General features: G+C 51.1%; 2 protein-coding genes across 2 annotated transcripts; one reads left to right on the forward strand and one right to left on the reverse strand.

The window, feature by feature from the left end:
* Positions 1-1,831: 1,831 nt before the first annotated feature.
* On the forward strand, positions 1,832-75,221 carry LOC137354038 (fibrinogen alpha chain-like). Its single transcript, XM_068020115.1, has 6 exons — positions 1,832-1,960; positions 3,567-3,683; positions 3,769-3,952; positions 4,250-4,395; positions 72,766-73,900; positions 74,311-75,221. The coding sequence occupies exons 1-6, from the start codon at positions 1,838-1,840 to the stop codon at positions 75,015-75,017; spliced, it is 2,412 nt and encodes an 803-aa protein (XP_067876216.1). The 5' UTR covers positions 1,832-1,837; the 3' UTR covers positions 75,018-75,221.
* A 34,668-nt stretch (positions 75,222-109,889) lies between these two features.
* On the reverse strand, positions 109,890-135,324 carry fgb (fibrinogen beta chain). Its single transcript, XM_068040583.1, has 8 exons — positions 135,143-135,324; positions 132,735-132,938; positions 124,774-124,951; positions 124,369-124,596; positions 124,148-124,261; positions 123,908-124,030; positions 116,938-117,223; positions 109,890-110,212 (listed from the first exon to the last, which is right to left on the reverse strand). The coding sequence occupies exons 1-8, from the start codon at positions 135,242-135,244 to the stop codon at positions 109,948-109,950; spliced, it is 1,500 nt and encodes a 499-aa protein (XP_067896684.1). The 5' UTR covers positions 135,245-135,324; the 3' UTR covers positions 109,890-109,947.
* Between the last annotated feature and the right edge of the window lie 6,679 nt (positions 135,325-142,003).

Genomic DNA, 142,003 nt, shown 5'->3' on the forward strand with positions numbered 1-142,003 from the left:
TAATGTAGAAGCAGAAGACTTTTGAAAGACCCTCTTACTCCACTATCATCAACCTTTAGCAGCTGTCACAATGTGCAGGAGTCCACCTCTGACATCATTACAGTCCTGCAAAAAGGATCTGCTGTAATGCAGAGAGCCATGGAGTGGTATGCAGTTCTCTCATTGTTCTCTCAATGATGTGGCTGAGAGGTTAGTTAAAAGAAGCTGTCACTGCCAGATTCATAGTCTGGGTAACCATTTCAAAACAACAGTGAAAGCAGATTTCATCCACATTAGAGTTACCCCACTGCTTGCTCCCATACAGTTTTGGGGCAGCTAGCTGGGAGGCTGGGCAATTGGGGACTAGCAGGGGGATGTTGCACAACATGCCTCCAACCAGGCCTTTCAAAAGATTGAGGAGTTGTCAAAGTGCTGTCAGATATCGTGAACACAGCATGGGGGTCTGTGGCTCCAGCATTGCCATGTTCCTAGGTTAAGGAGTGGGACCAATCCACTTTGAAGGCACACCAAAGGAAAGCATATGAAAAGACCTGAGAGAAGGGGGGGGGGGTTGTGAGAGGAACCACCAATAACTCCATTTCTATTTCCCAGTTGCATTTAATGTGTTTTCTCAGCAAAGGGGCTTATAATTTCCAAGTGATAGTCTGGGGCAGGACCAGAACAATTCAGTTTGAGTGTATGAATGGAATGTGTGATTATGAATTTGGGAAGGATACAGCACACATTGATGATCTTGCTTGTCTGGACTGGATTGTACAGAAGCACACCTATTGACCAGTCCAAACAACAAAAGCTTTGCTTCAGAATGCTTGCAGTATGCTCCACATTAACTCTGGTGGTGGCATGGGCTTTGTTTTTTCACCCCACTGCTCCAACTTTTCTCAGAGCCTTCGCATCCAAAATGATTCCCAGGCTGTCTTCAATGAAGGATCCTCTAACTGCTGCTAACCACTGAATTTGGCACTTCCACAGCTCCAACAATGCTCTCTGCACATGTAAAAAACCAGGCAAGGAGCACATTTAAATTGCATATATTAACAATGCAGAAACTGGTGTGGTTGGGTTGCCACTCAACTAGCACATGTCAGCACAGGGAAATTGTCCGGTTTGTTGGTCAGACCACTTCACAGACTGTGTTTTTAAGTTCCATTTATTCAGGACTTTAATCCAACCACCAAATCTTTATTTCCCTCTGTAATCTATTCGTGTGTGTGTGATTCTCATGTAAAAGTATGTGTGCATGTGTAGCATATATTTTTTATTATTTTTAAATCAGAGTTCACGTGGTACGTATAATACTTACCTCTTTCTTGTTTAAATTCAAGAAGACCTGTCCGATTCATTCTTTCATGATCACAGTAAAGGTAAAAGGTAAAACGCTCATTGAGGTGGTAAGCACAACCACTGTTTAAAAGGAATAAACGCTTTTGCGGTCAAACAAGAGGAAAGGCAGGAGGGGAGCCTGAGACCCCTTCCTCACTTGTCGTAGCACCATCTATCTCAAAGGCGTGTGGTATGCTACCACTGAACCAAGGCTGACACCCAGCAAAGAGATGAGGAGGAATAGCAGAATACCAAGGTGACCATTTTCATTCACTTACTTGGCTCTTTGGAGTGATCTGCATTAAAAACACCCAATGGAGCTGCCACATAAATTCCATGCTGTATTTGAATAAAAGAGTTTTACAGACTTTAGAAGCTATTGACCTTTGATGTGTCAACAAAGCATTAGAAAAATCCAAGAATTTCGGCAAGACCTGGGTGGTAAATGATCAACAGGGTCTCCACAGTATGGGTAAACAGGTTTCCCACGAACACTGACTGATCCTGATTTTGTATGGTTGAAATTAGATACAAGGGAGAGGGAAGTGACATTTCCTCAAATCTTTGCTGCAGAGCTAGAAAGATGAGAGCTGCACAGGCCTTTGGTTTGTTTGTATGCTTCATGTTAGTTGACTGGGTAAGTTTTCCTTATGAATAAGTCATACACAGAGGATACGTTATGAAGACCCATGGGCTATGATTTATATCCTGATAGTAGGCCAACCTAATAACTCCTGTATAATAAAGTTACAAAGGAGTTGTGAAGAGCAACAAGAGTAGGATATAAATCAAATCCCATTAATCTTCAGAAGTACTCTTATTTCTATAACATGTTAAAAATAATCTGTAAAGAATTAGGTAAATTGAATCAAGTAAATTGGTGTGTTATATTCCTTTGCAGATTAGTCCTTGTGGATCTAGGGGCACTATGATTGGAAATTGCTGCATGGTGTGGGTTTGGAGCATTTAGAATGAATCTTTGAAGGAAAAATAGTTCCTATCATTTGAATGTAATTACATCATCTCCATGGAAAACAAAAATAGTCAATTGCAAGGTTATCATACATAATATAATTATTGTAATCTCCAGTGAGGTGAGCTTAAAACGAAGCAATGATTAGCCCATTTGTATCAAGGCTTCAGTTATCCAGATACTTTCACAGATACAAAGTCATTTTGGGTAGATATTAATCTTAAAATCGTAGTATAACATGGAAGTGAAGTTCCAGTCTGGCTATCATGTGCACTTAGGTAGAGACAAAATCCAAAGGCCATCTTATAACAATCTGACTTTGCACCAAATGCAGTATGACTCCATCCTGGTACAAAGTCAAGGTGGTAGACTGAACTAAGAGCAAAATACTGCAGATGCTGGAACTCTGAAATGAGAACAGAAAGTGCCAGAAACACTCAGAAGATCTGGCAGCATCTGTGTAGAGAGAAACAGACCCTGGTCACAGACCTGAAACATTAACCCTGTTTCTCTCCACACTGATGCTGCCAGACCTGCTGAGTATTTCCGCCACTTTCTGTTCTCATTTGGTGGTAGACTGAACCTTCCCCAGAACGTCAATGTTAGGAGAAAGTGGACACTCCCACCTGCTGCTTCCTGACATTACAAATTAGACATCATGGAGTTTGGATGCCTGTGCTGTGCTTCTTGGTCACTTAATTAGCAGGGGGTTGCCCGGCAGTATAACTTCAAGTTGCTAAATTATAGCAGTCTGAGATCATGGAGTAGATTTTGTATTCTCATGTTTCTTATATTTTGATATATTTGAAATTGATGGTGATATAAGAAGCAGGTGATCTGCTCCACCAGATTACCACCTAGTTGGTGAAGATGGAAGTCTGCCCCATATCCTTAATATAGCACTCTTTATTGTCACCTTCCCATCTCTTACTGCTGCTGACAGTGACATATTCTGTTTGCACCACAGATGGATTATTAAACTTTTTTTTAAAACTTGTTTTGATGTCACACCTGTGAAAACATGAAATTAGCTGCAGTGTTACAATGTTGTGTATTTTATTATGTAAAATGTACTGAAACATGCCATAAATGCTTTGTGTGATCATGAATGTAAATTCAGTAAAACAACTGAATCTTATTGAAGGGTGCATTCGATCTTAACACTAAAGTCCTCCCTTGTTCAAGACAGCATAGTCGGGTTAAGTGCTTGTGGTTCAGTGTTGTATATGTAAAACTAATGCCATTTTTCTTTGATTTCTGGCCATTGAAGATTCAGTCCGGGACCCAGCTTGTACCTCGTGGTCCTCGGCCTGTCGAACATGGTGATCAATTTAGATCTAAACAGTGTTCGGAGCCGGAATGGCCGATCTGCACAGACGATGACTGGGTAGGTGGTGCAGTCGTCATCTCATTTTTTGTGAAATGACACAATACAAACAACTAAAACATATAATTCTGTATTATTCTAATAGGGTCCTAAATGCCCATCTGGGTGCCGAATGCAAGAACTAATAGACACCGAGAATCAACAGAACGATGACAGGATTAAGGAGATTCGATGGAAGTTGGAGAACTATTTCACATCGATTAGGAACACTCAGGTTACTGTGACTGAAACTACCAATAGAATCAAACAGACTTTGGATGAAGTGGAACGTGAGTAGTTCCTGTGTTCATATTTCTTAAAGAAAATTTCACCTATGGTTCTACAAAAATAAAATTGAATTATTAACTCACTCAAGTTTTCGGAATTTCGTATATTTTTGAGCATTTTGTAACGTTTGAATTTCCCCTTTTATTCAATTTTGCATCAGAAAATACAGCTGTATTTCCAATATTCATTTGCATTTAGTTTAAATTTTTTGTCCCTTAAAAAAAAGTGTACACGGAGAACTCTATGAAAAGTTTTTGGAAACACATTGGTTTCTAGCAGAATTCTTCTGTCATTGTTAGGGCTTGGGGAGACCTACAATCAGCTGGTGGATCATCTGAATTCCAGACTTACTATCTTGCAGACCAAAACCAATGATCAAAGTCTCAAGTTAGAAGTACTGCAAAATATTTTGTTAGAACAATTCAAAGATGTCTCAAGATTGGAGGTAAAAACTATTTATTTTGAAATTGCAATGTTTTTATTCTGACTGTTGGAGGTATGGCTGTCTGAGCCTTATTTACAAAAAAATTAATTATTAATATTCAGTTTTTGTCATTAACGTAATTGTTTTGCAGATGAAAATAACTGGCCGAATTGTTTGAATGTGATTGTATTTTTGTATCGTCTTCTTTTGTGTTTGAATATCTTCCCAAAATTCTGACTTGTCTGAATATTGAATCGTTCTGGCAGTATTGAAATCCATTCAGAAAGAGAACTTTAAAGTTGGCAGCTACTTATTAATTTGTTCTTAGGATGTGGATAATGCTGGCAAGACAACATTTATTGCCAATCACTAGCTGTCCTATCGAGATGGTAATGGGACTTTTCCTTGAATCACTGCTGCTATTACCACTGACTATGAGGAATGTAATCATAATTGAAATGAAGTGGTTCATTTTCCAGCAGCTTGTGTTAACATCCTTAAATATTTTTGGAGGTTGTGCTTTTTTGTTTTCAATTGTTTTTACAAGTTATCAACTGTTTTGCAATTAGATTGCTACACTAGTTAACCTCTTCTACTTAGATTGATGGCCACCCTCTCAATCTTGCCATCTCTGATGATCTCTCTACTCCCTTGGTCTCAATCACAGCCCGAACCATTTCCTCAGATTTCTCACAAAACACATGCCCCTACCCACTTCCAACCACATATCTTTCTGTGTTAGCTCTGGAAAAAAAACTACCCCACCCTCTGCATCTTCTTCAAAAAACCCACCCTTGACCTCTCTGCTTTTGCAAGCTACCACCCCATCTCTTATCTCTCTTTTCTCTCCCAAGTTCTTGGTTATGTCGTCATCTCTCAAATCTGTGTCCATCATTTGCACAATTTCCAGTTTGAATCTCCCTAATCTGTTTTCTGTCTCTTTCGCAGAACCAAAGTGGCACTTATCAAAATCACAAAAGATTAAAATCAAAAATAGTGCTGAAGTGCCTAATTAAGGGATGATTTGTTTGTGCATGTGTATTATGTTTGTACATGTAAATGTGTATTTACAACTCACACAAACGTATGGGTTCTTTTTTTCACCTTCAATGTTCTTGGGCAGAGTGTGAATGGAGCTTGTCCAATGTTGCCAATGAGGGACCTGACCCCTTTTGATGGTAAAATTTAATTTACATTGAACTGCCCGTTAAGGGGCAGAAATTCAAGCAGGCCAGCACAGAGTACTGGTCTGCAGACTGGCAGAAGGGCACAGAGATCAAGATAAAACGTGCAGAGGATGGTGAGCATGGAGCAGGGAGAGCATTTATGCTCACCTTGAAGCCCAACAATTGTCATATAAAATATTTATTTTTTTCTCAGGCAGTCCCTCAGGAACGAGGATGTCTTAATATAAAATATAATATAAAATATACTTTATATGGCACTCACTTCTTGACAGAGCCGCTTCCAGTGACCCCTTTCATGTATGCTGTTTAAGAATATAAGAACATAAGAAATAAGAGCAAGAATAGGCCATTTGGCCCCTTGAGCCTTTACACTTTCCAATAAGATCATTGCTGATCTTCTACCTCGGCTATACCTTTCAGTACTATCCCTATATCCCCTGATTCCCTTAGTATCTAAAAATCTGTCAATCTCTAACTTGAATATACTCAACATCTGAGCATTCACAGCTTTCAGCAGTAAAGAATTACAAAGTTTCAGAACCCTTTGAGTGAAGAAATGTCTCCTCATTCCAGTCCTAAATGACTATCCCCTTGTTTTGAGACTATGACCAGTAGTCTAGATCTCCCAGCATCCATCCTGTCAAGATCCTTAAGAATGTTATATGATTCAGTGAGATCATCCCTCATTCTTCTAAACTCCAGAGATTATAGACCAATTCTACTCAATCTCTCCTCATTGGCAACCTTCTCTTCCCAGGAATCAACATAGTGAACCTTCGTTGCACTTCCTCTAAGGCAAATACATCCTTCCTTAGGTAAGGAACCAAACTGTATACAGCACTCCAGGTGTGGTCCAGCGAGGCCCTATACAATTGCAGGAAGACCTCTTTACTCTAATCCCTTCGTAATAAACGCCAACATACTATTTGCTTTCCTAATTGCTTGCTGTACCTATATGTTAAATTGCAGTGATTTGTATACAAGGATACCCAGATCCCTCTGAATACCAACTTTTCCCAATCTCTCACTATTTAAAAAATATTCTGCTTTTCTATTTTTCCTACCAAAGTGGATAACTTCACACCACATTATATTCCATCTGCCACATTCTGGCCCACTCGCTTAACCTGTCTAAATACTTTTACAGCCTCTTCGCATCTTCCTGACAGTCTACTTCCCTACCTAACTTTATATCATCAGCAAATACATTACTCAGTCCCCTCATCTAAGTCATTGATACAGATTGTAAAAAGCTGAGGCCCAAGCACTGATCTTTTCAGTATCACACTTGTCACAGCCTTCCACCTGAAAATGAACCATTTATTCCTCTTCTCTGTTTTCTGTCCATTAACCAATCTTCTATCCATTCAAATATATTGCCCCCAATCGCACAATCCCTAATTTTATGCAATAATATCTTGTATGGCGCTTTATCAAATGCTTTTTGACAACTTAATTACACAGCATCCATTGGTTCCCTCAATCCCACCCTTCTCAAAAAATGTTGGTCGTTTTGTCAAATACGATTTCCCTTTCATAAATCTATGTTGACTCTGTCTAATCATATTATGATTTTCTAAGTGCCCCATTATCACCTCCCTAATAATAGATTTGAGCATTTCCCCTACTACTGATGTCAGGCTAATTGTCCCATACTTCCCCGTTTTCTCTCTTCCTCCTTTCTTGAATAGTGAGGTTAAATTCACTACCTTCCAATCCACGGGGACCATTCTAGAATGTAGAGAACTTTGGAAGATCAAAACCAGTGCATCCACTATCTCTATAGCTACCTATTTTAAAATCCTAGAGTGTTAGACTACCAGATCCAGGGGACTTGTCAGCTTTTAGTTCCATCATTTTCACTAATACCCTTGGTTCCCCATTACTTCTGGAATGATTTTTGTGGTTTCTACCATAAAGACAGATACAAAGTACCCATTTAATCGGCTGAATTTGAAGAGATTTTGGACATGGGAACAGAGGTGGGAGTGGGGGACATAAAATCAGGATGGAAGACATTGGACAGATATCTGACATCTTGATGTCCCTTCCACACTTTACTGTCGGTGGCTGACATGGAGGGCAGACTTTGCATATCCATGTGGTGGGAAGACAATAAAGCTATTTAAGAACCCAATTGACATTAATTTTACTCACTGGATCTGATTTTACTGATGGTGAATGTCAACCACGGGGCTTCAGAGCCTCACTTGGTTAAAGGAGGCGACAAGGAGGCGGGAGCTTGATGTTGGCTTCACTGGAAAGCCATTGAGAGCAGCAGCATTGCTTCACAATGAGGATGGAGGAGGGAGGGCATCGGGAATCACTGTCAGGAGTGGGGGCAAAGGTGCCAGCACTGCAGGGGAGCCATATGAGGGTGCCATTGGGGCAGTGCCACCTCAGCAGATGTGACCAGTGAGGTGAAGTGGGGGCAGTTTGCCATGAGGGCCTTGTGCTCAGGGAGCGCCAACCTGTCATGGGCCTCATTCACCCTGGCTTCAGGGACCACAGTGAGGAGGAAGAGCAGCATAGAGAGAGGGAGGTTTAGGCATGGGCAGGGGCACACCTGCAACTTGGAGGTCAACAAGTGGGCCAGCCTCGGGAATGAGAGACTGGAGAAGGATGCAGGGGTCACGCTAACAGCCTCCAGCACACAGAAGAAGCTACCCTTCAGGAAAGGTCTACAAGCTGAGGCGCAATTATCTGCAGATATCTGAGCAACAGTGTCGCTGAAGACTCTGCCTCTCCAGGGAGGCTGTCACTGAGCTGTGTGCCATAATGCAGGATGAGTTTAGCCCCGTGGGACATGGTGGGCACTCGATGCCAGTGTCACTAAAGGTCAGCGTCGTACTGAACTTCTACGCCACTGAATCATTCTATGGATCAACTGGAGATATGCGCAGAATCTCGCAGTCTGATGTGAATTACTGCATCAAGGAGGGCCAGCGACTATGAGCTGAATTTTTTGGGCCGCCCTGAGATGGGTTCAGAAGAAGGGGGTCCATAGAATTGCAATGGGAGGCGGGGAGTGGAGGGTCCATCGCCTCCCCATTGCAACACAATTTTTTCGAGGGCTGGATAAGCCGAAAATGGCCTTCCTGCCCAGAGGCCAATTAAGGCCCTTAAGTGGCCTATTAATGGCCACTTAAGGGCCTCTTCCTGCCACCACTAGATTTAACCAGCGGTGGGGGGGCCTCCACCATGCAGGGAGGTCATCCAGTAAAACGAGGCGGCTTCCCAGCGGGCTTGTGGACTGGGGGGTGGGCGGGGTTGCCCTCCTCTGTGGGCAATCTGTGGCCAGTGGAGGGTCTCTGCCGAGAAAACCTGCAACTCCCTGAACCACCCGCCCGCTGCACTGAACTCCCAACCTACTCCCGACCTTGTCAGGTCCTGCCTGTCTGGCCCTGGTGACCCAGCCTCACTTAACTTGGATCCAGACTCCAGCGCTGGGCCTGGGTCCAAGACTTCTTGCAGTATCGGCAGTGGCCACCGCTCCCTGTAGCGCTGCCGATACTGCTGAGCTGCCAACCCTGCTCTTGGAGGTGGGATCCCTGTCTTTAAAGGGACAGGAATCCTGGCACCAGGCTGTTAATTGCGCCATAGAATCGCTGCAAGGAGCTCCAGCTAGCTGATGTGGGATTTCCCCCGCCTTTTCGGCCAGCCACTGGGAGCTCTGCCATGGGCACAAAATCCAGCCCTATATGTGCTTCTGCATAGATCCAAACAGTCAAGCCGAGAGGGCTACAGGAATCAGGGCCATCACTGGATTTCCCCAGGTGCAGGATGTCGCTTGTGGCCATCAAGGCTCCCACAGACCAGCCAGCAACCTTCCTCAACAGGGTTTCCACTCTCCCAATATACAACTGGTCTGTGACCACCACAGAAGGATCCTGCAAGTCTGTGTAAAATTCTCAGTAAGCAGCCACGATGCCTACAACTTGGACAGTCCCAGGTGCCAGAACCTTGCCATGTCCCTGCACCCCTTCAGGGTTGGATACTAGGAGACAAGGGCTACCCACTGAGGACATGGCTACTGATGACGAGAATGTGGAGGAGGATGCTGCCCAGGCATTGCAAGATGAAGGACCCCAGGGACAGCAGGAAAGGTGCCATGAAATACACGTAAGGGAGGTTCAAGATTCATACATTCACATTTCCTTATCCCTTACCACCTTCTGGAAGCACACCAACGAAGCTTTATCGTTACGCAGCCCTGTTGTTGCTTCCTTCTTGCTGCACTCCAATGCCCAGTGCCTAAGTACACATTGCAAAGTGGCAAGGCCGAAGCATGGAGCACTCGCACCTTGGTCCCTCACGTCCAACTCCTTGAGAGGCAGGGTCTACATGAAGTCGCAATGGGTAACAAAAATGGGAAGGAGACGTAGTGAGAACAATGCATATCTTTATTCCCTGCGACACCAAACACAACCCCTTTTTTCTGGATTGCACCTTCACCTGCGAACCCCTCAGTGCATCTAGGTACTGTTCTTAAATCTTTTCTGAGTGCTTCTGCGCATTGCTCCCTCTGCACTGTCAGTTGAGGTGGAGGCAGGCTACTGATCTTGCAGTCATGGCTTCAGATGGTCTTGATGGCTGTCTTCTAGCTGCCTGAGGCCTGGAGGGCCCAGCCCACCGAGGGGCTACTGCACAGGTGCTGGACCCTTCTCTGTTGCTGGGGAAGGTGATGGCACTGGCATCACTGGCCAAGGGGCTGAGGAGCTGCTGGCCACACCAGGAGCCCCCATGTGGGAGGCAGTCACTCCTCCTCCCTTGCAATGCACACATGCAATTCCCTGCTGACCTGAGAAGGACAAGGAGCTGGTGTAGAGTCCAGGTGCCTTGTTCCCCTCTCACCTTGCCACTGCCATATTGAGCTCATGGACAAGGTGAGGATGTACAAGCTTGCCTGCATCTCTGGCAGCCACAGAGTGGTCTGCTACAGCAGGCTCTCCATGAGATTCGCCAGTCTCTCGATGGAGGAAGCCATGTGTGCACCAGTCAGAGACATGGCTGCACTCAAGGCCTGGTTGGACTCCTTCATTGTATGCACCTGGGTATGCATAGCCTCTGGCATCTCTGCCAGATGTTGCAGCATCTCCTGTGTTGCAACAATTCCAGAGGCACATCATCAGTCTGGGCCTCAGCATGGACATGGCCTCCCACAATTCTCCGACTGTCACAGCCTCCAGCAGCTGCTTGCGCGCGTCTGTGATGTGCCCACCAGGGTGTGTGCCTGAACCTAGCCGCGACCGATACCCACCAATATGGCATCTGCGCTGGTGGAAGGTGTGAGGGAATGATGTGTTGGTGCACCCTCTGAAGCTCCCTCTTCCTCCTCAGAGGGGATCAGGTGTCTTCCAATCTCTCCAACTCTTTGTTGCTGTCCATAGACATGGCCTTCATGAGAGAACACATAGATTGAAGGGTTATGGTATTCCCATTGCGACATTCCAACTACCTCTGCTGTGGAGCTCCATATGTCCAGTGGTAGACACATGAACACCATGGTTTGTTTGTGCCACATACACCCTTGTGCCCCAGGACATCCGCACTCTGTCTTGGATGGGCACCCCTCAGAACATAGTGATAAGGCACACCACATCTGTCTCGACCCGCTCCTTTCTGTGTGTGCAGTCTTCTCCTGCAAATACAAAGAGATGCAACATCATTCCACCAGTGAGGCAGACACAGTATCTATGCTGGTGGCAGTTCAGCGGCCTATCATTGGAGCACATGAATGACTCCTGCATGTAGCCACTCTCGAGGGGTTATGCAGGGATTGCACTGAGAGATGGGAACCTCTCACTGCAGCCATGACTCAGGCAGAATTTCTGACTCCCTAACCCCATTGCCCATGGCTGGGTGGTCGCTGCCTCTCCAGCAAACACACCATCTTGCTCCAACGCAAGCTAGGCCCAAAGGGTGGAAAGTGTATGGAACACACGCTTTGGCAGCCTGGATCAGGTTATTGACCCTTTTCCAGCACTGGATCCAAGTCCTGGGGGTGACCCCATGGCTGCTAACCTTCCCACAATTTCTGTCTAGGCTTGCTTGGTCAGGCGGGCTGGTCGCCTCCTCCCAACTTCGGGGAACAGGACCTCCGCTTTTCCATTGCAGCCTGGAGGAGACTCTGGAGGGAGGCATCACTGAACCGTGGGGCCACCCGGGGTCTTCCATCTGTCAGTCTGCTGCAGGCATCCGGTCAGATTCTTAGCTGTACTGAATGCTGGGGCTCTGGAACAGCAGGCAGCTGGCAGGCTGGTCTCTAGTACGGCAGGCAGCAATCGGGAAGGGTCTCGTGTTCAGCATGCAGCAATCGGACAGGGTCTCTAGTACAGCAGGCGGCAATCGGGCAGGGTCTTGAGTACAGCAGGCAGCAATCGGACAGGGTCTCGAGTACAGCAGGCAGCAATCGGACAGGGTCTCGAGTACAGCAGGCGGCAATCGGGCAGGGTCTTGAGTACAGCAGGCAGCAATCGGACAGGGTCTCGAGTACAGCAGGCAGCAATCGGACAGGGTCTCGAGTACAGCAGGCAGCAATCGGGCAGGGTCTCGAGTACAGCAGGCAGCAATCGGGCAGGGTCTCGAGTACAGCAGGCAGCAATCGGGCAGGGTCTCGAGTACAGCAGGCAGCAATCGGGCAGGGTCTCGAGTGCAGCAGGCAGCAATCGGACAGGGTCTCGAGTGCAGCAGGCAGCTGTCAGGCAGGGTCTCTAGTACAGCAGGCAGCTGTCAGGCAGGGTCTCGAGTACAGCAGCCAGCAATCGGGCAGGGTCTCGAGTACAGCAGCCAGCAATCGGGCAGGGTCTCGAGTACAGCAGCCAGCAATCGGGCAGGGTCTCTAGTACAGCAGGCAGCAATCGGGCAGGGTCTCGAGTATAGCAGGCAGCAATCAGGCAGGGTCTCTAGTACAGCACACAGCTGTCAGGCAGGGTCTCGAGTGGAGCAGGCAGCTGTCAGGCAGGGTCTCTAGTACAGCAGGCAGCTGTCAGGCAGGGTCTCGAGTACAGCAGCCAGCAATCGGGCAGGGTCTCGAGTACAGCAGCCAGCAATCGGGCAGGGTCTCGAGTACAGCAGCCAGCAATCGGGCAGGGTCTCTAGTACAGCAGGCAGCAATCGGGCAGGGTCTCGAGTATAGCAGGCAGCAATCAGGCAGGGTCTCTAGTACAGCACACAGCTGTCAGGCAGGGTCTCGAGTGGAGCAGGCAGCTGTCAGGCAGGGTCTCTAGTACAGCAGGCAGCTGTCAGGCAGGGTCTCGAGTACAGCAGCCAGCAATCGGGCAGGGTCTCGAGTACAGCAGCCAGCAATCGGGCAGGGCCTCGAGTACAGCAGGCAGCAAACGGACAGGGTCTCGAGTACAGCAGGCAGCAATCGGGCAGAGTCTCGAGTACAGCAGGCAGCAAACGGACAGGGTCTCGAGTACAGCAGGCAGCAATCGGGCAGAGTCTCGAGTACAGCAGGCAGCAAACGGACAGGGTCTCGAGTGCAGCAGGCAGCAATCGGGCAGGGTCTCCAGAAAGGCAGGCAGCTGTCAGGCAGGGTCTCTAGAAAGGCAGGCAGCAATCGGGCAAGGTCTCGAGTACAGCAGCCAGCAATCGGACAGGGTCTCTAGTACAGCAGGCAGCAAGCGGGCAGGGTCTCGAGTACAGCAGGCAGCAATCGGGCAGGGTCTCGAGTGCAGCAGGCAGCTGTTAGGCTGGGTCTCTGGTACAGCAGGCAGCTGTCATGCAGGGTCTCGAGTGCAGCAGGCAGCTGTCAGGCAGAGTCTCGAGTACAGCCGGCAGCTGTCAGGCAGGGTCACGAGTACAGCAGGCAGCTGTCAGGCAGGGTCTCTAGTACAGCAGGCAGCTGTCAGGCAGGGTCTCGAGTACAGCAGGCAGCTGTCAGGCAGGGACTCTATTGCAGCAGGCAGCTGTCAGGCAGGGTCTCTAGTACAGCAGGCAGCTGTCAGGCAGGGTCTCTAGTACAGCAGGCAGTTGTCAGGCAGGGTCTCGAGTGCAGCAGGCAGCTGTCAGGCAGGATCTCTGGTACAGCAGGCAGCTGTCAGGCAGGGTCTCTAGTACAGCAGGCAGCTGTCAGGCAGGGTCTCGAGTACAGCAGCCAGCAATCGGGCAGGGTCTCGAGTACAGCAGCCAGCAATCGGGCAGGGTCTCGAGTACAGCAGCCAGCAATCGGGCAGGGCCTCGAGTACAGCAGGCAGCAAACGGACAGGGTCTCGAGTACAGCAGGCAGCAATCGGGCAGAGTCTCGAGTACAGCAGGCAGCAAACGGACAGGGTCTCGAGTACAGCAGGCAGCAATCGGGCAGAGTCTCGAGTACAGCAGGCAGCAAACGGACAGGGTCTCGAGTGCAGCAGGCAGCAATCGGGCAGGGTCTCCAGAAAGGCAGGCAGCTGTCAGGCAGGGTCTCTAGAAAGGCAGGCAGCAATCGGGCAAGGTCTCGAGTACAGCAGCCAGCAATCGGACAGGGTCTCTAGTACAGCAGGCAGCAAGCGGGCAGGGTCTCGAGTACAGCAGGCAGCAATCGGGCAGGGTCTCGAGTGCAGCAGGCAGCTGTTAGGCTGGGTCTCTGGTACAGCAGGCAGCTGTCATGCAGGGTCTCGAGTGCAGCAGGCAGCTGTCAGGCAGAGTCTCGAGTACAGCCGGCAGCTGTCAGGCAGGGTCACGAGTACAGCAGGCAGCTGTCAGGCAGGGTCTCTAGTACAGCAGGCAGCTGTCAGGCAGGGTCTCGAGTACAGCAGGCAGCTGTCAGGCAGGGACTCTATTGCAGCAGGCAGCTGTCAGGCAGGGTCTCTAGTACAGCAGGCAGCTGTCAGGCAGGGTCTCTAGTACAGCAGGCAGTTGTCAGGCAGGGTCTCGAGTGCAGCAGGCAGCTGTCAGGCAGGATCTCTGGTACAGCAGGCAGCTGTCAGGCAGGGTCTCTAGTACAGCAGGCAGCTGTCAGGCAGGGTCTCGAGTGCAGCAGGCAGCTGTCAGGCAGGGTTTCGAGTACAGCAGGCAGCTGTCATACAGGGTCTCTATTGCAGCAGGCAGCTGTCAGGCAGGGTCTCTAGTACAGCAGGCAGCTGTCAGGCAGGGTCTCGAGTGCAGCAGGCAGCTGTCAGGCAGGGTCTCTAGTACAGCAGGCAGCTGTCAGGCAGGGTCTCGAGTAAAGCAGACAGCTGTCAGGCAGGGTCGCTGGTGCAGCAGGCAGCAATCGGACATCGTGTCTCGTACAGCAGGCAGCAATCGGACAGGGTCTCTAGTACAGCAGGCAGCAATCAGACAGGGTCTCTATTACGGCAGGCAGCAATCGGACAGGGTCTCTATTACGGCAGGCAGCAATCGGACAGGGTCTCTGGTACAGCAGGCAGCAATCAGACAGGGTCTCTATTACGGCAGGCAGCAATCGGACAGGGTCTCTGGTACAGCAGGCAGCAATCAGACAGGGTCTCTATTACGGCAGGCAGCAATCGGACAGGGTCTCTATTACGGCAGGCAGCAATCGGACAGGGTCTCTAGTACAGCAGGCAGCAATCGGACAGGGTCTCGAGTACAGCAGGCAGCAATCGGACAGGGTCTCTAGTACAGCAGGCAGCAATCGGACAGGGTCTCTAGTACAGCAGGCAGCAATCGGACAGGGTTTCGAGTACAGCAGCCAGCAATCGGGCAGGGTCTCGAGTACAGCAGCCAGCAATCGGGCAGGGTCTCTAGTACAGCAGCCAGCAATCGGGCAGGGTCTCTAGTACAGCAGGCAGCAATCGGGCAGGGTCTCTAGTACAGCAGGCAGCAAACGGACAGGGTCTCGAGTGCAGCAGGCAGCAATCGGGCAGGGTCTCCAGAAAGGCAGGCAGCTGTCAGGCAGGGTCTCTAGAAAGGCAGGCAGCAATCGGACAAGGTCTCGAGTACAGCAGCCAGCAATCGGACAGGGTCTCTAGTACAGCAGGCAGCTGTCAGGCAGGGTCTCGAGTACAGCAGGCAGCAATCGGGCAGGGTCTCGAGTACAGCAGGCAGCAATCGGGCAGGGTCTCGAGTGCAGCAGGCATCAAACGGACAGGGTCTCGAGTGCAGCAGGCAGCAATCGGGCAGGGTCTCCAGAAAGGCAGGCAGCTGTCAGGCAGGGTCTCCAGAAAGGCAGGCAGCAATCGGGCAGAGTCTCGAGTACAGCAGCCAGCAATCGCACAGGGTCTCTAGTACAGCAGGCAGCAAGCGGGCAGGGTCTCGAGTACAGCAGGCAGCAATCGGGCAGGGTCCCGAGTGCAGCAGGCAGCTGTCAGGCAGAGTCTCGAGTACAGCAGGCAGCTGTCAGACAGGGTCACCAGTACAGCAGCCAGCAATCGGGCAGGGTCTCGAGTACAGCAGGCAGCAATCGGGCAGGGTCTCTAGTACAGCAGGCAGCTGTCAGGCAGGGTCTCCAGTACAGCAGCCAGCAATCGGGCAGGGTCTCGAGTACAGCAGGCAGCAATCGGGCAGGGTCTCTAGTACAGCAGGCAGCAATCGGACAGGGTCTCTAGTACAGCAGGCAGCAATCGGGCAGGGTCTCGAGTACAGCAGCCAGCAATCGGGCAGGGTCTCGAGTACAGCAGCCAGCAATCGGGCAGGGTCTCGAGTACAGCAGCCAGCAATCGGGCAGGGTCTCGAGTACAGCAGCCAGCAATCGGGCAGGGTCTCGAGTACAGCAGCCAGCAATCGGGCAGGGTCTCGAGTACAGCATGCAGCAATCGGACAGGGTCTCTAGTACAGCAGGCAGCAATCGGGCAGGGTCTCGAGTACAGCAGGCAGCAAACGGACAGGGTCTCGAGTGCAGCAGGCAGCAATCGGGCAGGGTCTCCAGAAAGGCAGGCAGCTGTCAGGCAGGGTCTCTAGAAAGGCAGGCAGCAATCGGGCAAGGTCTCGAGTACAGCAGCCAGCAATCGGACAGGGTCTCGAGTACAGCAGGCAGCAAGCGGGCAGGGTCTCGGTAAAGCAGGCAGCAATCGGGCAGGGTCTCGAGTGCAGCAGGCAGCTGTCAGGCAGAGTCTCGAGTACAGCCGGCAGCTGTCAGGCAGGGTCACGGGTACAGCAGGCAGCTGTCAGGCAGGGTCTCGAGTGCAGCAGGCAGCTGTCAGGCAGGGTCTCTAGTACAGCAGGCAGCTGTCAGGCAGGGTCTCGAGTGCAGCAGGCAGCTGTCAGGCAGGGTCTCTAGTACAGCAGGCAGCTGTCAGGCAGGGTCGCTGGTGCAGCAGGCAGCAATCGGACATCGTGTCTCGTACAGCAGGCAGCAATCGGACAGGGTCTCTAGTGCAGCAGGCAGCAATCGGACAGGGTATCTAGTACAGCAGGCAGCAATCGGACAGGGTCTCTAGTACAGCAGGCAGCAATCGGACAGGGTCTCTATTACGGCAGGCAGCAATCGGACAGGGTCTCTAGTACAGCAGGCAGCAATCGGACAGGGTCTCTAGGAAAGCAGGCAGCAATCGGACAGGGTCTCTAGTACAGCAGGCAGCAATCGGGCAGGGTCTCGAGTACAGCAGGCAGCAATCGGGCAGGGTCTCGAGTACAGCAGGCAGCAATCGGACAGGGTCTCTAGTACAGCAGGCAGCAATCGGGCAGGGTCTCTTGTACAGCAAGCAGCAATCGGACAGGGTCTCTAGTACAGCAGGCAGCAATTGGACAGGGTCTCGAGTACAGCAGGCAGCAATCGGACAGGGTCTCTAGTACAGCAGGCAGCAATCGGGCAGGGTCTCGAGTACAGCAGCCAGCAATCGGGCAGGGTCTCGAGTACAGCAGCCAGCAATCGGGCAGGGTCTCGAGAACAGCAGCCAGCAATCGGGCAGGGTCTCGAGTACAGCAGGCAGCAATCGGGCAGGGTCTCGAGTACAGCAGCCAGCAATCGGGCAGGGTCTCTAGTACAGCAGCCAGCAATCGGGCAGGGTCTCGAGGACAGCAGGCAGCAATCGGACAGGGTCTCTAGTACAGCAGGCAGCAATCGGACAGGGTCTCGAGTACAGCAGGCAGCAATCGGACAGGGTCTCGAGTACAGCAGGCAGCAATCGGACAGGGTCTCGAGTACAGCAGGCAGCAATCGGACAGGGTCTCGAGTACAGCAGGCAGCAATCGGGCAGGGTCTCCAGAAATGCAGGCAGCTGTCAGGCAGGGTCTCTAGAAAGGCAGGCAGCAATCGGACAAGGTCTCGAGTACAGCAGCCAGCAATCGGACAGGGTCTCTAGTACAGCAGGCAGCAAGCGGGCAGGGTCTCGAGTGCAGCAGGCAGCAATCGGGCAGGGTCTTGAGTGCAGCAGGCAGCAATCAGACAGGGTCTCTAGTACGGCAGGCAGCAATCGGACAGGGTCTCGAGTACAGCAGGCAGCAATCGGGCAGGGTCTCGAGTGCAGCAGGCAGCAATCGGGCAGGGTCTCGAGTGCAGCAGGCAGCTGTTCGGCAGGGTCTCGAGTGCAGCAGGCAGCTGTCAGGCAGAGTCTCGAATACAGCAGGCAGCTGTCAGACAGGGTCACGAGTACAGCAGGCAGCTGTCAGGCAGGGTCTCCAGTACAGCAGGCAGCTGTCAGGCAGGGTCTCCAGTAAAGCAGGCAGCTGTCAGGCAGGGTCTCTAGTACAGCAGGCAGTTGTCAGGCAGGGTCTCGAGTGCAGCAGGCAGCTGTCAGGCAGGGTCTCTAGTAAAGCAGGCAGCTGTCAGGCAGGGTCTCGAGTGCAGCAGGCAGCTGTCAGGCAGGGTCTCTAGTAAAGCAGGCAGCTGTCAGGCAGGGTCTCGAGTGCAGCAGACAGCTGTCAGGCAGGGTCTCGAGTACAGCAGCCAGCAATCGGACAGGGTCTCGAGTACAGCAGGCAGCAATCGGGCAGGGTCTCGAGTACAGCAGCCAGCAATCGGGCAGGGTCTCTAGTACAGCAGGCAGCAATCGGACAGGGTCTCTAGTACAGCAGGCAGCAATCGGGCAGGGTCTCGAGTACAGCAGCCAGCAATCGGGCAGGGTCTCGAGTACAGCAGGCAGCAATCGGACAGGGTGTCGAGTACAGCAGGCAGCAATCGGACAGGGTGTCGAGTACAGCAGGCAGCAATCGGACAGGGTCTCTAGTACAGCAGGCAGCAATCGAGCAGGGTCTCGAGTGCAGCAGGCAGCTGTTAGGCTGGGTCTCTAGTACAGCAGGCAGCTGTCATGCAGGGTCTCGAGTGCAGCAGGCAGCTGTCAGGCAGAGTCTCGAGTACAGCCGGCAGCTGTCAGGCAGGGTCACGAGTACAGCAGGCAGCTGTCAGGCAGGGTCTCTAGTACAGCAGGCAGCTGTCAGGCAGGGTCTCTAGTACAGCAGGCAGCTGTCAGGCAGGGTCTCGAGTACAGCAGGCAGCTGTCAGGCAGGGACTCTATTGCAGCAGGCAGCTGTCAGGCAGGGTCTCTAGTACAGCAGGCAGCTGTCAGGCAGGGTCTCGAGTGCAGCAGGCAGCTGTCAGGCAGGGTCTCTAGTACAGCAGGCAGCTGTCAGGCAGGGTCTCGAGTAAAGCAGACAGCTGTCAGGCAGGGTCGCTGGTGCAGCAGGCAGCAATCGGACAGGGTGTCTCGTACAGCAGGCAGCAATCGGACAGGGTCTCTAGTACAGCAGGCAGCAATCGGGCAGGGTCTCTGGTACAGCAGGCAGCAATCGGACAGGGTCTCTAGTACAGCAGGCAGCAATCGGACAGGGTCTCTAGTACAGCAGGCAGCAATCGGACAGGGTCTCTATTACGGCAGGCAGCAATCGGACAGGGTATCTAGTGCAGCAGGCAACAATCGGACAGGGTCTCTAGTACAGCAGGCAGCAATCGGACAGGGTATCTAGTACAGCAGGCAGCAATCGGACAGGGTATCTAGTGCAGCAGGCAACAATCGGACAGGGTCTCTAGTACAGCAGGCAGCAATCGGACAGGGTCTCTATTACGGCAGGCAGCAATCGGACAGGGTATCTAGTACAGCAGGCAGCAATCGGACAGGGTCTCTAGTAAAGCAGGCAGCAATCGGACAGGGTCTCTAGTACAGCAGGCAGCAATCGGGCAGGGTCTCTTGTACAGCAAGCAGCAATCGGACAGGGTGTCCAGGACAGCAGGCAGCAATCGGACAGGGTCTCTAGTACAGCAGGCAGCAATCGGACAGGGTGTCGAGTACAGCAGGCAGCAATCGGACAGGGTCTCTCGTACAGCAGGCAGCAATCGGACAGGGTGTCGAGTACAGCAGGCAGCAATCGGACAGGGTCTCTAGTACAGCAGGCAGCAATCGAGCAGGGTCTCTAGAACAGCAGGCAGCAATCGGGCAGGGTCTCGAGTACAGCAGGCAGCTGTCAGGTTGTGTCTCTCGTACAGCAGGCAGCTGTCAGGCAGTGTCTCTAGTATAGCAGGCGGCAATCGGGCAGGATCTCCAGTCCAGCAGGCAGCAATCGGACAGGGTCTCGAGTACTGCAGGCAGCTATCAGGCAGTGTCTCTAGTATAGCAGGCAGCAATCGGGCAGGGTCTCGAGTGCAGCAGGCAGCAATCGGACAGGGTCTCGAGTACTGCAGGCAGCTGTCAGGCAGGGTCTCGAGTACAGCAGCCAGCAATCGGGCAGGGGCTCGACTACAGCAGGCAGCAAACGGACAGGGTCTCGAGTGCAGCAGGCAGCAATCGGGCAGGGTCTCCAGAAAGGCAGGCAGATGTCAGGCAGGGTCTCTAGAAAGGCAGGCAGCAATCGGGCAGGGTCTCGAGTACAGCAGGCAGCAATCGGGCAGGGTCTCGAGTGCAGCAGGCAGCTGTTAGGCTGGGTCTCTAGTACAGCAGGCAGCTGTCATGCAGGGTCTCGAGTGCAGCAGGCAGCTGTCAGGCAGAGTCTCGAGTACAGCCGGCAGCTGTCAGGCAGGGTCACGAGTACAGCAGGCAGCTGTCAGGCAGGGTCTCTAGTACAGCAGGCAGCTGTCAGGCAGGGTCTCGAGTACAGCAGGCAGCTGTCACGCAGGGACTCTATTGCAGCAGGCAGCTGTCAGGCAGGGTCTCTAGTACAGCAGGCAGCTGTCAGGCAGGGTCCCTAGTACAGCAGGCAGTTGTCAGGCAGGGTCTCGAGTGCAGCAGGCAGCTGTCAGGCAGGGTCTCTGGTACAGCAGGCAGCTGTCAGGCAGGGACTCTGGTACAGCAGGCAGCTGTCAGGCAGGGTCTCTAGTACAGCAGGCAGTTGTCAGGCAGGGTCTCGAGTGCAGCAGGCAGCTGTCAGGCAGGGTCTCGAGTACAGCAGGCAGCTGTCATACAGGGTCTCTATTGCAGCAGGCAGCTGTCAGGCAGGGTCTCTAGTACAGCAGGCAGCTGTCAGGCAGGGTCTCGAGTGCAGCAGGCAGCTGTCAGGCAGGGTCTCTAGTACAGCAGGCAGCTGTCAGGCAGGGTCTCGAGTGCAGCAGGCAGCTGTCAGGCAGGGTCGCTGGTGCAGCAGGCAGCAATCGGACAGGGTCTCTAGTACAGCAGGCAGCAATCGGGCAGGGTCTCTGGTACAGCAGGCAGCAATCGGACAGGGTCTCTAGTACAGCAGGCAGCAATCGGACAGGGTCTCTAGTACAGCAGGCAGCAATCGGACAGGGTCTCTATTACGGCAGGCAGCAATCGGACAGGGTCTCTAGTAAAGCAGGCAGCAATCGGACAGGGTCTCTAGTAAAGCAGGCAGCAATCGGACAGGGTCTCGAGTACAGCAGGCAGCAATCGGGCAGGGTCTCTAGTAAAGCAGGCAGCAATCGGACAGGGTCTCGAGTACAGCAGGCAGCAATCGGGCAGGGTCTCTGGTACAGCAGGCAGCAATCGGACAGGGCCTCTATTACGGCAGGCAGCAATCGGACAGGGTATCTAGTACAGCAGGCAGCAATCGGACAGGGTCTCTAGTAAAGCAGGCAGCAATCGGACAGGGTCTCTAGTAAAGCAGGCAGCAATCGGACAGGGTCTCTAGTACAGCAGGCAGCTGTCAGGCAGGGTCTCTAGTACAGCAGGCAGCTGTCAGGCAGGGTCGCTGGTGCAGCAGGCAGCAATCGGACAGGGTGTCTCGTACAGCAGGCAGCAATCGGACAGGGTCTCTAGTACAGCAGGCAGCAATCGGGCAGGGTCTCGAGTACAGCAGGCAGCAATCGGACAGGGTCTCGCGTGCAGCAGGCAGCTGTTCGGCAGGGTCTCGAGTGCAGCAGGCAGCTGTCAGGCAGGGTCTCTAGTAAAGCAGGCAGCTGTCAGGCAGGGTCTCGAGTGCAGCAGACAGCTGTCAGGCAGGGTCGCCAGTGCAGCAGGCAGCAATGGGACAGGGTCTTGAGTTGAGCAGGCAGCAATCGGGCAGGGTCTCGAGTACAGCAGGCAGCAATCGGACAGGGTCTCTAGTACAGCAGGCAGCAATCGAACAGGGTCTCGAGTACAGCAGGCAGCAATCGGACAGTATCTCTAGTACGGCAGGCAGCAATCGGACAGGGTCTCGAGTACAGCAGGCAGCAATCGGACAGGGTCTCTCGTACGGCAGGCAGCAATCGGTCAGGGTCTCGAGTACAGCAGGCAGCAATCGGGCAGGGTCTCGAGTACAGCAGGCAGCAATCGGACAGGGTCTCGCGTGCAGCAGGCAGCTGTTCGGCAGGGTCTCGAGTGCAGCAGGCAGCTGTCAGGCAGAGTCTCGAGTACAGCAGGCAGCTGTCAGACAGGGTCACGAGTACAGCAGGCAGCTGTCAGGCAGGGTCTCGAGTGCAGCAGGCAGCTGTCAGGCAGGGTCTCTAGTAAAGCAGGCAGCTGTCAGGCAGGGTCTCGAGTGCAGCAGACAGCTGTCAGGCAGGGTCGCCAGTGCAGCAGGCAGCAATGGGACAGGGTCTCGAGTTGAGCAGGCAGCAATCGGGCAGGGTCTCGAGTACAGCAGGCAGCAATCGGACAGGGTCTCTAGTACAGCAGGCAGCAATCGAACAGGGTCTCGAGTACAGCAGGCAGCAATCGGACAGTGTCTCTAGTACGGCAGGCAGCAATCGGACAGGGTCTCGAGTACAGCAGGCAGCAATCGGACAGGGTCTCTCGTACGGCAGGCAGCAATCGGTCAGGGTCTCGAGTACAGCAGGCAGCAATCGGACAGGGTCTCTCGTACGGCAGGCAGCAATCGGACAGGGTCTCTAGTACAGCAGGCAGCAATCGAACAGGGTCTCGAGTACAGCAGGCAGCAATCGGACAGTGTCTCTAGTACGGCAGGCAGCAATCGGACAGGGTCTCGAGTACAGCAGGCAGCAATCGGACAGGGTCTCTCGTACGGCAGGCAGCAATCGGTCAGGGTCTCTAGTACAGCAGGCAACAATTGGACAGGGTCTCTAGTACAGCAGGCAGCAATCGGGCAGGGTCTCTTGTACAGCAGGCAGCAATCGGACAGGGTGTCGAGTACAGCAGGCAGCAATCGGACAGGGTCTCTAGTACAGCAGGCAGCAATCGGACAGGGTGTCGAGTACAGCAGGCAGCAATCGGACAGGGTGTCGAGTACAGCAGGCAGCAATCGGACAGGGTGTCGAGTACAGCAGGCAGCAATCGGACAGGGTGTCGAGTACAGTAGGCAGCAATCGGACAGGGTGTCGAGTACAGCAGGCAGCAATCGGACAGGGTCTCTAGTACAGCAGGCAGCAATCGGACAGGGTGTCGAGTACAGCAGGCAGCAATCGGACAGGGTGTCGAGTACAGCAGGCAGCAATCGGACAGGGTGTAGAGTACAGCAGGCAGCAATCGGACAGGGTGTCGAGTACAGCAGGCAGCAATCGGGCAGGGTCTCGAGTACAGCAGGCAGCTGTCAGGTAGTGTCTCTCGTACAGCAGGCAGCTGTCAGGCAGTGTCTCAAGTATAGCAGGCGGCAATCGGACAGGGTCTGCAGTCCAGCAGGCAGCAATCGGACAGGGTGTCTAGTACAGCATGCAGCAATCGAGCAGGGTCTCGAGTACATCAGGCAGCAAACGGACAGGGTCTCGAGTGCAGCAGGCAGCAATCGGGCAGGGTCTCCAGAAAGGCAGGCAGCTGTCAGGCAGGGTCTCTAGAAAGGCAGGCAGCAATCGGGCAAGGTCTCGAGTACAGCAGCCAGCAATCGGACAGGGTCTCTAGTACAGCAGGCAGCAAGCGGGCAGGGTCTCGAGTACAGCAGGCAGCAATCGGGCAGGGTCTCGAGTGCAGCAGGCAGCTGTTAGGCTGGGTCTCTAGTGCAGCAGGCAGCTGTCATGCAGGGTCTCGAGTGCAGCAGGCAGCTGTCAGGCAGAGTCTCGAGTACAGCCGGCAGCTGTCAGGCAGGGTCTCGAGTACAGCAGGCAGCTGTCAGGCAGGGTCTCGAGTACAGCAGCCAGCAATCGGGCAGGGTCTCGAGTACAGCAGGCAGCAATCGGACAGGGTCTCCAGTACAGCAGGCAGCAATCGGGCAGGGTCTCGAGTACAGCAGGCAGCAAACGGACAGGGTCTCGTGTGCAGCAGGCAGCAATCGGGCAGGGTCTCCAGAAAGGCAGGCAGCTGTCAGGCAGGGTCTCTAGAAAGGCAGGCAGCAATCGGGCAAGGTCTCGAGTACAGCAGCCAGCAATCGGACAGGGTCTCTAGTACAGCAGGCAGCAAGCGGGCAGGGTCTCGAGTACAGCAGGCTGCAATCGGGCAGGGTCTCGAGTGCAGCAGGCAGCTGTTAGGCTGGGTCACTAGTACAGCAGGCAGCTGTCATGCAGGGTCTCGAGTGCAGCAGGCAGCTGTCAGGCAGAGTCTCGAGTACAGCCGGCAGCTGTCAGGCAGGGTCACGAGTACAGCAGGCAGCTGTCAGGCAGGGTCTCTAGTACAGCAGGCAGCTGTCAGGCAGGGTCTCTAGTACAGCAGGCAGCTGTCAGGCAGGGTCTCGAGTACAGCAGGCAGCTGTCAGGCAGGGACTCTATTGCAGCAGGCAGCTGTCAGGCAGGGTCTCTAGTACAGCAGGCAGCTGTCAGGCAGGGTCTCTAGTACAGCAGGCAGTTGTCAGGCAGGGTCTCGAGTGCAGCAGGCAGCTGTCAGGCAGGGTCTCTGGTACAGCAGGCAGCTGTCAGGCAGGGTCTCTAGTACAGCAGGCAGCTGTCAGGCAGGGTCTCGAGTGCAGCAGGCAGCTGTCAGGCAGGGTCTCGAGTACAGCAGGCAGCTGTCATACAGGGTCTCTATTGCAGCAGGCAGCTGTCAGGCAGGGTCTCTAGTACAGCAGGCAGCTGTCAGGCAGGGTCTCGAGTGCAGCAGGCAGCTGTCAGGCAGGGTCTCTATTGCAGCAGGCAGCTGTCAGGCAGGGTCTCTAGTACAGCAGGCAGCAATCGGACAGGGTCTCTAGTACAGCAGGCAGCAATCGGGCAGGGTCTCGAGTACAGCAGGCAGCAAACGGACAGGGTCTCGAGTGCAGCAGGCAGCAATCGGGCAGGGTCTCCAGAAAGGCAGGCAGCTGTCAGGCAGGGTCTCTAGAAAGGCAGGCAGCAATCGGGCAAGGTCTCGAGTACAGCAGCCAGCAATCGGACAGGGTCTCTAGTACAGCAGGCAGCAAGCGGGCAGGGTCTCGAGTACAGCAGGCAGCTGTTAGGCTGGGTCTCTAGTACAGCAGGCAGCTGTCATGCAGGATCGCGAGTGCAGCAGGCAGCTGTTAGGCTGGGTCTCTAGTACAGCAGGCAGCTGTCATGCAGGATCTCGAGTGCAGCAGGCAGCTGTCAGGCAGAGTCTCGAGTACAGCCGGCAGCTGTCAGGCAGGGTCACGAGTACAGCAGGCAGCTGTCAGGCAGGGTCTCTAGTACAGCAGGCAGCTGTCAGGCAGGGTCTCTGGTACAGCAGGCAGCTGTCAGGCAGGGTCTCGAGTACAGCAGGCAGCTGTCAGGCAGGGACTCTATTGCAGCAGGCAGCTGTCAGGCAGGGTCTCTAGTACAGCAGGCAGCTGTCAGGCAGGGTCTCTAGTACAGCAGGCAGTTGTCAGGCAGGGTCTCGAGTGCAGCAGGCAGCTGTCAGGCAGGGTCTCTGGTACAGCAGGCAGCTGTCAGGCAGGGTCTCTAGTACAGCAGGCAGCTGTCAGGCAGGGTCTCGAGTGCAGCAGGCAGCTGTCAGGCAGGGTCTCGAGTACAGCAGGCAGCTGTCATACAGGGTCTCTATTGCAGCAGGCGGCTGTCAGGCAGGGTCTCTAGTACAGCAGGCAGCTGTCAGGCAGGGTCTCTATTGCAGCAGGCAGCTGTCAGGCAGGGTCTCTAGTACAGCAGGCAGCTGTCAGGCAGGGTCTCGAGTGCAGCAGGCAGCTGTCAGGCAGGGTCTCGAGTACAGCAGGCAGCTGTCAGGCAGGGTCTCGAGTAAAGCAGACAGCTGTCAGGCAGGGTCGCTGGTGCAGCAGGCAGCAATCGGACAGGGTGTCTCGTACAGCAGGCAGCAATCGGACAGGGTCTCTAGTACAGCAGGCAGCAATCGGGCAGGGTCTCTGGTACAGCAGGCAGCAATCGGACAGGGTCTCTAGTACAGCAGGCAGCAATCGGACAGGGTCTCTAGTACAGCAGGCAGCAATCGGACAGGGTCTCTAGTACAGCAGGCAGCAATCGGACAGGGTCTCTAGTACAGCAGGCAGCAATCGGACAGGGTCTCTATTACGGCAGGCAGCAATCGGACAGGGTCTCTATTACGGCAGGCAGCAATCGGACAGGGTATCTAGTACAGCAGGCAGCAATCGGACAGGGTCTCTAGTAAAGCAGGCAGCAATCGGACAGGGTCTCTAGTACAGCAGGCAGCAATCGGGCAGGGTCTCTTGTACAGCAAACAGCAATCGGACAGGGTCTCCAGGACAGCAGGCAGCAATCGGACAGGGTCTCTCGTACAGCAGGCAGCAATCGGACAGGGTGTCGAGTACAGCAGGCAGCAATCGGACAGGGTGTCGAGTACAGCAGGCAGCAATCGGACAGGGTCTCTAGTACAGCAGGCAGCAATCGAGCAGGGTCTCAAGTACAGCAGGCAGCAATCGGACAGGGTGTCGAGTACAGCAGGCAGCAATCGGACAGGGTGTCGAGTACAGCAGGCAGCTGTCAGACAGGGTCTCTAGTACAGCAGGCAGCAATCGGACAGGGTCTCTAGTACAGCAGGCAGCAATCGGGCAGGGTCTCGAGTACAGCAGGCAGCAAACGGACAGGGTCTCGAGTGCAGCAGGCAGCAATCGGGCAGGGTCTCCAGAAAGGCAGGCAGCTGTCAGGCAGGGTCTCTAGAAAGGCAGGCAGCAATCGGGCAAGGTCTCGAGTACAGCAGCCAGCAATCGGACAGGGTCTCTAGTACAGCAGGCAGCAAGCGGGCAGGGTCTCGAGTACAGCAGGCAGCTGTTAGGCTGGGTCTCTAGTACAGCAGGCAGCTGTCATGCAGGATCGCGAGTGCAGCAGGCAGCTGTTAGGCTGGGTCTCTAGTACAGCAGGCAGCTGTCATGCAGGATCTCGAGTGCAGCAGGCAGCTGTCAGGCAGAGTCTCGAGTACAGCCGGCAGCTGTCAGGCAGGGTCACGAGTACAGCAGGCAGCTGTCAGGCAGGGTCTCTAGTACAGCAGGCAGCTGTCAGGCAGGGTCTCTGGTACAGCAGGCAGCTGTCAGGCAGGGTCTCGAGTACAGCAGGCAGCTGTCAGGCAGGGACTCTATTGCAGCAGGCAGCTGTCAGGCAGGGTCTCTAGTACAGCAGGCAGCTGTCAGGCAGGGTCTCTAGTACAGCAGGCAGTTGTCAGGCAGGGTCTCGAGTGCAGCAGGCAGCTGTCAGGCAGGGTCTCTGGTACAGCAGGCAGCTGTCAGGCAGGGTCTCTAGTACAGCAGGCAGCTGTCAGGCAGGGTCTCGAGTGCAGCAGGCAGCTGTCAGGCAGGGTCTCGAGTACAGCAGGCAGCTGTCATACAGGGTCTCTATTGCAGCAGGCGGCTGTCAGGCAGGGTCTCTAGTACAGCAGGCAGCTGTCAGGCAGGGTCTCTATTGCAGCAGGCAGCTGTCAGGCAGGGTCTCTAGTACAGCAGGCAGCTGTCAGGCAGGGTCTCGAGTGCAGCAGGCAGCTGTCAGGCAGGGTCTCGAGTACAGCAGGCAGCTGTCAGGCAGGGTCTCGAGTAAAGCAGACAGCTGTCAGGCAGGGTCGCTGGTGCAGCAGGCAGCAATCGGACAGGGTGTCTCGTACAGCAGGCAGCAATCGGACAGGGTCTCTAGTACAGCAGGCAGCAATCGGGCAGGGTCTCTGGTACAGCAGGCAGCAATCGGACAGGGTCTCTAGTACAGCAGGCAGCAATCGGACAGGGTCTCTAGTACAGCAGGCAGCAATCGGACAGGGTCTCTATTACGGCAGGCAGCAATCGGACAGGGTCTCTATTACGGCAGGCAGCAATCGGACAGGGTATCTAGTACAGCAGGCAGCAATCGGACAGGGTCTCTAGTAAAGCAGGCAGCAATCGGACAGGGTCTCTAGTACAGCAGGCAGCAATCGGGCAGGGTCTCTTGTACAGCAAGCAGCAATCGGACAGGGTCTCCAGGACAGCAGGCAGCAATCGGACAGGGTCTCTCGTACAGCAGGCAGCAATCGGACAGGGTGTCGAGTACAGCAGGCAGCAATCGGACAGGGTGTCGAGTACAGCAGGCAGCAATCGGACAGGGTCTCTAGTACAGCAGGCAGCAATCGAGCAGGGTCTCAAGTACAGCAGGCAGCAATCGGACAGGGTGTCGAGTACAGCAGGCAGCAATCGGACAGGGTGTCGAGTACAGCAGGCAGCAATCGGACAGGGTCTCTAGTACAGCAGGCAGCAATCGAGCAGGGTCTCAAAAACAGCAGGCAGCAATCGGGCAGGGTCTCGAGTCCAGCAGGCAGCTGTCAGGTTGTGTCTCTCGTACAGCAGGCAGCTGTCAGGCAGTGTCTCTAGTATAGCAGGCGGCAATCGGGCAGGGTCTCCAGTCCAGCAGGCAGCAATCGGACAGGGTCTCGAGTACTGCAGGCAGCTATCAGGCAGTGTCTCTAGTACAGCAGGCAGCTGTCAGGCAGGGTCTCGAGTACAGCAGGCAGCTGTCAGGCAGGGACTCTATTGCAGCAGGCAGCTGTCAGGCAGGGTCTCTAGTACAGCAGGCAGCTGTCAGGCAGGGTCTCTAGTACAGCAGGCAGTTGTCAGGCAGGGTCTCGAGTGCAGCAGGCAGCTGTCAGGCAGGGTCTCTGGTAAAGCAGGCAGCTGTCAGGCAGGGTCTCTAGTACAGCAGGCAGCTGTCAGGCAGGGTCTCGAGTGCAGCAGGCAGCTGTCAGGCAGGGTCTCGAGTACAGCTGGCAGCTGTCATACAGGGTCTCTATTGCAGCAGGCAGCTGTCAGGCAGGGTCTCTAGTACAGCAGGCAGCTGTCAGGCAGGGTCTCGAGTGCAGCAGGCAGCTGTCAGGCAGGGTCTCTATTGCAGCAGGCAGCTGTCAGGCAGGGTCTCTAGTACAGCAGGCAGCAATCGGACAGGGTCTCTAGTACAGCAGGCAGCAATCGGGCAGGGTCTCGAGTACAGCAGGCAGCAAACGGACAGGGTCTCGAGTGCAGCAGGCAGCAATCGGGCAGGGTCTCCAGAAAGGCAGGCAGCTGTCAGGCAGGGTCTGTAGAAAGGCAGGCAGCAATCGGACAGGGTCTCGAGTACAGCAGGCAGCAAACGGACAGGGTCTCGAGTACAGCAGGCAGCAATCGGGCAGGGTCTCGAGTACAGCAGGCAGCAATCGGGCAAGGTCTCGAGTACAGCAGCCAGCAATCGGACAGGGTCTCAAGAACAGCAGGCAGCAAGCGGGCAGGGTCTCGAGTACAGCAGGCAGCAATCGGGCAGGGTCTCGAGTGCAGCAGGCAGCTGTTAGGCTGGGTCTCTAGTACAGCAGGCAGCTGTCATGCAGGGTCTCGAGTGCAGCAGGCAGCTGTCAGGCAGAGTCTCGAGTACAGCCGGCAGCTGTCAGGCAGGGTCACGAGTACAGCAGGCAGCTGTCAGGCAGGGTCTCTAGTACAGCAGGCAGCTGTCAGGCAGGGTCTCTGGTACAGCAGGCAGCTGTCAGGCAGGGTCTCGAGTATAGCAGGCAGCTGTCAGGCAGGGACTCTATTGCAGCAGGCAGCTGTCAGGCAGGGTCTCTAGTACAGCAGGCAGCTGTCAGGCAGGGTCTCTAGTACAGCAGGCAGTTGTCAGGCAGGGTCTCGAGTGCAGCAGGCAGCTGTCAGGCAGGGTCTCTGGTACAGCAGGCAGCTGTCAGGCAGGGTCTCTAGTACAGCAGGCAGCTGTCAGGCAGGGTCTCGAGTGCAGCAGGCAGCTGTCAGGCAGGGTCTCGAGTACAGCAGGCAGCTGTCATACAGGGTCTCTATTGCAGCAGGCAGCTGTCAGGCAGGGTCTCTAGTACAGCAGGCAGCTGTCAGGCAGGGTCTCTATTGCAGCAGGCAGCTGTCAGGCAGGGTCTCTAGTACAGCAGGCAGCTGTCAGGCAGGGTCTCGAGTGCAGCAGGCAGCTGTCAGGCAGGGTCTCTAGTACAGCAGGCAGCTGTCAGGCAGGGTCTCGAGTAAAGCAGACAGCTGTCAGGCAGGGTCGCTGGTGCAGCAGGCAGCAATCGGACAGGGTGTCTCGTACAGCAGGCAGCAATTGGACAGGGTCTCTAGTACAGCAGGCAGCAATCGGGCAGGGTCTCTGGTACAGCAGGCAGCAATCGGACAGGGTCTCTAGTACAGCAGGCAGCAATCGGACAGGGTCTCTATTACGGCAGGCAGCAATCGGACAGGGTCTCTAGTACAGCAGGCAGCAATCGGACAGGGTCTCTATTACGGCAGGCAGCAATCGGACAGGGTATCTAGTACAGCAGGCAGCAATCGGACAGGGTCTCTAGTAAAGCAGGCAGCAATCGGACAGGGTCTCTAGTACAGCAGGCAGCAATCGGACAGGGTGTCGAGTACAGCAGGGAGCAATCGGACAGGGTGTCGAGTACAGCAGGCAGCAATCGGACAGGGTCTCTAGTACAGCAGGCAGCAATCGAGCAGGGTCTCAAGTACAGCAGGCAGCAATCGGACAGGGTGTCGAGTACAGCAGGCAGCAATCGGACAGGGTGTCGAGTACAGCAGGCAGCAATCGGACAGGGTCTCTAGTACAGCAGGCAGCAATCGAGCAGGGTCTCTAGAACAGCAGGCAGCAATCGGGCAGGGTCTCGAGTACAGCAGGCAGCTGTCAGGTTGTGTCTCTCGTACAGCAGGCAGCTGTCAGGCAGTGTCTCTAGTATAGCAGGCGGCAATCGGGCAGGGTCTGCAGTCCAGCAGGCAGCAATCGGACAGGGTCTCGAGTACTGCAGGCAGCTATCAGGCAGTGTCTCTAGTATAGCAGGCAGCAATCGGGCAGGGTCTCGAGTGCAGCAGGCAGCAATCGGACAGGGTCTCGAGTACTGCAGGCAGCTGTCAGGCAGGGTCTCGAGTACAGCAGCCAGCAATCGGGCAGGGGCTCGAGTACAGCAGGCAGCAAACGGACAGGGTCTCGAGTGCAGCAGGCAGCAATCGGGCAGGGTCTCCAGAAAGGCAGGCAGCTGTCAGGCAGGGTCTCTAGAAAGGCAGGCAGCAATCGGGCAGGGTCTCGAGTACAGCAGGCAGCAATCGGGCAGGGTCTCGAGTGCAGCAGGCAGCTGTTAGGCTGGGTCTCTAGTACAGCAGGCAGCTGTCATGCAGGGTCTCGAGTGCAGCAGGCAGCTGTCAGGCAGAGTCTCGAGTACAGCCGGCAGCTGTCAGGCAGGGTCTCTAGTACAGCAGGCAGCTGTCAGGCAGGGTCTCGAGTACAGCAGGCAGCTGTCACGCAGGGACTCTATTGCAGCAGGCAGCTGTCAGGCAGGGTCTCTAGTACAGCAGGCAGCTGTCAGGCAGGGTCTCTGGTACAGCAGTCAGCTGTCAGGCAGGGACTCTGGTACAGCAGGCAGCTGTCAGGCAGGGTCTCTAGTACAGCAGGCAGCTGTCAGGCAGGGTCTCGAGTGCAGCAGGCAGCTGTCAGGCAGGGTCTCGAGTACAGCAGGCAGCTGTCATACAGGGTCTCTATTGCAGCAGGCAGCTGTCAGGCAGGGTCTCTAGTACAGCAGGCAGCTGTCAGGCAGGGTCTCGAGTGCAGCAGGCAGCTGTCAGGCAGGGTCTCTAGTACAGCAGGCAGCTGTCAGGCAGGGTCTCTAGTACAGCAGGCAGCTGTCAGGCAGGGTCTCGAGTAAAGCAGACAGCTGTCAGGCAGGGTCGCTGGTGCAGCAGGCAGCAATCGGACAGGGTGTCTCGTACAGCAGGCAGCAATCGGACAGGGTCTCTAGTACAGCAGGCAGCAATCGGGCAGGGTCTCTGGTACAGCAGGCAGCAATCGGACAGGGTCTCTAGTACAGCAGGCAGCAATCGGACAGGGTATCTAGTACATCAGGCAGCAATCGGACAGGGTCTCTAGTAAAGCAGGCAGCAATCGGACAGTGTCTCTAGTACATCAGGCAGCAATCGGGCAGGGTCTCTAGTAAAGCAGGCAGCAATCGGACAGGGTCTCTAGTACAGCAGGCAGCAATCGGACAGGGTCTCTATTACGGCAGGCAGCAATCGGACAGTGTATCTAGTACAGCAGGCAGCAATCGGACAGGGTCTCTAGTAAAGCAGGCAGCAATCGGACAGGGTCTCTAGTACAGCAGGCAGCAATCGGACAGGGTCTCGAGTACAGCAGGCAGCAATCGGACAGGGTCTCGAGTGCAGCAGGCAGCTGTTCGGCAGGGTCTCGAGTGCAGCAGGCAGCTGTCAGACAGGGTCACGAGTACAGCAGGCAGCTGTCAGGCAGGGTCTCGAGTGCAGCAGGCAGCTGTCAGGCAGGTTCTCTAGTAAAGCAGGCAGCTGTCAGGCAGGGTCTCGAGTGCAGCAGGCAGCTGTCAGGCAGGGTCTCTAGTAAAGCAGGCAGCAATCGGGCAGGGTCTCGAGTACAGCAGGCAGCAATCGGACAGGGTCTCTAGTACAGCAGGCAGCATTCGGACAGGGTCTCTCGTACAGCAGGCAGCAATCGGTCAGGGTCTCGAGTACAGCAGGCAGCAATCGGACAGGGTCTCTAGTACAGCAGGCAGCAATCGGACAGTGTCTCTAGTACGGCAGGCAGCAATCGGACAGGTTCTCGAGTACAGCAGGCAGCAATCGGACAGGGTCTCTAGTACGGCAGGCAACAATTGGACAGGGTCTCTAGTACAGCAGGCAGCAATCGGGCAGGGTCTCTTGTACAGCAGGCAGCAATCGGACAGGGTGTCGAGTACAGCAGGCAGCAATCGGACAGGGTGTCGAGTACAGCAGGCAGCAATCGGACAGGGTGTCGAGTACAGCAGGCAGCAATCGGACAGGGTGTCGAGTACAGCAGGCAGCAATCGGACAGGGTGTCGAGTACAGCAGGCAGCAATCGGACAGGGTGTCGAGTACAGCAGGCAGCAATCGGACAGGGTGTCTAGTACAGTAGGCAGCAATCGGACAGGGTCTCTAGTACAGCAGGCAGCAATCGGGCAGGGTGTAGAGTACAGCAGGCAGCAATCGGACAGGGTGTAGAGTACAGCAGGCAGCAATCGGACAGGGTGTCGAGTACAGCAGGCAGCAATCGGGCAGGGTCTCGAGTACAGCAGGCAGCTGTCAGGTAGTGTCTCTCGTACAGCAGGCAGCTGTCAGGCAGTGTCTCTAGTATAGCAGGCGGCAATCGGACAGGGTCTCCAGTCCAGCAGGCAGCAATCGGACAGGGTGTCTAGTACAGCATGCAGCAATCGAGCAGGGTCTCGAGTACAGCAGCCAGCAATCGGGCAGGGTCTCGTGTACAGCAGGCAGCAAACGGACAGGGTCTCGAGTGCAGCAGGCAGCAATCGGGCAGGGTCTCCAGAAAGGCAGGCAGCAATCGGGCAGGGTCTCGAGGACAGCAGCCAGCAATCGCACAGGGTCTCTAGTACAGCAGGCAGCAAACGGGCAGGGTCTCGAGTACAGCAGGCAGCAATCGGGCAGGGTCTCGAGTGGAGCAGGCAGCTGTCAGACAGGGTCACGAGTACAGCAGGCAGCTGTCAGGCAGTGTCTCGTGTGCAGCAGGCAGCTGTCAGGCAGAGTCTCGAGTACAGCAGGCAGCTGTCAGACAGGGTCACGAGTACAGCAGGCAGCTGTCAGGCAGGGTCTCCAGTACAGCAGGCAGCTGTCAGGCAGGGTCTCGAGTACAGCAGGCAGCTGTCAGGCAGGGTCTCTAGTACAGCAGGCAGCTGTCAGGCAGGGTCTCGAGTACAGCAGGCAGTTGTCAGGCAGGGTCTCGAGTGCAGCAGGCAGCTGTCAGGCAGGGTCTCTAGTACAGCAGGCAGCTGTCAGGCAGGGTCTCGAGTGCAGCAGGCAGCTGTCAGGCAGGGTCTCGAGTGCAGCAGGCAGCTGTCAGGCAGGGTCTCTAGTAAAGCAGGCAGCTGTCAGGCAGGGTCTCGAGTGCAGCAGGCAGCAATCGGGCAGGGTCTCGAGTACAGCAGGCAGCAATCGGACAGGGTCTCTCGTACAGCAGGCAGCAATCGGTCAGGGTCTCGAGTACAGCTGGCAGCAATCGGACAGGGTCTCTAGTACAGCAGGCAGCAATCGGACAGGGTCTCTAGTACAGCAGGCAGCAATCGGACAGGTCTCTAGTACGGCAGGCAGCAATCGGACAGGGTCTCGAGTACAGCAGGCAGCAATCGGACAGGGTCTCGAGTACAGCAGGCAGCAATCGGTCAGGGTCTCTAGTACAGCAGGCAGCAATCGGACAGGGTCTCTAGTACAGCAGGCAGCAATCGGTCAGGGTCTCTAGTACAGCAGGCAGCAATCGGACAGGGTCTCGAGAAAGGCAGGCAGCTGTCAGGCATTGTCTCGAGTGCAGCATGCAGCTGTCAGGCAGGGTCTCGAGTACAGCAGACAGCAATCGGGCAGGGTCTCGAGTACAGCAGGCAACAATCGGACAGGGTCTCTAGTACAGCAGGCAGCAATCGGACAGGGTCTCTAGTACAGCAGGCAGCAATCGGACAGGGTCTCGAGTACAGCAGACAGCAATCGGGCAGGGTCTCTAGTACAGCAGGCAGCAATCGGGCAGGGTCTCTAGTACAGCAGGCAGCAATCGGGCAGGGTCTCTAGTACAGCAGACAGCAATCGGGCAGGGTCTCGAGTACAGCAGACAGCAATCGGGCAGGGTCTCGAGTACAGCAGGCAGCAATCGGGCAGGGTCTCTAGTACAGCAGGCAGCAATCGGACAGGGTCTCTAGTACAGCAGGCAGCAATCGGGCAGGGTCTCTAGTACAGCAGACAGCAATCGGGCAGGGTCTCGAGTACAGCAGACAGCAATCGGGCAGGGTCTCGAGTACAGCAGACAGCAATCGGGCAGTGACTCGAGTACAGCATGCAGCAATCGGACAGGGTCTCTAGTACAGCAGGCAGCAATCGGACAGGGTCTCGCGTACAGCAGCCAGCAATCGGACAGGGTCTCTCGTACAGCAGGCAGCAATCGGGCAGGGTCTCGAGTACAGCAGCCAGCAATCGGACAGAGTCTCAAGTACAGCAGGCAGCAATCGGGCAGGGTCTCGAGTGCAGCAGGCAGCAATCGGGCAGGGTCTCCAGAAAGGCAGGCAGCTGTCAGGCAGGGTCTCCAGAAAGGCAGGCAGCAATCGGGCAAGGTCTCGTGTACAGCAACCAGCAATCGGACAGGGTCTCGAGTGCAGCAGGCAGCTGTTAGGCAGGGTCTCTAGTACAGCAGGCAGCTGTCAGGCAGGGTCTCGAGTGCAGCAGGCAGCTGTCAGGCAGAGTCTCGAGTACAGCAGGCAGCTGTCAGGCAGGGTCACGAGTACAGCAGGCAGCTGTCAGGCAGGGGCTCTAGTACAGCAGGCAGCTGTCCGGCAGGGTCTCAAGTGCAGCAGGCAGCTGTCAGGCAGGGTCTCGAGTGCAGCAGGCAGCTGTCAGGCAGGGTCTCTAGTACAGCAGACAGCAATGGACAGGGTCTCTAGCACAGCAGGCATCAATTGGACAGGGTCTCGAGTACGGCAGGCAGCAATTGGACAGTGTCTCGAGTGCAGCAGGCAGCAATTGGACAGTGTCTCGAGTGCAGCAGGCAGCAATCGGACAGGGTCTCGAGTGCAGCAGGCAGCAATTGGACAGTGTCTCGAGTGCAGCAGGCAGCAATCGGACAGGGTCTCGAGTGCAGCAGGCAGCAATCGGACAGGGTCTCTCGTACAGCAGGCAGCAATCGGACAGGGTCTCGAGTGCAGCAGGCAGCAATTGGACAGTGTCTCGAGTGCAGCAGGCAGCAATTGGACAGGGTCTCTCGTACAGCAGGCAGCAATCGGGCAGGGTCTCGAGTGCAGCAGGCAGCAATCGGTCAGTGTCTCGAGTACAGCAGGCAGCAATCGGACAGGGTCTCTAGTACGGCAGGCAGCAATCGGACAGGGTCTCGAGTACAGCAGGCAGCAATCGGACAGGGTCTCTCGTACAGCAGGCAGCAATCGGACAGGGTCTCTAGTACGGCAGGCAGCAATCGGACAGGGTCTCGAGTACAGCAGGCAGCAATCGGACAGGGTCTCTCGTACGGCAGGCAGCAATCGGTCAGGGTCTCTAGTACAGCAGGCAACAATTGGACAGGGTCTCTTGTACAGCAAGCAGCAATCGGACAGGGTCTCTAGTACAGCAGGCAGCAATCGGACAGGGTGTCGAGTACAGCAGGCAGCAATCGGACAGGGTGTCGAGTACAGTAGGCAGCAATCGGACAGGGTGTCGAGTACAGCAGGCAGCAATCGGACAGGGTGTCGAGTACAGTAGGCAGCAATCGGACAGGGTGTCGAGTACAGCAGGCAGCAATCGGACAGGGTGTCGAGTACAGCAGGCAGCAATCGGACAGGGTGTCGAGTACAGCAGGCAGCAATCGGGCAGGGTCTCTAGTACAGCAGGCAGCAATCGGACAGGGTGTCGAGTACAGCAGGCTGCTGTCAGGCAGGGTGTCGAGTACAGCAGGCAGCAATCGGGCAGGGTCTCGAGTACAGCAGCCAGCAATCGAGCAGGGTCTCGAGTACAGCAGGCAGCAAACGGACAGTGTCTCGAGTACGGCAGGCAGCAATCGGACAGGGTCTCTAGTACAGCAGGCAGCTGTCAGGCAGGGTCTCGAGTACTGCAGGCAGCAATCGGACAGGGTCTCGAGTACAGCAGGCAGCAAGCGGGCAGGGTCTCGAGTACAGCAGGCAGCAATCGGGCAGGGTCTCGAGTACAGCAGGCAGCAAGCGGGCAGGGTCTCGAGTACAGCAGGCAGCAATCGGACAGGGTCTCTAGTACAGCAGGCAGCTGTCAGGCAGGGTCTCGAGTACTGCAGGCAGCAATCGGACAGGGTCTCGAGTACAGCAGGCAGCAATCGGGCAGGGTCTCGAGTGCAGCAGGCAGCTGTCAGGCAGGGTCTCGAGTACTGCAGGCAGCAATCGGACAGGGTCTCGAGTACAGCAGGCAGCAATCGGGCAGGGTCTCTTGTACAGCAAGCAGCAATCGGACAGGGTCTCGAGTGCAGCAGGCAGCTGTTCGGCAGGGTCTCGAGTGCAGCAGGCAGCTGTCAGGCAGAGTCTCGAGTACAGCAGGCAGCTGTCAGACAGGGTCACGAGTACAGCAGGCAGCTGTCAGGCAGGGTCTCGAGTGCAGCAGGCAGCTGTCAGGCAGGGTCTCGAGTGCAGCAGGCAGCTGTCAGGCAGGGTCGCCAGTGCAGCAGGCAGCAATGGGACAGGGTCTCGAGTTGAGCAGGCAGCAAGCGGGCAGGGTCTCGAGTACAGCAGGCAGCAATCGGGCAGGGTCTCGAGTACAGCAGGCAGCAATCGGACAGGGTCTCTAGTACAGCAGGCAGCAATCGGACAGGGTCTCGAGTACAGCAGGCAGCAATCGGACAGGGTCTCTCGTACGGCAGGCAGCAATCGGACAGGGTCTCTCGTACAGCAGGCAGCAATCGGACAGGGTCTCTAGTACAGCAGGCAGCAATCGGACAGTGTCTCTAGTACGGCAGGCAGCAATCGGACAGGGTCTCTAGTACAGCAGGCAACAATTGGACAGGGTCTCTTGTACAGCAAGCAGCAATCGGACAGGGTCTCTAGTACAGCAGGCAGCAATCGGACAGGGTGTCGAGTACAGCAGGCAGCAATCGGACAGGGTGTCGAGTACAGTAGGCAGCAATCGGACAGGGTGTCGAGTACAGTAGGCAGCAATCGGACAGGGTCTCTAGTACAGCAGGCAGCAATCGGACAGGGTGTCGAGTACAGCAGGCAGCAATCGGGCAGGGTCTCGAGTACAGCAGGCAGCAATCGGACAGCGTGTCGAGTACAGCAGGCAGCAATCGGACAGGGTGTCGAGTACAGCAGGCAGCAATCGGACAGGGTGTCGAGTACAGCAGGCAGCAATCGGGCAGGGTCTCGAGTACAGCAGGCAGCTGTCAGGTAGTGTCTCTCGTACAGCAGGCAGCTGTCAGGCAGTGTCTCTAGTATAGCAGGCGGCAATCGGTTAGGGTCTCCAGTCCAGCAGGCAGCAATCGGACAGGGTGTCTAGTACAGCAGCCAGCAATCGGGCAGGGTCTCGAGTACAGCAGCCAGCAATCGAGCAGGGTCTCGAGTACAGCAGCCAGCAATCGGGCAGGGTCTCGAGTACAGCAGGCAGCAAACGGACAGGGTCTCGAGTGCAGCAGGCAGCAATCGGGCTGGGTCTCCAGAAAGGCAGGGAGCTGTCAGGCAGGGTCTCTAGAAAGGCAGGCAGCAATCGGGCAGGGTCTCGAGGACAGCAGCCAGCAATCGCACAGGGTCTCTAGTACAGCAGGCAGCAAGCGGGCAGGGTCTCGAGTACAGCAGGCAGCAATCGGGCAGGGTCTCGAGTGCAGCAGGCAGCTGTTCGGCAGGGTCTCGAGTGCAGCAGGCAGCTGTCAGGCAGAGTCTCGAGTACAGCAGGCAGCTGTCAGACAGGGTCACGAGTACAGCAGGCAGCTGTCAGGCAGGGTCTCCAGTACAGCAGGCAGCTGTCAGGCAGGGTCTCGAGTACAGCAGGCAGCTGTCAGGCAGGGTCTCTAGTTCAGCAGGCAGCTGTCAGGCAGGGTCTCTAGTACAGCAGGCAGTTGTCAGGCAGGGTCTCGAGTGCAGCAGGCAGCTGTCAGGCAGGGTCTCGAGTACAGCAGGCAGCAATGGGACAGGGTCTCGAGTACAGCAGGCAGCAATCGGGCAGGGTCTCGAGTACAGCAGGCAGCAATCGGACAGGGTCTCTCGTACAGCAGGCAGCAATCGGACAGGGTCTCTCGTACGGCAGGCAGCAATCGGAGAGGGTCTCTAGTACGGCAGGCAGCAATCGGACAGGTCTCTAGTACAGCAGGCAGCAATCGGACAGCGTCTCTAGTACGGCAGGCAGCAATCGGACAGCGTCTCGAGTACAGCAGGCAGCAATCGGACAGCGTCTCTAGTACGGCAGGCAGCAATCGGACAGGGTCTCGAGTACAGCAGGCAGCAATCGGACAGCGTCTCGAGTACAGCAGGCAGCAATCGGACAGGGTCTCTCGTACGGCAGGCAGCAATCGGTCAGGGTCTCTAGTACAGCAGGCAGCAATCGGACAGGGTCTCTAGTAGAGCAGGCAGCAATCGGACAGGGTCTCTAGTACAGCAGGCAGCAATCGGACAGGGTCTCTAGTAGAGCAGGCAGCAATCGGTCAGGGTCTCTAGTACAGCAGGCAGCAATCGGACAGGGTCTCTAGTACAGCAGGCAGCAATCGGACAGGGTCTCTAGTACGGCAGGCAGCAATCGGACAGGGTCTCTAGTACAGCAGGCAGCAATCGGACAGGGTCTCTAGTACAGCAGGCAGCAATCGGACAGGGTCTCGAGAAAGGCAGGCAGCTGTCAGGCATTGTCTCGAGTGCAGCATGCAGCTGTCAGGCAGAGTCTCGAGTACAGCAGGCAGCTGTCAGACAGGGTCACGTGTACAGCAGGCAGCTGTCAGGCAGGGTCTCCAGTACAGCAGGCAGCTGTCAGGCAGGGTCTCGAGTACAGCAGGCAGCTGTCAGGCAGGGTCTCTAGTTCAGCAGGCAGCTGTCAGGCAGGGTCTCTAGTACAGCAGGCAGTTGTCAGGCAGGGTCTCGAGTGCAGCAGGCAGCTGTCAGGCAGGGTCTCTAGTACAGCAGGCAGCTGTCAGGCAGGGTCTCGAGTGCAGCAGGTAGCTGTCAGGCAGGGTCTCGAGTGCAGCAGGCAGCAATGGGACAGGGTCTCGAGTGCAGCAGGCAGCAATGGGACAGGGTCTCGAGTACAGCAGGCAGCAATCAGTCAGGGTCTCGAGTACAGCAGGCAGCAATGGGACAGGGTCTCGAGTACAGCAGGCAGCAATCAGTCAGGGTCTCGAGTACAGCAGGCAGCAATCGGACAGGGTCTCTAGTACAGCAGGCAGCAATCGGACAGGGTCTCTCGTACGGCAGGCAGCAATCGGATAGGGTCTCGAGTACAGCAGGCAGCAATCGGACAGGGTCTCTCGTACGGCAGGCAGCAATCAGATAGGGTCTCGAGTACAGCAGGCAGCAATCGGACAGGGTCTCTAGTACAGCAGGCAGCAATCGGACAGCGTCTCTAGTACAGCAGGCAGCAATCGGACAGGGTCTCGAGTACAGCAGGCAGCAATCGGACAGGGTCTCTAGTACAGCAGGCAGCAATCGGACAGGGTCTCGAGTACAGCAGGCAGCAATCGGGCAGGGTCTCGAGTACAGCAGGCAGCAATCGGGCAGGGTCTCTAGTACAGCAGGCAGCAATCGGACAGGGTCTCGAGTACAGCAGCCAGCAATCGGGCAGTGTCTCGAGTACTGCAGGCAGCAATCGGACAGGGTCTCTAGTACAGCAGGCAGCAATCGGACAGGGTCTCGCGTACAGCAGCCAGCAATCAGACAGGGTCTCTCGTACAGCAGGCAGCAATCGGGCAGGGTCTCGAGTACAGCAGGCAGCAATCGGACAGGGTCTCGCGTACAGCAGCCAGCAATCGGGCAGGGTCTCGAGTGCAGCAGGCAGCTGTTAGGCAGGGTCTCTAGTACAGCAGGCAGCTGTCAGGCAGGGTCTCGAGTGCAGCAGGCAGCTGTCAGGCAGAGTCTCGAGTACAGCAGGCAGCTGTCAGGCAGGGTCACGAGTACAGCAGGCAGCTGTCAGGCAGGGTCTCGAGTGCAGCAGGAAGCAATCGGACAGGGTCTCGAGTACAGCAGGCAGCAATTGGACAGGGTCTCGAGTGCAGCAGGAAGCAATCGGACAGGTTCTCGAGTACGGCAGGCAGCAATTGGACAGGGTCTCTAGCACAGCAGGAAGCAATTGGACAGGGTCTCGAGTACGGCAGGCAGCAATTGGACAGGGTCTCGAGTACGGCAGGCAGCAATTGGACAGGGTCTCTAGCACAGCAGGAAGCAATCGGACAGGGTCTCCAGTACAGCAGGCAGCAATTGGACAGGGTCTCGAGTACAGCAGGCAGCAATCGGACAGGGTCTCGAGTACGGCAGGCAGCAATTGGACAGGGTCTCGAGTACAGCAGGCAGCAATCGGACAGGGTCTCGAGTACGGCAGGCAGCAATTGGACAGGGTCTCGAGTGCAGCAGGCAGCAATCGGGCAGGGTCTCGAGTACGGCAGGCAGCAATTGGACAGGGTCTCGAGTGCAGCAGGCAGCAATCGGGCAGGGTCTCGAGTACGGCAGGCAGCAATCGGACAGGGTCTCGAGTACGGCAGGCAGCAATTGGACAGGGTCTCGAGTACGGCAGGCAGCAATTGGACAGGGTCTCGAGTGCAGCAGGCAGCAATCGGACAGGGTCTCGAGTACGGCAGGCAGCAATTGGACAGGGTCTTGAGTACAGCAGCCAGCAATCGGACAGGGTCTCTCGTACAGCAGGCAGCAATCGGGCAGGGTCTCTAGCACAGCAGGCAGCAATTGGACAGGGTCTCGAGTGCAGCAGGCAGCAATTGGACAGTGTCTCGAGTACAGTAGGCAGCAATCGGACAGGGTCTCGAGTACAGCAGGCAGCAATCGGACAGGGTCTCGAGTACAGCAGGCATCAATCGGACAGGATCTCGAGTACAGCAGGCAGCAATTGGACAGGGTCTCGAGTGCAGCAGGCAGCAATCGGACAGGGTCTCGAGTACAGCAGGCAGCAATTGGACAGGGTCTCGAGTGCAGCAGGCAGCAGTTGGACAGGGTCTCGAGTACAGCAGGCAGCAATTGGACAGGGTCTCGAGTACAGCAGGCAGCAATCGGGCAGGGTCTCGAGTACAGCAGGCAGCAATCGGGCAGGGTCTCGAGTACAGCAGGCAGCAATCGGGCAGGGTCTCGAGTACAGCAGCCAGCAATCGGACAGGGTCTCTAGTGCAGCAGGCAGCAATCGGGCAGGGTCTCGAGTACAGCAGCCAGCAATCGGGCAGGGTCTCGAGTACAGCAGCCAGCAATCGGACAGGGTCACTAGTACAGCAGGCAGCAATTGGGCAGGGTCTCGCGTACATCAGCCAGCAAACGGACAGGGTCTCGAGTGCAGCAGGCAGCAATCGGGCAGGGTCTCCAGAAAGGCAGGCAGCTGTCAGGCAGTGTCTCTAGAAAGGCAGGCAGCAATCGGGCAAGGTCTCGAGTACAGCAGCCAGCAATCGGACAGGGTCTCTAGTACAGCAGGCAGCAAGCGGGCAGGGTCTCCAGAAAGGCAGGCAGCTGTCAGGCAGTGTCTCTAGAAAGGCAGGCAGCAATCGGGCAAGGTCTCGAGTACAGCAGCCAGCAATCGGACAGGGTCTGTAGTACAGCAGGCAGCAAGCGGGCAGGGTCTCGAGTACAGCAGGCAGCAATCGGGCAGTGTCTCGAGTGCAGCAGGCAGCTGTTAGGCAGGGTCTCTAGTACAGCAGGCAGCTGTCAGGCAGGGTCTCGAGTGCAGCAGGCAGCTGTCAGGCAGAGTCTCGAGTACAGCAGGCAGCTGTCAGGCAGGGTCACGAGTACAGCAGGCAGCAATCGGACAGGGTCTCGAGTGCAGCAGGCAGGAATCGGGCAGGGTCTCGAGTACAGCAGGCAGCTGTCAGGCAGAGTCTCGAGTACAGCAGGCAGCTGTCAGGCAGGGTCACGAGTACAGCAGGCAGCAAACGGACAGGGTCTCGAGTGCAGCAGGCAGGAATCGGGCAGGGTCTCGAGTACAGCAGGCAGCAAACGGACAGGGTCTCGAGTACAGCAGGCAGGAATCGGGCAGGGTCTCGAGTACAGCAGGCAGCAAACGGACAGGGTCTCGAGTGCAGCAGGCAGGAATCGGGCAGGGTCTCGAGTGCAGCAGGCAGCAATCGGGCAGGGTCTCCAGAAAGGCAGGCAGCAATCGGACAAGGTCTCGAGTACAGCAGGCAGCAAGCGGGCAGGGTCTCGAGTACAGCAGGCAGCAATCGGGCAGGGTCTCGAGGACAGCAGGCAGCTGTCAGGCAGGGTCACGAGTACAGCAGGCAGCAATCGGACAGGGTCTCGAGTACGGCAGGCAGCAATCGGACAGGGTCTCTAGTACAGCAGGCAGCTGTCAGGCAGGGTCTCGAGTACAGCAGGCAGCAATCGGACAGGGTCTCGAGTACAGCAGGCAGCAATCGGACAGGGTCTCTAGTACAGCAGGCAGCTGTCAGGCAGGGTCTCGAGTACAGCAGGCAGCTGTCAGGCAGGGTCTCGAGTACAGCAGGCAGCAATCGGACAGGGTCTCGAGTGCAGCAGGCAGCAATCGGACAGGGTCTCGAGTACAGCAGGCAGCAATCGGACAGGGTCTCGAGTACAGCAGGCAGCAATCGGACAGGGTCTCGAGTACAGCAGGAAGCAATCGGACAGGGTCTCTAGTACAGCAGGCAGCTGTCAGGCAGGGTCTCCAGTACAGCAGGCAGCAATCGGACAGGGTCTCGAGTACAGCAGGCAGCAATCGGACAGGGTCTTCAGAAAGGCAGGCAGCTGTCAGGCAGGGTCTCTAGTACAGCAGGCAGCTGTCAGGCAGGGTCTCGAGTACAGCAGGCAGCTGTCAGGCAGGGTCTCGAGTACAGCAGGCAGCAATTGGACAGGGTCTCGAGTACGGCAGGCAGCAATTGGACAGGGTCTCGAGTACTGCAGGCAGCAATTGGACAGGGTCTCGAGTACAGCAGGCAGCAATTGGACAGGGTCTCGAGTACGGCAGGCAGCAATTGGACAGGGGCTCGTGTACAGCAGGCAGTAATCGGGCAGGGTCTCGAGTGCAGCAGGCAGCAATTGGACAGGGTCTCGAGTACGGCAGGCAGCAATTGGACAGGGGCTCGTGTACAGCAGGCAGCAATCGGGCAGGGTCTCGAGTGCAGCAGGCAGCAATTGGACAGGGGCTCGAGTACTGCAGGCAGCAACCGGACAGGGGCTCGAGTACAGCAGGCAGCAATTGGACAGGGTCTCGAGTACAGCAGGCAGCAACCGGACAGGGGCTCGAGTACAGCAGGCAGCAATTGGACAGGGTCTCGAGTACAGCAGGAAGCAATCGGACAGGGTCTCGAGTACAGCAGGAAGCAATCGGACAGGGTCTCGAGTGCAGCAGGCAGCTGTCTGGCAGGGTCTCTAGTACAGCAGGCAGCGGTCAGGCATGGTCTCTAGTACAGCAGGAAGCAATCGGACAGGGTCTCCAGTACAGCAGGCAGCTGTCTGGCAGGGTCTCTAGTACAGCAGACAGCAATTGGACAGGGTCTCGAGTACGGCAGGCAGCAATCGGGCAGGGTCTCTAGCACAGCAGGCAGCAATTGGACAGGGGCTCGAGAACAGCAGGCAGCAATTGGACAGGGTCTCGAGTACTGCAGGCAGCAATCGGACAGGGTCTCGAGTACAGCAGGCAGCAATCGGACAGGGTCTCGAGTACAGCAGGCAGCAATCGGGCAGGGTCTCCAGAAAGGCAGGCAGCTGTCAGGCAGGGTCTCTAGAAAGGTAGGCAGCAATCGGACAGGGTGTCGAGTACAGCAGGCAGCAATCGGGCAGGGTCTCGAGTACAGCAGGCAGCTGTCAGGCATTGTCTCGTGTGCAGCATGCAGCTGTCAGGCAGGGTCTCGAGTACAGCAGGCAGCAATCGGGCAGGGTCTCTGGAAAGGCAGGCAGCAATAGGGCATGGTCTTGAGTGCAGCAGGCAGCAATCGGACAGGGTCTCTAGTACAGCAGGCAGCAAGCGGGCAGGGTCTCGAGAACAGCAGGCAGTTATCGGGCAGGGTCTCGAGTGCAGCAGGCAGCTGTCAGGCAGGGTCTCTAGTACAGCAGGCAGCTGTCAGGCAGGGTCTCGAGTGCAGCAGGCAGCTGTCAGGCAGAGTCTCGAGTACAGCAGGCAGCTGTCAGGCAGGGTCACGAGTACAGCAGGCAGCTGTCAGGCAGGGTCTCTAGTACAGCAGGCAGCTGTCAGGCAGGGTCTCTAGTACAGCAGGCAGCTGTCAGGCAGGGTCTCGAGTGCAGCAGGCAGCTGTCAAGCAGGGTCTCTAGTACAGCAGGCTGCTGTCAGGCAGGGTCTCGAGTGCAGCAGGCAGCAATCGGGCAGGGTCTCGAGTACAGCAGCCAGCAATCGGGCAGGGTCTCGAGTACAGCAGGCAGCAATCGGGCAGGGTCTCGAGTACAGCAGCCAGCAATCGGGCAGGGTCTCGAGTGCAGCAGGCAGCAATCGGGCAGGGTCTCCAGAAAGGCAGGCAGCTGTCAAGCAGGGTCTCCAGAAAGGCAGGCAGCAATCGGGCAAGGTCTCAAGTACAGCAGCCAGCAATCGGACAGGGTCTCTAGTACAGCAGGCAGCAAGCGGGCAGGGTCTCGAGTACAGCAGGCAGCAATAGGACAGGGTCTCGAGTGCAACAGGCAGCTGTTAGGCAGGGTCTCTAGTACAGCAGGCAGCTGTCAGGCAGGGTCTCGAGTGCAGCAGGCAGCTGTCAGGCAGAGTCTCGAGTACAGCAGGCAGCTGTCAGGCAGGGTCACGAGTACAGCAGGCAGCTGTCAGGCAGGGTCTCTAGTACAGCAGGCAGCTGTCAGGCAGGGTCTCGAGTACAGCAGGCAGCTGTCAGGCAGGGACTCTATTGCAGCAGGCAGCTGTCAGGCAGGGTCTCTAGTACAGCAGGCAGCTGTCAGGCAGGGTCTCTAGTACAGCAGGCAGTTGTCAGGCAGGGTCTCGAGTGCAGCAGGCAGCTGTCTGGCAGGGGATCTAGTAAAGCAGACTGCTGTCAGGCAGGGTCTCGAGTGCAGCAGGCAGCAATGGGACAGGGTCTCGAGTACAGCAGGCAGCAATCGGACAGGGTCTCGAGTACAGCAGGCAGCAATCGGACAGGGTCTCGAGTACAGCAGGCAGCAATCGGACAGGGTCTCGAGTATAGCAGGCAGCAATCGGACAGGGTCTCGGCTACAGCAGGCAGCAATCGGACAGGGTCTCGAGTATAGCAGGCAGCAATCGGACAGGGTCTCGAGTACAGCAGGCAGCAATCGGACAGGGTCTCGAGTATAGCAGGCAGCAATCGGACAGGGTCTCGAGTATAGCAGGCAGCAATCGGACAGGGTCTCGGATACAGCAGGCAGCAATCGGACAGGGTCTCGAATATAGCAGGCAGCAATCGGACAGGGTCTCGAGTATAGCAGGCAGCAATCGGACAGGGTCTCGAGTACGGCAGGCAGCAATCGGACAGGGTCTCTAGTACAGCAGGCAGCTGTCAGGCAGGGTCTCGAGTACAGCAGGCAGCTGTCAGGCAGGGTCTCTACTACAGCAGGCAGCTGTCAGGCAGTGTCTCGAGTACAGCAGGCAGCTGTCAGGCAGGGTCTCGAGTACGGCAGGCAGTAATCGGGCAGGGTCTCGAGTGCAGCAGGCAGCAATTGGACAGGGTCTCGAGTACAGCAGGCAGCAATTGGACAGGGGCTCGAGTACAGCAGGCAGCAATTGGACAGGGTCTCTAGTACAGCAGGCAGCAATTGGTCAGGGTCTCTAGTCCAGCAGGCAGCAATTGGACAGGGTCTCTAGTACAGCAGGCAGCAATTGGACAGGGTCTCGAGTACAGCAGGCAGCAATTGGACAGGGTCTCTAGTACAGCAGGCAGCAATTGGACAGGGTCTCGAGTACAGCAGGCAGCAATCGGACAGGGTCTCTAGTACTGCAGGCAGCAACCGGACAGGGTCTCGAGTACTGCAGGCAGCAATCGGACAGGGTCTCGAGTACTGCAGGCAGCAATCGGTCAGTGTCTCTAGTGCGGCAGGCAGCAATCGGACAGGGTGTCGAGTACAGCAGGCAGCAATCGGACAGGGTCTCGAGAAAGGCAGGCAGCTGTCAGGCATTGTCTCGAGTGCAGCATACAGCTGTCAGGCAGGGTCTCGAGTACAGCAGGCAGCAATCGGGCAGGGTCTCGAGTACAGCAGGCAGCAATCGGGCAGGGTCTCTGGAAAGGCAGGCAGCTGTCAGGCAGGGTCTCTAGAAAGGTAGGCAGCAATAGGGCAAGGTCTCGAGTACAGCAGGCAGCAATCGGACAGGGTCTCTAGTACAGCAGGCAGCAAGCGGGCAGGGTCTCGAGAACAGCAGGCAATTATCGGGCAGGGTCTCGAGTGCAGCAGGCAGCTGTCAGGCAGGGTCTCCAGTACAGCAGGCAGCTGTCAGGCAGAGTCTCGAGTACAGCAGGCAGCTGTCAGGCAGGGTCCTTAGTACAGCAGGCAGCTGTCAGGCAGGGTCTCGAGTGCAGCAGGCAGCTGTCAAGCAGGGTCTCTAGTACAGCAGGCAGCTGTCAGGCAGGATCTCGAGTAAAGCAGACAGCAATCGGACAGGGTCTCGAGTACAGCAGCCAGCAATCGGGCAGGGTCTCGAGTACAGCAGGCAGCAATCGGGCAGGGTCTCGAGTACAGCAGCCAGCAATCGGACAGGGTCCCTAGAAAGGCAGGCAGCAATCGGGCAAGGTCTCGAGTACAGCAGCCAGCAATCGGACAGGGTCTCTAGTACAGCAGGCAGCAAGCGGGCAGGGTCTCGAGTACAGCAGGCAGCTGTCAGGCAGGGTCTCTGGTACGGCAGGCAGCTGTCAGGCAGGGTCTCGAGTGCAGCAGGCAGCTGTCAGGCAGGGTCTCTGGTAAAGCAGGCAGCAATGGGACAGGGTCTCGAGTACAGCAGCCAGCAATCGGACAGGGTCTCTAGTACAGCAGGCAGCAATCGGGCAGGGTCTCGAGTACAGCAGGCAGCAATCGGACAGGGTCTCGAGTACAGCAGGCAGCAATCGGACAGGGTCTCGGCTACAGCAGGCAGCAATCGGACAGGGTCTCTAGTCCAGCAGGCAGCAATCGGATAGGGTCTCGAGTACAGCAGGCAGCAATCGGACAGGGTCTCGAGTACAGCAGGCAGCAATCGGACAGGGTCTCGAGTACAGCAGGCAGCAATCGGGCAGGGTCTCGAGTACAGCAGGCAGCTGTCAGGCATTGTCTCGTGTGCAGCATGCAGCTGTCAGGCAGGGTCTCGAGTACAGCAGGCAGCAATCGGGCAGGGTCTCTGGAAAGGCAGGCAGCAATAGGGCATGGTCTTGAGTGCAGCAGGCAGCAATCGGACAGGGTCTCTAGTACAGCAGGCAGCAAGCGGGCAGGGTCTCGAGAACAGCAGGCAGTTATCGGGCAGGGTCTCGAGTGCAGCAGGCAGCTGTCAGGCAGGGTCTCTAGTACAGCAGGCAGCTGTCAGGCAGGGTCTCGAGTGCAGCAGGCAGCTGTCAGGCAGAGTCTCGAGTACAGCAGGCAGCTGTCAGGCAGGGTCACGAGTACAGCAGGCAGCTGTCAGGCAGGGTCTCTAGTACAGCAGGCAGCTGTCAGGCAGGGTCTCGAGTGCAGCAGGCAGCTGTCAAGCAGGGTCTCTAGTACAGCAGGCTGCTGTCAGGCAGGGTCTCGAGTGCAGCAGGCAGCAATCGGGCAGGGTCTCGAGTACAGCAGCCAGCAATCGGGCAGGGTCTCGAGTACAGCAGGCAGAAATCGGGCAGGGTCTCGAGTACAGCAGCCAGCAATCGGGCAGGGTCTCGAGTGCAGCAGGCAGCAATCGGGCAGGGTCTCCAGAAAGGCAGGCAGCTGTCACGCAGGGTCTCCAGAAAGGCAGGCAGCAATCGGGCAAGGTCTCAAGTACAGCAGCCAGCAATCGGACAGGGTCTCTAGTACAGCAGGCAGCAAGCGGGCAGGGTCTCGAGTACAGCAGGCAGCAATAGGACAGGGTCTCGAGTGCAACAGGCAGCTGTTAGGCAGGGTCTCTAGTACAGCAGGCAGCTGTCAGGCAGGGTCTCGAGTGCAGCAGGCAGCTGTCAGGCAGAGTCTCGAGTACAGCAGGCAGCTGTCAGGCAGGGTCACGAGTACAGCAGGCAGCTGTCAGGCAGGGTCTCTAGTACAGCAGGCAGCTGTCAGGCAGGGTCTCGAGTACAGCAGGCAGCTGTCAGGCAGGGACTCTATTGCAGCAGGCAGCTGTCAGGCAGGGTCTCTAGTACAGCAGGCAGCTGTCAGGCAGGGTCTCTAGTACAGCAGGCAGTTGTCAGGCAGGGTCTCGAGTGCAGCAGGCAGCTGTCAGGCAGGGTATCTAGTAAAGCAGACTGCTGTCAGGCAGGGTCTCGAGTGCAGCAGGCAGCAATGGGACAGGGTCTCGAGTACAGCAGGCAGCAATCGGACAGGGTCTCGAGTACAGCAGGCAGCAATCGGACAGGGTCTCGAGTACAGCAGGCAGCAATCGGACAGGGTCTCGAGTATAGCAGGCAGCAATCGGACAGGGTCTCGGCTACAGCAGGCAGCAATCGGACAGGGTCTCGAGTATAGCAGGCAGCAATCGGACAGGGTCTCGAGTACAGCAGGCAGCAATCGGACAGGGTCTCGAGTATAGCAGGCAGCAATCGGACAGGGTCTCGAGTATAGCAGGCAGCAATCGGACAGGGTCTCGGATACAGCAGGCAGCAATCGGACAGGGTCTCGAATATAGCAGGCAGCAATCGGACAGGGTCTCGAGTATAGCAGGCAGCAATCGGACAGGGTCTCGAGTACGGCAGGCAGCAATCGGACAGGGTCTCTAGTACAGCAGGCAGCTGTCAGGCAGGGTCTCGAGTACAGCAGGCAGCTGTCAGGCAGGGTCTCTAGTACAGCAGGCAGCTGTCAGGCAGGGTCTCGAGTACAGCAGGCAGCTGTCAGGCAGGGTCTCGAGTACGGCAGGCAGCAATCGGGCAGGGTCTCGAGTGCAGCAGGCAGCAATTGGACAGGGTCTCGAGTACAGCAGGCAGCAATTGGACAGGGGCTCGAGTACAGCAGGCAGCAATTGGACAGGGTCTCTAGTACAGCAGGCAGCAATTGGTCAGGGTCTCTAGTCCAGCAGGCAGCAATTGGACAGGGTCTCTAGTACAGCAGGCAGCAATTGGACAGGGTCTCGAGTACAGCAGGCAGCAATTGGACAGGGTCTCTAGTACAGCAGGCAGCAATTGGACAGGGTCTCGAGTACAGCAGGCAGCAATCGGACAGGGTCTCTAGTACTGCAGGCAGCAACCGGACAGGGTCTCGAGTACTGCAGGCAGCAATCGGACAGGGTCTCGAGTACTGCAGGCAGCAATCGGTCAGTGTCTCTAGTGCGGCAGGCAGCAATCGGACAGGGTGTCGAGTACAGCAGGCAGCAATCGGACAGGGTCTCGAGAAAGGCAGGCAGCTGTCAGGCATTGTCTCGAGTGCAGCATACAGCTGTCAGGCAGGGTCTCGAGTACAGCAGGCAGCAATCGGGCAGGGTCTCGAGTACAGCAGGCAGCAATCGGGCAGGGTCTCTGGAAAGGCAGGCAGCTGTCAGGCAGGGTCTCTAGAAAGGTAGGCAGCAATAGGGCAAGGTCTCGAGTACAGCAGGCAGCAATCGGACAGGGTCTCTAGTACAGCAGGCAGCAAGCGGGCAGGGTCTCGAGTACAGCAGGCAATTATCGGGCAGGGTCTCGAGTGCAGCAGGCAGCTGTCAGGCAGGGTCTCCAGTACAGCAGGCAGCTGTCAGGCAGAGTCTCGAGTACAGCAGGCAGCTGTCAGGCAGGGTCCTTAGTACAGCAGGCAGCTGTCAGGCAGGGTCTCGAGTGCAGCAGGCAGCTGTCAAGCAGGGTCTCTAGTACAGCAGGCAGCTGTCAGGCAGGATCTCGAGTAAAGCAGACAGCAATCGGACAGGGTCTCGAGTACAGCAGGCAGCAATCGGGCAGGGTCTCGAGTACAGCAGCCAGCAATCGGGCAGGGTCTCGAGTACAGCAGGCAGCAATCGGGCAGGGTCTCGAGTACAGCAGCCAGCAATCGGGCAGGGTCTCGAGTACAGCAGCCAGCAATCGGACAGGGTCCCTAGAAAGGCAGGCAGCAATCGGGCAAGGTCTCGAGTACAGCAGCCAGCAATCGGACAGGGTCTCTAGTACAGCAGGCAGCAAGCGGGCAGGGTCTCGAGTACAGCAGGCAGCTGTCAGGCAGGGTCTCTGGTACGGCAGGCAGCTGTCAGGCAGGGTCTCGAGTGCAGCAGGCAGCTGTCAGGCAGGGTCTCTGGTAAAGCAGGCAGCAATGGGACAGGGTCTCGAGTACAGCAGCCAGCAATCGGACAGGGTCTCTAGTACAGCAGGCAGCAATCGGGCAGGGTCTCGAGTACAGCAGGCAGCAATCGGACAGGGTCTCGAGTACAGCAGGCAGCAATCGGACAGGGTCTCGGCTACAGCAGGCAGCAATCGGACAGGGTCTCTAGTCCAGCAGGCAGCAATCGGATAGGGTCTCGAGTACAGCAGGCAGCAATCGGACAGGGTCTCGAGTACAGCAGGCAGCAATCGGACAGGGTCTCGAGTACAGCAGGCAGCAATCGGACAGGGTCTCGAATACAGCGGGCAGCAATCGGACAGGGTCTCGAGTACGGCAGGCAGCAATCGGACAGGGTCTCGAGTACGGCAGGCAGCAATCGGACAGGGTCTCGAGTACGGCAGGCAGCAATCGGACAGAGTCTCTAGTACAGCAGGCAGCTGTCAGGCAGGGTCTCGAGTACAGCAGGCAGCAATCGGATAGGGTCTCGAGTACAGCAGGCAGCAATCGGGCAGGGTCTCGAATACAGCAGGCAGCAATCGGACAGGGTCTCGAGTGCAGCAGGCAGCAATCGGACAGGGTCTCTAGTACAGCAGGAAGCAATCGGACAGGGTCTCGAGTGCAGCAGGCAGCTGTCTGGCAGGGTCTCTAGTACAGCAGGCATCTGTCTGGCAGGGTCTCTAGTACAGCAGGCAGCAATCGGGCAGGGTCAGTAGCACAGCAGGCAGCAATCGGGCAGGGTCTCGAGTACAGCAGGCAACAATTGGACGGGGTCTCGAGTACAGCAGGCAGCAATTGGACAGGGTCTCGAGTACAGAAGGCAGCAATTGGACAGGGTCTCGAGTACAGCAGGCAGCAATTGGACAGGGTCTCGAGTACAGCCGGCAGCAATTGGACAGGGTCTCGAATACAGCAGGCAGCAATTGGACAGGGTCTCGAGTACAGCCGGCAGCAATTGGACAGGGTCTCGAGTACAGCAGGCAGCTGTCAGGCAGGGTCTCGAGTACAGCAGGCAGCAATCGGACAGGGTCTCGAGTACAGCAGGCAGCAATCGGACAGGGTCTCGAGTACAGCAGGCAGCAATTGGACAGGGTCTCGAGTACAGCCGGCAGCAATTGGACAGGGTCTCGAGTACAGCAGGCAGCTGTCAGGCAGGGTCTCGAGTACAGCAGGAAGCAATCGGACAGGGTCTCTAGTACAGCAGGCAGCTGTCAGGCAGGGTCTCGAGTACAGCAGGCAGCAATCGGACAGGGTCTCGAGTACAGCAGGCAGCAATTGGACAGGGTCTCGAGTGCAGCAGGCAGCTGTCAGGCAGAGTCTCGAGTACAGCAGGCAGCTGTCAGGCAGGGTCACGAGTACAGCAGGCAGCTGTCAGGCAGGGTCTCTAGTACAGCAGGCAGCTGTCAGGCAGGGTCTCGAGTACAGCAGGCAGCTGTCAGGCATGGTCTCTAGTACAGCAGGAAGCAATCGGACAGGGTCTCTAGTACAGCAGGCAGCTGTCTGGCAGGGTCTCTAGTACAGCAGACAGCTGTCAGGCAGGGTCTCTACTACGGCAGGCAGCAATCGGGCAGGGTCAGTAGCACAGCAGGCAGCAATTGGACAGGGTCTCGAGTACAGCAGGCAGCAATTGGACAGGGTCTCGAGTACAGCAGGCAGCTGTCAGGCAGGGTTTCAAGTACAGCAGGCAGCAATCGGACAGGGTCTCGAGTACAGCAGGCAGCAATTGGACAGGGTCTCAAGTACAGCCGGCAGCAATTGGACAGTGTCTCGAGTACAGCAGGCAGCTGTCAGGCAGGGTCTCGAGTACAGCAGGCAGCAATCGGACAGGGTCTCGAGTACTGCAGGCAGCAATCGGACAGGGTCTCTAGTACAGCAGGCAGCAATCGGACAGGGTCTCGAGTGCAGCAGGCAGCAATTGGACAGGGTCTCTAGCACAGCAGGCAGCAATCGGACAGGGTCTCTAGTACAGCAGGCAGCAATCGGACAGGGTCTCGAGTGCAGCAGGCAGCAATCGGACAGGGTCTCTAGTACAGCAGGCAGCAATCGGACAGGGTCTCTAGTACAGCAGGCAGCAATCGGACAGGGTCTCTCGTACAGCAGGCAGCAATTGGACAGGGTCTCGAGTGCAGCAGGCAGCAATCGGACAGGGTCTCGAGTGTGGCAGGCAGCAATCGGACAGGGTGTCGAGTACAGCAGGCAGCAATCGGACAGGGGCTCGAGAAAGGCAGGCAGCTGTCAGGCATTGTCTCGAGTGCAGCATGCAGCTGTCAGTCAGGGTCTCGAGTACAGCAGGCAGCTGTCAGGCATTGTCTCGTGTGCAGCATGCAGCTGTCAGGCAGGGTCTCGAGTACAGCAGGCAGCAATCGGGCAGGGTCTCTGGAAAGGCAGGCAGCTGTCAGGCATTGTCTCGTGTGCAGCATGCAGCTGTCAGGCAGGGTCTCTAGTACAGCAGGCAGCAATCGGACAGTGTCTCGAGTGTGGCAGGCAGCAATCGGACAGGGTGTCGAGTACAGCAGGCAGCAATCGGACAGGGGCTCGAGAAAGGCAGGCAGCTGTCACGCATTGTCTCGAGTGCAGCATGCAGCTGTCAGTCAGGGTCTCGAGTACAGCAGGCAGCTGTCAGGCATTGTCTCGTGTGCAGCATGCAGCTGTCAGGCAGGGTCTCGAGTACAGCAGGCAGCAATCGGGCAGGGTCTCTGGAAAGGCAGGCAGCTGTCAGGCAGGGTCTCTAGAAAGGCAGGCAGCAATAGGGCAAGGTCTCGAGTACAGCAGGCAGCAATCGGACAGGGTCTCTAGTACAGCAGGCAGCAAGCGGGCAGGGTCTCGAGAACAGCAGGCAGTTATCGGGCAGGGTCTCGAGTGCAGCAGGCAGCTGTCAGGCAGGGTCTCTAGTACAGCAGGCAGCTGTCAGGCAGGGTCTCGAGTGCAGCAGGCAGCTGTCAGGCAGAGTCTCGAGTACAGCAGGCAGCTGTCGGGCAGGTTCTCGAGTACAGCAGGCAGCTGTCAGGCAGGGTCTCTAGTACAGCAGGCAGCTGTCAGGCAGGGTCTCGAGTGCAGCAGGCAGCTGTCAACAGGGTCTCTAGTACAACAGGCAGCTGTCAGGCAGGGTCTCGAGTGCAGCAGTCAGCTGTCAGGCAGGGTCTCGAGTACAGCCGGCAGCACTCGGACAGGGTCTCTAGTCCAGCAGGCAGCAATCGGACAGGGTCTCGAGTACAGCAGGCAGCAAACGGGCAGGGTCTCGAGTACAGCAGGCAGCAATCGGACAGTGTCTCGAGTACAGCAGGCAGCAATTGGACAGGGTCTCGAGTACAGCAGGCAGCAGTGGGACAGGGTCTCTAGTCCAGCAGGCAGCAATCGGACAGGGTCTCTAGTCCAGCAGGCAGCAATCGGACAGGGTCTCGAGTACAGCAGGCAGCAAACGGGCAGGGTCTCGAGTACAGCAGGCAGCAATCGGACAGTGTCTCGAGTACAGCAGGCAGCAATCGGACAGGGTCTCGAGTACAGCAGGCAGCAAACGGGCAGGGTCTCGAGTACAGCAGGCAGCAATCGAGCAGGGTCTCAAGTACAGCCGGCAGCAATCGGACAGGGTCTCGAGTAAAGCAGACAGCTGTCAGGCAGGGTGTCGAGTACAGCAGGCAGCTGTCGGGCAGGGTCTCGAGTACAGCAGGCAGCTGTCAGGCAGGGTCTCGAGTACAGCAGGCAGCAGTGGGACAGGGTCTCGAGTACAGCAGGCAGCAATCGAGCAGGGTCTCAAGTACAGCCGGCAGCAATCGGACAGGGTCTCGAGTACAGCAGGCAGCAATCGCACAGGGTCTCGAGTGCAGCAGGCAGCAATTGGACAGGGTCTCGAGTACTGCAGGCAGCAATTGGACAGGGTCTCGAGTGCAGCAGGCAGCAATCGGACAGGGTCTCTAGTACAGCAGGCAGCAATCGGTCAGGGTCTCTAGTACAGCAGGCAGCAATCGGACAGTGTCTCGAGTGCGGCAGGCAGCAATCGGACAGGGTGTCGAGTACAGCAGGCAGCAATCGGACAGGGTCTCGAGTGCAGCAGGCAGCAATCGGGCAGGGTCTCGAGTAAAGCAGACAGCTGTCAGGCAGGGTCGCTAGTGCAGCTGGCAGCAATGGGACAGGGTCTCGAGTGCAGCAGGCAGCAATCGGACAGGGTCTCTAGTACAGCAGGCAGCAATCGGTCAGGGTCTCTAGTACAGCAGGCAGCAATCGGACAGTGTCTCGAGTGCGGCAGGCAGCAATCGGACAGGGTCTCGAGTACGGCAGGCAGCAATCGGACAGGGTCTCTAGTACAGCAGGCAGCTGTCAGGCAGGGTCTCGAGTACAGCAGGCAGCTGTCAGGCAGGGTCTCTAGTACAGCAGGCAGCTGTCAGGCAGGGTCTCGAGTACAGCAGGCAGCTGTCAGGCAGGGTCTCGAGTACGGCAGGCAGCAATCGGGCAGGGTCTCGAGTGCAGCAGGCAGCAATTGGACAGGGTCTCGAGTACAGCAGGCAGCAATTGGACAGGGGCTCGAGTACAGCAGGCAGCAATTGGACAGGGTCTCTAGTACAGCAGGCAGCAATTGGTCAGGGTCTCTAGTCCAGCAGGCAGCAATTGGACAGGGTCTCTAGTACAGCAGGCAGCAATTGGACAGGGTCTCGAGTACAGCAGGCAGCAATTGGACAGGGTCTCTAGTACAGCAGGCAGCAATTGGACAGGGTCTCGAGTACAGCAGGCAGCAATCGGACAGGGTCTCTAGTACTGCAGGCAGCAACCGGACAGGGTCTCGAGTACTGCAGGCAGCAATCGGACAGGGTCTCGAGTACTGCAGGCAGCAATCGGTCAGTGTCTCTAGTGCGGCAGGCAGCAATCGGACAGGGTGTCGAGTACAGCAGGCAGCAATCGGACAGGGTCTCGAGAAAGGCAGGCAGCTGTCAGGCATTGTCTCGAGTGCAGCATACAGCTGTCAGGCAGGGTCTCGAGTACAGCAGGCAGCAATCGGGCAGGGTCTCGAGTACAGCAGGCAGCAATCCGGCAGGGTCTCTGGAAAGGCAGGCAGCTGTCAGGCAGGGTCTCTAGAAAGGTAGGCAGCAATAGGGCAAGGTCTCGAGTACAGCAGGCAGCAATCGGACAGGGTCTCTAGTACAGCAGGCAGCAAGCGGGCAGGGTCTCGAGAACAGCAGGCAATTATCGGGCAGGGTCTCGAGTGCAGCAGGCAGCTGTCAGGCAGGGTCTCCAGTACAGCAGGCAGCTGTCAGGCAGAGTCTCGAGTACAGCAGGCAGCTGTCAGGCAGGGTCCTTAGTACAGCAGGCAGCTGTCAGGCAGGGTCTCGAGTGCAGCAGGCAGCTGTCAAGCAGGGTCTCTAGTACAGCAGGCAGCTGTCAGGCAGGATCTCGAGTAAAGCAGACAGCAATCGGACAGGGTCTCGAGTACAGCAGGCAGCAATCGGGCAGGGTCTCGAGTACAGCAGCCAGCAATCGGGCAGGGTCTCGAGTACAGCAGGCAGCAATCGGGCAGGGTCTCGAGTACAGCAGCCAGCAATCGGGCAGGGTCTCGAGTACAGCAGCCAGCAATCGGACAGGGTCCCTAGAAAGGCAGGCAGCAATCGGGCAAGGTCTCGAGTACAGCAGCCAGCAATCGGACAGGGTCTCTAGTACAGCAGGCAGCAAGCGGGCAGGGTCTCGAGTACAGCAGGCAGCTGTCAGGCAGGGTCTCTGGTACGGCAGGCAGCTGTCAGGCAGGGTCTCGAGTGCAGCAGGCAGCTGTCAGGCAGGGTCTCTGGTAAAGCAGGCAGCAATGGGACAGGGTCTCGAGTACAGCAGCCAGCAATCGGACAGGGTCTCTAGTACAGCAGGCAGCAATCGGGCAGGGTCTCGAGTACAGCAGGCAGCAATCGGACAGGGTCTCGAGTACAGCAGGCAGCAATCGGACAGGGTCTCGGCTACAGCAGGCAGCAATCGGACAGGGTCTCTAGTCCAGCAGGCAGCAATCGGATAGGGTCTCGAGTACAGCAGGCAGCAATCGGACAGGGTCTCGAGTACAGCAGGCAGCAATCGGACAGGGTCTCGAGTACAGCAGGCAGCAATCGGACAGGGTCTCGAATACAGCGGGCAGCAATCGGACAGGGTCTCGAGTACGGCAGGCAGCAATCGGACAGGGTCTCGAGTACAGCAGGCAGCAATCGGACAGGGTCTCGAGTACAGCAGGCAGCAATCGGACAGGGTCTCGAATACAGCGGGCAGCAATCGGACAGGGTCTCGAGTACAGCAGGCAGCAATCGGACAGGGTCTCGAGTACAGCAGGCAGCAATTGGACAGGGTCTCGAGTGCAGCAGGCAGCTGTCAGGCAGAGTCTCGAGTACAGCAGGCAGCTGTCAGGCAGGGTCACGAGTACAGCAGGCAGCTGTCAGGCAGGGTCTCTAGTACAGCAGGCAGCTGTCAGGCAGGGTCTCGAGTACAGCAGGCAGCTGTCAGGCATGGTCTCTAGTACAGCAGGAAGCAATCGGACAGGGTCTCTAGTACAGCAGGCAGCTGTCTGGCAGGGTCTCTAGTACAGCAGACAGCTGTCAGGCAGGGTCTCTACTACGGCAGGCAGCAATCGGGCAGGGTCAGTAGCACAGCAGGCAGCAATTGGACAGGGTCTCGAGTACAGCAGGCAGCAATTGGACAGGGTCTCGAGTACAGCAGGCAGCTGTCAGGCAGGGTTTCAAGTACAGCAGGCAGCAATCGGACAGGGTCTCGAGTACAGCAGGCAGCAATTGGACAGGGTCTCAAGTACAGCCGGCAGCAATTGGACAGTGTCTCGAGTACAGCAGGCAGCTGTCAGGCAGGGTCTCGAGTACAGCAGGCAGCAATCGGACAGGGTCTCGAGTACTGCAGGCAGCAATCGGACAGGGTCTCTAGTACAGCAGGCAGCAATCGGACAGGGTCTCGAGTGCAGCAGGCAGCAATTGGACAGGGTCTCTAGCACAGCAGGCAGCAATCGGACAGGGTCTCTAGTACAGCAGGCAGCAATCGGACAGGGTCTCGAGTGCAGCAGGCAGCAATCGGACAGGGTCTCTAGTACAGCAGGCAGCAATCGGACAGGGTCTCTAGTACAGCAGGCAGCAATCGGACAGGGTCTCTCGTACAGCAGGCAGCAATTGGACAGGGTCTCGAGTGCAGCAGGCAGCAATCGGACAGGGTCTCGAGTGTGGCAGGCAGCAATCGGACAGGGTGTCGAGTACAGCAGGCAGCAATCGGACAGGGGCTCGAGAAAGGCAGGCAGCTGTCAGGCATTGTCTCGAGTGCAGCATGCAGCTGTCAGTCAGGGTCTCGAGTACAGCAGGCAGCTGTCAGGCATTGTCTCGTGTGCAGCATGCAGCTGTCAGGCAGGGTCTCGAGTACAGCAGGCAGCAATCGGGCAGGGTCTCTGGAAAGGCAGGCAGCTGTCAGGCATTGTCTCGTGTGCAGCATGCAGCTGTCAGGCAGGGTCTCTAGTACAGCAGGCAGCAATCGGACAGTGTCTCGAGTGTGGCAGGCAGCAATCGGACAGGGTGTCGAGTACAGCAGGCAGCAATCGGACAGGGGCTCGAGAAAGGCAGGCAGCTGTCACGCATTGTCTCGAGTGCAGCATGCAGCTGTCAGTCAGGGTCTCGAGTACAGCAGGCAGCTGTCAGGCATTGTCTCGTGTGCAGCATGCAGCTGTCAGGCAGGGTCTCGAGTACAGCAGGCAGCAATCGGGCAGGGTCTCTGGAAAGGCAGGCAGCTGTCAGGCAGGGTCTCTAGAAAGGCAGGCAGCAATAGGGCAAGGTCTCGAGTACAGCAGGCAGCAATCGGACAGGGTCTCTAGTACAGCAGGCAGCAAGCGGGCAGGGTCTCGAGAACAGCAGGCAGTTATCGGGCAGGGTCTCGAGTGCAGCAGGCAGCTGTCAGGCAGGGTCTCTAGTACAGCAGGCAGCTGTCAGGCAGGGTCTCGAGTGCAGCAGGCAGCTGTCAGGCAGAGTCTCGAGTACAGCAGGCAGCTGTCGGGCAGGTTCTCGAGTACAGCAGGCAGCTGTCAGGCAGGGTCTCTAGTACAGCAGGCAGCTGTCAGGCAGGGTCTCGAGTGCAGCAGGCAGCTGTCAACAGGGTCTCTAGTACAACAGGCAGCTGTCAGGCAGGGTCTCGAGTGCAGCAGTCAGCTGTCAGGCAGGGTCTCGAGTACAGCCGGCAGCACTCGGACAGGGTCTCTAGTCCAGCAGGCAGCAATCGGACAGGGTCTCGAGTACAGCAGGCAGCAAACGGGCAGGGTCTCGAGTACAGCAGGCAGCAATCGGACAGTGTCTCGAGTACAGCAGGCAGCAATTGGACAGGGTCTCGAGTACAGCAGGCAGCAGTGGGACAGGGTCTCTAGTCCAGCAGGCAGCAATCGGACAGGGTCTCTAGTCCAGCAGGCAGCAATCGGACAGGGTCTCGAGTACAGCAGGCAGCAAACGGGCAGGGTCTCGAGTACAGCAGGCAGCAATCGGACAGTGTCTCGAGTACAGCAGGCAGCAATCGGACAGGGTCTCGAGTACAGCAGGCAGCAAACGGGCAGGGTCTCGAGTACAGCAGGCAGCAATCGAGCAGGGTCTCAAGTACAGCCGGCAGCAATCGGACAGGGTCTCGAGTAAAGCAGACAGCTGTCAGGCAGGGTGTCGAGTACAGCAGGCAGCTGTCGGGCAGGGTCTCGAGTACAGCAGGCAGCTGTCAGGCAGGGTCTCGAGTACAGCAGGCAGCAGTGGGACAGGGTCTCGAGTACAGCAGGCAGCAATCGAGCAGGGTCTCAAGTACAGCCGGCAGCAATCGGACAGGGTCTCGAGTACAGCAGGCAGCAATCGCACAGGGTCTCGAGTGCAGCAGGCAGCAATTGGACAGGGTCTCGAGTACTGCAGGCAGCAATTGGACAGGGTCTCGAGTGCAGCAGGCAGCAATCGGACAGGGTCTCTAGTACAGCAGGCAGCAATCGGTCAGGGTCTCTAGTACAGCAGGCAGCAATCGGACAGTGTCTCGAGTGCGGCAGGCAGCAATCGGACAGGGTGTCGAGTACAGCAGGCAGCAATCGGACAGGGTCTCGAGTGCAGCAGGCAGCAATCGGGCAGGGTCTCGAGTAAAGCAGACAGCTGTCAGGCAGGGTCGCTAGTGCAGCTGGCAGCAATGGGACAGGGTCTCGAGTGCAGCAGGCAGCAATCGGACAGGGTCTCTAGTACAGCAGGCAGCAATCGGTCAGGGTCTCTAGTACAGCAGGCAGCAATCGGACAGTGTCTCGAGTGCGGCAGGCAGCAATCGGACAGGGTCTCGAGTACGGCAGGCAGCAATCGGACAGGGTCTCTAGTACAGCAGGCAGCTGTCAGGCAGGGTCTCGAGTACAGCAGGCAGCTGTCAGGCAGGGTCTCTAGTACAGCAGGCAGCTGTCAGGCAGGGTCTCGAGTACAGCAGGCAGCTGTCAGGCAGGGTCTCGAGTACGGCAGGCAGCAATCGGGCAGGGTCTCGAGTGCAGCAGGCAGCAATTGGACAGGGTCTCGAGTACAGCAGGCAGCAATTGGACAGGGGCTCGAGTACAGCAGGCAGCAATTGGACAGGGTCTCTAGTACAGCAGGCAGCAATTGGTCAGGGTCTCTAGTCCAGCAGGCAGCAATTGGACAGGGTCTCTAGTACAGCAGGCAGCAATTGGACAGGGTCTCGAGTACAGCAGGCAGCAATTGGACAGGGTCTCTAGTACAGCAGGCAGCAATTGGACAGGGTCTCGAGTACAGCAGGCAGCAATCGGACAGGGTCTCTAGTACTGCAGGCAGCAACCGGACAGGGTCTCGAGTACTGCAGGCAGCAATCGGACAGGGTCTCGAGTACTGCAGGCAGCAATCGGTCAGTGTCTCTAGTGCGGCAGGCAGCAATCGGACAGGGTGTCGAGTACAGCAGGCAGCAATCGGACAGGGTCTCGAGAAAGGCAGGCAGCTGTCAGGCATTGTCTCGAGTGCAGCATACAGCTGTCAGGCAGGGTCTCGAGTACAGCAGGCAGCAATCGGGCAGGGTCTCGAGTACAGCAGGCAGCAATCCGGCAGGGTCTCTGGAAAGGCAGGCAGCTGTCAGGCAGGGTCTCTAGAAAGGTAGGCAGCAATAGGGCAAGGTCTCGAGTACAGCAGGCAGCAATCGGACAGGGTCTCTAGTACAGCAGGCAGCAAGCGGGCAGGGTCTCGAGAACAGCAGGCAATTATCGGGCAGGGTCTCGAGTGCAGCAGGCAGCTGTCAGGCAGGGTCTCCAGTACAGCAGGCAGCTGTCAGGCAGAGTCTCGAGTACAGCAGGCAGCTGTCAGGCAGGGTCCTTAGTACAGCAGGCAGCTGTCAGGCAGGGTCTCGAGTGCAGCAGGCAGCTGTCAAGCAGGGTCTCTAGTACAGCAGGCAGCTGTCAGGCAGGATCTCGAGTAAAGCAGACAGCAATCGGACAGGGTCTCGAGTACAGCAGGCAGCAATCGGGCAGGGTCTCGAGTACAGCAGCCAGCAATCGGGCAGGGTCTCGAGTACAGCAGGCAGCAATCGGGCAGGGTCTCGAGTACAGCAGCCAGCAATCGGGCAGGGTCTCGAGTACAGCAGCCAGCAATCGGACAGGGTCCCTAGAAAGGCAGGCAGCAATCGGGCAAGGTCTCGAGTACAGCAGCCAGCAATCGGACAGGGTCTCTAGTACAGCAGGCAGCAAGCGGGCAGGGTCTCGAGTACAGCAGGCAGCTGTCAGGCAGGGTCTCTGGTACGGCAGGCAGCTGTCAGGCAGGGTCTCGAGTGCAGCAGGCAGCTGTCAGGCAGGGTCTCTGGTAAAGCAGGCAGCAATGGGACAGGGTCTCGAGTACAGCAGCCAGCAATCGGACAGGGTCTCTAGTACAGCAGGCAGCAATCGGGCAGGGTCTCGAGTACAGCAGGCAGCAATCGGACAGGGTCTCGAGTACAGCAGGCAGCAATCGGACAGGGTCTCGGCTACAGCAGGCAGCAATCGGACAGGGTCTCTAGTCCAGCAGGCAGCAATCGGATAGGGTCTCGAGTACAGCAGGCAGCAATCGGACAGGGTCTCGAGTACAGCAGGCAGCAATCGGACAGGGTCTCGAGTACAGCAGGCAGCAATCGGACAGGGTCTCGAATACAGCGGGCAGCAATCGGACAGGGTCTCGAGTACGGCAGGCAGCAATCGGACAGGGTCTCGAGTACGGCAGGCAGCAATCGGACAGAGTCTCTAGTACAGCAGGCAGCTGTCAGGCAGGGTCTCGAGTACAGCAGGCAGCAATCGGATAGGGTCTCGAGTACAGCAGGCAGCAATCGGGCAGGGTCTCGAATACAGCAGGCAGCAATCGGACAGGGTCTCGAGTGCAGCAGGCAGCAATCGGACAGGGTCTCTAGTACAGCAGGAAGCAATCGGACAGGGTCTCGAGTGCAGCAGGCAGCTGTCTGGCAGGGTCTCTAGTACAGCAGGCATCTGTCTGGCAGGGTCTCTAGTACAGCAGGCAGCAATCGGGCAGGGTCAGTAGCACAGCAGGCAGCAATCGGGCAGGGTCTCGAGTACAGCAGGCAACAATTGGACGGGGTCTCGAGTACAGCAGGCAGCAATTGGACAGGGTCTCGAGTACAGCAGGCAGCAATTGGACAGGGTCTCGAGTACAGCAGGCAGCAATTGGACAGGGTCTCGAGTACAGCCGGCAGCAATTGGACAGGGTCTCGAATACAGCAGGCAGCAATTGGACAGGGTCTCGAGTACAGCCGGCAGCAATTGGACAGGGTCTCGAGTACAGCAGGCAGCTGTCAGGCAGGGTCTCGAGTACAGCAGGCAGCAATCGGACAGGGTCTCGAGTACAGCAGGCAGCAATCGGACAGGGTCTCGAGTACAGCAGGCAGCAATTGGACAGGGTCTCGAGTACAGCCGGCAGCAATTGGACAGGGTCTCGAGTACAGCAGGCAGCTGTCAGGCAGGGTCTCGAGTACAGCAGGAAGCAATCGGACAGGGTCTCTAGTACAGCAGGCAGCTGTCAGGCAGGGTCTCGAGTACAGCAGGCAGCAATCGGACAGGGTCTCGAGTACAGCAGGCAGCAATTGGACAGGGTCTCGAGTGCAGCAGGCAGCTGTCAGGCAGAGTCTCGAGTACAGCAGGCAGCTGTCAGGCAGGGTCACGAGTACAGCAGGCAGCTGTCAGGCAGGGTCTCTAGTACAGCAGGCAGCTGTCAGGCAGGGTCTCGAGTACAGCAGGCAGCTGTCAGGCATGGTCTCTAGTACAGCAGGAAGCAATCGGACAGGGTCTCTAGTACAGCAGGCAGCTGTCTGGCAGGGTCTCTAGTACAGCAGACAGCTGTAAGGCAGGGTCTCTACTACGGCAGGCAGCAATCGGGCAGGGTCAGTAGCACAGCAGGCAGCAATTGGACAGGGTCTCGAGTACAGCAGGCAGCAATTGGACAGGGTCTCGACTACAGCAGGCAGCTGTCAGGCAGGGTTTCAAGTACAGCAGGCAGCAATCGGACAGGGTCTCGAGTACAGCAGGCAGCAATTGGACAGGGTCTCAAGTACAGCCGGCAGCAATTGGACAGTGTCTCGAGTACAGCAGGCAGCTGTCAGGCAGGGTCTCGAGTACAGCAGGCAGCAATCGGACAGGGTCTCGAGTACTGCAGGCAGCAATCGGACAGGGTCTCTAGTACAGCAGGCAGCAATCGGACAGGGTCTCGAGTGCAGCAGGCAGCAATTGGACAGGGTCTCTAGTACAGCAGGCAGCAATCGGACAGGGTCTCTAGTACAGCAGGCAGCAATCGGACAGGGTCTCGAGTGCAGCAGGCAGCAATCGGACAGGGTCTCTAGTACAGCAGGCAGCAATCGGACAGGGTCTCTAGTACAGCAGGCAGCAATCGGACAGGGTCTCTCGTACAGCAGGCAGCAATTGGACAGGGTCTCGAGTGCAGCAGGCAGCAATCGGACAGGGTCTCGAGTGTGGCAGGCAGCAATCGGACAGGGTGTCGAGTACAGCAGGCAGCAATCGGACAGGGGCTCGAGAAAGGCAGGCAGCTGTCAGGCATTGTCTCGAGTGCAGCATGCAGCTGTCAGTCAGGGTCTCGAGTACAGCAGGCAGCTGTCAGGCATTGTCTCGTGTGCAGCATGCAGCTGTCAGGCAGGGTCTCGAGTACAGCAGGCAGCAATCGGGCAGGGTCTCTGGAAAGGCAGGCAGCTGTCAGGCATTGTCTCGTGTGCAGCATGCAGCTGTCAGGCAGGGTCTCTAGTACAGCAGGCAGCAATCGGACAGTGTCTCGAGTGTGGCAGGCAGCAATCGGACAGGGTGTCGAGTACAGCAGGCAGCAATCGGACAGGGGCTCGAGAAAGGCAGGCAGCTGTCACGCATTGTCTCGAGTGCAGCATGCAGCTGTCAGTCAGGGTCTCGAGTACAGCAGGCAGCTGTCAGGCATTGTCTCGTGTGCAGCATGCAGCTGTCAGGCAGGGTCTCGAGTACAGCAGGCAGCAATCGGGCAGGGTCTCTGGAAAGGCAGGCAGCTGTCAGGCAGGGTCTCTAGAAAGGCAGGCAGCAATAGGGCAAGGTCTCGAGTACAGCAGGCAGCAATCGGACAGGGTCTCTAGTACAGCAGGCAGCAAGCGGGCAGGGTCTCGAGAACAGCAGGCAGTTATCGGGCAGGGTCTCGAGTGCAGCAGGCAGCTGTCAGGCAGGGTCTCTAGTACAGCAGGCAGCTGTCAGGCAGGGTCTCGAGTGCAGCAGGCAGCTGTCAGGCAGAGTCTCGAGTACAGCAGGCAGCTGTCGGGCAGGTTCTCGAGTACAGCAGGCAGCTGTCAGGCAGGGTCTCTAGTACAGCAGGCAGCTGTCAGGCAGGGTCTCGAGTGCAGCAGGCAGCTGTCAACAGGGTCTCTAGTACAACAGGCAGCTGTCAGGCAGGGTCTCGAGTGCAGCAGTCAGCTGTCAGGCAGGGTCTCGAGTACAGCCGGCAGCACTCGGACAGGGTCTCTAGTCCAGCAGGCAGCAATCGGACAGGGTCTCGAGTACAGCAGGCAGCAAACGGGCAGGGTCTCGAGTACAGCAGGCAGCAATCGGACAGTGTCTCGAGTACAGCAGGCAGCAATTGGACAGGGTCTCGAGTACAGCAGGCAGCAGTGGGACAGGGTCTCTAGTCCAGCAGGCAGCAATCGGACAGGGTCTCTAGTCCAGCAGGCAGCAATCGGACAGGGTCTCGAGTACAGCAGGCAGCAAACGGGCAGGGTCTCGAGTACAGCAGGCAGCAATCGGACAGTGTCTCGAGTACAGCAGGCAGCAATCGGACAGGTTCTCGAGTACAGCAGGCAGCAAACGGGCAGGGTCTCGAGTACAGCAGGCAGCAATCGAGCAGGGTCTCAAGTACAGCCGGCAGCAATCGGACAGGGTCTCGAGTAAAGCAGACAGCTGTCAGGCAGGGTGTCGAGTACAGCAGGCAGCTGTCGGGCAGGGTCTCGAGTACAGCAGGCAGCTGTCAGGCAGGGTCTCGAGTACAGCAGGCAGCAGTGGGACAGGGTCTCGAGTACAGCAGGCAGCAATCGAGCAGGGTCTCAAGTACAGCCGGCAGCAATCGGACAGGGTCTCGAGTACAGCAGGCAGCAATCGCACAGGGTCTCGAGTGCAGCAGGCAGCAATTGGACAGGGTCTCGAGTACTGCAGGCAGCAATTGGACAGGGTCTCGAGTGCAGCAGGCAGCAATCGGACAGGGTCTCTAGTACAGCAGGCAGCAATCGGTCAGGGTCTCTAGTACAGCAGGCAGCAATCGGACAGTGTCTCGAGTGCGGCAGGCAGCAATCGGACAGGGTGTCGAGTACAGCAGGCAGCAATCGGACAGGGTCTCGAGTGCAGCAGGCAGCAATCGGGCAGGGTCTCGAGTAAAGCAGACAGCTGTCAGGCAGGGTCGCTAGTGCAGCTGGCAGCAATGGGACAGGGTCTCGAGTGCAGCAGGCAGCAATCGGACAGGGTCTCTAGTACAGCAGGCAGCAATCGGTCAGGGTCTCTAGTACAGCAGGCAGCAATCGGACAGTGTCTCGAGTGCGGCAGGCAGCAATCGGACAGGGTGTCGAGTACAGCAGGCAGCAATCGGACAGGGTCTCGAGTGCAGCAGGCAGCAATCGGGCAGGGTCTCGAGTAAAGCAGACAGCTGTCAGGCAGGGTCGCTAGTGCAGCTGGCAGCAATGGGACAGGTTCTCAAGTACAGCCGGCAGCAATCGGAAAGGGTCTCGAGTAAAGCAGACAGCTGTCAGGCAGGGTGTCGAGTACAGCAGGCAGCTGTCGGGCAGGGTCTCGAGTACAGCAGGCAGCTGTCTGGCAGGGTCTCGAGTACAGCCGGCAGTTGACAGGCAGGGTCTCGGGTGCTGCAGGCAGCTGTCAGGCAGGGTTTCTAGTACAGCAGGCAGCTGTCAGGCAGGGTCTCGAGTGCAGCAGGCAGCTGTCAGGCAGTGTCTCTAGTACAGCAGGCAGCTGTCAGGCAGGGTCTCGAGTACAGCAGGCAGCAATCGGACAGGGTCTCGAGTACAGCAGGCAGCAATCGGATGGGTCTCGAGTACAGCAGGCAGCAATCGGGCAGGGTCTCGTGTACGGCAGGCAGCAATCGGACAGGGTCTCGGGTACAGCAGGCAGCAATCGGACAGGGTCTCGAGTACAGCAGGCAGCAATCGGACGGGTCTCGAGTACAGCAGGCAGCAATCTGGCAGGGTCTCGTGTACGGCAGGCAGCAATCGGACAGGGTCTATGGTACGGCAGGTCTCGAGTGCAGCAGGCAGCTGTCAGGCAGGGTCTCTCGGACAGCAGGAAGCAATCGAGCAGGGTCTCGAGTACAGCAGGCAGCTGTCAGGCATGGTCTCGAGTACAGCAGGCAGCTGTCGGGCAGGGTCTCGAGTACAGCAGGCAGCTGTCATGCAGGGTCTCGAGTACAGACGGCAGCTGTCAGGCAGGGTCTCGAGTGCAGCAGGCAGCTGTCAGGCAGGGTCTCTAGTACAGCAGGCAGCTGTCAGGCAGAGTCTCGAGTGCAGCAGGCAGCTGTCAGGCAGGGTCTCGAGTGCAGCAGGCACCTGTCAGGCAGGGTCTCTGGTACAGCAGGCAGCTGTCAGGCAGAGTCTCGAGTGCAGCAGGCAGCTGTCAGGCAGGGTCTCTAGTGCAGCAGGAAGCAATCGGGCAGGGTCTCTCGTGCAGCAGGGAGCTGTCAGGCCGGGTCTCTACTACAGCAGGCTGCAATCGGGCAGGGTCTCTGGGACAGCAGACAGCTGTCAGGAGGGGGCTCTGGAACAGAATCACAGAAGTGTTATTGTGCAGAAGGAGGCCATTCAGTCCATCATGTCTGCACCGGCTCTCCGAATGAGCAATTCATTTAGTGCTGCTACCCCCCTTCTCCATGTAACCCTGTACATTCTTCCTTTTCATATAACAGTCTAATTCCCTTTTGAATGCTTCAGTTGAACCTGCCTGCATCACACTCTCAGGCAGTGCATTCCAGATCCTAACCACACACACAATGTAAAAGATTTTCCTCATGTCATATTTGCTTCTCTTACCAATTACATTAAATCTGTGCCCTCTCATCCTCGATCCTTTGACAAGTGGGATCAGTTCCTCCCTTTATAGTCTGTCCAGAATCCTATGAGTTTGAATACCTCTATCAAATCTCTCAGTCTTCTTTTCAAGGAACAGTCCCAACTTCTCCAATCTAACTTTAGAACTGAAGTTCCTCACCCCTGAAATCATTCTCATGAATCTTTTTTGCACCCTTTCTTTCCATACTTCCTAAAGTGCGGCACCCAGAACTGGACGCAATACTCCACCTGAGGCCAAACTAGTATTTTCTACAAGTTCAACATAACGTCCTTGCTCTTGTACTCTATGTCCCTATTAATAAAAGCCAGGATACTGTATTCTTTATTAATCGCTCTCTCAACCTGTCCTGCCACCTTCAATGACTTATGCACATATACACCCAGGTTCCTCTGCCCCTGCACACCCTTTAGAGTTGTACCCTTTATTTTATATTGTCTCTCCATGTTCTTCCTACCAAAATGAATCACTTTACATTTCTCGTAATTGAACCTCATCTGCCACCTGTCTGCCCATTCCACCAACTTGTCTATGTCCTTTTGAAGTTCTACACGATCCTCCTCACAGTTCTCAATGCTTCCAAGTTTCGTATCATCTGCAAACTTTCAAATTGTGCCCTGTACAGCAAGGACTAAGTCATTAATATATATCAGGAAAAGCAAGGGTCCCAAAACAGACCTCTGGAGAACTCCACTACAAACTCTCCTGCAGCCCAAAAAACATCCATTAACCACTACTCTGTTTCCTGTCACTCATCCAATTCTGTATCCATGTTGCTACTCTTCCATTTATTCCATGAGCCATAACTTTGCTCACCAGTCTGTTGTGTGGCACTGTATCCAACGCCTTTTGGAAAACCATGGGCACCACATCAACAGCATTGCCTTCATCAACCCTCTCTGTTACCTCCTCAGAAAACTCCAGCATGTCCGTTGAACATGATTTTCCCTTAAGAAATCCATGCTGGCTTTCCTTAATTAACCTGCATTTGTCCATGTGACTATTAATTTTGTCCCGAAGTATTCTTTCTAGAATTTTCTCCACTCCCAAAGTTAAACTGATTGCCCTGTAATTGCTGGGCTTATCTTTACTGGTTATCTTAACCTGGTCCTTTGTAATGAGGTGGGCTAAGTGGATCAAGTGTTAGTCGGAGAACATTTAGAGAACAGTGATCAATGTATTATAAGGTTTAAGCTGACTATGAAAAAGGACAAATAACAATCCAGAATAAGATTAATTAACTGGGGGAAAGCCAACTTCAATGGGGTAAAAATGGATCTGGGACGACTAAATTGGAGTCAAAGATTGGCAGGAAAAATGGTAACTGCACCAACTTTCCAGCCACACATTCATCTGCACTATCATCCTATTTCTATACTCACTTGCATGTGGTACTGGGAGTAATCTGGAGATTACTATTTTTGAGGCCTGCTTGCTAATTTCTTAGCGAGCTCACTAAACACTTTCTGCAGGCCAACATCCCTCTTCCTACCTATGTCGTTGGTACCACTGTGGACCACGACTGCTGGCTGTTCACCCTCTCCCCTCAAGGTGCTCTGCAGCCATTCAGTGACATCCTTGACCCTGACACCAGGAAGGCAACACACCATCCTGGATTCATTTCAAATATAGTGCCTTTAGCTTTAATTTTTTCTATTTTTCCTGACATCATGCTAGTCGCTAGTGCTCTATTTTCTTTGTTACTCTCACTGTTCCTGCTCCACTCTGCTGATTTTTTACCCAAATCACTATTCTGCTGTATAGCCTTAGAATTTACCCTTTCCTGAATCCTCCCACCCCTCTCCTTCATTCGTTTAAATCCCTCTTTACCACCCTAGTTATTCAATTCACCAGGACACGGGTCCCAGACAGTTTAAGTGGAGCCTGTCCCAATAGAATAGCTCCCTTTCCCCAATACAGCTGCCAAGGTTCATAATTCATAACCCATGCCTCCCACACCACACTTTCAGCCACGCATTTAACTTGCTAATCTGTTGGTCAGTTTGCACATGGCTCAGGTAACAATACAGAGGTTATTACCTGTGAAGTTTTGTGCTTTAGTTTTGACCCTAGGTCCTCAACCTCTTTCAGCGGAACCTCAAGGAGTTGTGAATTTTTGGAATTCTCTATCCCAGAGAACTGTGGTGGCTCAGTTGTTATATTCAGTATATTCAAGACAGAGGTTGATAGATTTTTAGGTACTAAGGGAATAAAGGGATATGGGGATAGTGGATTTGTGGTAGACGATCAGCCGTGATGTTGTTGAATGACGGAGCAGGCACAAAGGGACAAATAGCCTTTTCCAGCTCCTATTTCTTATGTCCTTAAGTTCATTCCTAGTTCAACCTATGTTATTGGTCCCAACTGGAACCCGGCAACTGGATCTGCCCCCTCCCATTCCAAGTTCTTCACCAGCTGCAAGGAGATGTCTTTAACCCTCGCAGTGAGCAGGCGACATAATCTTAGGAACTCCAGTTGCAGCTGTAGAGAGCAGTATCTGTTCCCCTATACTGTCCCCTTTTCACTCCTTCCACTTGAATTACTTCCTGTAACATGCTTTGATGGACACTTTGCTCATCCACCCTTCAGACTTTGCCTTCATCCACACAGGCAGCAAAAGCCTCATACCAGTCGGATCAGGGAAAAGGCCAAGTCTCCTCCAGCATTGAACCTGGGGCTCCTTTAGCTACCTGACTCTCAGTTACACCGTCCAGTCTCTGACCACTAACTAAACCTGTACTACCAGCTAACCTAAGGGGGTGTGACTGCCTCGTGACTTAAAGTATCCAAGTAACTCTACCCTTTCCTGATGTCCCAATATATCTGCACCTCAGACTCCAACTCAGCAACTCTGAGCTGAGGCTTCTCGTGATGTAGACACTGCAAAAGTGGTTGCCCAGGATTACGATGCTCTTCACAAACTCCCACATGCTGTAATTGGGCTGGATTTTAAGCACCCACCACTGCTCACGGTGCTGGGGGAAAAGAATGGCAGTCCATATGTGCAGCAGGTCATTTAAATACCTGGGTCGGCCCGCCCCCACCCCCCCCAATCACGTTTAGTGGGCGGGCTCTCCGATGCCAGGTAATGGCGTCAGTGGTGCCATTTTTAAAGGGCAGATAGAACTGCCAGCAAATTTACATTTTTAAAGAGATATTCCCCCACAATGTACGGAATAAAATTCTAACACCCCTGTCCCAACCCCCCCAATAACAATAAAATTAAGTATCTGCCCTTTTCCCCCACAAACACTTACCTTATATATGACCTTCGCCCACCAACCACCAACCCCCACCCCCCGCAGACTGTACAAAGATCACAGTTCACCCTTCCCACCATCCCCTACACTGATGATGATAATTTGACCCTGTGCCCCCATCCCCCCCGCACTAAAAATCTTAGGTTCCCGCCTTCTCCACCAGTGTCGTGCCTGCTTTCCCCAGACAGGGAAGTGAAGGCATGGGAGTGCTGGCTGCTGCTCTGAAGATCGCATCGGGCCTGGAAGATGGCAAGTAAGTGTATTTTAATGTATTCATTTTATTCATTAACATATTTACATGCAGGTCCCATCACCCAGCGGCAGTGGGGGGAGGGGGCGCCATGGATTCTCGCTGCTTCGGGAGGATCGGGCCCAGACCTCCCAGCGTTGGGCTGTGTGGCAGGTAGCTGCTAGAGCAATCCTCTGGCACCCACCACGGAGGACAACGTCAGGAGCCCTGTAAAATCCAGCCCTACCTGTCAACATTGCCATCACTAAATCATTCATTCTATTTATTTAATTAATTACATTTTATGCATTTGTTCAACTGTTTACCTGTAAACTTATCTCCGTCATCCCTCCTTTTGCTGTGACATCTCTTTGTGATTTTTTTTCTCTCTGTGCCATTCTGCTCCCTCTGCTGCTGCTCTGCCACACTTCTGTTAAATCCTTGGGACCACTCCCATCATGCTGCTTCCACTTCCAGCTCTGTGCTGCTGCTCTGCCGCTGTTTTGTTTAAATTCTTGGGGCCACTCCCATGGCATTCTGCATTCTCCCAATTCTCTAACCCATTCTGGTCATTTTATCACACTGTACAGTAACCAGGTCCAGTACTGATCAGCATTGTACTGTACTTTAGTCAAATTCCATTGCAGTCATAACTACATCGTTAGAGCCCAGTTGCATGACATAATGAGGGTCCTGCCTGTTTCCGGCTCAAAAAATCACAGTGGATGGAAAGTCAGCAGTAAGCCCCAGCCTCTCTTTAGTTAACAGCAGCATTACTGCCATTTTCAGTGCTGTGGGCATTTTGCTTGCTATTTAGCCCCCAAAGCCTTTTTTGATGGTAGAAACTTTCTGATTGGACTGTCTTATGGTCTGCTTGAGAATCTTGTACCTTTAACACACACATAAATAGCCCAAGATATTACTATATATTATTTATTGTGTGTAATGGATGTATATATTTTTATCTTTATTATTAAAAACATTGAACTTGGATGACAACTAGGCATCTGATTAGTACTTTCAGTCCAAGGATCATTAAAGTAAGTTTTTATTGTCAATTTACTAAGATGTTTTGGAATGTGGGTTTCAGGTTTTGTTTTTAGTTAAGAAAGACATAGAAAGACATAAAAGTTACAACAGGAAATAGGCCATTTGGCCCAATCTGTCTGTGATGGCATTTATCCTCCATGTGAGTCATAATCATATTTGCCCACCCTGTTCCCATACCCCTTCATCCCCTTTTCCTTCATCCATGATCCAATCTAATCTTGAATGTCAGCGTAGATTCCGCCTCAACCATGGGAAGTGAATTCCATGGACTCAAAACTCTGTGTAAAGAAGTTTCTTTTGCTCTCTGTTCTAAATTGCTTACACTTAATCTTGTATCCATGGCCCCTTCATTCTAGCCAGTTAATGGAAAAGAACATTGTGCATAGTGTAAAATGGGCTACCAATTCACTATCACCTGCTTTGTACAACTGCCAAAGACTAATTTCACCCCAATAATCCTAATTCAGTCAATGTTTTCCTTTAAGCATCTGATTGGTATGCAGCTTATGTACTCATGCCTCCACTAATGTCAGAGCAATGCAACTCGTCCATGAGAATTATGTAATGCAAACCATTATCCCTTTCGCAATCTACTTGCTCTTTGGGAAGTGCATGGCCCATGAGGTGGTGGGGGGTGTGGGGAGTGAAATAGAAACTCACCAAACTCTTTTTTTCCCACTGATGACTGGTACTGTTTGATTATAATGTTATTTCCTCTTGTTAGGTTGACATTGACATCAAGTTACGATCTTGCAAAGGATCTTGTACCAAATCAATATTTTACAATATCAACAAAGAAAATAATGCCCAAATGGAGAAATCCCTCCAATCAATAACAGAGATGAGACTGGATAGGATTGTATATAACAAGCCAATACATACCCTCAAACTGAGTTTATTGAAGAAATCTGATGTAGCAACTGCCTTCAAATCTTCATCTGATGTTGATCATGAATATCCTAAGTTCTGGGAAGACGTACACACTAGGTTAATTACTCTAGAAAATGATGTACCACATGCAAGTTCACATCTAGATTCTGATTATCATGAAGGTTCATTCTTAACTCCTACACCTATGACTACAAATACTGTATCCACTGACAAAGATGTCGGCATTCATACAGTTAGCACAGAGAGTAGTGATCTGTCCTTCACGCAGGATGGAATGAACAACACAAGAAAGGGCGATATACCCTTAACCCAAGGAGTTAACAGCACAAGGAAAGCTAATACAGCCTTAATGCATGATAGTGTAGATAGTAGCACTGAAGAGCTACATTTCTCAAAAGGTTCAGTCAAAGCAAGCTCCTCATACAGTTCTCATACCAAAAAAGTATATCACTCCATAAATGTTTCTCAAACAGTCATAAATCAGACTTTTACCAAAGATAGTGGCACACAGACAGTCAATCAAGATACTTTTCCTGATTTATTATTCCTCAATTTGGAACAAGTAGCCTTTAAGGAACCATCATTGCCACAAGCAAGTAAGGGCTTTTCTGGTAATTCAACTCACACAAAGACCAGCAGCTCTGGCAATTTCACTGATTATTCAGATTTAGGGCATTTTGATGACTCTACTACAATTGACAATGGAAAACATGTCTCCTCTTCAACCAAAGAAGTGACAGATTCCAAAAGCAATACATCTCACATAGAATTTTTTAACATTAGCAATAGACACAAGTCCATTAATATAGAGGATTCTAAGGAGTTTCCAAAAATCTCAAATACCAAGCAACGTTCTTTTGACTCAAGCTTATTGTTCGATTATAAAATGGCAGAGAATTTTCCAGAAGTACATGCTCGCAGCTTTAATACAGATAAAGTGCAGAAGATTAAAGGCTACATTGGGAAAGGTATGTTTAAGTGTCATTTAAGTAAAAAAAAAATGTTTTTTTTAGATAAAGCAAAATCAAAATGCAGATAAAATCAATGGGTTGTGATTATACATTGTTCCATGGGTTGGTGTTTCTGATAGACGGCTGTAACTCATTTCACAGGCATAGTTTGTATTCTAGAAGCATATTAATTTTTGTAACTTTTCATCGGCTAGTAAGATAGAAGGTCTTAGTGAATGATGAGTCTTGAATTTGATGTTTGCTACTTTCCAAGAGGCCTTCTGGGGAATGTTTTATGACACAGTCAGTGTGTGCAATATATCTGTATTAGTTTCAACAGTTTTTGGGAATTGTGTCCAACTCAGACTTCTGTTCAACTACTCTATATAGCATTTCCAATTTAACATGTTTTTTCATATCTTTTTCAGACTGTGATGACATCATACAAAAACATGCATTTGGTGATGAAGATGGTTTATTCAAGATAAAACCCCCTGGCTGTGCTAATGTTGTGACAGTTTACTGTGATCAGAGTACTGGATTGGGTGGCTGGGTCTTGGTTCAGCAGCGAATGGGTGGATCGGTTCATTTTAATCGATCCTGGGATGAGTACAAGAGGGGATTTGGTAGCATTGATGATCAAGGTCAAGGAGATATCTGGCTGGGAAATGACATCCTCCATTTACTCACACAAAAGGAAAGTGTCCTTCGTATAGAGCTAGAGGACTGGTCAGGGAATGAGGCATATGCTGAATATACTGTAACTGTGGGCTCTGAATCAGAAAGCTATATACTAAATATTGCCAATTATGTTGGGGATGCTGGGGATGCATTAATAGCAGGGTTATCATTGTATGGGGAATATACTTCCCATGCAAACATGAAATTTAGCACTTATGACAGAGATAATGATAAATGGGAGGAGAACTGTGCACAGTTTTATGGAGGAGGTTGGTGGTACAATAGTTGTCAGTCAGCTAATTTAAATGGAATTTACTATCATGGTGGACTGTATGATCCTCGTAACAACATGCCATATGAAATAGAAAATGGAGTGATATGGGTCCCTTTTAAGGGTATTGACTATTCCCTTAAGGTGGTAAAGTTGAAAATCCGACCAATTGCTTCAATTTAGCTGAAGAATTTCTGTTGATAGTTGTACAAAGGTTACTGCAAGTTTTATGTTTGTCTTGGTTACAACAAAAATCTACCTCTTTGCATAAGTTTCATCTGTAATGTTTCAACACTTGAATAAACTGTTGGAAGACCCTGCACCAACACTGAATAATTGGGTGATCATAATATTTCATCTAATAGTCAATCATGAGCAATGTCATATGTGTAATTGGGCATACAACCTCCAATATCTTAAACCATGAAGACTGGAAAGGTCTTCAATTCAATCACTGGTCTGTTCAGACTTAGCTGGTTTCAACTGGGAAAATAGGTACAATGTCACAATTAACCTCGACGACCTTGCTCAAGAGAGGGTAAAATCAACTAAGATTGTCATTTGTCATAGCTATCCACTGATCCCTTCTATAAAACAGGAGGTATTTGAGGATAGGATTGGCCTCACTTGTGCATTAGATGTCAGCTGTGGCTCAGTTGGTAGCCCTCTTGTTACTGAATTAAAAGATTATGGGTTCAAATCCCACTCTAGGACTTGGGTGGGCTAGGCTGACACTGCAGTGTGGGAGCACTGTACTGTTAGAGATGTTGTCTTTCAGATGGAACTTTAAAGTGAGGCCCTGTCTGCTCCTTTAGGTGGACATGAAAGATCCCATGGCATTTTTTCAAAGAGTAGGGGAGTTATCCCTGGCCACTGTTTATCCCTCAACATTAGAAAAGAAAATTACCTGTTTATTATCACATTGTTATTTGTGTGAGCTTGCTGTGCACAAGTTAGCTGCTGTGTTTCCTACATTAAAACAGTGACTACACTTCAAAAGTATTTCATTGGCTGTAAAGTACTTTTGGATATCCAGTGGTTGTGACACTGCTTTTTCTTTGATTTGGCCGGGAGGCTCCATTAGTAGAATAACCAATTGACACTCATTGCCTAGACTTGCATGAGAATAATGGCAGCCTGGGCCAGGTACCAGAAGTCTGCGAGTATGGCAGGAAGAAACAGTTAATTTTAGGGATGAGATAATTGGAAGTAAAATTCTTGTAATTGTTTGTTCCAATTTTGACTATTTTATAGAACAGTTCTCTTTAAATGATTTTGATCCACATGTTTTGTTTCTTTTTGTCATCTCCAGTGCAAAAGACCAATGTAGCAAGCCCTCATTTCCTATGAACCTAAGCCTGATCTTATCTACAGTGTATTGGTTAACGTAGTATACGCCAGTGAATAATTTCCCTTAAGCCTCTGATCAGCTCGTTGAATTTTGTACAAGATGTCTGGTATTATCTGGATCTCTTCACTAGATGGATAAATGACACTCAAACAAATCACTGTGGTCAGCCAATAGACGAAGATACCATAAACTTAGAGAAAAAGAGAAATTGGGGGGGGGGTGGCGTTTGAAGAAAGATCCCACAAACAGCAATGAGATAATGACCTGATAATGGGAGCAAAATTAGACATGACAGGGGGCAAATCAGGCAGAACCTCTTTTGCTGCCCGTCACACCGCACGGCCAACAATGAGCTCCATTGAAGTCAGTGGAACTGAATATCAGACGGTGTAAAATGGGTGAGTGATATGCTATTCAGATGGCCAGGCAGGTAAGTTTACATCATCTCTTTGTACCAAGGAGCAAGGGAGGTGAGCAACAGAGATCTCAAATGTAAAGGATAAACCAGGGTATTATTTACAGCAAGGGGAAGTGAAAAACAGCAATGATGTAGGAGTTAAATGATTTCGCGAAGTTGCTGGAGAAAAACAGGCAAGTTGAGTGCAGAAGAGGTTAGAAATTGCAGAATGTGGAAATATATACATTATTCAAACATGCATATGATTCTTCTCTGTTGTGATTGAGTTCTGGGAGTTGATCATCTTAGATCTAACAAGTGGGGGATTGGTTAGCCAGCTAGAGTGTAATGTAGAAAAACAGTGTGGGTTTAATTCCCCATATTGGCTGTGGTAGTTCATGGTGGCCTGCCTCCTTGCCTTGCCCTATGATTCATAGAGTTATACAGCACAGAAACAGGGCCATTGTGTCTGTGCTGGCACACAAGAACCTAACTATTCTAATCCCATTTTCTAGCACTTGGCCCGTCGCCTTGTCTGCTATGGTGTTTCAAATGCTCATCTAAATGCTTCCTAAATGTTGTGAGGGTTCCTGCCTCAACCACCTCTTCAGGCAGTGAATTCCAGATTTCAACCACCCTCTAGGTGAAAACTTTTTTCCTCAAATCCCCTCTAAACCTCCTGCCCCTTACCTTAAATCTATGCTCCCTCGTTCTTGACCCCTCCACTAAGGGAAAAAGTTTCTTCCTATCTAACCTATCAATGGCCCTCATAATTTTGTAAATCTCAATCATGTCCCCCTCAGCCTTCTCTGCTCTAAGGAAAACAACCTTAGCCTTTTCAGTCTCTCTTCATAGCTGAAATGCTCCAGCCCAGGCAACATCCTGGTGAATCTCCTCTGCACCCTCTCCAGTGCAATCACATCCTTCCTATAGTGTGGTGCCCAGAACTGTACACAGTACTCCTGCTGTGGCCTAACTAGCATTTTATACAGCTCCATAATAACCTCCCTGCTCTTATAACCATATCGCCTTTCCTTCATTGCCACTGGGTCAAAATCCTGGAACTCTCTTCCGAGCAGAACTGTGGGTGTCACTACACTCCAAGGACTGCAGCAGTTTAAGAAGGCAGTTCACCACCACCTTCTCAAGGGCAATTGGGGATGGGCAATAAATGCTGGCCTAGCCAGCGACGCCCACATCCCATGAACGAATAATTTAAAAAAATGTATGCATAATATGGCATTTATTTTGGAATGTTGTTTGAGCATGTTAATTGAAGTCTAAGTCTAAAAGAAAGAAGGGAATCTGTTAATCTGTTAATTATGTATCATTGTTTAATTATGTGCAGGTGGAGGTTTTGAGTGTTTTTAATTCTTTTACTCTGTACAATAAGTGTGAAACTGAGTAAAGATAGGCTTCAACATCATCCTTCCACAACACCCTGCTCCTGCTGGCTGGATAAAATTCAGCCTTATTTGTGCTCGACTGATATTTGGGGATTCCACAGAGGGATCATAAACAAAGCTGGCAGTGAATATCCTTGCTCTGAGAGGATCCAACTCTTGAGTCTCTGTGTATCTGCAAATATTGTTTTCATACGGACTGATGTAAAATGAATGCACCATGACTCTTGCCGGTGAATCAAGATTAACCTGGAGATTTGGTTCAGACAGCTGCACACAAGCTGAAAATTGATGAAGTTATTCAGTTCATGTGTGCCAGGCTATATTGGTGTGGTCAACAAGAGCTTGGACCCCGGGAATCTTGCCATTCAAAAAGGAATATAGGGTTCTGTCCTGATGCTCTCTACTGCCCTTAGGAAAATTGATGCACTGGCTTGCTTTGACAAACAAGGTACCAGTCACTGTTTTATTGTGAAAAACTGGTTAAAGTCAGCAGGGAGTGGTGCTGGATGTTGTGAAGGTGTTCTCTGCTTCTGAAAGGCCTATGAGTGCACCACTTGTTCTCAGTCATGGAGGTAATAGTTGCAGTTTTCCTTGGGTTGCAGCATCAGAGGGAGATGAAACAGACAAGCTGCTCACAGATGGAATGGGAGGAGTGCTCTCAGCAGGATGCCTATCCACTTAGAATCTTCAGAGACTACTTCTCCTACCTGCACCTCAGCCAGGAGCAGTGTCTGAGGTGGCTATGCTTCACCAAGGAGTTGGTGACTGAACTGTGCCACCTCCTCATCCCAGACCTGAGCCTCATAGTAGGACAAGGATGGTGCTTCCAGTGATTGTCAAGGTGATTGTGGCCCTGAATTTTTACACCAGTGGTCCTTCCAGGCTGGAGCAGCTGACTCCTTCAACAGCACCTTCCAAACATGCAACCTCTACTACCTTGAAGAACAAGCCTAGCACCTGCAAATTCTCCTCCAAGCCGCACACCATTCTATGCTGGAACTATATCGTCATTCATTCACTGTCGCTGGGTCAAAATCCTGGAACTCCCTCCCTAACAACACTGCGGGTGTACCTACTCCACAAGGACTGCAGTGGGTCAAGAAGTTGGCTTGCCACCAGCTTCTCAAGGGCAATTAGTGATGGGCAATAAATGCTGGCCTTGCCAGCGATGCTCACATCCCATGAACAAATAAAAACAACATTGCAAACATCTTTTAGTTTGCCATCCATCACTGCATCCGGGAGGACACAGAGACCCTATAAGTCAGGAGAGGGGACTTCATTGTCTTCTCTCTAAGCAGTGAGAAGCAAGAGGAGTGGGCATGTGGCTTTGCCAGGATAATGGACTTGTCCATGCAGGGAGCAATCAACTGTACACGTGTAGCCTGTGGGTACCACGTCTCAGGGGGGAGATGGACTGAAATCATAAAGGGTACCATTCACTCAATGTGCAGATGGTGTGTGGCCACGTCCAGAATATCATGTTGGTGAATACCCACCAGTGATAGTGATAATGATGCTTTTCTCCTGTGACAGTTCTCTCCTCTCGTAATCTTTCAGCCACCACATTGAAACAGAAGGTGGTTGCTAGACAACAAGACATATCCACTGTGCACATGCTGATGACTCCCCTCTGCGATCCCACCACATGTGGTCAATGTTCTTACAATGAAAGCTATGCTACAATGAGGTAAGTCATTGAACTGACCATCAGCATGTTGAAGCAATACTTCAGCTGGCTGGACCACTTGGTGGGAAGCGTCCAGGAATCACCAGAGCAGATGTCCTGATTCATAGTGGTCCTGAAAAACCCAGCCATTCCTGAGGCCTCAACCCTTGTCAGCAGTACTTCAGCGGCCACCTCAGCATCAACAACAACTTGTATTTATATAGCACCTATAATGTAAAAAAAAAATTCAAGGTGCTTCACTGGAGGGTTATAAATCAAAATTTGACACCAAACCACATAAGGAAATATTAGGGCAGATAACCAAAAGCTTGGTCAAAGAGGTAGGTTTTAAGGAGCGTCTTTAAGGAGCGTCTTAAAGGAGGAAAGAGAGGCAGAGAGGTTTAAACAGGGAATTTCAGAGCTGGCAGCTAAGTGGCATGACCACCAATGAAGGAGCAATTAAAATTGGGGATGCTTGAGAGATCCGAATTGGAGAGGGTTGTTGGGCTAGAGGAGATTATAGAGAGAGGAATGAAGGGGTAAGGCCATGGAGGGATTTGAAAACAAGGATGAGAATTTTAAAATCAAGGCAAAGCTTAACAAAGCCAATGTAGGTCAGAGAGCACAGGGATGATGGGTGAACGGGACTTGGTGCGAGTTAGGGCAAGGGCAGCAGAGTTGCGGATGATCTCAAATTTACAGAGTGTAGAATGTGGGAGGCCAGCCCGCCAGGAGAGCATTGGAATCGTCAAGTCCAGCGGTAACAAAGGCATGGATGAGCTGAGGCAGGGGCGGAGTCGTTTAAGAGAGGTGGTAATAGATGGTTTTAGTGATGGAACTGGCCAGAAGCTCATCTTAAAGTCAAGTATGATAAAGGCCTGCTCGGGTCTGCAAATGAGACCCAACCCAAGCCCTACAGAACCCCATCCGACCCCAAGGCTGACCCGACCCGAGTCCTTCCATTTTTTCCCGCGCCCGAACCGACCCGACCATCAGTTAACTTACCTTCTATTTTTCACTTTGTTTCTTACCTGCACAAGCTTAAAATAACTGTAGCAAAACCACCTTTAAAGTCCAAAAAGTAAATTAACATTAAAGTCACTTACCTGAGGTGGTGATAGAGTGTGTCTGATCCTGCCCAACCCGACCCGAGCCCGAATGCTGGACCCGGAAGTGCGACCCAACCTGATCCGAACCCAACACATGTCGTCGGGTCCCGTCGGGTTCGGATTGGGTAGCAGGCCTTTAAAGTATGACACCAAGCCTGTGAACTGTCCAGTTCAACCTCAGACAGTTGCCAGGGAGAGGATTGGAGGAGGAGGAAGGGAAGGAACATAAGATATAGGAGAGGGAGTAGGCCATATGGCCACTAGAACCTGCTCCACTCTACATTAAGATCATGGCTGAACCTCAAACTCAACTCCACTTCCCTTCCCAATCCCATATCCCTTGATTCCCTTTGAGTCCAAAAATCTATCGATCTCAGCATTGAATATGCTCAAAAAATGAACATCCACAGTGCCCTAGGGTAAAGAATTCCAAAGATTCATAACCCTCCAAGTGAAGATATTTCTCCTCATCTCATTTCAAAATGGCCATCCTCTTGTCCTAAGACATGGCTCCTAATTCTCCAGCCAGGGGAAACAGCATCTCAGTGTCTACTCTGTCAAGCCCTCTCAGAATCTTTCATGTTTCAGTGGGATTACTTCTCATTCTTCTCATATCCTGGACAGCCACATGTGCAGGAAGTGTTGTCAACTGCAGCAGCTCAAGCCCTGGGTTTTGGTGCTCGAGCAGTAACTGGCGTCACTGCGGTGCATCCACTAGGCTGAGAGTTTTGTGGATACCATGTTTATAGATGTGGTCATCCCATAGCTTAAACGTGTGCAGGCAGAGAAGGAATGGGTGACCGCCAGACAGTCAAGAAGGACCAGGCAGGTAGTACAGAAGTTGCCTGAGTGCATCTCACTCACCAACCAGTATTCCATTCTGAATACTGGTGAGAGTGATGGTTCCTCTCAGGTGTGTAGCCAAAGTCTAGACAATGGTTGTCCAACATATGGTCCATGGGCCAGAATCCCGCCCTCCAAATGTTTCCGTCCATCCTGCGGATGTAAATACCAGAATGTCAGGCACCTCTGCCGTCAGCTATAGCTTCGTTAGGACCATGCTCCCACACAACATGACTGCACACAGCAGAGATACGACATTCACAGCCTGCCTCTATTATCCATATTTATGGTGAGTGGGGGGGGGGGGGGATCCAAGAGTGGGGAGGGGAGGAGCAGGGAATGGAGGAAACGGAGAGTGGGGAGTGGAGGGAGTCGAGAGCAGGGAGTGGAGGGAGCAGAGGGTGGAGGGAGTGCAGGGAGTGGAGAGTGGAGGGAGTGGGGAAGATAGAAACAGAGGGGTGAGAGAGTCAGACAGAGAGAGTGGGAGGAGAGACAGACAGACAGAGAGAGGGGTGGGGGGGAGAGACAGACATGCATAGAGAGGGGGGAGAGAAAGAGGTCAAGATCACTCCTGACAAGTAGACATCTATCTGGAATACATCGTTACATCAAGTGTGGGGCAGAGATTGAATACTTATGCAAGCCAAAACAATGCCAGGTATGTCACTAAATCAGTGTTCAATATAGTGACAAGAAAGTAAGTCAATAGATTAGTCTTCTCTTATAAAGCACTTCTGTACTACCTGCCTGGTCCTTCTCACAAAAATGCACGTTTGTTGTTTTCATTAATAGTAAGATACATTTTGAATACTTTTATCTTTCTGAAATTTTCCCACTGGCCCCCTATGTAGGACAAAATTTGTAATGTGGCCCTCATGTGGAAAGGTTGGACAACACTGGTATAGACCATGGCACCATGCTGGCTCAGCTTTATGGGGTGGGGGGGGGCGCAGCCAAGAGGAAGATTGTAAAAGCAAAAGTGGCAGGAGATTCGATAGTGGAACAGACAGACATTTCTGCGGGCACAGATGTGAATCCAGGATGGTATGTTGCCTCACTGCTGCCAGGGTTGAGGTTGTCACTGAGTAGTTGTAGAGCACTCAGAGGGAGGAGGGTAGGCAGCCAGTGGTCGTGGTCTATATCGGTACCAATGACATAGGTAGAAAGAGGGATGAGATCCTGCAGGTAGAGATTAGGGAGCTAGGAATGAAACTAGCAAGCAGGACCTCAAAGGTAGGAGTAACCAAATTATTAGGAGGAGGTGACTCCACAACTATCCCCATCCTCAATGACAGGGGAACCCAGCACATCAGTGCAAAAGATAAGGCTGAATCATTTGCACAATCTTCAGCCAGAAGTACTGAGTGAATGATCCATCTCGGCTTCCTCCTGAAGTCCCCAGCATCACAGATGCCAGACTTCAGCCAATTCGATTCACTCTGCGTGATATCAAGAAATGACTAAAGGCACTGGATACTGCAAAGATTATACTGCACCCAGTGGAGATGCAGAGTTCACAACCTGCCTCTATTATCCACATTTATGGTGAGTGAGTTGGGGTGGGGGGGAGGCGGGCGGGAACAGTACTGAAGATATGAGCTCCAGAACTTGCCGCGCCCCTAGCCAAGCTGTTCCAGTACAGCTACAACACTGGCATCTACCCGGCAATGTGGAACATTGCCCAGGTTTGTCCTGTACACAAAAAGCAGGACAAACCCAACCCGGCCAATGACCACCCCAGCAGTCTACTCTCGATCATCAGTAAAGTGATGGAAGGTGTCATCAACAGTGCTATCAAGTGGCACTTGCTTAGCAATAACATGCTCAGTTTGGGTTCCGCCAGGGCCACTCAGCTCCTGAACTCATTGCAGCCTTGGTTCAAACATGGACAAAAGAGCTGAACTCAAGAGGTGAGGTGAGAGTGACTGCCCTTGACATCAAGGTAGCATTTGACCGAGTATGGCATCAAGGAGCCCTAGCAAAACTGGGATCAATGGGAATCAGGGGAAAACCTTTTCTGGTTGGAGTCATACCTAGCGCAAAGGAAGATGGTTGTGGTTGTTGGAGATCAATCATCTGAGCTCCAGGACATCACTGCAGGAGTTCCTCAGGGTTTTGTCCTAGGCCCAACCATCTTCAGCTGCTTCATCAATGATCTTCCATCCATCATAAGGTCAGAAGTGGGTATGTTCACTGATAATTGCACAATGTTCAGCACCATTCGCGACTCCTCAGATACTGAAGCAGTCCATGTTGAGATGTAGCAAGACCTGGACAATATCTAAGCTTGGGCTGATAAGTGGCAAGTAACATTTGCGCCACACAAGTGCCAGACAGTGATTATCTCTAACAAGAGAGAATCTAACCATCTCCACTTGACATTCAATGGCATTACGATCGCTGAATCCCCCACTATCAACATCCTGGGAGTTACCATTGACCAGAAACTGAACTGGAGTAGCCATATAAATACTGTGGCTACAACAGCAGGTCAGAGGCTACGCAAGTAACTCACCTCCTGACTCCCCAAAGCCTGTCCACCATCTACAAGGCACAAGTCAGGAGTGTGATGGGATGCTCTCCATTTGCCTGGATGGGTGCAGCTCCAACAACACTCAAGAAGCTCGCCACCATCCAGGACAAAGCAGCCCACTTGATTGGCACCCCATCCACAAACATTCACTCCCTTTACCACCGACGCACAGTGGCAGCAGTGTGTACCATCTACAAGATGCACTGCAGCAACGCACCAAGCCTCCTTCGACAGCACCTTCCAAACACACAACCTCTACCACCAAGAAAGACAAGGGCAGCAGTTGCATAGGAACACCACCACCTGCAAGTTTCCCTCCAAGTCACACACCATCCTGACTTGGAAGTATATTACCGTTCCTTCACTGTCGCTGGGACAAAATCCTGGAACTCCCTTCCGAACAGCACTGTGGGTGTACCGACACCACATGGATTGCAGTGGTTCAAGAAGGCAGCTCACCACCACCTTCTCAAGAGCAATTAGGGATGGGCAATAAATGCTGGCCTTGTCAGCAATGCTCATATCCCACAAACGAATAAAAAAAACTCCCAGTACCAGGTGCAAATCTGTATAGAAATAGGAGGATTGAGGATCCAGTGTTTAAACTAACTTGGCAAAGGTGTGGGAACTAGATACAATTGTGTTCAGGAAAGGTAGGGAAGAAAGGAAAGGAGGAGGGGTAGTTGTATTGATTAGGGAGAACATTACAGTCCTGGAGAGTGAGAATGTCCTCGGGGTGTCAAGGACAGAATCTATTTGGTTAAAGCTAAGAAACAATAGAGATACCAGGCTGAATTTTATTCAGGCGCCGCCGTGCAGCATGACATTGCCCTTTAAACTCGGCGGGGTGCCCACATTCAGCAGCCGCTGCACAGCCCCCACTATATTTCGTGCGGGGGCTCATTAGCAAAACTGCGCCGAGCCACCCTCCCCATATTACGTAGGGAGAGGCGGGACATTCGGTGCAGTGAGAGACCTTTTGACAGCCGTGCAGCAGGTGCTGGGGCCCTATTTAAAGCGCCCCAGCACCTTCTTCCTGACAACTGTCAAAGAAATACTTACCTGACTGCTGAAGAGTGGGGCTGCTGTCAATCTGGCAGCGAAGCAGAAAGTGCTGCAGAAATCCAGCAGGTCAGGCAGCATCTGTGGAGAGAGAAGCAGAGTTAACATTTCAGGTCTGTGACCAATTCACAGTTAACTCTGCTTCTCTCTCCACAGATGCTGCCTGAGCTGCTGAGTTTCCCCAGCACTTTCTGCTTTGCCACAACATACCTGCCCTGCTGTGTCCCAGTATCCTGTGAAGTTGCGATCCTCTTCTCCCACTCAAGTGTTACATTGCTTCTTGTAGGCGTGCTGCACCTAGGTGAATAATCTTAATTTTGTACATTCCAGGATGTGAGACTTAAATGTGCAACAAAATGCAAATACAGAACAGAAATAAAACTATTATTGAAGAATATTTACATGCTCTGAGCTTCTAATCATCTGACTGTGAAAAGCCACAGACTAATATGCATTTGGAATCTATTCATTTCTCTGGCAACAGTTGTGTGAAAATACATATAATTGCAATTCAACGATCTTTGTTAAACAAACAGGAAAATATGTTCATATTCTAGCTGCATTGCTAACTGGGAATATTACACCAATAACTATGAGCAGCTGCTGCAGAAGCAAAGTGTTTGTGAACATGTGTCAATGTGCAATAGTTGAAAAGCCATGACAACAGCACAGATTTCCTCAGTAGTCCTGCATTGGTTTTCAAACATGTGCAAGACAAACCTTGCAGCCAGAAGTTAGAGCAGTTACACAGTGGAGTCATCTTTGCATTTAAAGGACCAAAAGCCGAGGATGGCAGAGGGGCGCTTTTGGGTGGCCCCACAGTGCAGTGAAGCCTCCCTGCTCACTCTCCTCTAGGTTGTGCGGGCAAAGTGGGAGACTTTTCACCAGTGATGGTAAGAAGAGGCCCTCCCACCTGAACAAGGCAGTCTGGCTGGAGAGGACGGCGAAGGTGAGTAGCCATGGGGCCATCCGGCGTCAAAGGATCCAATGTCGGAAAGGGATGAACAAGCACTCCCCCGCCAGCCGGAGCCCTCTAGGCGTCATGCGCACAGGGTACAAGCACCAAAGTCATCCACAACCAAACGGCAATCAGATCAGCAGCCTTGCTCCTGTCAGGCTGTTAGCGCAGAGGTTGCAACGAGAAGGGGCACCCGGCCAAGGCATTGAGTACAAGAGTTGGGACATCATGTTACAGTTGTATATAACGTTGGTTAGGCCACACTTGGAGTACTGCAGTTCTGGTCGCCACATTACAGGAAAGATGTGATTAAGCTAGAGAGAGTGCAGAAAAGATTCACAAGGATGTTGCCTGGTTTGGAGGGCTTGAGTGAAAAAGAGAGATTGGATAGGCTCGGTCTGGAACGAAGGAGGCTGAGAGGGGACATGATAGAGGTATATAAAATTATGAGAGGCATAGATAGGGTAGATAGCCAGAGTCTGTTTCCCATGGTAGGGGTGAGTAAAACTAGAGGGCATAGATTTAAGGTGAGAGGGATGAGGTTTAAAGGGGATCAAAGGGGTAAATTTTTCACACAAAGAATAGTGGGTATCTGGAATGAGCTGCCAGAGGAAGTGGTGGAGGCAGGAACAGTAGTGACATTTAAGAAGCATCTGGACAGGTACTTGAATGAGCAAGGCATGGAGGGATATGGAATTAATGCAGGCAGGTGGGATGAGTATAGATAGGCATTATTTATTGACCGCATTTGTTGACAACGCGAACGGTAGGTGGCGCTGTTTTGGCACATGCGCAAATACAGCATGTGCCACGAAAACGTCACCGATTGCAACTGTAGCAGCTGCCAGGACTAAAGATGGCACTGCTCAAAGAATCACACAGAGGCAACCTAACGAACACGTGGCAGTATACAATGGCCGGGGAAAGAGAGAGGAGGGAGTGGGGGGGGGGTGGAAAGAGAGGAGGGAGGGGGGGGTGGGGTGGGGAAAGAGAGGAGGGGGGGGGGGAAAGAGAGGAGGGAGGGGGGGGAAAGAGAGGAGGGGGGGAAAGAGAGGAGGGGGGAAGAGAGGAGGGGGGGAAGAGAGGAGGGAGGGGGGTGAAAGAGAGGAGAGAGGGGGGAAAGAGAGGAGAGAGGGGGGAAAGAGAGGAGAGAGGGGGGAAAGAGAGGAGGGAGGGGGGGACGAGAGGAGGGGGGGATAGAGAGAGGAGGGAAGGGGGGGAAAGAGAGAGGAGGGAGGGGGGAAAGAGAGAGGGGGGGAAGAGAGGAGGGAGGGGGGAAAGAGAGGAGGGGGGAAAGAGAGGAGGGGGGAAAAGAGGAGGGAGGGGGGAAGAGAGGAGGGGGGAAAGAGAGGAGGGAGGGGGGGAAAGAGAGGAGGGAGGGGGGAAGAGAGGAGGAGGGGGAAGAGAGAGGAGGGAGGGGGGAAAGAGAGGAGGGGGGGAAAGAGAGGAGGGGGGGAAAGAGAGGAGGGGGAAAAGAGAGGAGGGAGGGGGGAAAAGAGAGGAGGGAGGGGGGGAAAAGAGAGGAGGGGGGAAAAGAGAGGAGGGGGAAAAAGAGGAGGGAGGGGGGGGAAAAAGAGAGGAGGGGGAAAAAAGAGAGGAAGGAGGGGAGGAAAAGAGAGGAGGGGGAAAGAGAGGAGGGAGGGAGGGGAAGAGAGGGAGGGGTGGGGTGAAGGGCGGGAGTGTGGGGGTGAAAGGCGGGAGTGGGGGGGGGTGGGGGAGAGTGGGGGGGGGGAGCAGCGGAACGGAAGAGGAGTGCCTTTTTCTGTGCATGCGCCAGAAACACAACAGCAAAAGACTTACCGGCCAGTCCCTGGACCCGGCGACACCGAGGTCTTCGCACACTCGCTCCCCGCAGCTCTCTACGGCCTCTCGCATCTGGCCTCTCCATTCAGCCGTTCCCTCCAGCTGCGGATGCCCAATCCAGTAGCTTCTCCCCTACTTCTCCACAGTACTTCAGGCATTGCAACTGTCTGGTCCCTGCATTTTGCATGCTCCCTCTCCCCACCCCTCCCTGCTCTCCCCACCCCTCCCTGCTCTCCCCACCCCTCCCCCCTCTCCATCTCCCCCCCTACATCCACCCCTCCCTCTACCCCCCTACCTCCACCCCTCCCTCTACCCCCCTACCTCCACCCCTTCCTCCACCCCCCTACCTCCACCCCTCCACCACAGTTGAATATCTGAATTGCAGTTGCAAAGTCGGGGAAATAGCATCCAAAACAAAACCTCAACAATTCTGGGTTTAATTATTGAGAAGTTTTATTAAGTTCATTAAGCATCCGAGGAACTGCTGTGCATGGATACATGAGTGTTGTGTCCAGCATTCCCGTTAGACAGACAGGCCAAGTCTCTGCTATGCACAGCTAAAGAGATTGTTCCTGGAGAGCCTTGTGGTGAATGAATGCTTGGCTCTCTATTCCACTACTGTATTGTCCATGTGAAGAAGGCAAAGTCACAAGAGTCTGTGCTCAGTCTGTTCTTGTTGAATGTTCCCCAAACGCATCCCAATGTGCATTCCCAATTCATCCATAAATGCAATGTTCCTTTCCACATCGTGATGAGCTCCGCAGCATGATCCAGTTGCCTTCGTTGCTTGAATGCTGACCTTAAGTCTCAAGGATCGCGTTGTCAACAAATGCGGTCTTGTTTTCTCGACGGCATGTTTATATGAAAAGAAATAAAGCAAATCAGAGTCAGAGCTTGCCTCCCTCCATCCACTGAAATTACTGTTGTGCACACCTTTTTAAGTTCTGCAGTGAAGGCACCAATTGATAACGTCGCCAATGAAGCACTTATTACCCACCTCAGATGCAGGAATCAGCACATCCTTGCGTCCTCTCCTGCACTGCCTCCTTTGCTTGAATGCCGTCCTTAAGTGTCAAGGATTGTTCTCTCAAGGGCACGTTTTACATGAAAGGAAATAAGGAAAGAACATCAGTGTCTGAGCTTCCCTCCCTCCAATGAAATTACTGTTGAGCATGCTTTGTGTTCTGCGGTAAAGGCATATACTGATAACACCGCCAATGAATCACTTAGTGCCCACCTCAGCTGTAGGAGGCAGGATGATGTTACTGCCCCTATCTCGTGATGGTTCAATGCTGCTCTCAGGGAAAACATGAATGATGTGAGGGTGCTGGAAAAGAAGCACATTTCTTTTGGGCTATGAACATAAAGCTGGCCATTTAGCCCAGCAGTTCCCTGCTAGTGGTTATGTTACTCGTGCGTCTTCCCATCCATTCCCATTTAATCCTGCCTACTACTATCACCAGTTGTGTTCACAGCAAGAGCATTCACATTTCTGCTACCACTGGACACGGCATGCTTGTTTCTTTTAGTGCTCAGTCTCTTCTTGCTGAATGTTCCCCAAGTGCTTGACCCCTTTGGACGCCCTCTCTGCTTGACAGGCAGCATCTGGCAATTGCAGAGTCTCACAAGGCTCTGCATGGTTGTTTCAAAGGCGGATGGGGAAACAGGTGGCTTTGTGCCCATGTGCACTGCTCTGATGGGTGTAGGAGCAGGTAACCGTGTGCCCATGTGCACTGCTCTGATGGGTGTGGGAACAGGTGGCTGTGTGCCCATGTGCACTGCTCTGATGGGTGTAGGAGCAGTTAACTGTGTGCCCATGTGCACTGCTCTGATGGGTGTAGGAGCAGGTAACTATGTGTCCATGTGCACTGCCCTGATGGGTGCAGGAACAGGTGACTGTGTAACTGAGCAGCAAGGAGAGGGTACCGCAGGTAGGGGAAGTGGAGCTTTGAACAGGCAGGCATATGTATGGTCCATCAGATCATTAGGCCAGGGGGTGAGACGCTCAGGATCCAGGGTTTGTGACACGTGACTGATGTCCAGTGCGTGGCCACCTCCATCCGAAGGTGCTTCCGGGCAATTGTTGGGCATAGTAAATGGCTCCATCTCATCAGCCAGTCCTTGCTGCCAACGGAGAGTCTGTTGCCGCAGCCAGTCCAGTCTCCTCACGGGAAACATGAGATGAGATAAGAAATACAGAATGCACTCCATTAAAACGTTACAAAAACGAAAGTGACCGTTAAGACGGTAGGTTGCAGCACATGTACTGCCTGCACACAGCAACTCACAACAGGGACTGGAGAACATGCGGTGGCCCAGACAATGGAAATGTTTTCAAAGCAACTTACAAAGGCAGAGCAACTTACCTTGGAACAATCTCCTGTGTCTAATAAAAATGAAGCAAGTCTCCAAAACAAATAAATAATTCAGATAAAATGCGAGAAAATGCCTGACGAAACCTCTCCTCCTTCCACTTTCAAAAAGTTGCGCCGAAGCTTTGACGCATGCGCAGAGGCCGACCTGGCGCGTTGCCCGAGGAAGACGACGTAACGCGATGACGTCATCTGCGCATGCGCACAACGGACCTGGCAAGCCGGACCGCAGCGCATGCGCAGAGGGCATGAGACCGTCTGCGCATGTGCGCACCGTGGCGCATCCTGATGACGTCGGCGATGACGTAGCGTTGTCATGAATTACTTTGTTATTTATTTCATTTAGAGATACAGCACTGAAACAGACCCTTCGGTCCACCGAGTCTGTGCCAACCAACAACCACCCATTTATACTAACCCTGCAGTAATCCCAAATTCCCTACCATCTACCTACACCAGGGGCAATTTACAATGGCCAATTTACCTATCAATCTGCAAGTCTTTGGCTGTGGGAGGAAACTGGAACACCCGGCGAAAACCCACGCAGTCACAGGGAGAACTTGCAAACTCCGCACAGGCAGTACCCAGAATTGAACCCGGGTCCCTGGAGCTGTGAGGCTGTGGTGCTAACCACTGCGCCACTGTGCCGCCCTGATAGATAACCAGAGTCTGTTTCCCATGGCAGGGGTGAGTAAAACTAGAGGGCATAGATTTAAGGTGAGAGAGAGGAGGTTTAAAGGGGATCAAAGGGGTAAATGGTCGGCATGGACGCGGTGGGCCGAAGGGCCTGTTTCTATGCTGTATGACTCTATGACTCTATGACTAAGCAGTTGCAGAGAACACACTAACACAAATGGGAATGCACAGGTGTCACAGCAATGAAAATAATCATTGCACTGAATATTATTCATCATCATGTGTGTCCTGTTTTCCTGTGTGTATGATGTGTGCCAGCATGTAGTGCCAATGTCGCATCCCTTGCTCCGTTGGCCCTCCAGGAACACCAATGTATGCAATCAATTCATTGCCATGCCACCACAACTCATGAGCCTCTCAACGGATCCAGTGACATGGAAATTGGCTCAGTCAGCTGCTGCCTGTAATGGTTTACACCGACATGCGGCAGATATGGACTGTTGTACAGCAGGTGAGCGAGGCTGATGTGTGGCTTCCAGAGTTCATGTCGGCTCAAATGGAGCAGAGAGCCTTTGTCTGCTAAGGCACTGCCGTTCGTCCCTAGATCCCTGCTGGCCCTGCATGCAGAGCCTGGGTGGCATCTGCCTTCCTGTTATCGGTCCTCATTGTCCTCATAGACTGAGGATGAATGTAGTTGACATCTCTCCTCATAATTTCAGGTGTGCCCCCCTATTGGATACGTATTTGTGCTGACCACCGCAAGCAGGAAAGAAAGGTCTTGCCCTTTTTGGCATGTTGTACAGGACACCACCTGATCTATCCGGACATCGGGAGCACATTTAGAACATGCAGATCGCCTGCTCAATGGCAGATCGTTCAGCTCAGTGGATGTCGTTTTTTCTCTCCTCTGCAGCAGCTGTGGGGTCTCACACTGGTGTCGCGAGCCATGTCTGCAAGGGATATCCCTTGTCTCCAAGAAGCCACCCGTCCATCTGAGCCAGTTCAGTGAACAGCAGCGGCAGCTGGGACTGGCGCAGGACCCAGGTGTCATGGCAGCTGCCTGAGAAACAGTCACAGATTTGCATGAAGCTTCTCCGGTGATGAAATACCAGCTGCACCTAGATTGAGAAGATTCTCTTAATTGCAATGTCTGCAGATGGTAGCCTGGCGGGAGGCCTGATGTCCACATGGGTGCTATCTATAGAATCTGAGGACTATGATTCTCTGGCAATGGTGCCAAGACCAATGGCCCTCTGGGCCTGGCTGTGAGGGTCTGTCCTGAAGTGGACATACTCACTGGCCCTCTGTTGAGGGCAACGTGTCCTCCCTCATGCAGCGGTGCACTGCTGACCATGTGACCCCCACAATGGTCTCTGATGGGCCCCTGAAAAGCTGCATAGGTGTCAAGCTTAAGAACCGCTGCCACTATGAAGACCATAGGCATAGGATGTCAACTGAAGCCCATGGGCTGCAGGTCATCGTCGAGCAGGGCACAGAGACATGTCACCACCCTCTCTACATGTGCAAATCACCTCTGAAACTGGTGCTGTGCCTGTCATGTGGGGCCTGTCGATGCAAGGCGACCGTAATGGCGAGCTCCCCTTTGGGGTTGCTGCTCACGACTGGGGGCCTCTACGTGGACAGCACCTGCCTGTTGATTTTGCCTCTGGTGCATACGGATCCTCAGGAGAATTGGATCGTATTCTGTAGGATGAGCCAGACTCATTTCCATGTGATAAATGAAGTTATTTAGTTTAGTTTAGTTTAGTTTAGAGATACAGCACCGAAACAGACCCTTCGGCCCATCGAGTCTGTGCCGACCATCAAGCACCCATTTATACTAATCCTACACTAATTCCATATTCCTACCACATCCCCACCTGTCCCTATATTTCCCTACCACCTACCTATACTAGGGCCAATTGCTAATGGCCAATTTACCTATCGACCCGCAGGTTTTTGGCATGTGGGAGGAAACCGGAGCACCCGGAGGAAACCCACGCAGACACAGGGAGAACTTGCAAACTCCACACAGGCAGTACCTAGAATTGAACCAGGGTCGCTGGAGCTGTGAGGCTGCGGTGCTAACCACTGCGACACCATGCCGCCCAGTTATATCCTTCATTAATGCAAAGGTTCCGAACAGGGCAGGGATTGGTGTTGACGGGTACATCAGGTGCTAACATGGATCAACTACATGGTGTGGCATGGCATTGCCCATCTTGGCCAACACTGAGAGAGGCACAGCATGACCACATCAAGATCCTACCAGCTGCATCGAATGCCCCCACCATCCATTTAACCTTAACGTTCCTACCCTTTCTGGCACCCTCCCCAAACACTGGGTGACTAGAGTGCCGTTTCTCCTGCACAAACACAAACAAATGCAGAGGGTACACCGTTTACAGAAGGAGGGTTCACAGTACCTCCCTTCCAGTATGCAGAGTGAGACCCCTGAGTATCCCCTCTCCCTTCCAGTGTGCAGAGTGAAACCCCTGAGTATCCCTCCCTCCCTCCTCCCCTCCAGTATGCAGAGTGAGACCCCTGAGTATCCCCTCTCCCTTCCAGTGTGCAGAGTGAAACCCCTGAGTATACCCCCCTCCCTCCTCCCTTCCAGTGTGCAGAGTGAAACCCCTGAGTATACCCCCTCCCTCCTTCCTTCCAGTGTGCAGAGTGAAACCCCTGAGTATCCCTCCCTCCCTCCTCCCTTCCAGTATGCAGAGTGAAACCCCTGAGTATACCCCCTCCCTCCTCCCTTCCAGTGTGCAGAGTGAAACCCCTGAGTATACCCCCCTCCCTCCTCCCTTCCAGTGTGCAGAGTGAAACCCCTGAGTATACCCCCCTCCCTCCTCCCTTCCAGTGTGCAGAGTGAAACCCCTGAGTATCCCCCCCTCCCTCCTCCCTTCCTGTGTGCAGAGTGAAACCCTTGAGTATCCACCCTCCCTCCTCCCTTCCAGTGTGCAGAGTGAAACCCCTGAGTATCCCCCCCTCCCTCCTCCCTTCCAGTGTGCAGAGTGAGACCCCTGAGTATACCCCCGTCCCTCCTCCCTTCCAGTGTGCAGAGTGAAACCCCTGAGTATCCCCCCCTCCCTCCTCCCTTCCTGTGTGCAGAGTGAAACCCCTGAGTATACCCCCCTCCCTCCTTCCTTCGAGTCTGCAGAGTGAAACCCCTGAGTATACCCCCCTCCCTCCTTCCTTCGAGTCTGCAGAGTGAAACCCCTGAGTATACCCCCCTTCCTCCTCCCTTCCAGTGTGCAGTGAAACCCCTGAGTATACCCCCCTCCCTCCTCCCTTCCAGTATACAGAGTGAAACCCCTGAGTATACCCCCCTCCCTCCTCCCTTCCAGTATGGAGAGTGAAACCCCTGAGTATACCTCCCTCCCTCCTCCCTTCCAGTATGGAGAGTGAAACCCCTGAGTATACCCCCCTCCCTCCTCCCTTCCAGTATACAGAGTGAAACCCCTGAGTATACCTCCCTCCCTCCTCCCTTCCAGTATGGAGAGTGAAACCCCTGAGTATACCCCCCTCCCTCCTCCCTTCCAGTATACAGAGTGAAACCCCTGAGTATACCTCCCTCCCTCCTCCCTTCCAGTATGGAGAGTGAAACCCCTGAGTATACCCCCCTCCCTCCTCCCTTCCAGTATGCAGAGTGAAACCCCTGAGTATACCCCCCTCCCTCCTCCCTTCCAGTATGCAGAGTGAAACCCCTGAGTATACCCCTCTCCCTCCTCCCTTCCAGTATGGAGAGTGAAAGCCCTGAGTATACCCCCCTCCCTCCTCCCTTCCAGTATGCAGAGTGAAACCCCTGAGTATACCCCCCTCCCTCCTCCCTTCCAGTATGCAGAGTGAAACCCCTGAGTATACCCCTCTCCCTCCTCCCTTCCAGTATGGAGAGTGAAACCCCTGAGTATACCCCTCTCCCTCCTCCCTTCCAGTATGGAGAGTGAAACCACTGAGTATACCCCCCTCCCTCCTCCCTTCCAGTATGCAGAATGAAACCCCTGAGTATCCCTCCCTCCCTCCTCCCTTCCAGTATGCAGAGTGAAACCCCTGAGTATCCCTCCCTCCCTCCTTCCTTCCAGTGTGCAGAGTGAAACCCCTGAGTATACCCCCCTCCCTCCTCCCTTCCAGTATGCAGAGTGAAACCCCTGAGTATCCCCCCTCCCTCCTCCCTTCCAGTATGGAGAGTGAAACCCCTGAGTATACCCCCCTCCCTCCTCCCTTCCAGTATGGAGAGTGAAACCCCTGAGTATACCCCCCTCCCTCCTCCCTTCCAGTATGGAGAGTGAAACCCCTGAGTATACCCCCCTCCCTCCTCCCTTCCAGTGTGCAGAGTGAGACCCCTGAGTATACCCCCCTCCCTCCTTTCTTCCAGTATGCAGAGTGAAGCCCCTGAGTATCCCCTCTCCCTCCTTCCTTCCAGTGTGCAGAGTGAAACCCCTGAGTATCCCTCCCTCCCTCCTCCCTTCCAGTATGCAGAGTGAAACCCCTGAGTATCCCTCCCTCCCTCCTCCCTTCCAGTATGCAGAGTGAATCCCCTGAGTATCCCCTCTCCCTCCTTCCTTCCAGTGTGCAGAGTGAAACCCCTGAGTATCCCTCCCTCCCTCCTCCCTTCCAGTATGCAGAGTGAAACCCCTGAGTATCCCTCCCTCCCTCCTTCCTTCCAGTATGCAGAGTGAAACCCCTGAGTATCCCTCCCTCCCTCCTTCCTTCCAGTATGCAGAGTGAAACCCCTGAGTATCCCTCCCTCCCTCCTTCCTTCCAGTGTGCAGAGTGAAACCCCTGAGTATCCCCCCCTCCCTCCTCCCTTCCAGTATGCAGAGTGAAACCCCTGAGTATCCCTCCCTCCTCCCTTCCAGTGTGCAGAGTGAAACCCCTGAGTATCCCTCCCTCCCTCCTTCCTTCCAGTATGCAGAGTGAGACCCCTGAGTATACCCCCTTCCTCCTCCCTTCCAGTATGCAGAGTGAGACCCCTGAGTATACCCCCTTCCTCCTCCCTTCCAGTGTGCAGTGTGAGACCCCTGAGTATCCCTCCCTCCCTCCTCCCTTCCAGTATACAGAGTGAAACCCTTGAGTATCCCCCCCTCCCTCCTCCCTTCCAGTATGCAGAGTGAGACCCCTGAGTATCCCTCCCTCCCTCCTCCCTTCCAGTGTGCAGAGTGAAACCACTGAGTATCCCCCCCTCCCTCCTCCCTTCCAGTATGCAGAGTGAGACCCCTGAGTATACCCCCTTCCTCCTCCCTTCCAGTGTGCAGAGTGAAACCACTGAGTATCCCCCCCTCCCTCCTTCCTTCCAGTATGCAGAGTGAGACCCCTGAGTATACCCCCTTCCTCCTCCCTTCCAGTGTGCAGTGTGAGACCCCTGAGTATCCCTCCCTCCCTCCTCCCTTCCAGTATACAGAGTGAAACCCTTGAGTATCCACCCTCCCTCCTCCCTTCCAGTATGCAGAGTGAAACCCTTGAGTATACCCCCCTCCCCTCTCCCTTCCAGTGTGCAGAGTGAAACCCCTGAGTATCCCCCCCTCCCTCCTCCCTTCCAGTATACAGAGTGAGACCCCTGAAAAAGGAACTTACCTTCTGTCACGAAACCTTCTGGCTCCGATAACCTACCGGCTTTTCTAATTGTGAACAGGATGGCACGTGACGGTCGACCATTCAAAGTAAAATCAGGAAGTGTCCATGGAGAGGTGGCGGGCTGCATAATCTGCAGAGGTAAGTATCGTTTAACATATTCTAATTGGGGTGCCGCTGCCATGAGGCGGTGGGGGGCTGCACCAAGGTCCCCCTGCCACCAGTAATTTGCGGTAGGCCCTTCTTGAGTCGCGGGTCGAGGTGGGCCTCTTCCCGCAGAACTTTACCGTCCTCCCCCGCCATGACCCACAGCATGAAGCAGCCGGTAAAATTCAGCCCACTGTTGCATTGCTGGCAGTAAGGTAGGGAAAACAGTATGAGGGGGAAAGGTCGGGCAAACAGATCTGTAGCTCCCTGGATGACGAAAGAGTTAGAGAGTAAGATGAAGCAGAAAAAGAGTGCATATGACAGATGGCAGGTGGATAACACAACTGAGAACCAGGCTGAATACAGAAAGTTCAGAGGGGAAGTGAAAAACAAATAAGAGAAGCAAAGAGCGAGCATGAGAAGAGACTTGCAGCTAACATAAAAGGGAATCAAAAAGTCTTCTAAAGACATATAAATAGTAAAAGGTGGTAAAAGGATGGGTGGGACTGATTTGAGGTCTAATAGGGGATTTATGCATGGAGGTCAAGGGAATAGTTGAGGTACTAAATGAGTACTTTGCATCTGTCTTTACCAAGGAAGAAGATGCTGCCCAAGTCATGGTGAAAGAGGAGGTAGTTGAGACACTGGATGGGCTAAAAATTGATAAACAGGAAGTATTAAATAGGCTGGCAGTACTTAAAGTTGATAAGTCACCAGGACTTGATGAGAGACGTCCAAGGATACATAGGGAAATATTGGTGGAAATTGTGGAGGCACTGGCCATAATCTTCCTATCCTCCTTAGATAGAGGTCTGATACCATAAGACTGGAGAAATGGACTGTTACACCTCTGTTCAAAAAAGAGTGTAAGTATAAAGCCAGCAACTACAGCCCAATCAGTTTAACCTCGGTGGTGAGAAAGGTTTTAGAAATTATAATTCAGGACAAACTTAATAGTCACTTGGATAAATGTGGATTAATTACGGAAAGCCCACATGGATTTGTTAAAGGCAAGTCATGTTTAACTAATTTGCTTGAGTTTCTTTGATGAGCTAACAAAGAAGGTTGATGAGGATAATGTGGTAGATGTGGTGTACATGGAGTTCCAAAAGACATTTGATAAAGTGCCATATAACAGGCTTGTCATAGAAGCCCATAGAATAAAAGGGACAGTAGCAGCATGGATACAATATTGGATGAGTGACAGGAAACAGACAATAGTGTGAACAGTTGTTTTTTAGACTGGAGGAAGACATGTAGTGGGGTTTCCAGGGGACAGTGTTGGGACCCTGGCTTTTCTTGATATATATTTATGGCCTAGCTTTGAGTGTACAGGGCACAATTTTATAATTTGTGGCTGACACAAAACTTGAGAAGTATTGCGAACTGTGAGGAGGTTAGTGTTAAACTTCATCACAAACGATGCAGGAGTAGTGCATTGTTAATTCAGTCCCACTACTCCACAGGTCACAGCATATTAGTAAAGTTTCCCATCTACCAGAAAAATAGCCAAATTAATCACTTTATTTATCTCCAGAATAAAACACTCCAACCCAGGTTTCTTTAAACAACAAAAGAAGTAATTATTTATTAATAAACCAAATTTTAACCGATGAAGAGATGAATCTATATGCAAGAAAAGAATTTATAACCCCTTAATCTTCCTAACCCTCATGCACACACATACATTCAATTACCAATGGTTAACTGGGCAAAATGGAAATATGATCTTTACAAGAGTCTCTTAGGAATGAGACCCTCTGAAGAAGTGTCACGAACCCGAAACGTTGACTCTGCTTCTCTTTCCACAGATGCTGCCGGACCTGCTGAGTGGTTCCAGCATTTCTTATTTTTATATTATATATTATAATAAATAATTGGGTTGTAACATTTGATTTGATTTTCCTGGATCAGTGAGGTGTCCCAGAGTTGAAGAATCAGATGCCACTCAATGTCTCTGCAGGTGAAATTAATGAACAGTCTATGATGGGTAGGTGTCCAAAGTCCAAATGCAGCAGGCATCACACAAATCATTTAGCAATAGGTTACAGCAACAGGGCTATTTAAAATTTTAAAATAGCAGTCTAAGAGTAGAAACTTTCTTGAGATTTCAGGAGCTTCCAAAAACACAAAAGCCAACATGATTTACTCTCAGCAAAGAAGCCTTCTCCACAGAGCATAGCAATTACAGAACTCACTCTTAGGGCAGGAATCCTTGATTGAAGGCATCAGCAACTTGCCACACCCGAAAAACCAGGTTTCTTTCCTCCAAAGCTGTGTTTCTCCACAGAGGGTAGCAACCCCTCCTTTCTCTGGGTCTCTTCCTCTCTCTTCTGGGAGGTCAAAACCTCACCTTAAATGTAGCACTTTTTCCCTTGAAATGCAGTGCTTATTTTCAGAGAGAATAGGCCTTTTCTCTGGTCTATCAGCAACTCACACTCACTCTTTGTCCTGTTTTACTGCAGAACCGCAACGAACAGTTTTTTCCCACAGGAGTCATAAGACCATCCTAAAAGCTTGCTATTGCTTGGAGACTAATTGCCCTGTACTCGTCAAACACCAAATGTCAACATTCAATGTACAGAAGGTCTTTTATTCTCCTCAGTCTTAAAGGCACACAGACCTTTAAGTTTAAAAAAAAACGCTTATGACAACTTCAAGAGGACATAGATAGGCTGGTGGAATGGGTGGACACGTGGCAGATGAAATTTGATGTAGGAAGTGTAAAGTGATTCATTTTGGTAGGAAAAACGTGGAGTAGCAATGTAAATTAAAGGATACAATTCTGAAGTGGGTGCAGGAGCATAGGGACCTGGGGGTAAATGTGCACAAATCATTGAAGGTTGCAGGCAGGTTGAAACAGAAGTTAATAAAGAAAATGGGATTCTTGGCTTTATACATAGGGGCATAGAATGCAAAAACAAGGAAGTTATGATAAATCTGTATAAAATACAGTTTTGGCCTCAATTGGAGTATATGTCCAGTTCTGGGCACCACACTTTTGGAAGGATGTTAAGGCATTAGAGAGAGTGCAGAAAAGATTCATGAGATTGGTTCCAGGGATGAGGAACTTCAGATACATGGATAGATTAGAGAAGAAGGGTCTGTTCTCCTTGGAGAAGAGAGGATTAAGCACCATAAAGGTGCTCAAAATCATGTGGGGTCTGGTTAGAGTAGATAGGGAGCAATTGTTCCCATTGGCTGAAGGATCCAGACCCAGAGGACACTGATTTAGCATGATTGGCAGAAGAAGCAACAGCAACATGGGGAAAAACATTTTTATGCAGCAAGTGGCTCAGGTCTGGAATGCACTGCCTAAGACTTTGGTGGAGGCAGGTTCAATGAAGGCCTTCAAAAGAGAACGGGATCATTATCTGAAGAGAAAAAATTTGCAAGGCCACAGGAAAAAGGCAGAGGAGTGGGACTAGATGGGTTGCTCTTGCAGAGAGCCGGCACGGACACGATGGGCTGAATGGCCTCCTTCAGTGCTGTAACCTTTCTATGATTATTCCAAACTCCAAAGAATAAAGGCTCGTTCTACTCAATCTCTCATCATAGGACAACCCCCTTGCAATAAAGGCCAACATAACATTTGCCTTCCTAATTGCTTATTATACCTGCATGCTAACCTGCTGTGTTTCTTATACAAGAACACCCAAATCCCCCCGAACACCAACATTTAATAGTTTCTCACCATTTGAAAAGTATGCTTTTTTCTATTCATACTACCGAAATGAGTAATCTCACATTTCCCCACATTATACTCCATTTGCCACTTTCTGGTCTAGTTGTTGGATCCCATTAGTTGCACAAAGAGAAACAAAGTCCGACTGTAGCTTTAAGAAACTTTATTGCAGTACTTAATTGTTACATCTTCAGAAAATTTAACAATTAACTGAACTAAAACTAAAAGCAACAAACACACTGAACTAACACTGAACTCACCCCCCCCAACTAACTCTTCATGCCAAATCAAGCCTTATTATAGTTATTCATACAAATCAGTAACACCTACTCTTTGTTCCCAATTGGTCTACAAACTTCTGCAGTTTCTTGGTGTCGGGGCCTGATTGGGGTCCTGCCTTGTCACCTTCTCCTCCAGCAGTTTCTCATCCCCCTATCTCCTTGGACCGTTAGGCTGATTGTTATACAATAGGCTACTATTAAGCAGCCTGCAGCTGCCCCGTTAGTTTTCGCTTGTTAGTCTACTTCTACTGATAAGCTGCCTCTGCAGCCCTGAAGTTATGAAGTCATTTCTGATAAGCTGTCTCTGCAGCTCCGAGGTTATTTTGTTAGTAGGCTATACTTAATTGATTAGTTCACCTTAAATGTCCCCAATAGTTCTGTTCCCACAACACATTTAACCTGTCTATATCACTTTGCCAATTCTTCGGGAAAAATAATTGTTCAGCACTTGAAGCTCCGCAGACTTACGTTGATTCCCCGGGGCAGATAGCTGTGCTTTGCCCGCTTGGTATTCTTCGGTAATAGGAACTGATGAATGGTTGTCGACAGTCAACATTGGGCTGAATTTTCCTTATCCCACGGAGGCGGGTTAGGAAACCGGACCAGGAGCAAAGTCGCAAAATGGCACATCAAGTCACCTACCTGACATGTTCCTGCCTCCAAGTAATATTGCCAGAGGCAGAGGCACTGCAGCAGCGGGTAACCATCCAGGAGTGGCAAGTAGCCAATTAGGCCCATTAATGGGCCAATTGGGGTAACATTGATGGCATTTCTAGGATCTTCCCAATGGCACATGGGCTCCCCGCTGAGGCCAAGCCTGGCAAGCAACAGGAAGTATCCTCCCAGTGGCAGGCCAAATGTCCATCGATGCCTCTTTCCCATTGCCCCATCACAGACCCGCTGGGATGCAATGGCCACAGCCAGGGCTGCTGGAAATTCTGTGGAGGAGTTGCTGCTCCACACTGATGACCTAACAACTGTGGCCATGCTTGATTTTTAATTTTTCACAATGCTGCAGAGAGAGCTTCCATTTTGAGGTGTCCTCACGGTCCCCTGAATGTCTCAGCAGCATCCACCTCACCCAGTGGGGCTGCTGGCTGGATATCACTGTGGGTCCTCCCATTAGGCCTCCCACTTCACTGGTCCTCCGGCTATCCTTAATTGGACAGTGCTCCCAGAGGCAGCTTCTTAATTGGCCACCTCCAGGAAGATCGTAACCGATTTCCCACCATGGCCACTTCAGAGTTTCCAACATGGAATTGAGACCAACCTCAGGATCGTGAGCCAACCAGGAAAATTCAGCCTATTAACTCTGTTTCTCTCTCCACACATGCTGCTAGACCTGCTGAGTGTTTCCAGCATTTTCTATTAATTTCTTCCATACTTTCTGTTTGGTAGTAATAATTATTTTATTTCCTCACTCTCATTAGACCTTTGGCTCTCCACTATTTCTGCTGTTTTATATCTTCTACTGTGAAGACAGATATAAAATATTTGTGTTATCTTTCTGCCATTTCCTTATTCCCCATTATAATGTTTCCTGTCTCTGCCTCTGAGGGACCCATGCTCACTTTCCTCAGGGTAGTTTCCTAGGCCCAACCATTTTCAGCTGCTTCATCAATTACCTTCCGTCCACCATAAGGCCAGAAGTGGGGATGCTGATTGCACAATGTTCAGCACCATTCACGAGTGCTCAGATACTGAAGCAGCCCATGTCAATATGGAGCAAGATCTGGACAATATCCAGGTCTTGGGCTGATAAGTGACAAATAACAATCGCACCACACAAGTGCCAGACAATGACCATCTCAAACAAGAGAGAATCCAACTATCTCCCCTTGATGTTCAATCGCACTACCATCACTGAATCCCCCACTATCGACATCCGGGGGGTCACCATTGACCAGAAACTGAATTGGACCAGCCACATAAATACTTTGGCTACAAGAGCAGGTCAGAGGCTGGCAATTCTGAGGCAAGTAACACACCTCCTGTCTCCCCAAAGCCTGTCCACCATCTACAAGGTACAAGTCAGGAGTGTGATGGAATATTCTCCAATTTCCTGGAAGGGTGCCGCTCCAACAACACTCAAGAAGCTCGACACCATCCAGGACAAAGCAACCTGCTTGATTGGCACCCCATCCACAAACATTCACTCCCTCCATCACCGACGCACAGTGGCAGCAGTGTGTGCCATCTACAAAATGCACTGCAGCAATGCACCAAGGCTCCTTCGACAGCACCTTAGAAACCCGTGACCTCTATCACGTAGAAGGACAAGGGCAGCAGATACATGGGAACACCAACACCTGCAAGTTCCCCTCCAAGCCACACACCATCCTGACTTGGAACTATATCGCCGTTCCTTCACTGTCGCTGGGTCAAAATCCTGGAACACCCTTCCTAACAGCACTGTTGGTGTATCTACACCCCACTGCAACGGTTCAAGAAGGCAGCTCACCACCACCTTCTCAAGGGCAGTTAGGGATGGGTAATAAATGCTGGTCTAGCCAGCAACACTCACATCCCTTGAACAAATAAATGAAAAGAAACTCTTCCTTTTTACATACTTGTAGAAGCTCTTACAATCTGTTTTTATATTTCTGCTAGTTTACTCTCATTCTATTTTCTCGCTCTTTATCAATTTTTTTGGTCATTCTTTGCCGTAATCTAAAACTCTCAACTCTCAGGTTTACTACTCTTTTTGTTAGTTTAGTTTAGAGATACAGCACTGAAACAGGCCCTTCGGCCCACCGAGTCTGTGCCGACCATCGACCACCCATTTATACTAATCCGACACTAATTCCATATTCCTACCTGTCCCCACCTGTCTCTATATTCCCCTACCACCTACCTATACTAGGGGCAATTTATAATGGCCTATTAACCGATCAACCAGCAAGTCTTTGGCATGTGGGAGGAAACCGGAGCACCCGGAGGAAACCCACGCAGACACAGGGAGAACTTGCAAACTCCACACAGGCAGTACCCAGAATTGAACCCTGGTTGCTGGAGCTGTGAGGCTGCGGTGCTAACCACTGCGCCACTATGCCGCCTTATTGGCAATATTGTAAACCTCTTTAATCCAATACTATCCTTAACCTATTCAGTTAGCCACGGAGTTTTTAGTTCTCAATTGAATATAGATTCGTGGAGAATGATGAGATATTTGTTTAAATGTTTGTCATGCTTATCTATCTTTCAATCTAATTTCTCAATCTACCTGAGCCGACTCGCTCCTCATACCTAGGTAATTGACTTTATTTAAGTGTCAAGGCAGAGGAAATTGAAGAGAAGGAGAAGGAGCAAGAGGAGGAGTAGGAGGAAGGAAGGAGGCAGCCAGCACATCCACATTCTGCAAGTTCTGCCCATGAGCATATCAATAGACTCCGGTTCCCCTGAATGAAACCCCAGGGGCCACATTTTATTCCAGCGATGGGGGTCCCAGCAGTGGGCTGGAAGGTGGTCCATTGGACCCCTGTTGCAATTCCATGGTGGGCAGCCAATTAACTGCCAACTGTCAGGGACCCCACCCTTTAAGGGGCAAGCTTCTGCCTCCCGCATCCTCGGCCTTCCCTGCCCTCGACAAAATGGTAGGTGGCCCAGGCAACATTGGGAATGATGCCTCCTGCCATTTTGTTTGTCCTTCCACCTCTGTGCCCACATCCAAGGGCAGAATAAAATCCTTCCCAAGACCTCCATTGAGCAACAATTCCCCACTTTGCTATCCATCTGTTACAGCCTCTTCTTGGCCACAATCCTGAATAAAAGAACCACAGAATAACCATTTCATGTCCAACTTTACCCAGTAACACATCCAATTCTGCATACAATAGTCAACTGATCATACTTATGCCTTCCCTTAGTGCCTGTCTTACATGTGCCTTTGCCTGGCCTTGTGCTCCTACGCATGAGCTACCCAGTGGCTGCTGCATGTTTGGTGGAAGGCTGCTGACTTTCAATGGGGGAGACTGTAGATGACCTTGCAGGATACCCTTAAGCAGCTCTTCATCTAGAAGGCCTTGGCTTTAGACTGCCCACCTCGGCGTGGGCAGCAGCAATCTGGACTGGCTGGCTGAGTGGCAGCAGCCAGAGCATGGTGGGTCATCCTGAGAAAGGACAGCAGGTTTGTGGTCCACAGAAACACTGGCACTCCATGTGGGTGGTGCCTCAGCACTCCAAGTAAGCTGCTGGAGGACAGATTGCTGGACTGCTGTGAGACACTGCAAGCAGCTTTGAGCACTGAGATCCACAGCCATGATGGCTGCATGGCAACAAGCAGAGATTTCATGACTTCAGTCACTGCAGCGTTGAGACGGTGGGTGGTTTCTGTTTGTGCTGCAATGGAAGCCGAGACACTGGCCATCAGACACTGCATTACGGCTGGATTAGCATGTGTTCTCATAGAATTGGCCACCTCTTCCACATTGGAAAAGATGAGCTCCAAGCTCTGTGAGAAGGTCTGTTGCTAAGTTGGGGCTGGACTTCTCCATGTTCCTTGGTGGTGACAACAGACTTTCTGGCAGACCTGACAATGCACCAGCATTTCTGTGTGCATGCCCATCAGCCTTTTCCTGTATGCAACCCCATCAAAGTCCTCATCAGTCCTCTGAAGCAGAACTCATCTGTGACCTTACCCACCAGGCAGCTGGCACACAAGATACCCTACTCCCTGCCCACTTGTGCCCAGTGACTCACCACGTGCTGATTCTGCCTCAAAGCTACCCCCAGAGTACGTGCAGTGTCAGTATCTGAGCTGTGACTTTGCGTGCCAGATCACGTGATGGTGTTTCTTCCTCAATGGTGTGTTTTCCCTCTAGGCCTTCAGCCCCAGGCACCACTGGCTGGCCGGCCAGCAGTTCTTGGGTACCTGAAAGTATCAATGCACAAGGGGAAGGGTTGGGGTGAGGGAAGTGTGGGCTGCTGTGGAAAGCAAGAGGAGTATCATTACACTATCTGCAGTTTGTACATCAGACTGGATTGCAGGATGAGGGTAAAGTGAGATTTGAGAAGGTGCATAAGGCAGGTATATACTGTCATCCTGGGTGGCTTCAGCATCGCTGGTGGCGACGGTCTCAGTGGCAGCTGCTCCAATTATCCCCAGCACCGTCTCCTCCATGGGGCCAGCACAAGCCACCTGTCCTGCAAAAGAGAGGTGAGTGCATTGCAATGTGGTTGGGTTATGTGCCTGTTATTGTTGAATAACTGGCAGTATGTAAAAGCTGAGGGATGTGAGCGTCAGACTTCAAGCTGTGCTAAGAGTGTGAGGGTGAGATGAAACTATGAATATGGTCATTTAACTTCTTGCAGCACTGCATCGATGCCCTCGGGGCTAGACTGTTGACATTGACCACTACAGCCACCTGCTCCCACTTCCTTTTGAGGATTTGTCTAGAGGGCTTCCTGCGCGTCTTTCCTCCGGTCCACCTACTGTGTCAGTGAATCCATCGCGGCATCTGAAAACTTGGGGAGACGCTCTCTTGCCATTTGCTCTATTTTGCTCCTTCCTGAAGGTCTTTCCAATGTTGCCTAAGCGTATTTCAGCCCCTGCTGCAGTCAGAATGCACCTTACCTTTAAGAGGCACTGTCTGGCTCTAAGTATTACAAGCTAGTGTTAAGTGCTGGTAGCCTTGCACAAATTTGAGCCTCCTGCTGAGGTGTGCAGACAGTGAGTGCACTTCAGAACTGGGATGCTGCAAGCCACAATCATGGAAATAAGCAGGCAGTACAAAGTTTGCATGCTGCCCGCATCACTTCGATCGGACACGAGATAATTGTCAATTGTGATCCTCGCACCCGAATTCAGAGCCTTTTCACTTTAGCCCTGTGGATGTTTTTCCAGTTACGTCTTTGGGTAAAGATTCCATGATCTTTCCTACCACTGACATTAAGTTAGGTGATCTATAGTTCCCTGGACTGATTCTATTTCCCTTTCTAAATATAGGAATCACATTAGCTAGCCACTATTCCTCTAGCACCGAATCCTTTTCCCAATTAATTTTTATGTATATGTAATAATGCCTCTGCTATCCCTTCCCTGACTTTTAAAATGCTTTTGATTAGTGAGCAGTGTCCCTCGCCTCTTCTGACTCAGATCCTAACACTCAATTATCTAATCTCCCTTAAGCTATTCAATAGCAGTGACTATTGCTATATGGATGGATAAGGCATCACTCTACATTTACATTTCACAATAAGACAATTAATTTGCTCTGAACATTAAAGTTAACACACATCATCTTATTTATTTTAATGTCAAGTATGAATGATGTATTTGGGGACCTCGGCAGGCAGGAAACTGTCCCGTTTCCTACATTGTGAGAACTGGGAGATATTAATTTCTAGGCTTTAGTTAAATATTCCAATTTGGACCCCTGAACAAAACTGGTGGCAATCGTTACATAGCTGGCATGCGGGAGGGGAACATTGGGTCGCTGGGGATTTGAGGGAAAAGTCCCTGCCATAAGGTCATCATGGTCGGGAGTAGGAGCAAGAGGAACCCGGAACAGGGATGGCCCAAGGCTTCCTTTTGGGGCCCAGAGAATTTATGTTCCTCTTGGCCCACAAGGCAACCTAAAAGAAATTTAAAATATTGACATTCCTGACCTCTTCTGGCCCAGATCATGCATGATACCAGCTTTCACTGGCAGTCTGGCACTGCCTCAATACAGAATAACAATCATGATTTGGTGTAAAAATCCTAACTGGATCATAGGACTCCACTTAAATATTAAAGAGGCCCACACTTGCTTGTGGCAGATGTTCCCACATTGACAAAAGCCTGGCAGTTAAAATGGTGGCAAATGGGACTACGTCAGTTATACGGAGCACGGATGTCATTTCAACCACACTTCCTCGTACCATTACTGTTGGTAAATTGATCATTTTGAAAAGGGATTTCAAGTAATTTTAAAGGGAAATGTATTCTATTGAATTGCCATTCTAAATAATTAAAGTATAATTTCTGTATATGTGCTGCATTGTTCTTTGGTAAGGTTAAAAAGATGTGTTAAAATAAAGTTTAAGAAGTTCCACATAGTCCAGCCACAGAACTTATCAAGTTTGACTTTGCTCCAGTTGTAGCTTTACAGCAGTAGGAATTAAGCTGATGCAGGATGAGTCTACCTCCGTGAAGGTATTGTTTCTCGGAAACCAAACTAGCCTGAGATCATTGTCGTTTTTCTGCACATTGTGCATCAGTGCATCTACAATTTTCATGTCAAGCCAATGCATAATCTTTACTATAATTGGTTCAATATTGACATCCCTCAGTCACCAGTACCACTATATTTTAAGCTTTAAGAATTTTTTAGAGGGTACTTGGAGGCAGATATATTGCGATCAACTTCCCTTGAATGGAAGTGTAGATCTCCCACTTAATAATAACATCAACTAATTTCCCCAAAAGCCTCTAACTTGTAGTTTTAAAATTGAAAACATAGCAAAAGGAAGGGATGAATTTCAGCTGTCTCTTTTGTTACAACTAAGATTAGGTGAAGAAGCAGATTTTTCTGTTAACTGTGTCTGGGGCTATTGGATTACTTGGGTGCAGTGAACACAGGAAAATCGGATGGGGGGAATCACATGTTCATTAGAGAGCCTATCTAATTTTCCATGCATAAAAACCAATGGATAGAAAATCAATGGATGTAAAATCAAACAAACACCTTTAGGTATGTGTGCTCATCCCCGTCCAAATCTCCTGCATTCGCTGTGTCCACATAATCCAATAACCAGAGGCAGGTGGATTTTCTTCATCCCATTTAAAGAGTGGCGCAGTAGTTAACACCACAGCCTCACAGCTGCAGTGACCCAGATTCAGTTCAGGGTACTGTCCGTGTGGAGTTTGTAAGTTCTCCCTGTAACTTTGTGGGTTTGCACCAGGTGCTCCAGTTTCCTCCCACAGCCAAAGACTTGCAGGTTGATAAGTAAATTGGCCATTTTAAATTGCTCCTAGTGGAGGTAGGTGGTAGGAGAATTGAGGGAAGGTGGGGATGTGGTAGGGAATTTGGGATTAATGTAGGATTAGTATAAATGGGTGGCTGATGGTCAGCACAGACTTCGTGGGCCAAAGGGCCTATTTCAGTGCTGTATCTCTCTGTGACCCTGAAACAGTTAAATCCTACCTTATATCTGAATAAGGTCTATAAGATGACTCAAGCTCTATTTCAATGCAGCTATTATATTAACATATATATAGAACTGGAAGTTAGTCCAGTTGGGGAAGGGCTGTAGCTTGAGAAATGTTGGTCACAATTGTAACCTTGCGGACCCAGAGGGAATGAGGCAGATTCAGGTCGGATGCCTAGTTTGCACACTGTCGAATCTTAATGGAGAGTAAAATTAGGCCAATGTGGAAAGGACATTGGACGTCAGCCTGCCCCATTCCCAACAGCTGGGTTTGATTAAAATGGGGGCTGTTGTAAATGGAAGATTCCATCTTTAACATTCAATCAATAAGATAAATTATTTTGAAATCTGGCCTATTGACTGAATGGGTTTAATTTTCCCAGCCCCGTTGTGGCGGGCTTGGGTGGGGTGGGAGGGGCACGGGAAAATAGGGGGAAGTCACAACAGGTCAACTTCCTGACGCATTCACATGCAGTGGAAGATTCCCCCAGTGTCGAGTTGGGACCCAGATTGGCTGCTCGCACCATGGAGGCAGGCAGCCAATTTAAATATTTAATTAGGATCGATTCTTTGGGCCTGCCAGCACATGCGGAGACTGCCTGCTTAATGGAGGCGGCCTCACTTCAGCTGCCCGGGGGCCATCACAGCCGAAGGCTCCCTAGCCCTTTGAAGGGATCACATGAAGGAAATGGCGCTCCTGTGACCCAAACGCTCCCCCAGAGGGCTTTCCCCTCAGCCTCTCAGAACTATTTTTTAAATTACCCTTTCAAGGGTGCCAATCTCTCCCAGTGGGGCTGCCAAGGCTCTAGAGCTGCCAGCCCTCTGAGCATCGGGAGCCCGCCCATCAACATTAATTGGATGCGAGCCCAGAGGTGGCCAATTAGGAGGCTGGCTCGGGTAAAATTGCTGAGCCAGTCCTGCTGCCAGCAAGTCCGAGCTGATCTGAATGTTGGGGTCCTGAGCTCAACGCTAAAATCCTGCCCAATGTTTTAATATTTTGCATATTTTAATATATTGAGGAATTCACATTTCCTACTTGAATACTGATATCATAATCCTCTGTTAATAATTCAGTGATAGATTAGAAATAAAAGAAAAAGTATGAAATCATAATAATCATGTTTATTTTTACTCTCAGCATTTTTGAGTTTTTGAACTTATTATTTATAGTCATAGAAAGCTTGAGGGATTTGTTCTTGTTCTGAATAAGTTGCGGTGAACCGTGGTCCGATTTTCATGCTCATCTTCTTTATAGAATACCACGATCCCTTCCAATCCATCCACACAATTCCATCATCTGTGCCATGATTTGTCATTTCTTTTGTATATTCTCCACCCCAATAATATCTACCATTTGGATTTGAAGAATGACAGCGATTATACCACCAACCACCACCATCTTCTCTGGCACATTGTCCATCACTCCTGTCAATGTTAAAATAGTTCCAGTTACCCATCTTGTGTTAAAATACGTTTAAATGTTACAACTTACCATCAGGTTACATATAATAAAGCAGAAACAAAAAGACAAGAGATGAGGGGTATTGTGCTAATGCTCCTTTTGGAAAATACATTACTTTTTAGAGGCGGCTTGAAATTGAAACATAATGGCCTTGAAATTGTACTGTGTAATGCTAAATACAATAACTAACAGGTTTGTAGGATTTTTTTTAACAGAGATCCAAAATTATTTATTTTAAATGGGTTAGCCTGTACTTTAAATTTCATCTGAATGTGTTAGACAATCATATGTTAATATTGTTTTGCAGAAATTCAAAGCCAATGTTCTGAATTATGGGTGGGATTTTATCGGCCCTCAGGAGTCGGGATGGGAGGTCAGAGGGCCCATAAAATAGAGAGGAAGGTGGGGGCCGGTGAGCCCATCCTTTACCATCGCCCCGCGATGAAGTCGGGGTGGGAAAGGCTGAAGACAGCCTTTTCATCCAGAGGCCAATTGAGGCCCTTAAGTGGCCAACTAATAGCCACTCAAGGACCTCTTCGCGCCGCCACTGGAATTAAACCAGTAGCGGGGGGCCTCCGGCACAAGGGGAGGTCACCCAGTAGAAAAAGGCAGCCTTCTTGTGGGCTTGGCTGCGGGACCTCCTCCGTGGACAATCTGTGGTCCAAGGAAGGCCCCCGGTGGCAAAGGCTGTCTCTCTGCTAACCCCTCCACCCTCAAAGACTACCCTTACCGGGGCCAGTTTGGCAGGCCCTGGCGAACCTGCCTCACTTACCTGGGGTCCAGGCTCCAATGATGGGCCTGATCCTGGGCTCTTGTAGTACTGGCAGTGGCCATCGCTTCTGGTGGTGCTGCCGATACTACTGAGCTGCTGGCCCTCTGATTGGTTGGCAGCTGTTGGAGGTGGGATCCCCGTCATTAAAAGGGTGGGGAACATGGCGCTGGGCAGTTAATTGCCTGAGCGCCGTTGAATTGGGCGAGGCGGGGGGGGGGGGCGGTGGGGGTTGCTCCAAAGGGCCATGGTAGTGTTTCCCTCATTTTTATAGCCCATTGGCTGGATCCTGGCCACTTCAACAAAATTCAGCCCATGTGCAGTACCTGGTTTTAAACAAACCTGAAAAATGAAAGCTGGATAAATGTTCTAAATGTAATGATTAATAAATACCCAAAAATAATCTTGCAGGTATGTAGTTTCTTCATAAACTACTCAAAGTGCCAAAGAAATAAAGCATTTAGGATGCATCATACTATAACTGTAGCGTTGTGCAAATTCCTTTGATTTTGCATTGACACTGCAGTTAAATTGTAAATACAGTTTGGCTTGGAGCCAGGCTCAACTTGAAACCAGAGCAAAGAGGAGAGGCTTGCTGAAGAAGAGAATCTTGTTTCACTCCACCACAGACTCTGTTTGGCCTTGATACTCAAATTACATTCTACAAGTTTCACAGTGATGTTAAATCAAAACCCCCGCAAAGCAATGTTAAACTTGTAATATGAAAACACTGCTAACTTTAAGGGATCGAATTTCCTCTGCTAGTGAACCAAATAACACATTCTAGTAGAATTCTTTTGTGCACTATTTTAACACAGTCACTAACCCATTCATTTTAAATTCAGAAAATCCAGAAAAATGAATCCTAGTAAAGGACCAGTCAGATAATTTCACCTAAATCAAATCAGTGTGGCTATCCAGACCAATTCATGTTGAGGACAGATCGGCATCTTGGAATTTTTTAAACTCGATCTTCAGCTTAAAGTAGTAAATCACTAGTTAGACAACATTTAGTGAAAGCAAATTATTAGACTGAAAATAAATTGCCAAAAAGTAAGTTAATTTGACATAGGGATCACCATAATCTATAATCCTTTTGGAATAACAATGCTATCACAGGATCTAGTGCAGTTATGAAGACACCAGTACACCAGAATCTGTTTTGGATCATGGTAAATACTGAGTAGAAAATGAATAATATGCTTGAATTTAGATAAATTAATTTTTTAAATTAATTTGTTTTGCATTAAGCAATATTTTATCTGTACCATTTACAGTCAGCTATGGTTCTTCTCATTTCACAACAACAGAGTGGTCATAACATAACAAAAGGTCCTGTGGGTCCTAAATTCGCAGGCAATCCTGGGAATTGCACCCGGATTGCTCCTCTTAGTCTCGGAATGAGCCTACTAAAGATATCAATTACCTCTGACTGCTGCCACAACATTTCCTGTGAGAAATTCTTTATTTTTAAACTTAAAATTTTGCCCCATTATGGACTTCCTCCACTTGCATTCTCCACCACCCACCGCACCCACCCCCCCCCAACCACCTCCCCCCCCACCACCGACTCAGATGATCAGGTTATTTCTCTGATTTTCAACAGTCAGCTGCAAGATAGGCACCTCTGTTGTACGTCTACAGGAGAGAATACTGCACCTGAATTTTAAAATGAAACAATTCTGCAGGCCCTGCCCTGGAGTACTTCAGTCCCCTGGACAGCTTCCACAAAACGTCAGGCCCTGATATGTTTATCATGGTGTGTAAAAACAGAAATAGATGTAAATCAGGAAATGGAAGAGAGGGAGTAACTGAAGAAAATTACAATCACCAGGGCAGTGGTACTGAGCAAATTGTTGGAGCTGTAGGTTGATAAGTCCTCTGTTCCTGATATTCGTCATCCGAGGGTCTTAAAAGAAGTGGTTACTGAGATAGTTGATGCGTTGGTTTAAATTTTCCAAAATTCCCTAGATTTGGGGAAGGTTCCATCAGATTGGAAAATAACCAATGTAACTCCTTTATTCAAAAAGGGAGGGAGACAGTAAGCAGGAACCTACCGGTCAGTTAACAACATCTGTCGTAGGGTAAATGTTAGAAGCTATTATGAAAGATGTTATAGAAGGGCACTTAGAAAAATTCAAGGTAATCAGGCAGAGTCAACATGGTTTAGTGAAAGGGAAATCACGTTTAACCAATTTATTGGAGTTCTTTGAAGAAATAACATTTGCTGTGGATAAAGGGGAGCCAGTGAATTTACTGTGATTAGATTTCCAGAATTCATTTGATAAGGTGCCACATCAAAAGTTATGGCAGAAAATAAAAGCTCATGGTGTAGGGGGTAACATATTGGCAATGGATAGAAGATTGGCCAGCTAACAGCATTTTCTGGTTGGCAAGATGTAATGAATGATGTGCCAGAGGGATCAGTACTGGAGCGTCAACTTTTTATAATTTATATAAATGACTTGGATGAAGGGACCGAAGGTATGGGCCAGAATTTTATGTTGGGTGGAAGCCCCGCCCACCGGCCAAAAAGTCATGGGCAAGCTCGCCTCCACCGGGCCTGGGGAGCCACGCTGGGATTTTACGCTCCCCAGGCCCTTAATTGGCCTTGGGTGGGACTTCTACCTCTCTGAGGCAGGAAGTCCCGCCAAATGGAGCTGCTGGCCAATCAATGTGCCGGCAGCTCTCAGTCCCGGCAGCACCACTGGGAGCTATGGCCACTGCTGGGACTGCATCCAGCCAACAGAAGCCGGAGGGACGATGGCTCTGGAACCAAGACAAGTTTCTGGGGCCTCACCAGAGACAATCGTCCAGGCCCCGGCGAGGCAAGGGGGTTCAGTTGGGTGGGGGGGTGGGTGGCCTTCCATGGGGCACAGGGTGTTTGATCAGGAGAGCCCAACCTCCCGCAGCCCACAAGAAGGCCACCGGGTTTTACCTGGCGGCGCTCTGCGGACTTTTGCTGCCCGGCCGCCACTGGCAAAATACTCACCACTTAAGGGCCTTGATTGGCCTGGGGCAGGTGGGCTGTTTCTCCCCGCCACCGCCCCAAGTAAAATTGCAGCAGGGGCAGGAAGGCGTTGGGAATGGCACCCCCCGCCTCCCACTCAATTTTAATACCCCCCCCCCCCCCCGCCCCGCATCACCAACCTGCTCGTGTGGGGGGGGCTGTAAAATTTCGGCCATGGTTGCTAAATTTGCTAATGACACAAAGATAGGTGGGAAAATAAGGGGCTGAATTTTACTAGCCCCTCTGCGCCGTGGGTTGTGGCGGGGGGGAGGGCGGTAAAATACTGCGGGGAGAGGCCCACCTTGAGCCCCGACGTCGACAAGGGCCCACCGCATATTACCGGCAGTGGGGGGGACCTCAGTGCAGCCTATTTAAATGCACAATAATGACATGTAAATGAATTTAACTGAAGAAGGCGGCCATCCCACACTGATTTTATGGCCACCCAACGCGGCTCGTGCGTCTTCGAAACTCCATACAGAGTTCCGAGGTAAGAACCTGCTGAGGAGGGGGGAGGAATAACATTTCTGGGGGGGGTGGGGAACGGCTCAAACAAATGTTGGGTGAGGGAATGGTGACAAGGGTTTGAAGGTTAAAGGAAAGAAAGTTCGGGGGGAAAAGGTTGTTATGGCAACTTTAATGTTTTTGGGGGGGTGTAGGACAAACAATACTCTGATTATTCATTGAGTGGGTGGGAGGGGGGATTTGAAGAGTGCATAGCATTTTATTCAAAAATATTTCAAAACCTGCCACTTTAAACATTGAAATGTAAGCGATGGACTTGAAGCCCTTTAAAAATGGCGCCGGCACCTACGCATCAGCGCCGGACACCATTGCCAGGGACACGGCGGCCACCCCATCTACGTTGCTAGGGGTGGCTGCTCTGCCTTCTCTATTTAAATAAGCCCCCGCGCATAATATCGCGGGGCTCTTTGGCAGCACCTCCGTGTTGGAAGGCCGCTGAGTTCAAATCGCGCCGCCGCACAGCGCGGTGCACTAATAAAATTTAGCCCATGTTTTGAAGAGGACATAAGGAGGCTACAAAGGGATATAAATAGATTAAGTGAGTGGGAAAAGACCTGGCAAATGGAGGATAATGTGAGAAACTGTGAAATTGTCCACTTTGGCAGGAAGAATAAAAAAGCATGTTATCTAAATGGTGAGAGATTGCAGAGCTCTGAGATGCAGAAGGATCTGGGTGTTCTAGTGCATGAATTGGAAAAGGTTAGTATGCAGGTACAGCAAGTAATTAGGAAAGCTAGTAGAATGTTATTATTTATTGTGAGGGGAATTGAATACAAAAGTAGGGAGGTTTGCAGGGCATTGGTGAGACCACATCTGGAGTACTGTGTACAGTATTGGTCTCCTTATTTAAGGAAGGATGTAAATGCATTGGAAGCAGGACAGAGAAGGTTTACTAGACTCATACTTGGAATAGGCGGGTTGTCTTATCAGGAAAGGTTGGACAAGCTAGGCTTGTGTCCACTAGAGTTTAGAAAAGTAAGAGGCAACTTGATTGAAACATATAAAATCCTGAGGGGTTTTGACAGGGTGAATGTGGAGAGGATGTTTCCCCTTATGGGGGAATCCAGAACTAGGGACCACTGTTTAAAAATAAGGGTCGCCCATTTAAGACAGAGTTGAGGAGAAATATTTTCTCTCAGAGGATCGTGAGTCTTTGGAACTCTCTTCCTTGAAAGGCGGTGGAAGCAGAGTCTTTGAATATTTTTAAGGCAGAGGTAGATAGATTCTTGATAACCAGGGGGTGAAAGATTATCAGGGGTAGGCGGGAATGTGGAGTTGAGGTTTTAATCAAATCAGACATGATTGTGTTGAATGGTGGAGCAGGCTTGAGGGGCCAAGTGGCCTACTCCTGCTCCTAATTTGTACGTTCGTATGTATATAGATCTCAGCCAACCAAAGTTCAATCCTTTTTGACTAACGAGAGCTTAGGTAAGTGGGTGGATGCTGTTTGAAATGATAGAGCTCTAAGTAGATATATGATCCACTGACCTTAAGAGGGGTGAGCTGAGCAGGATATCCAGAGTTGCCCTCAAAGCAGGCTGCAGCCATAATGGGGGCAGACCTTAGAAGTTACTTTCCTCCTGAACTGCAGTTTGTAGTTCTCCTTATATGGGGTGGAAACCCAGCAGATTCTGGTCCAACCCCTAATTACAGACTTTCCAACAAGGTCATGCTGCTGGCTTACCCTCCCCAGACCCCAAGACTTGTTGCCCCTTCACAACATAAAGCACCCATCATGTACCAAAACATCCAAGGTGGTTTACATGAGAAGTGGTGGATACTAAATGGGAAGTAGGGAAGAATGATTAGGGAAGGTGCCCAGTCAAAAAATGGGTTTTGAGGTAAAAACAAAAGTGCTGGAAATACTCAGCAGGTCTGGCAGCATCAGTAGAGAGAGAAGCAAAGTTAACGTTTCAGGTCTGTGACCTTTCATTAGAACTTTCATCAACGGTCATAGACCCAAAACGTTAACTTTGCTTCTCTCTCCACAGATGCTGCCAGGCCTGCTGAGTATTTCCAGCACTTTTTGTTTTTGTTTCAGATTTCCAGCATCTGCAGTATTTTGCTTTTATTATTATGATGGGTTTAGAGGAATGTTTTTAAGATGGGGAGATTGGTGGTGAGACAAACAGGTTTCAGAAGGGATCTCCAGAGCATAAGGGTGTGGCGGCTGATTGCCCTACCACCGATGGCAAAATTAATTGGTAGAAAATTGTTGGAGTGGCAGGTGCACACCTAAATTTTTGATATGTGCTTCTGGCAAACAAATTTCTGCACTTAAATGCTGAATGAAAAATGTATTTCTTAGACTTTTAACCCCAGGCAGAACCAGTTAAAAACATTAATAGGAATGAAATAGGGGCAAGTTGTTCTCCAAGACTTACCATTCATCATTGTCTCTGTCATATGTACTGAACATCATGTTCTGATGAATTGTCATTGTTCGGTTGTCCCCAAAGAGCGTTTTAGCCCCTTCCATAAGTGTATTGCCAGCCATTCCTGTGTAGCCATCGACTGACAATCGATATTTGTTGACTTCGGATTGTACTTCAAATTTGTCATATTGAGCTGTTAATTTATTATCTTTCCAGTCTTGCATCTCAAAAAACAGCATTGTAGGTTTCGATTTTGTCAACTGGCTGATTCGGTCATTTCCCAGCCAATATTCACCTGGAGGAAATTTTATAAAAAGAGCAATTGTGATCCCACAGAATGGAAGCAAAATAAAGTGCATTATACTCTACCACACAAAGAAGGTTTCATTACAGACCAAGAAGGCCCCATTTTCAATTTGGTTTGAGCTGATTTGGGCTGAGTTAACAGATCTCAGCTGGGCTCAGCATCCCTGGATTATGGAGGAAATAAATCTTCCAGGGTTTGTGCTCTTGATCACAGTCCCTGTAGCCCATCCTGAGAAGTGTATCTGTGGGAATGTCAGGTGAGACTAGGACTAAATTGGCTTCGATACCTTTTCCCACAATAGCATATCCAGCAGCACTCACACTTGTGCATAGTCACTGGGTGCAGCAGCAAAGGGTGACAGTCCATGGAACCAAACTCCAAAAGGAAGTCACTACTTTATGAAGGGGGGGGTGGTCAGGGTGGTGTTTGGCAGCTGGATCTCAGTCATAAATATTCACATTTTTCTAGTGGCACAGTGGTTAGCACCACAGCTTCACAGCTCCAGCGACCTGGGTTCAATTCTGGGTATTGCCTGTGCGGAGTTTGCAAGTTCTCCCTGTGAACGCATGGGTTTCCGCCGGGTGCTCCGGTTTCCTCCCACAGCCAAAGACTTGCAGGTTGATAGGTAAATTGGCCATTGTAAATTGCCCCTAGTGTAGGTAGGTGGTAGGAGAAAGGTGTGGATGTGGTAGGGAATATGGGGTTAATGTAGGATTAGTATAAATGGGTGGTTGTTGGTCGGCACAGACTCAGTGGGCCGAAGGGCCTGTTTCAGTGCTGTATCTCCAAATAAAGAAGCAAAAAAAATAAAGTGAGAAGAAAGTTTTGCTCTGCCGTTAGCTTTATCCCTTTCAGCTGAACATAGTTGATATTCACAGGTATAAATAGAGGTGCTAAAATTGGTCCGAAAACATCTGGGTCCAGGAGGGAAAAATTGGGCAAGGCGATCTCTAATGGACAATATAAATAGGTGAACATCAGAGGAAGACAAGACTGAACTCAACTGCGTTGCTTCCTTCAGATGATTAAAGTGTCAAGACTCACATTGAATAAAGACGACTTGAGTGACTACTGAGTACAATAGATAACTGTAGAACATACTACAGCAAGTAGTCAACACTTTCAGGAGAAAAGGTGAGAAAATTGACAACAGTTAAAACAAAACACATGTATTGAAAAGGTTTAGAAAATATTTTATCGTTTCTATTTCATTAATTATATTTTTGACATATTGGGCATTGGTTTGAAGAATTGAGATCAAAAGGTGCTAATGTCAAAATGAAGATACCATTTGAAAGCTTATTATTTCATCATGAGTATTTCTTGTAACCCAATATATTTTGAAAATATAAATCATGTGAGAAAATATAAAAAGGAAAAATGTAAATGCTGACAATTGTGAAAAAACTGAAAATGTGCAGCAAGTTCCTCCACATTCAAAAAGATATTGTTTTTTTATTCTATATCTGAGTATAGCTTAAAATACAGAGCAAAAATGAAAACATGTTCTAGTAATCCCATTGTTGATATTAGTTCCAGTATCTAAGAGCTGGTGTCATCACTGTACCAGACACTGACATGACACCTATTCTTCTCATGATGAGGCATTTTACTCTATTGTGATCTTATTTGGTAAAAGAAATTCTATACAGCAAAGCAATTAGTTCAATTATTTACTGCTAAAAGCAGCTGTATTTCAAGTCCAGTTCCAACAGAAAATACTGAAAATTCACTATAGGTCTATCAGCATCTGAAAGACAAAGATGAATTAACACTTTGGTAATCCCTTAATCAGAAGCCAGTGATTATTAGTTTTGATGAAGGCTTAACTGAAATATTAGCCTGGCTTGCTCTTTCAGATGCTGTGAATTTCTAGCATTTTTGGTTTCTATTTCAGGGTTTCCCTGCCTCCAGCTCCATTCCCTTAGATGCCGGAGGCATTGATTGGCGGGGATGGAAGTTTCATCCCAGTCAAGTTCCTTTGGAAAATATCAGTGCAGTCTAAGACACAGTGTAAGCTCATATTGGCCTATTTCCTGGTCCTTCAGCCACACTTTCACTGGGGTAGTAATGAGAGTTCCCCTTTGTCATCTCCATTAGTAATCCTTATGAGGAATCCTGTTAAACACAGCAGAAACCAAAACACCAGGCACAGCGAGGTCTTCTGGGATGGTGGGGACTGATGAAATGTTTTATTACCTGCACCCCCTTCCTCCCCCACCGCTCTCCCCCCCCCCCAGCTCCCCCCTCGCACCATCTTCCCCCTGCACCCCTTTCCCCTGCACCCCCCCTACCCCCCTGCAGTCCCCTTCCCAGCTCCCCCTCGCACCCCCTTCCCTCCACCCCTCCCCCTCGCACCTCCTCCTCCCACCGGCATCCACCTATGCCTGAGCAGGGGCCCTAACAACCCCACTGCCTTGTGGGCGTCTCGGGAGAGTCCAAGGCTAAGGGAGTAAACCCTAACAGATAATCCGGAGCGGAACCCCTAAGGCGGTCATGTGTCACCTTTGGCATGTTTCCAGCAGTTCCTGCAGCATACCGGTGCCAAACGTCGTGCTCTGCACTCCTTTGGACCCCACCATAAAGGCCGAGAGGGGGGTTTTGATGCTTGGGCAACTCACAACCCCCATACATTCGCCCAGGCATGCTCCATGGAGAGGTCACTCCATCGTCACCTCACAGCGACCGAAACAAAATGGAAGGCAGCAGTTATAGGTTATAAGTCCAGCTCAATTGGCGTAGAGATTGGGCGCCACGGGTTGCCTTTGTTGGTGGGAGAGGACATCGCACCTCACTGGACAGCTACCGCCCGCCTCAAACCGGGCAGCCCCCGGTCAATAAGGTTCTGTCCCGCCACAGTCCACCTGCTTCAATGGGTGCTTGGAGCTCAGGGTCATTGCCTGAAAAGCGGATTGCAACACCGCACCAAACAGTACGATAAAAAAAGGAGAGAAGGTACCAGCCCTTCGTTTTGCAAGCTGGAACATCAGAACTATGTGTCCTGGCCTGTCGGAAGACCTTACACAAATCAACGATTCTTGGAATACCGCCATCATTAATAACGAGCTCAGTAGACTCAATGTGGACATTGCAGCACTTCAGGAGACACGCCTCCCTGCGAGCGGATCTCTAAGAGAGCAAGACTACACCTTCTACTGGCAGGGTAGGGATCCTGAAGAACCAAGACAGCATGGAGTGGGCTTCGCCATCAGAAACTCTTTGTTCAGCATGATAGAGCCACCTTCAAATGGCTCGGAACGCATACTGTCCATCCGACTGCTCACCACCTCTGGTCTAGTACACCTACTCAGCGTCTATGCTCCAACACTCTGCTCCCCACCTGAAGCTAAAAACCAGTTCTACGAGGAACTCCATAATATCATTAGTAGCATCCCCAACACTGAACACCTATTCCTGCTGGGGGACTTTAATGCCAGGGTTGGGGCCGACCATGACTCATGGCCCTCCTGCCTTGGGCGCTATGGCATTGGAAGGATGAATGAGAATGGACAGAGGCTGCTGGAGTTGTGTATCTATCATAACCCCTGCATCACCATTCTTTCACAATAAACAATGTCACCAGGTTTCTTGGAGACACCCAAGATCACGTCGTTGGCACCAGCTGGACCTCATCATCACAAGGCGAACCTCTTTAAACAGTGTTCAAACCACACGCAGCTTCCACAGTGCAGACTGCGACACCGACCACTCCCTGGTGTGCAGCAAGGTTAGACTCAAACCAAAGAAGCTGCATCACTCCAAGCAGAAGGGCCACCCGCGCATCAACACGAGTAGAATTTCTTATCCACAGCTGTTACAAAAATTTCTAAATTCACTTGAAAAAACCCTTCAAAACACTCCCACAGGGGATGCAGAGACCAAGTGGGCCCACATCAGAGATGCCATCTATAATTCAGCAATGACCACCTATGGCAAACGTGTGAAGTGGAATGCAGACTGGTTTCAATCTCACTTTGAAGAGCTGGAACCTGTCATAGCTGCTAAGCGCATTGCATTGCTGAACTACAAGAAAGCCCCCAGCGAGTTAACATCCGTAGCATTTAGAACAGCCAGAAGCGCTGCACAAAGAACAGCCAGGCACTGCGCAAATGACTACTGGCAACACCTATGCAGTCATATTCAGCTGGCCTCAGACACCGGAAACATCAGAGGAATATATGATGGCATTAAGAGAGCTTTTGGGTCAACCATCAAGAAGATCGCCCCCCTCAAATCTAACTCAGGGGACACAATCACTGACCAACGCAAGCAAATTGACCGCTGGGTTGAGCACTACCTAGAACTGTACTCCAGGGAGAATGGTGTCACTGAGACCGCCCTCAATGCAGCCCAGCCTCTACCAGTCATGGATGAGCTGGACGTACAGCCAACAAAATCGGAACTCAGTAATGCCATTGATTCTTGAACGAGCGTAAAAGCCCCTGGGAAGGACAGCATTACCCTGAAATAATTAAGAGTGCCAAGCCTGCTATACTCTCAGCACTCTACGAACTGCTATGCCTGTGCTGGGACGAGGGAGCAGTACCACAGGACATGCGCGATGCTAATATCATCACCCTCTATAAAAACAAAAGTGACCGCGGTGACTGCAACAACTACCAGGAATCTCCCTGCTCAGCATAGTGGGGAAAATCTTCGCTCGAGTCGCTTTAAACAGGCTCCAGAAGCTGGCCGAGCGTGTCCACCCTGAGGCACAGTGTGGCTTTCGAGCAGAGAGATCCACCATTGACATGCTGTTCTCCCTTCGTCAGCTACAGGAGAAATGCCGCGAACAACAGATGCCCCTCTACATTGCTTTCATTGATCTCACCAAAGCCTTTGACCTCGTCAGCAGACGTGGTCTCTTCAGACTACTAGAAAAGATCGGATGTCCACCAAAGCTACTAAGTATCATCACCTCATTCCATGACAATATGAAATGCACAATTCAGCATAGCGGCGCCTCATCAGACCCCTTTCCTATCCTGAGTGGCGTGAAACAGGGCTGTGTTCTCGCACCTACACTGTTTGGGATTTTCTTCTCCCTGCTGCTCTCACATGCATTCAAGTCTTCAGAAGAAGGAATTTTCCTCCACGCAAGATCAGATGGCAAGTTGATCAACCTTGCCCATCTAAGAGCGAAGACCAAAGTACGGAAAGTCCTCATCAGGGAACTCGTCTTTGCTGATGATGCTGCATTAACATCTCACACTGAAGAGTGTCTGCAGAATCTCATTGACAGGTTTGCGGCTGCCTGCAACGAATTTGGCCTAACCATCAGCCTCAAGAAAACGAACATCATGGGGCAAGACGTCAGAAATGCTCCATCCATCAATATCGGCGACCACGCTCTGGAAGTGGTTCAAGAGTTCACCTACCTAGGCTCAACTATCACCAGTAACCTGTCTCTTGATGCAGAAATCAACAAGCGCATGGGAAAGGCTTCCACTGCTATGTCCAGACTGGCCAAGAGAGTGTGGGAAAATGGCGCACTGACACGGAACACAAAAGTCCGAGTGTATCAAGCCTGTGTCCTCAGTACCTTGCTCTACGGCAGCGAGGCCTGGACAACGTATGTCATCCAAGAGCGACGTCTCAATTCATTCCATCGTCGCTGCCTCCGGAGAATCCTTGGCATCAGGTGGCAGGACCGCATCTCCAACACAGAAGTCCTCGAGGCGGCCAACATCCCCAGCTTATACACCCTACTGAGTCAGCGGCGCTTGAGATGGCTTGGCCATGTGAGCCGCATAGAAGATGGCAGGATCCCCAAGGACAGATTGTACAGCAAGCTCGTCACTGGTATCAGACCACCAGCCGTCCATGTCTCCGCTTTAAAGACGTCTGCAAACGCGACATGAAGTCCTGTGACATTGATTACAAGTCGTGGGAGTTAGTTGCCAGCGATCGCCAGAGCTGGCGGGCAGCCATAAAGGCGGGGCTAAAGTGTGGCGAGTCGAAGAGACTTAGCAGTTGGCAGGAAAAAAGACAGAAGCGCAAGGGGAGAGCCAACTGCGAAACAGCCCTGACAACCAATTTTATCTGCAGCACCTGTGGAAGAGTCTGTCACTCTGGTATTGGCCTTTATAGCCACTCCAGGTGCTGCTCCACAAACCACTGACCACCTGCAGGCGCTTACCCATTGTCTCCCAAGACAAGGAGGCCAAAGAAGAAGAAGTAATAGGAGTGCACCAGACAACCTGCTTATTTGTGAGGCCCAGATATTTTCTGTCAACAATAGTGGATTATTACTGTTAAAAGCCATTGCATTGTACATGAATTCCTAATTTTGTATTTTTTCCCCAGTTTTCTCTCTTCCCAGGCCACAGAGCATCTATGTACAAGACAGTAGGCAACTTACTCCCAGGCCTTCATAGAAGCATGCACTTGAATTGTTGATAGACTCTCCTAGTCAGCAAGACTCGTGGCTGAGAACAGAATTTCTATGAAATAACCCCAATAACTGTAGGTTAAACTGAATTGCTTGGGCTTTCATGAGCCTGATTGCCAGGACTCAAAGACCATAGTTTGGACACCCCTGCAACTAAATCTTTATTGTGGATGATTTCTCTTTAAATCTTTCACGGTAGGATGGCCAGTTCACTGCAGTGAGCCAAGACATGCTTGTTTAAAAGAGCAGTTAACTTTTCTGAGTAACATTGACAATCTCACCTGGAGTATCGCAAAAACCTTTTCCCACATCGAATGCTATGTTACCAAATCCATTTTTGTAGGCATCCCAGGATCTGCCAAAGTGAACACTACCATCCTGTCTGTTTTGAATCAGTGTCCATCCTGGAAAAACACTTGTATTGTTACAAATGCAAAAGCGCAGTATTGAATAATATACAGAATTTAAAGTTATTCATTAATGGATAATATTTTATGCGCCATGAAGCACAAAATAGGTACCTCCTTGTTTTGTTGTCATGTCACAGTAAACTTTGTAGGGGTCTGTGAAGGAATCTGGTTGGATTACATAGAGTTGAGACGTTCTACCACCTTTGTTGTAAATGTCGTCACAATCTGCAAAATAAAGATGCAACAAAATTTATCTTGTAATCGGAAAAACTGAAAAATATGTAACACTAAAAGAAGCTGAACCATTTGAAATGATTTTTAAATGTACGTACCTTTGCCTGATACTACTGGTATATTACAGGAAACTGTGCACCGGTCTGCACAGTACCCACTCTGGTTGGTTATTGCTTCTTCAAGCTTTTCTAGTTTGTCTGTGAAACCATTCACAAGATGATACATCCTGCGGAGGGTTGAGGGAAGCATTGTCTTTATCGCATGTTTTATCAGTGCAAAACGGTTCTCCAACTCTGTTTTGTATGTCTCCACTGTTTGATTATTACCTGCAGAGACACATGTGTATTACTGCAAATTGTATAAACTTTCCATCACTTGGCAGTTTGATAGGCTGCGCGTTGGTTTGATTTCTAGGAGTTTCACAAATTGGTTGAACAATTACTTTTTTAGGCAAACCTGCATCAGATGGATGAGTTGCTTACTAAAAAACAAGAAATCTGTACCTGTATATAGATACTGTTTCTGTTGGATCTGATGATCTGCCATTTCCAAATCTTTGTGAATGTTATTTGTAAGAAGATTTGAAACGTTCTGTCTTAACCTTTCAATGGTTAGTTGCATATTACTTTGCTCCTTCAGAAGACTAGTCCTCAATTCACAGCCATTTGGGCACAGTCCTCCCTTCAACAGAAATTGATGTTAATAGGATATGAACAAGGATTTATGTCAGAACGGTCAGAAGAACTGAATTGCTTATTATAAATTGTGGTAAAAACCTGTTTAGCTTCCATTCAGAACGAAATTACAACTTGTTTTCTGGAGCTCAGTTTACTTTAGTAACAAAAATGACACCACTTTTTTACATCTGTCATGTAACTTTCTGATGCAAGATTGCAACTGTTCTGGTCTTAATTAGATACAACAGGTACTTTGTAATTTGAATATTTTGGGGCCAATTTCTGTGTCAACCCTGCAAGGCTGCAAGTAAGACAGAGTTCATCAAAGTGTGCTCTGCCTGACATGTCTTGAACCCATCTGTATTTTAGGGTTCAGGTCATTACCAGAAGCTGAATGTTCACCAGGCACAGCCTTTTCCTTTGTAAGAGCTTGCACTCAGAATCAGGCTGGCCACAGCTGCAGGTCCTTCTGGGTGCTATCCAAAAACAGAAGTCATAAGGCCTTCAGCTGCAAAATCCCTTTGGAACTCCTGTGATAGAAAGGGCACTTACTTTCTGACCCCTCAGTGTGTTTGCTCTCTGCCCCTCTTAGATCTTCCACTTGACAGGCTCATCAACATTTGATTGCAGTATTAGTGCCTGCTATCAGGCAAGTACTTCACCGAGGAAATTCCTGTGCAATGCAAAGGCAATGGAGAGCGGGCAACTGGGTCTCTTCCCCTTTTTTCCTTCATTTTTCTTGGGGAATAAGCATTATCTGGCTGCAAAGTAAAGGGAAATAGACCCTTTTATCAGTCTCCTTTTTCCTTCATTTTCACCCTCAAACTCTGGGAACATGTGCCTAGGGAGTGCTCACCATCACGAGTACCGCTTGGAAGTTTGCCTTTGATTTGCAAGGTGCAGTGTAAATAGCCACAAACATACTGATGGACTGGTAGTCATTATGGTTCCTGTAAGAGCCTTCTTTTTGGGCAAAGCACAAAGGGCAATATGCATTCAATCTGCCACCTCTTGGTCTTTGGAAAATCCTGCCATTCTAAAGAATCTGAGGTGGGCACCAACTGCTTTCTGGGGTATATGCAAATTTTTATGTTATTTTGGATACAAGACATCAGTCTTCATTACAAGCTCACAGGACAACAGTCTTGTCTGCACTGTGTCTTTATTGAACTGCCCTTGTCATGCCTCCCTGCAATGAGTGCCTCATGGTAGAGGTCACATGACTATGGCAAACCAGGAGGCATATTAGTACAGTACATCCCCCTTTTCATACAGAAAACCAAAAGAAAATTGCATGCATTATCATTTACATTGTGAGTTGCCCAACTTACCCATTATGCACAAAACTGTTCTCACGCATTAACAGTTCATTGGTCTCGTCATTCTCTGCACATGCATTGCACACACACGGCTGGATTTTACCAGCCCCCCCAATGTCGGGGGTCATGGCAGGAACCTGGAAAATGGCTCCGGGACAGGCTCACCACGAGCCTTGATGCCAGGAAGACCCGGCCCCAAATTGCTGGTGGCAGACCCCCAATGCCTGGCGGCAGCATCAAAATTTGAATATGTTAATATAATGAATTAAATACTTACCCTCTCCCGCCATCGGTCTTGCTGCCATATTGGTGGCGGCGTCCAGCACTCCCGCGCCTTCAGATCTCCATTCAGAGATCCGAGGTGCAACACTGGTTGGGAGCGGGGAGCGGGACAGGGGTGGGGAGCGGGGTTAAACGTTTTCAATTAGTCTAGAGGGTGGTGGGAAGGAGTAAAGTTCATAGTTTATTAACTTTGGGGGGTGGTGGGGGGAGGTCCGGAGCACAAGGTAATTTTTCTGGGGGGGGGTGGGTGGAGAGGGCAAGTAATAAGTTTGATGGTAATAGGGGAGGGGTGGGAGAGGGTCAGGATGACTTTATTTAATTTGTAACACCCATGTAACTTAAAAATTTAAATTAAATGTAAGGGCTGGAAGCCCTTTAAAAATGGTGTTGACGCCAGCACAGTGTTGCTGGATGCCATTGCTGGGGATGGAACGCCCACCCCCTCCACATCATCGGGGGGAGGAGGGGGTGGGGGTGGTCCACCCCAGCCATGTAAATGAGCCGCCTTGTTTCATATCGTTGCAGCTCTGCGGAGCAAAGTCTACGTGTGTGGGTTGCCATCTTTGAAGCTCGCCACTGAGATCAACAGCGAGCTTATAAAATGCATCCTATAGTCTTTAAATCATGTCTGTCTCTTAATGGTGTGCATGCGCATTGTTGGCTGTTCATCTGGTTGATTTTTGTCTAGCAGTCACACGAGATTTTGTTCGTAGTCTTCCATTGTGTCTCCACAACCATAAACTAGCAGATTATCCACTGTAGCTTCCACTCTGGGAAGATCAATAACTATCTCATGACATCTGCATTGATACTCCTCTGAGGCCGTGGTTATATCAAACGACACAACCATCTGTATCTCCCGAACGGCGTCCAGAATGTAGTTAGAAAACTGCTACCTTCATCCAGCTTCACTTGCCAGTAACCATCCTTTGCATCTAGGGTAGTGAAGACTTTTGCCTTTGCAAGTTGTGGCAGAATTCCTTTGACAGTTGGCATGGGGTAGTGAGATCTCTGCAGAGCTTTATTTAGATCCTTTGGGTCGATGCATACACTCAGCTTTCCAGGTTGTTTCACTGCCACCATGCTGCTAATCCATTCTGTAGGAGTTGTCACTTTCTTGATTACTCTCTTCTTTTCCAGCTCTTTTATCTTGTCTTTCAGGAGGCCTCGAGGGCAGCTGGAACTTTCCTCAGCACATGCTGAATTGGTCTTATCCTCTCATCTACTTTGAGGTGATATTCTCCAGGAAGACATCCTGTAAATACATAATTTTACTCCTCTAGGATCTGTTCCGCGGTCAATGGTTTAGTGTGCTGCAACATGTTGTAAATCTCTTTTTGCACATTGAGAGTTACCAGTCCAAGCTTTAGACTTGCTCCAGCTGAGATGAGTGGCTTTTGCTTGCCATCTATGATCTGGAACTCCAGATCTTTGCTCTTGTCATTGCATTAGACTCTCAGAGTAACTTGTCCTCTTGGCACCAGTATGGCCATCATATAGCCTCAACCTTATTTTCGAGGGCTTCATTTTTGGATCGCCATGTTGAACCACTTTGCACAGGTCTGTGAAGTTCATAATGTTCCATGACGCACCAGTGTCTGTTTGACACTTTATGTTAACTTGATATTCTCCTTCTGCAGTCATCATTCCAACTGTCACAAACCATGTATTATCTATTGACCTGACTGAACCAACCTGTTGTGTGGTCTATAGTGATTCATCAGAATCTTTGATTGATATCTCTCCAGTGGCCAACTGTACCTGCTTGTTGTTTGGGATACAATATTGTACTAATGTGCCTCCTGCCTTGCTGTAGTCATGTGATCTCTACCATGAGGCACTCACTGCAGGCAGCCATACCCAGGGCAGTTCAATAAAGACACAGTACAGGCAAGACTGTTGTCCTGTAAGCTCGTAACATGGTGTCAGAGTAGAGCTGAAATTGACTGTTGAAGAGCTGTATAGAAACACAGATACTAAAAAAAGAACACAGGAATGTTCAGAGTTGCTAAAAGCTGTTAAAAGCCACAGGAAAGCACAGAAAAGGAACAAAGAAAGAGGCCAAAGCTAAAAGCACTTGGTAAGACACAATGGGCTGAATTTTATTAGCTGGCTTCAATATTTCGTGCAGTGTCTCGTTTACATGGAGGGGGGCAGAGTGCCCACTCCCGATGACATAGAGGAGGTGGGTGCTTTGTCCCTGGCAATGGCTTCCGGTGCTACTGCGCAACCTCCGGCGCCATTTTTAAAGGGCTTCAACTGCAGTTCAACTTAAATTTTTAAAGTTACATGTGTGAAAATATTAAAGTGGAAACTTTATTATCAGTTTAAATCCCCTCTCCCACTCACCTCCCCAATGAGTATTCAATATCTAAATAGCCCTTTCCAACCAAAAAAAATTAAAATTAGATTCTGACCTTTCCCCCCGAACTTTCTCCACTTTACACTTCAATCCCTTCCCAACATCCCCTCCACCAATAGCGTAAGTTTTTGCCAATCCCTCCCAACCTGAAAATTTCACTCCACCCCCGCCCCACCAGTGTTACACCTCAGATCTCCAAATGGAGATCGGAAGATATAGGACTTCTGGCAACTGGCCGGAATATCGGCATGGGACGGCCGTTGCTACAAGGTAAGTCATTATTCATTAATTTAAAATTAATGAACATATTTAAATAAAGTCTCCATTGCTGTGCGGCAAGGATGCCACCACGAGGCCTCGCCGCCGGTGAGATGCAGTGGGGCCGTCCCACTGTGGAGGTCCCTGGCAGGCCTCTCCTGGAAGTATTTTCTGGGGTACCCACCATGACCCCCAACATCAGGGGGCTTATAAAATTCAGCCCAATGGCTGCAAATTTCCTATTCCTGTGCCAGTCGAAATGAAAGGTGATATGAAGCAGAACTGGCAGTTTTTTCCACTCATAATGGAAAAATTACAATATTGTGACAGATTTAATGAACAAACCAGAGCAGCTATGAGTAGCTACGCTTTTATCACTGTTGGGGAGAGACTGTTACAAACTCTATTCCACCCTAAATCTCTCCGAAGAACAAAAAAACTACAGCAGAAATTTTAAAAGCCTTGAAGGCACGCTTTGAACCCCAAGTGAACATCACTTATGAATGGTATATGTTCAATATTAGGTTCCAAGGTGAAAAAGAGTCCATTGATCAATATATGCGTACATTAACACAGCTCGCAGAATCCTGTGAATTTGTGCAACTAAAAGATGATCTAATTAAAGACAGGATTTTAATAGGCATAAGAGATCCCACAGTGAGAGCACGTCTCCTGAGAGACGAGAAACTTACTCTCAGGAAAGCGATCGAAATGTGCAGAAGCACTGAGGTTATAAATCAGCAGCTAGAGCATATTCATAGCAGAACAGACCAGACCTTGCATTATACTGATAGACATTCCAGGCCGAAAGGGCAGAAAGATCATGGACAAAGGGCAGGATGCAAATACTTAGGAGGTCATCACACAAAGGAAAAGAAGGCATGTCCAGTTTGGGGAAAGCAGTCGTCTCACTGCCAGAAGCTGAATCATTTTGCACACAAGTGTTTGGCTAGAAGGAAGCACAACAAGCCAGGAGGCACATTAGTACAGTACTGCATTTCTATCCCAAACAGTCTCCTGCTTTATGTAGATGTGATTGATGTCCCCAGTAGGACCAAGGAAAGATCTGAGGTGAAAAACTGTAGGACGCAGAAACCTTGGCTGGCATTAGCAATGCTGCGGCTGCCCTGGTGCATAGTGCAGGCCCTCTTCAAATGATTGAATCGGCTTTGGAATAACTTTTTGCAAATCTAAGCCTGCAGAGGCACTGCTCCTGGTACTCCTTGGCAATCAGCAATAGCTCTCCACCACCTCTCTTGAGCCGTCCACTGCATCAGACTGCTTGTCCACCATGCAACCTCGGATGAACTTCAATTTCTTCCCATTGTCTATTGAGAAGACCGAAGCCACCATCTTTTGCCACTGTCACAAATTCCATTTCCACACCAGCAAATCCATCCCTTTCCTCTACTCTCTCTGGCTGTAACTAATTTTTAGCAACCTCAGTGTCTTATTCAACACTAAGATGAACTTCCAATGCCATCTGCCTCTGCTCCTGTTTCAGCCCATCTGCCAATGATACCTGGTCTGAATTTTGATTCTGAGGTTGGGACCCTGACATTGGGTGCATTTCCTGGTCCCAACCCCGCGTTGCGTCGGCACCTGACGCCCGATGATATTTTTGATGACCAGGTCAATTACTGGCCAAGGTGCATGCTCACTGTCCAAATAAGGATGGTGGGCCAGCTCCTGAGGCTGGAGGGCCAATAGAAGGCCTTCCAGCAATGACAGTTTGGCAGCCCCACCATCACAGGTGGGAACTGCTGCTGTAGGTAGGAAAAAGAGTGGGTGCCTCCATCTTGAGGTGCCCTCTAAAGACTTTTTAAAAACTTGAAAAATATAAAAAGGCCATAGCTACCAGGCCATCAGTGTGGAGGAGGTACACCTGAGGCTGCAGCCTTATTCATCTTGCACCCACAGCCACAGTGGGGGCTAAAAATGGCAGATGGAGCACTGGTCCCCTGGTCTGTTGCCGGGAGGCCGCCTCCATTCATCTGCCAGGATTTGACCATAACAGGGGGCCCAACTGCCAACTGGAATATTCCAGTCGAGTTCTGCACAGTGACCTTAATCGGCCTATTAAGGATATAATTGGCTACCAGACGTTTGTGGGTGGTTAGCCGCCACCCCCATGAATCAGCATGTTTTCATTTGGCCCGGAGACAGGAACAAGCTGGCTGGAGTTGGGAAATTGCGGACCCATCTGCCTCGGGTCTCACCTCTGCGGCTGTTTGAAAATTTGACCCCCACATTCATGTTTTTTTCACTTTCAGACTGAACACTTCCAATGCTTCGCTGGCTGGCTTCCCATCCTATATCCTCTCTAAACTTCAGCTAATCCAGAACTCTGTTGTGCATATTTATCTGACACCGTGCCCAGCACCCCTGTACTACATTGGCACCTGGTCTCCTAAATTTAAAATTCATCCACTTATTGAAACCTGTACCTACCCTTTCTTATTTTTATAACTTCCACCAAAGCTACATTCCCCATTCCTGAACTTCCTGTTCCTCTGACTTCAGTCCCTTGTACATCACCAATTTATTTGCCCAGACCCCTGTTAGAGGCCGTGCCTTCAACCATATAGACCCTGCACTCTTGAGTTCCCACTCTAAGCCTTCCCATCTCTCCACTTCCTTCTCCTCCTTTAAGATCTTCCTTAAAACCCACCTCTTTGACCAAGTATTTGATCACCCCAGCTAATGTCTCCACCCTCGGCTTGGTGTCTGTTTTCTTTTGCCTCACACTCTGTTAAAGGCCTTGTGACTTTTTTCTCCATTAAGTGAAAGTTGTAGCAGTAAATTTTTAAAAAAGTACTGCAGGACCAATAGATTAGTCCACAGCGCGATTGCAGATCGGTGCCCTTATCCTCCGATGATACCTCACCCTCCCTGGAAACCAAACATGCTTGCTTTCCAATTTTCTCCCCTTCCTCTACATATGTCAGGGAGAATGGGCTCCCACATAGAACTGCTATAATACTAAAGGGGTTGGGAATAGGGGGGTGCTTGGAGACCTCTCAGCTCTCCCAGTTCTCCTCTTAAATTTCAGGTTAGAGTACTCCCCTCCAGGAACAAAAGTGATTAACGTCAGGAATTCTTTGATCCAAAGCAAGATTTCAAATGTTGAAAAACTAACAGCCTGTCACTTTAAAAGAAAGTAGATCTGAAAATGCAGAAATCCCTGGCCCTGCTCACACTTAGATTGGAGAAACCTGCACCTGAACTACAACCAGCCGAAATGGAGGAATGCTAGTTGTGGACAGCAATGACATAATTTGATCCATATATGTAAGCATTTTCAATAGCAATGCCTGTCTCACAGAATAAATCATCTCTCAGAAGTTGATGGGCATTGCAATTAGGGTGCAAAGAACCCTCAGAAGTGTTTGAGAAAGAGTCGGCAAAAACTAGGCCCAATTTTCCTCCGTACTGTGTCCTGAAATTAGATGTAGTTGGAGCTCAAAGCAGTGGAAAATTGGCTTTATATTTCTGCATTCTCTTTCTCAAATATTTTTGTTTTTACATGCTCTCATTTTTTACTGTCTCCTTCTCTCTCGCCTTACCCAATTTACAGAGAGATGCTTGCATCCTTTTAGGTCATGATATATTTTCTGCCGAATAACTGCGTCTTTAATGGAAGAGGAAGCGGTCCTGGACTTAAATGCGTTGCGTTCAAATTTGCCAGTAGCGGTTTGAGTTCTTGAGGGCTGGTAAGTGCCAGAACTATCAGGTCTATGTCCACGTGGATTGGTTTTCCCTTCTCCAACCTGTGGGAGAAAAATCAAAACATTTAGTAACACAACAGGACCACTTTTATGCCTTTCTCTTTTCTGACTTCTTTCTCATTTTTATTTACTTTGTTCATCCAAGGAAACCAAACTGAAAAGAGATGCACAGGTTTTCTTGTGCTGAACTCTGTCACTGGAAGAGAAGCTACCATTCACCTATGCTGGACAACATTGGTTCCTCAACTAACATTTCCAAAAATCCAGGTTATGATCATCTATGACTGTGGGACTTTGCCATGTGCACATTAGTTGCTGTGTTTGTCTACATAGTAAGAGTAGTTAAGTTTCAAAAGTAATTCATTGGATGATCCTGAGGACATGAAAGGCACTATACAAATGCAAGTTCTTATTTTCGCTTCCTCAACTATATTAATACATTTTAATATGGTTTAATATGAGCAAGATAATTTAAACTTCATTCATGCATACAGTGAGAACAGATAAACACAACCAAAATTAGTTATATTTGAAACTTTACCAGCCCCTCTCCCTCCCAATGTTAAATATTAATATGAAACACTGAATTTATAAGCCATAAGGCCTTAAAAATTGTGATTTCCATTGCTCCATAGAAAGAGAAAAACAAATTAAAATGTGTTTCTAAAAATACTACCAGCAGTAGTGATAAAACACTCCTGCATGACATGGATATGTGACATTTACAACAGAAACCTAAGAGTCAGAAATGGCTCTGGTAACTGAGGCTGCTATTATGCTGTAGATACATAAGACCAACACTTGCTTTGATAGCTGAGCAAATCACTGGCACTGAGTTATACTGCCAGCTCAGCACTATTCTCATCAAGGAAGATCAGAACTGTGCCCCTGGATATTTAAACAGATACAGGTGGATCTTCTGACTAGCATTGGAATGTTGATGTGATTTTTAATATTAGCAAAGAGGTTACAGAATAGTAAGCTCTTTACTGGTGGTTAAAGAATTAGTCTGGAAATGAAGCTGTATGATATTAGCTCCCAAATGGTTCATGCGTTCATATGTGGTTACTTTAATATTTTAATGAAGGAGTTACTCTATTTATTTGAATGAATACACCAAGCACTTGTGTTTTCATATCACATAGATAACTGCAGCCCCGGGAATTTTTCAACCTTTAATTTTTAAGTTTTTAAAATAATTTGGTTGTATATAGTGCAATGGGAACCCCAAGTGGGCTGAGACTCACCTCCAGTGGTGGCCTTACACTCAAAGTCAAAACTCAAATTCACACTATTCAGATGCCATTATACTGCATATTCTGCATTATTGAACAGTTTAAACCACTCACAGCAATGTATAATGTCACATTGACTGATCCATATAATGCAAACAATTTTAACTCACATAGGAGTAGCCTATCAGTGTTCTTTTCTTAAGTGTTCTGTGGATTTCAGCTTGATAAGCTATGGGAGACTAGCATTGTCCTCATTTCTGAATGTCAGAACAAATGTTTGAACATTGCAAAAGAGCACTAAAGTACAAACATTTGTGTTGTGCAGTGAAGTCACCACAGACACTACGGGCTGAATTTTACGCCACCCCAGCGGGTCGGATGGTGGCATGAGGGCAGCGTAAAATTGAGCAGGAGGCTCCGGGAGGCCCACCCGCCCTCCTTCCGCCTCCAGCCAAGTTTACGGCATCGGACGGGGGTGGGAAATGGCCCGCCCGTCCGAGGCCAATCAAGGCCCTTAAGGGCCTTCGCCTGCCTCCACAGATATTTTACCCGTGGCAAGTGGGTGTGCTGGGGCCCGATTGAGGGGCACCCCCGCCTCCCAACCCACTCCCGGGACCCAAGACACCCCCCCTCCCCCCAAATGACCACTCCAGCCTCACCAAGAAAGGACCGATCTCACTGGTGAGGCATGCGCCTTCTTACCTTCCCTCCTGGATCCATGGCGTGGCTGGGCTGCAGTCCCAGCAGCGGCCACTGCTCCCGGTGGCGTTGCTGGGACTAAGAGCTGCCGCCCTGCTGATTGGCTGGCAGCTGACTGAGGCAGGACCTCCTCCCTTAAGTAGGTGGAAGTGCTGCCTCGGGACAGTTAAAGCCCTGGGACCCGTAAAATGTGGGACGGCTCCCCAGGCTAGGCGGAAGCGGGTTCACTACAGGCTTTCACGTCGGTGGCGAATTCCCGACCACCGAAGGTAAAATCCAGCCCTACAGCACAACATAAATCAAATTTCTTACCTCAGCTTTTGGCATTTCACTCTCACTTTCTTCCTCATCATAATCGAAATCTATTGCTCGAGATGCTGAAATGCAGAAAAGAAGCACCAAAGTCAGTTTCATGGTGCTCAAGTAGTGAGTTCTCTTTGCTGATTTCTCACTACTTATCTTGCCCTTTCTTTCAAAGTCTTTTCCAAGTCTTTATTCCTCTTCTTTATATGTTTCAACCTTACGGTTCACGGAATGGAGGATAGAGATTGGAGCAATTGGTTGCCACATGATCAATCTTTACCAATGAGTTAATATACAAACACTATCACTTGTTTACTATAATCAGATTGGTGAACATAGCAGTTGTGTCATCCTTCACTATTGTAACATGACGAATGCATCATAAACAAAAATTTCCAGTGACAAATGAGGATTACTTTTGTTTCAGTAACATAAGATAGATAAACATCCCCTTGTATAGCATCACATCTACTGGCATAAATTACAGGTTCCTGGTAACGAAACAATTAATTAACAGAATTTCAGGATGAGTAAGATTAAAATGATATCCTGTTTTTCAATGTTTCCATTTGCTTTTATTGATAAAATCAACATTTTTTTTAGTAAAGCTTCTTAAAAATTGTGTTCATATTCAGTTTTCTTTGAGTATAATATATAAAGTTCTGGATTTTGCTGTAAGTGGTAAACAAACAGTGCCAACCATTCTTACATTTCCACGCAGCCACAGACTTTCTAAGGGATTTTGCACTGGAGTTTGCTGTGATTTGAAAGCCATTTTGCCACAGAGCCCTCTACAGGGATCTGGGACCTGTGTGAACAGGGCAAGCAACTATGTAGCTCCTTAACCAAGCAGATTGAAAAATTCTTACTGTGACACATAGAGTCAAGTTTTTACTGAAATAAACCCAGAGGATTGTGCAGTGGAGGGTGGGGATTGGGGTGAAGAGGCTGGTAGCAGGTCATGAACCCAATTGTCTTATCAGCAGGCAGACATCTGCAGCCTCCTGGAGCAAGACCACCTTCCCAGTGGACCCGGTGGGCACGCAATTGCCACTGGCCGTCAAGGTGGCTATCGCTGGGCAGCACCCCCAAACTCCCTGACCTCCCCGTTTTCTGCTTCTCCCCAAAGTTGTGTACTCTCCTCTCCCGCAAGAAGACAAAGCAAAGAGTTATAAGTGTGAGAAATGGAACATACGAACATACGAATTAGGAGCAGGAGTAGGCCACTCAGCCCTTCGAGCCTGCTCTGCCATTCAATAAGTTCATGGCTGAACTGATTACTCCACATTTCCACTTACCCCTGATAAACTTTCACCCCCTTGCTTATCAAGAATCTATCTACCTTTGCCTTAAAAATATTCAAAGACTCTGGTTCCACTGCCTTTTGAGGAAGAGAATTCCAAAGACTCATGATTGTGTGAAGAATGCAGTGACAACATTTGTGGAGGGTGACTGTGAGGGATGGGTGCAAGATGTCAATAAGATGAGGGTAAGTGTGAGTGTTGGCTGTTCAGCAGAATTAGCAGGATGGTTCAAGGCAGCAGTAACAGAATGTCTCAAGGCAGCAGGAACAGAAAGAAGTCCTTTATTCAGGCAGCAAGGAATGCAGGCTGGCAGCTCTTTAAATATGATGACAGCACCCGGAGATGCATCAACTGACATGATCTCTGTTGCCTGGGCCTAGGATAGGATGATCCTCGTGCCTCATGCAGCTCACATTCCTTAATCGGCCAACCACCTAATGCCGAAACAGAAATGACACCCATTTCTGGTGCCACTGCCGTGACCTGCGCCTTCAGGTGAAAATTCAGCCCAATGGCCCACCAACTGAATCTCAAAAACATGTGGTTTTAAAGTGTATGACTTTTGAGAACACAGTTAATTATGGTGGCATACAGACCTTCATTCGTTTTTGTTAAAAGGGATATGTCACCATCATATGTAAGAAATACGTTTTGTAGGATGTTTATCAATGAAGCTTAACAATCAATATATTTGGTTGCAAACTTCTTCCTGAACTGCACTATCACATTGATTTCGAAATCACTGACCAATGTTCTCTTGTTAAAGACATGAATCAATATTGTCAGAATCAAGCCAAAGGATTTTGAAAAGAAAAAAAACACAGGTTATAACTTTTAAATATTGACAAAATGGTGGGTTTTAGCCTGTACAGGAAAGGCAAATTTACCTTTGTTTGGTCACTGTTGTACAAGTGAAATTTCAGTTCCAAACTAGCTATATGTAGACATAACCTTGAAAGCCATTCAACAATAATTACTAACAATGATCATAAAATTAATATTGCATTTTTAGTGAAATAATAGTTTGGTTTAGCACAAGGATTGCAGTTTCAATTTTCATAGCCCTGATTTGAACTTGAGGAAGGAATTGAGAGTGCTGGAATTGAAGTAACTCAAACTCAACAGAGTAAGAGGATAAGTATATTTTACAGATCATCAAGTGTGGGTTTAGAGCACATGTTCATTGTAAATGACACTCAATAAATCTAGATCTTATAAGGGACATAGGAAGGGACATAGGAACAAGAGTAAGTAATTCAGGACCTCTAGCTTGTTCCGTCAGATTAGATCATGGTTGATCTCTGCCATTTCAGTCGGTTACACAATGAACATCCATTTATGTTCTTTTTGGTCAGAATGACAGGCATGCTTAACAGCCACTGATTGAGCTACTGAGAAATCCACACAGTTTGACTTCCTATTTGCAGTGCATGATCTCTCCCCATAAAGACACACATCACTTTCCAGGACACATAATGTATTCCATTAAATAACAACCGTGGAATCTCCCTGCTCAGCATAGTGGAGAAAGTCTTTGCTCGAGCCGTTTTAAACAGACTCCAGAAGCTGGCTGCACGTGTCTACCCTGAGGCACAGTGTGGCTTTCAAGCAGAGAGATCCACCATTGATATGCTGTTCTCCCTTCACCAGCTGCAGGAGAAATGCCGCGAACAACAGATGCCCCTCTACATTGCTTTCATTGATCTCACCAAAGCCTTTGACCTCGTCAGCAGACGTGGTCTCTTCAGACTACTGGCAAAGATCGGATGTCCACCAAAGCTACTAAGTTTCATCACCTCATTCCATGACAATATGAAAGGCACTATTCAGCATAGCGGTGCCTCATCAGACCCCTTTCCTATCCTGAGTGGCGTGAAACAGGGCTGTGTTCTCGCACCTACACTGTTTGGGATTTCCTTCTCCCTGCTGCTCTCACATGCGTTCAAGTCTTCAGAAGAAGGAATTTTCCTCCACACAAGATCAGATGGCAGGTTGATCAACCTTGCCCGTCTAAAAGCAAAGACCAAAGTACGGAAAGTCCTCATCAGGGAACTCCTCTTTGCTGACGATGCTGCATTAACATCTCACACTGAAGAGTGTCTGCAGAGACTCATCGACAGGTTTGCGGCTGCCTGCAATGAATTTGGCCTAACCATCAGCCTCAAGAAAACGAACATCATGGGACAGGACGTCAGAAATGCCCCATCCATCAATATCGGCGACCACGCTCTGGAAATGGTTCAAGAGTTCACCTACCTAGGCTCAACTATCACCAGTAACCTGTCTCTTGATGCAGAAATCAACAAACGCATGGGAAAGGCATCCGCTGCTATGTCCAGACTGGCCAAGAGAAGGTGGGAAAATGGCGCACTGGCACGGAACACAAAAGTCCGAGTGTTTCAAGCCTGTGTCCTCAGTACCTTGCTCTATGACAGCAAGGCCTGAACAACGTATGTCAGCCAAGAGCAACGTCTCAATTCATTCCATTTTCGCTGCCTCCGGAGAATACTTGGCATCAGGTGGCAGGACCATATCTCCAACGCAGAAGTCCTCGAGGCGGTCAACATCCCCAGCATATACACCCTACTGAGTCAGCAGTGCTTGAGATGGCTTGGCCATGTGAGCCGCATGAAAGATGGCAGGATCCCCAAGGACGCATTGTACAGCGAGCTCGTCACTGGTATCAGACCCACTGGCTGTCCATGTCTCCGCTTTAAAGACATCTGCAAATGTGACATGAAGTCCTGCGACATTGACCACAAGTCATGGGAGTCAGTTGCCAGTGATCGCCAGAGCTGGAGGACAGCCATAAAGGTGGGGCTGAAGTGTGGCGAGTCGAAGAGACTTAGCGGTTGGCAGGAAAAAAGACTGAGTGCAAGGAGAGAGCCAACTGTGTAACAGCCCCGGCACCCAATTTTATCCACAGCACCTGTGGAAGAGTCTGTCACTCTAGAATTGTCCTTTATAGCCACTCCAGGCGCTGCTCCACAAACCACTGACCACCTCTAGACTCTTACCCATTGTCTCTCGAGACAAGGAGGCCAAAGAAGAAAGAAAGAAGAAGAAATAGTTCACCCAATTGGAAGTGCAGAGCTTTCCAACTGCTTGCTTTTTTGGAGCCAAATCATGGAACCCAATCATGCTAGAAACAAGTTGCTCATCACCAACTACCTTGTGCAAGTGGTTTTATCAGATGTGTTCCTGTTGTGAGGCTGACTCCCTTTCAGGGTATTCAATGGAAGAGGCCTGAACTTTCACCCTCTACAACAGCTTCCCTTTTTTACCTTGTCCAGTTTCCAGTTTCTTCTGAATATTGCAGTTGGCCTAGAGGCAACCCTTCTATTACATGCCTGGGGCTCCGAACCATGAAGGAAAACTGTTTGGACAATTATCTTATATGCCATAAATTTAGTGTGCTGTCATTGAAGAGAGATTTTAAAAATGCCTTTTTTGTTCCTTCTCAGCCTGATCCCAACGAGCTATAACCAAGCTGAAGTCGACATCCATCAGTACCCCAGATGTATATGAATCAATGGTTTGGTTATTTGCCACACTGATCATAATAGCTTTGAACAACTGAAGGAGGTATGATCCAACTGATATGAAGCTTTTATAGCATCTCTTGCTATAATAAAATATAAAAAGTGAAATTGAAGTAGAGGATCAACCATGAGCTTATTAAATGGCGGAGCAGGCTTGAGGGGCCGTATGGCCTATTCCTTCTCCTATTTCTTATGTTCTTACCAATGAGGCCAGGCACAAGCTAATCAACTTTATGACAGAAATAATATTAACATTACTTAAGAAGCCAGGAAAGAACATAACCTTGTTTGGCTGTGATGTCCTCCATTGTTAGACAGCATTCAGTGCCAAGGCTCAGAGTGGCTATTTGAGCAAGGTAGCAGAAGGTAGCTGACACTTATGGAACCACACCTTAGTGAGGAAACCAATACAATCAGGAGAGGTGTGAAGACAAAATGTTAATGAAAAAAAGAGTCTATAAAGTAATTTGGGACCTTTCTTTCTCCAAAATGTCCTGCACTTGGTTTTATTCCTAATGAGCAAAGCTATTAAAATGCATGATCACCATGTTCTAGTATTGAATGCTACTTTGATGTATACCACTCTTGACTAGATCTTGTTGTTCATAAGTTGTATTTCATGATGCAGTTGGTGAAACACTTACCTCTTAATATTGTACAATAACTCTCAAGTCATTTTTGTAGCAATATATTATGTAGTATGATATCGTACAGAACAGTACTTAATGGCAGTACATGTTGATAATCACAGCAAACACTGACTGAGCTTCCACTGACCAACTGATCTTTATTGATTAGCAAACTAAAATATGTGGTTTCAAATAGAAAAATGTACTGGGTACAGCAAGGTCAAGCCTTCGTATTTATCGTTAAAGGTCAACCGGTCAAGAGAAAAAGTACATAGCACTGCTCTTTCAGCAAATTAAGCAAATCCTTTTGCTTCAAATTTGTCAATATTGCATAACGTGGCTCTGGCGAAACTATAGAAAGCATTTACTGATCTGAGAGTTCACTGATGACTTTCTGGTAAATCAATTACAAATACTATCTTTGTGGTGGAAGGAAAATATTTGTTGTGATTTGCCAATACCAAATGCTGATATACATTGATGTCTTCAATGTACTTTATATTAAATTAAGCCTCATTTTTAACAGAATAACATGAAACTATAGGAACATAAAGTTATTTTACAAGCAGCACAGCACGTCAGAGATTTATTAGTTTCTGATCTGTCAAGAATCTAATAATTAACTAAGCACCTTCCTGTTAACTATATTTGTGTGTTTCGCTATTTAAACTACCTTTAGCATTCTGCCAAATAAAACCTCAACACATTTGGCCCGCATAAAATACCAGTGCTTCACTTCACATTTTCCTGTGTAGAACTCTCCCAGACAGTGCCACCATTTAGAACTGTTCCCTTGTACGTAGTTCAAATTCAGGAGAGAACCCATCACTTGATGAGTTAAGATGATTGTAGCATGGGTTGGTCTGGGAGAAATATGATCCCCACTTTCATCTAACTATAATTTCTCTAAACACTGAAAATTACTGTTTGCAGTGTTATCATACGAATGCAAAATGTGCTCATATCAAATCCTATTTCCACTATTTTAATGGAAGCATTCCATTCATTTGAAATAGTTTAATGTCTCTCAAAATTACAGTGCAAGGAATTTTATATGAAGGTTTTAACCTTTCAGACACTTACATTGCTCACAATAGTTTCCACGTTTATGTATGTCTGCATGGTTCAGTTTTAAACATCCATGCAGATTCCCATTGTCTCTAGGCCACCTGTTGCTGTGTTACCGAACATCACAAAGGCTCAGTGCACATTTTGGCTCGGATTTTGTAGTTAATGTAATGGGGAGGCTACAAGACGGAACTATTATTAAAGCATAAATCAGATAGCAGATTTCATAAAATTTTTAAAATATTTTCATTGCCTCTTTTATCTTTCTCTCTTTTATTTTTGACTTTCTTTCCATCTCTTTATTTTTCTTTTTGTACATGATTTGGT

The sequence above is a fragment of the Heterodontus francisci genome, chromosome 1 (genome assembly GCF_036365525.1).
Source record: "Heterodontus francisci isolate sHetFra1 chromosome 1, sHetFra1.hap1, whole genome shotgun sequence".
NCBI lineage: Eukaryota > Metazoa > Chordata > Chondrichthyes > Heterodontiformes > Heterodontidae > Heterodontus > Heterodontus francisci.

Excerpts from the sequence above, each read along its gene's own strand:
- LOC137354038 (XM_068020115.1), top strand. The coding sequence starts at position 1,838 with ATGGTTGAAATTAGATACAAGGGAGAGGGAAGTGACATTTCCTCAAAT. Across the intron at positions 3,953-4,249 it reads GACTTTGGATGAAGTGGAAC|GGCTTGGGGAGACCTACAAT; the intron begins GTGAGTAGTTCC and ends TGTCATTGTTAG. Across the intron at positions 73,901-74,310 it reads TAAAGGCTACATTGGGAAAG|ACTGTGATGACATCATACAA; the intron begins GTATGTTTAAGT and ends TATCTTTTTCAG.
- fgb (XM_068040583.1), bottom strand. The coding sequence starts at position 135,244 with ATGAAACTGACTTTGGTGCTTCTTTTCTGCATTTCAGCATCTCGAGCA. Across the intron at positions 124,952-132,734 it reads AGCATCTCTCTGTAAATTGG|GGAGGACTGTGCCCAAATGG; the intron begins GTAAGGCGAGAG and ends TTTCTGTTGAAG. Across the intron at positions 117,224-123,907 it reads AGGTTTTTGCGATACTCCAG|GTGAATATTGGCTGGGAAAT; the intron begins GTGAGATTGTCA and ends AATTTCCTCCAG.